The sequence below is a fragment of the Aphis gossypii genome, chromosome X, assembly GCF_020184175.1.
Source record: "Aphis gossypii isolate Hap1 chromosome X, ASM2018417v2, whole genome shotgun sequence".
Taxonomy (NCBI): Eukaryota; Metazoa; Arthropoda; class Insecta; order Hemiptera; family Aphididae; genus Aphis; species Aphis gossypii.
This window is the reverse complement of record NC_065533.1, coordinates 23,797,050-23,941,228: the sequence shown is the minus strand read 5'-3', so window position 1 is coordinate 23,941,228 and position 144,179 is coordinate 23,797,050. Positions and strand designations below refer to the sequence as shown.

The window sequence follows — 144,179 nt, the reverse complement described above, 5'->3', positions numbered from 1 at the left end:
CAGTAACGTACCTACTGTATAATTTTCAGACTAGAGGCAAACCATAATTTCGCCGTCCATGCACGCACAGATTGAAAATTAAAATATTTGAAAAAAAAACAACGAGAGAACACAGATAATTGTGTTGCATTTAAGTCTATCAATAGGTCAATTTATTCTGTTATCGAATCTAACAACAGTAACAACACATGAATGAAACGGCTGAACGCAAATCACGTCTTATACTAAAAAAAATTATTATTGTTTCAAAATTGATTACTATTAAACTCGAATAATTTTTTTTTGTAGTTCCGATATCGAAAAAATAAAAACGACATTTCACAGTTAAAGTTCTCGTTTATACGTAGTGAAAATTTCGTTTTTTAGCCGTGACTGTAGCCTTCTCGGTTTTTTGTTCTTTCCCGTGCATAACAACAATAATTTTGCTATGTTTTACATTTGTAAGACTGAGACAACACGTACGGGTGTCCTCTTAAAGACAGAGAAAACACGATACACGCCGGTGGACAATATTATAAGCGCCGACTACGGGCGCGTTGTTTCGTGTGTTCACCACCGGGATCGCCAGTCGTGCACAATAATATTCCGGTAAACAGCGCACGTAGTGTTTCGGTAGAACACGGTTCACAGTAAATAAACGGACACGTATATCGTTTCGTTGCATTAGTACGTGAGTTATCTCCCCAGAGCGCTAGTTGTCCGCCTTCGCGGCGCGGCTACGGCTCGCGTAAGGGCCGCGCTCACACTGCATATGTGGCGCCGGACGGCGGTAAACAAAACCGTTACCACGGCAGCCGCTGTAGTATGACGTTCGGACCTCGAACGACCGTGTAATGGAAATTCCAGAGTTACGCCGTTCGCGCAATATTATATTGTCGTCGTTTCCGACGAAATACGCACCGCTTCGGAACTATTGTATTAATTAAAATACAATTTCACAGCGGCGGCGGAGTGTAACGTCGAACGGTGTAGCGGATCGGCTAAAGAGAGAAACAAGACTGTTCGAATACCGAACGAGTGAACGCTGATCGACTCGAAAATTAGTCGGAACGATGAATTGTATTCTTTCACGAGAGCAATACGACGGGAAAACACTCGTGAAGTGAACGAGATCCGTAACACGTTTTTTATTCGGTGTTATCGTTTCGGTCACGATGTAAATAAAACAACCGTGCAGTCATTTACTGCCTCTGATTACGATATTTTGAGACTTTTTTGACGGCGTTTAATGCAAACTCTAACCGCCTGGAACGCCGGAGGTCTGTCTTGTATTTACCGGTATTCGACCAAATACTATAACGTAACAGACGGTATTTTACGTCGCGATGGACGTGCATTTTAAACGCAATATTGATAATAATATGGTGTCATCCGAGTGTTTATTTAATTACCGATTGATGTCAGTCGGTAACAACCACGATTATAGTATCGTTCTTTATAATCGTGGTAACAACCGACGATTATTGTGCAGTAGGTTTATCATCAAAACGTTGTGTACTGCAAAAGACACGTATTGTATGCACGAACGCACGCACAATGCGTATCGGTGACCTACACAGATTGAAGCCTCGATCGTCAAGCAGTATTAATCGTCGTAATAAGATTTAATATAATAATATCGTTCCGCTGCTCGCCGTAATAATATCACTGTGCGTTTCGGCTTTAGACCACCCGCCGAGCTAGTGTCGGTCGGTGCCGGTGCGCGGCGTCCGAACGCGGCGATTGTCGTACGAGCCGCCGACAGATTTCGACCGCGCGTACGCCGTCGCCGCGTTCGTCTGGCGGCCGGTAGATGTCGTTTGCGGGCGCGGTCGCTTATCGACGCCGTTTCGACGCGGTCGCCGGGCGTTTCGGGCGAGTCGAATTCGCCGGGTAACGCCGTCGGCCGTCGCGACAAAGCCTAAAGTTCGCACGGGACGCGGTCCGGACTGGCTAGGGCCCGACCGACCGGCGTCCGTACCCGGGACACGGGTGTCGGGCGAACGCCGACGCTCTGCACGGCTTCGCGACTCGGCCGAGTGCATATAAGGAAACGAACGCCCGGCAAACGACAACTCCGGTTCCCTTTCAGATCGAAAAAATCTTTCGCCTTTTACTAAAGATTTCCGTGGAGGGGAGCACTCAAAGGAGTCTAGAAATGTAATTTTTTAAATTGCCTGACCTTCGGGTCGGGCTTCTAATGCAATGATCAAAACATAATATTACTCTTTCTCTACGTTCGTAATGTGTTGCGTTCACCGCAGCGTCCGTTGTCCACTGTCGGTGAACGGCGGACAGCGGATCGCGCGCAATTACGGGTAACGCTATCGTTACCGTACGGACTGGTACGGTGTGTGTGCCCGTAGACGCGTACGTATTCGTCGTTACGTGTGTAATGCACTCGGCAAATGAGTGTGGACGTGCGGGACGGGGGCGGCGGCGACGAGTCCGCGCGCGTACGATGTATATGTATAATGATAGTACGCTCGCGGTAGGACTCTATTGCGCCTGCGCGTCGCGTATTATTATACGTAAACAGAACGAAACAATACATTGTACGTTTTTTATATTTTAGTTGTTCAGATTCTGCCCATTCGTCATATTGACGTTGCGTGTCAGTATTTTTTTTATTTTTTTTTTGATAAATGGTACACATAAGACGTAATATACGTACTTACTTAGAAATAATTAAAAACCGCTAGGTACTTTTTACTCGATTCGCCATGATATATAAAACGTTAAACACGAGAACGGTGGTCAACCCACACTACCGATTTATAATAAATTACATATAAAATAAAAAATAAAACCAATCAAGTGATTATTTGTGTTCTCATATTTTTTTTTTATAACTGCTTTTACATTGATAATATGTGTAATTGTATCGTTGTATTGTAATAATATTGTGTTAAATCGACAAGTCGAATATATAAGATTAAAAACTGACGAATTTATGACTATTTTATTAAGTGGTTTGATACATTACTTTTGAACGTTTAAGTATATTATATTCTGCTATTACATATTATATTTTGTTAATAGGTACATTAGATGACGATTTCCCTATAGTTGGCATTTTCGTTTTGTTTGTAATATTTTTTTAAATCTTTATTTTTTGTTCAATATAAATTACACATGTCACAATTTTTTCATTTTATTATTCGTTTTTGCAAGAATGATAAAATAAATATTAACAAAAATAATAAAATTCGATACTAAAATTAAGTGGCAAGTTAAAACCGTTTAAAGAAATGTAACCGACGCTAAGGCAAATGTAAATGTCGGTTAATGATCCGGCTGTAGAAGCCATTATTATTATTAAAAAATAACAATAAAAAGTATGTATAGTGATTAGTTTTAATTTCAAACCAAAACATAACGTTTATCATTGTTATCACAGCTGTTCATAAAGCAACTGCCAACAAAATTTAAATTGTGCTCATGCGCAACTGTATCAAGTCCACTTAGTTATGTTGGCTTCAAACTTTTTATATAGTATCTAGCTAAATAGCTGTATCCATTGTATATGATCTAAGACTTGTACCTACAATCAAATTTGTTCACTCGATCGGTGGGTACCAAATTAATTAAGTGTAATATTGTAATAACAACCTTGAAAGATGGAGTTAAGAATATTGTTGAATAATAATAATAATGAAATAAGTTATATAAATTAATATGTGTAAATATAAATATACGTAAACGATGAATAACGATAAATATTTATTACTTTGTTATACTTTAAAAGAAAATATTTTATTTTACTTGTGCAATGCCATTTTCAAGATTTGCACATTTTCAGATCTATAATTGGTGCTTAAATTAAAATAAACTAATAGCTTATAAGAATTTAATCGTTTTTATATTTCTCTAAAAAATCTACTTAAAGGCTAAAGCTAATTGTATCTATAATAAAATAATTTCAACTATAGGTAGGTACTAGGTATATAATTATATCTATTTATAAATTACATATTTTTATACATTACAATGTGATTTTTCAACTCATATTTTCCATAATAAAATACTCAACTAAGTTCGTGTGTTACCTATGTAAATTTGAGTTTGAACACTGATTAAGGTATATTAAGAAAATCACATTTTAATACAGGTTAACAAACGGATGGTTTTATCAGTCTTTATTATTTTTTTGTTTTTTTTTTTTTTTTTTTTTTGATAAAACTGCTCAACATTTGGTTTACTTACAACGGTTGGTTTATGATTTGAAATATATAATTTTTTCATTATAATTTTTAATGGAAAGTTGTAAAGGCTTACCAAAGAATGACACAATTTATTGCAAACTGCGGCAATTTTCATAAATTAATAATTAAATATGCGATTATACTCAAAGTATTATATGATATACAATAGTTACAAAATAGGTACATATTAATATTATTATATTATTATCTTCTGCTTAAACAAATAATTATTCAACTATTACACCATAAACGTTACCCGTATAAAAAGCTTGATTACGGTATAGTTTTTTGAACGTGTAAAATAAAGTGTACATAAATAGATTACGTGATATGTTTTAGTGGTTACATCCATTCATGCATTAATGTATTAGCATTAAATTGTATGTGTATTAGTAGGCACATATTATAAGGCAATCGGTATAAATATAATAAGGAAGAATAACGTATTTCCTGTAAAACTGAGAAGTGCTTCAACGCTGTATCGATTGAAGTTTTTTTTTTTTTTTAGAACAGACACACTTTTGTCGACATACCCGACAGGCAGCGCTAATACATAAATGTGAAGTACCAAAAAGTTTACAGATTGTTACACACAATCCCTTTTTACATCATTTTTTATTATGATCTCTTTTCTGGCAGCGGTACAGCATCCAGCATTCCATTTTGTGGCAGTTTATTTTGACCCACTGTAATACGTTTATGTGTGTCGTCACTGTAATTTTTTTTTATACAATTAATTAAATTTTATACGAGATCTTACGAAATTCTTTTGTTACAAATATGTAGTACAATACTATACAAGAATTACGTGTACTACACTACGAATTTCATTTGAATTTATAAAGGTAAATTGTTTTTTTTATAAGTATTATAATTTATGATTATTTTAGTAAGAAAATGAGAACAAAATTTGCTACATTTAAATTTAATGATGGAAAAGTAATTGTTTATTTCGGCAAGAAATATTAATTACAGAGTAAAATCAATTTAAATGTTAACTATTTATTTTTTTCAATATTTTATAGTTTTTTTTTAATGTTTTTATGATTCTTTTAGCCTTGAGGTATTATTCGTTTAAAAAACACTAAACGAATAATGAATATGAAATAAGTCATGCTTTTGTTGATATTAAAAAATTGTTTTAAAAGTTTTTGTAAAAGTGCCATTAATAATAGGTATAATCAAAATACACATAAAAAACGAATATTTAAAAAAACTATTAACGAGTGTTTCATAAATGGTAATACAATTATAAATTATACATATATTTTTAAATATTATTCGTGTTGTTTTAAATTATTTTTCATATTTTTTAAAGTTAATAATAATAATAAATACATTATCTAAATAATTTATTATTATACTTGTACTTTTAAGTTAAATAATACAATATTTAATTAATAAGTGTTTAGAAGTATTTTATTTAATTCATTACAATTAAGTCAACAATAATTTATAATATTGATTTGATAAAAATATGAGCTTGTAAACAAGTACGTACATTTATTAATTTAATTAACTACTATAAAATAAGTAAAAGTTTTTAACTCCCAAATAAGTTTAAAATAATATTGAAAATATTTAAATGTCATCCACGTGAAAGACTATTTTGTTTATTATTTTTGGTGATCCCTAATAATCACCCTAGACTTGATGGATTGTGACCATCAGATTGGAAACCACTAGTCTACACTAATGTTTTTATAAATTATTATATTCTTTACTTAAATTTAAAATATATATTTTTTAACTTTTTCTTATGTTCTATAACTCAATGGACCTATAAAAATATAATATTAAATAAATGTATAAGCAATAATTAATAACTAAAGTACTATTAGGTTTAGAACAACTCTCACAAGCTACAGGTTTAATAACTAACAAATTATTTAATGATTATTACAATGAGTTTTAACAAGTAGTAGTGGTACATGCCAAAATGGCTTTTGTATTTATAGTAACAATATTATTCACAAAACACATATATCTTATACTATGCATATTGCATATTGCATACACCTATATAATGTACCTATGGAAAGTACAATAAATCATAAAAACCAAATATTTTAATTTTTATGAGTTATACAATTATGTTATAAAACTAATATTGATTAAATAAAAACAAAATACCTCTATTAGTTTTTAGTTGGTCATTGATTTAATATATTATATCATTTAGCTGTATTTAAATAAAGTAATTCTAAATTAAATATAATAAAAGTTAAAATTAGTACTTATTTGATTGTATTTTTTAACATACTTAGTATGAAAAATGTTGAAAATACAGTTTCAAGATTAAAATTATACATGATCGTTAAGCTAAAAGTATTTGCAATTTTTCTTATTAAATTATTGTTTTTATAATTTATTTTCAATATTAATGTAAATTTTCTATTTATCTATTACACAGGAACTATGATTATCAGAAGTATATTTTTTGTGGCGTTTGTATTATATTTGTCTATATCTTCAGCAATTAAAGTATGCGATCGAAAACCAACCTCATTAACAACGCCAAAAAGTACAAATCCACATACCTTTAGAGTTTTATTCAAAGGAAATGTAGAATTTTATACACCAGGAACGACATACACAGGTAACCAAAATCATGATTGTTATAAATAAGTAACTATTATTTATTAAAAAGAGAATGACAAGGTAAATATTATTGATTTATATTTTTTATAAATCAAAAAAATATATTTAAAAAAATATTTACCAAATCATTCTTTTTTTTACGAGATTCACATTCATCAATTAAAATGTATAATAACTTAATATTAGTTTATTTATACAAATTTAACAACATTTTTTTTAATCGTATATTATTTTAGATTTTTAACGAAGTGATGAAAGTATTGATTTTACAATGATGTGTTTTTTTTTTGGGGGGGGGGGGGGTGGTTTTCGATGGAAAAGTGAATATCCTTGGTGCACTATAGAGGTCAAAAGTAAACATTTTCCAACAGTTTTCTCAAAAAATCGACTTTTTTATACTTGAAATTTTCACCAAATGTTTTTATTAGTGTTATCTATATACAGTTAAATTTTCAAAATATTTTGACTATTTTGAGTTATTTATAGACAATTGAATTTTTCGATTTTTCTAAGTATTTTTTTAAGTGTTGAAAAAAAAATTTGGATGCCCAAAAAAACTTGAAAATTTAATACAAGATTCCTTATGGGCTGGTCTTATTGTAGTTAAAAAAAAAAATCAATAGGCGTTAGTTACAATTTTTTTTTATAAACGTTTATATAGTTCAAATTTTTACGAAATATGACAAAATCACGAAAATTTACAAGTAATTTTGTAGTTGAAAATCAACATTTTATTTTACATACAATTTTTTGTGTTTGTATCTAAGGTTGAAAAATTCAACACTAAGTTTTTCCTACATTTTTCTTCAAATAGCTATAGAGAAAACTCGAAACATCTTAATAGAAAAAATTTTAAGTGCGTTTGAATTTTTATGAAATCGCTTAACAATAACGATTTATCTTCAAACGAATTTAAATATTTGTTAAAATTCAAAAAGTATAGGTCGTAGATACTTGAGAATTTCACCAGTTATTTAGATTAAAATTTTCTTTACATGAGTTAATTTTCAACATATTTCGCTTATTTTAATGCTATTTATAGGCATTTGAAATATTCGTTTATGTTTATTTTTTTTTTTATAAATATCGATAAAACTTTTTTGAGCGAGCCAAAATACATGCAAATTTAATACAAAGTTCCTCATAAGTTAGTCTTAGTTAGTCTTCTAGTGATTCAAAAATTAGAAGAATAGATAGGCACAATTTTATTTTTTATGAGAATTTGAAGTTTGAATATTGACAAAAATTCGTCAAAATCATGAATATTTGCAAATTATTTTGTAGGTATAATTCATAAAAATCTTTGTGTAAATAGCTAAAAGTTGAAAATTTAATATTTACATGATTTTCGATGAAATTGGCTTACAATAATTACAAAAGAACTTAAGTTTTGGTGTATTCAGGCCATTAAAACATAAACCACCTTTATCAGTTATCACCAACCATTGGAAATTATATCCTTAGCTGACAAATCATCTCCGTTTGGAATTGTTTTTCGTATACCTACAAGAATACCTTTCATTGTGGATTCAAATTTAACACAACCATTATAGTGACCTACTATACAGCAGAGCGTTACTCACTTGACCACTCTATTTAATATTTATTTTATATTTATAATACTTTTCTATTTGTAAAAATATATTAATAATTGTTTAATTGCTATTTTTCATGTACCTTTTGGTTTTGATATTAATTGTTTGTGTTCTTTTATTATTTTTTATTTCTGTGCTTATGTACATGTCTTATAACAGAAAAAATACTTCGGTTTTAAACCTCTGAGCTGGTATCTAGTAGGAAATGGAATGTAGTTGGCACTTTTTGGATGTCAAAACCAGTTTTTTGACAAAATCAATTATTATTTTAATTTTAGGTATCGTAAAGACTTATTAATTATTATTTAAGATCGAATATTTATATATTAGTATTTACTAGATATGCTAAAATTTAAAAAAATATTTCACTTCTATTGTTATATTTTTAAATATTTAAATGTTTTCAAATTTAGTAACATTTTTAATAACATTTTTGTTTTTGGTGTAAAATATTTAATATTATAGTTTCATTAGGTTTTTTTGTGAATATTTATTTCTATAATAATAGGTTATAATAAAATAAAATATGTTTTTATAAGCATACAATGAAAGTATAATTTGTAGGAAATTATTATAAATTAATAAAATGTAGGTAATAAAATAAAATAAATATTAGTAGTAACTAGTATAGGTATAACATAAATAACAATAAAAAACATACAAAAATAACGATAGTTATACATATATAAATAGTATATACTAGTTGCTCTTGCTCAGTGCCTTATCGTTAATTTTATGTTGATTTTAAACGTAAATAGCATGTCTCAGTAACTATGAAATTAGAAGAGATGTTTGTCATCTTATTTTTTTTTTTTAATAATTGGCATGTTATATAGTTTATTTTAACATACTAATAAAATATATTAAAGATAATGAAGTTAATAATTGAAAAAGTAATGGAAATTGCATGTTTTATAATAAAATATAACGTTCAACAAGAAAAATGCAAATATATATAAAAAAAAATTACAAAAATGAATAAAATGCACCAAAAATACTAAAAATGACTGTAAAGCATAAAATCCTCTAAAAACGCAAAAAATGCAAAATAAAAATTGTACCATTAAAATCTATGAAGTAGATATAGTCCATGAATAAAATTCCTATATAGACGAACCTTGAATGTGAGCATTAGAAAAAAAGATTTTATTTCGTTTTTTTAATTTTGTTATAAATTGAACTTTGAATATCGGCCGTTTTAGTCTTCCACCCCTGAACAGCTACACAACTATCTTTATTTTTTTTAAACTATTATTTATTACAAATTTAAAAAATCTTGTTATTTTCCAATACAATATGTTTACTAATTGTTTTTGAACAAATAATATTTTGTGAGCATTTTTATTGAGAAGACCTATTTTTTTTTATTAGCCCCATATCTGTATATCATATACTCAGGTATATAACTATATCAAATTAATTTTCTATTGAAATTTGTTTTAGTCATTATTATTATTATTTTGTTCTTGTTTTAATCATCAAATATGTAAAATATTAATTTCGTTGGTTCTAGTTTTACTGCAAGGTGTTAAGACGGTTCCAACTGTAACTCCAAGTTTTACTAGTTTTATATTAATGGTTGAATCTGAAGAGAGCCAGAATTATGACGACGAAAGCAATGACTTTGTAACTGGAAAATTTCAACTGACTGGTGATGTAAGAACAAAAATTAGCGAAGTCTGCCCAAATACAGTTACTCAGACATCTTTAATTCCAAAATCAGAAATACAAGTATTTTGGACAGCTCCGTCGTCTGGTAGTGGATGTGTTATATTTAGGTAAGTTTAAGATTGTTTATTTTTGAAATAATTACTGTAGGTATATTTCTATAGGTAAAATTTGATATTTTAAACATTGATATTTATTCGTATTTGTTATAATTACCTAATACATTTTTGGATTAATCAGAGCTACCGTTGTCGAATATCGTGATATTTGGTACATGGATGATGATCAATTAAACAAAAGAATTTGTGAGGAAAGTAATGAAAGTAATGATGATAATGCTAATGTAGTATATGAGTGTTGCGCGTGTCACGAAGCTAAGTTCGAGGTTTGTATTATGAAATTATTTAAAATTAAATTCATAGTAACCAGGTAAAAATAAATGGAGTAAGCACTTTGCTTGGTTATTTTACAAGTTTATAATTTTATTAAGTACGACATGTTATAGTTAACTTTTGAAGGATTATGGTCAAGACATACTCACCCTAAAGATTACCCGGATGACAATTGGCAGACTCGATTTAGTGATGTTATTGGCGCTTCACATACAATTGATTATCGGTATATTGATGATAAATAATTTAATATTTATACATATTACATATAATTAAATAAATATAAAACATACATATGAATAACAAGTATTTAATATTTTTTAAGATTTTGGGAACAAGATCAAGTAGCTTCCGATGGAATGAACAATATAGCACTAAGTGGAACTACTTCAACTTTGGAATCCGAACTTAAATCTAAAGTGATAAAAAATAATGTTATAAAATTAACTGGATATGATTTATTTATATTTTGTTTTAGAGTGATAAAATTCGTACGATAATTAAAGCCAGAGGCATTAGCTATCCAAATGTGACTGGAAAGACATTTGCAGTATTTCGAGTGGATAAAGATCATCATTTAATTTCAGTTGTATCATTCATGTGTAAGAAATTAAATCATTTGTAGAAACATTTTAAACTGCTTTTGGTATCATTTTAAAATAAGTTTTATTTAAAATTAGATCCATCACCAGATTGGTTTGTTGGAATTTCGGGGTTGGAATTGTGTCTGCCAAATTGTAATTGGATTACGAACAAGACTATCAACTTGTACCCATGGGACGCTGGAATTGATAGTGGAGTCACATACAATGTATATTATTTTAATAATTTTAATAATATTATATACCAATATACTATTTATTATAATAAATATTACAAAATAATACAATATAAAATTGACGATTTTGATATTCACAAAGAGGAAATTAAATGTTTTATGTAATATACTAATTGATAGTTCACAATATATTATATATATGAGTATAATATTTAAAAAAATGTAGTAGTTTCAATATACCTCCTTACTAGAAATTCCGGCTGAATTAAAGGAAAAAACTCATGTAGGTCGTGGGTGGTAGAAACTACGAGAACAATTGAGTTCAATCATAATTATTTTTAGTTATTTAAAGGAGCCCATTAATCATTATAAAGTTTCACTATTGCAATTCATGGACTTTTAATTCGGCTTTGCTGCTAAAATATTTTTGTTGGTAAAATAAAGAAAATTTACAACTTAATTTTACATTTTAACAATTAACACTATTATTAAATTAATATTATAAATAAAAACAATTTATAACACTCGAATAAAAAATGTACTGAATAGGTATAAATAGAAAATGGAAATTAATTAAATGCCAAAAAAATGCATTAAATTAACATTTTTAACATAACAATATAACCATGAGGAAATTACCGAAATGTTTTTATACTTAAACTCGATTATCTAATTGATAATTATACTATAAAGTATAAATATTTTACAATTATAATATTTATAGATATCTATACATTTTTATATTTCATGTTGATTATTTTATTAAATTAATTAAGAATACATGGTTTAAAGCTGCGGTCATTATTGAAATAATATATAAATTTTAAGAAATAATAATTATTGTTGTTGTTTAATAATTATTATGAATTTAAAAATATTTGGAAAATATGCTTAATGTAATTTTAGTCATCTGATATGCCTCAAGTACCAATAATGAATATAGAAAGACTTTGGCCATTGAATACCAATGATGTACGTTCTCCATTTTATGATCAATCGGGTGCACAGATGAAACCTATTGCAAAACTTCATCTTATGAGACAACGTCTTTATGAAAAAAGTTGTTCAGAAGAAGAGACTAAAACCGAATCATCAGGTTTGTTGTTTAGATTTTCATTTTATTTTACATTTGAATTAACACTCTAACTTATATGTTTTATACACTATATAAGTTTGTGATGCTGGTCCATGGTCAAATTGGGATGAGTGTTCAGTAACTTGTGGAAAAGGCTATAGTAATAGATATAGACAGTATAAGAATCCAGAAGACGCACACAAACCTCACTGTAGTAAACGGTCAATGATACAACGGAAAGGATGTTATGTACTTCCTTCGTGCCCGTAAGTTCTTTTGAAAAAATTGCTGTACTGTGGATAATAAAAAACATAAATAACAAGTTAGGTTGACTATAAAAATTCTTAAAAATAAAAAAGGAAATATCATAATATGCTGACAACATGACAATATAAGTTTTGTTAAAAAGTCAGGTAAATTATCTTGGACCTACATTATTATTGTTATTAGAGATAAAAAAATTATTCTTTAATTTTATAAATGTCAAAAAAAGCTTTTATAAAATAGAATTTTATAACAAAGCCTAACATTTACTAGTGACTTATATGTCAAGACCGACTTTCTTTTAAATTTTACTTTTGCATAAGTATATATAGATAATAGATATATATTTATGTTTAAAAAAAATCAAGATTATATAAATTCTCAATAAATAAATTAGTACACTCTCAATGTGTTAAAAATTTATATTATTTTTTCTTACAGTATCTATATTTGTATTAGTACGAATGTAATTCGTGTTTCTCATTTTATTCATTGCAAGCATTTTAATTCATAAATAAATTAATTGATATATTAATATATTTAAAAAAATAATAGTTAAAATTTTTTTATAAATTACTAATTGATACCTATTTGAAAATCTATTGCTGTAGGTATCTTTTGTAGAATTGAGAATTTTAGATGTTTTTAGAAGTTAACATTAATAAATAATAAATATACAATACAATTTATTTTTAGGATTGAGATTGAGGAGATTGATACAATTGATCCAAAATGTGATGTGACTGCTTTTGGTCAGTGGTCCGACTGCTCTGCAGAGTGTGGAACAGGTGTAATGGCGAGATTTCGTACAATTTTAAATGAAGAAGTGACACCAAAATACTGTTTAGGTCGAATGTTTTTACAACAAACTGTACCATGCGAATCAAAACCTTGCCAAGACGAACGTGATAACGTGGTTAGAATACAATGATCAATATTATATTAACATATTATTTATGAATACCTAATTAATGTGTGAAATTTTTATGAAATCTTAGGACTTAAATGCACTATGTAGTAATTGTTCGCTAACTAAATGGTCATTGTGGTCGCCTTGCAACATGAAATGTGGAATAGGGCAGAGGGAAAGGCATAGGATGAATTTTGACAGAACTGGAATGGCAGAAAATTGTGACCCTCGTTGTTATACACAGTCAATAAATTGTACAGATAATCCACCATGTGAAAACAATATGCGAATGGGTAAGATGTGTTGATTTTAATAATTTGTTACAAATTCACACATTTTTATAATATTAAAAGCAAAAATGTTTAATTTAATTTTACACGCTGCATATTAGAGGATATTTCGTTATTTGGAAACAGTTTTATGTTAAAAAAATATAATGTAACAGTACAACGTTCTTTTATTTATAATATTAATCAAAAAACTAGGTTATGCAATACATCCTTCGTCAATCGTATGTTTAATTGTACAAATTTAAAATGTTTTTTGTTGTTGATGTTGTATACCAAGTGTTTTATTTTATTTAGAATCAACCACCTCACCAAGTTCTGAAAATACACCAGTGACATCTGTTACTATAAACCCTGACGACGTAAGTAAAAACAGAATATATGATATGTTATTATTGGTGAACTGTAAATACATTTTACAAATTTAATATTGAGTATTAATCAGCAAAATTCATATTATGTTTTAAAAATGAATACAATTTCCCGGATTGACTCTGCTAAAAGTTCTAGGATTAATTTGTTTGATCGGTATATAAAAGTAAATATTTAAATAACTATAATCATTTAATTAAATTGTGTCACAATAACTGTAATGCGCTCATTAAAAATAAACTAAATAATATATTTACTCAAATTTTGGTTCAATATTAATTTGTTAATTTACTATTTTTAACTGACTTTAGTAGGTATACAATTTGATAGGACAACCTTAAAACAGATTACAATAATACAACAATTACTCTATTTAATTTGTAGATCATTAAAGTGTTTTATTTTACCACTTAGATTTCAGACGATTCAACAGAAAAATGTGTTTTGTCAAATTGGAGTAAATTTTCAAGTTGTAATGCTATTTGTGGCCCTGGTTTCAAAGAGCGTACACGAATCATTCTGGTTAGTAATTTTATTACTTTATAAGAAATTAACCCTTATGTAGACCTAACTTATTAAGACTATAACATATTTAATCTGAGTTTGATTTTTTTATTTTAAATGTACTTTTAGCATACAAAAATAAAATTATATTTGTACTTATGAGCATGAACGTAGTAGTAAGTGTAAAAAAAAACAAATTGTAATAAGTGTAATATGAACAAATGCAATATGTGTATATTTTGTTAATGGAATGTGCAACATTGATAATATCTGAAATAATAATAATATTTGAGGGGGCTAGCCAAATATTTGGGGAGCTAAGACCCCCCCAAGCCCCTACCTAACTGCGCTTATGTATGTAATTAATAATTAATTAATAAAAATATCTTATATTCTAGTCTCCAACGGATCCACTGGAACAAAAGAAATGTAGGAAAAAACTAGTTGATCGTCGAAATTGCAGAGGAAGACAATGTAGCAGTAAGTTCGAAATACAATAAAATATCTTATTCAATATAATAATAAAAATAAAATAATAATATAATTTTATAATAGTAAACATTTAAATTACTGCAGAGTGCAGAATTAACTATATTACAATATTACAATGACATATTATTATTGTCAGATACTTATATGAAAAATGAATAGTTTTAAACGTGTTGATACAGTCCATGGCATTCATGCAGAATGTTGATTCTGTAATAACCAAATTATAACACAAATTACAATTAGATACCTAAAATACCCTTAGGCTAAAAAATGAAAAAAAATTTCATAGTAATTACATTTATTACATAGTTAAAAAAAATCAAAGAAAAACCTAATCAAATATTAACTGATATTTTGACGTTACCTACTATTTATTATAATATATATATTATATATTTTAAAATTAATCTGTGATGTTAATTATTTGTTTTTATGATACACAGCATAACCCATTATATTGGTTAAATACGTAAGCATGTATAAATATTTAAAAATAGTGTACAATTCCACAGTAAAGTTGTATTGTAGACAGTTATAGTTAAAACAACAACTTACTATTAATTGTTGTAACAAGTAATATTAATATTTATAATAATCTATAATTAAAAACAAGTATAAATATATATAGTCGTGAGTAGGAATTGCTTAGAACTCTAAATGAATATCAATAGTACATTTTGTAGTGCTTTTATTATTAATCATTATTATTATAAATATAAATTAATATGAAAATATGATAAAGTATGATACTTACTATCATAATTCATAACAGATTTATTGTGAAAATAATTATTGTGATATGATAAATGACCTAAACAATTATTGTTTGATAATAAATTATTTATTTAAAGTTTTTATAAAGAAGAAATCTTTTGAGTATAGGTAGCATTTAAAAAAAAAAAATTAAAACCAAAAATGTTTTATTAAACAAGTATTATTTTAATATCTAAATAAGTTGTGTATTAAAAAAAATATATAGGTATGATGAAATAATTATGCTGATTTGAAGCAATTTTGAACGAAAACGTTCGTAATCAATATTTCTAAAGATCTTTTATTACCTATGTATTTATATTACTCTAAATAATTTTACTGTTCTTTTAGTTTAGTATAATATACGGAAAACAAATCATTATCATACATTTATATTATAATATCATACAGCAATTTTACTATCATAATATTACTAAATAGCTGTCAATACCGACGTATATTCGAAGAATAGTGTGAATATGGTACCTACTTACTTACATTTAAATAAATTTAATTTTTTTGGAAATTTTATTTTGTATAACACATAGTAAATAATAAATAATAATGTATATAGTAACGAAAAGTTTCAAGATTTACCAATAATAATTTTTGAACCTAACTAAAATTATCATTTTTTATTTAAATATTTATTTTTTTTAACTTGAAGTGTCTATAAAATAGCTATGATTTATATAAATAAGATTTTTAGGTTTTTAATTTTTATAAAAACAATTTATTAAAAACCTTATGCTTAAATGTCAAGCTTTTTAACTCGAAAAAAAAAGTTGAACATTTAAAATATTTATAAATAGTTAAAAAGAATTATAATATATTGAAAGTTCAAAAATGTTAGTATAAAATATCTGGTGAAAAATACAAATTTTAAATTATTCATTGATGAATTAAAAAAATAAAACCATAATCGATTTTTTTTAATTTTTGACCATCCAAAGTAGATAGGTACCAACAAGATATCATTTCCCATTAAAAACCACTTTCAAAGTTGAAGAATGTTTAACTGATACAAATGGCTGTTCGTTGTTGGACAAGGCAAATTACACATAGATACACACATCGTAAAATCAATACATTCATCTCTTTGCATTGAATTTAAAAATTTTACTAATTTTTATAATTGTATTCTATTAATCACCTTTAGAAATAAAAGAAGAATAAAACAATCTCAATAAAAAAAGAGTCATAAGCTTTTCCGTTATTCACGTCTATTGGTATAAAACTTGAATAATTATTTTTTGTATAAATAATAATTGTGATTGGAGTTGTGCACATTTTTTAACAAATATTGTAAACTATGATAGAAAATATTATTTTACATTTGATAAAAATGATTTTTATAGGATGTAATTATTCGCCATGGTCTGAGTGGTCATTATGTTCAGCACTATGTGGTATGAATGCTGTACAACAACGTACAAGAGTTCCAGAAAATGTTGCATGGACTTGGTGTAAAGATAGATTAGAACAGCGCATTTGTTCAGCTTTAGCGTGTAAAACCGATTAGAAGTCGGAAATTATATTTAGAAATGTTTAATTTACAAATTTAGTATTACAAATATAAACTAAATGATACTATTAATGAGTTTTTAAGAGAATAATATGCTCTTCTTGAAATAATAGTATACTATACTATGTAGTGGTTTCAGGACATCAGTACTAATATCACTCAAAACAATTATTACAGAATTCAAAAAGAATTCCGTACAATAATATTACTCGTTTATACTTTTATTAAGTTATACAATTTACAATTTTTTTTAATATTCTACTATGATATGACAAGACCGATTTTTTTTATTAAATCTAATTATATATATAACTGTATCATTGTTTCTACTATTAATATAGCCAATATAGGATGTTATTATAGTTAAATATTTATTTTAGGAATAGATGGGTTTTTAATAAATAATATAGTATTATTCAAAATTAATTTCTTACGTTGTTTTTTCTATAGATTATAATTAATAAGTTTCGTTTTGAACAGGTAGAAAAAAATCATACTCCATCTAAAAATACGTACCCTCATTATAATTATTTTTAATAAACAGTATATTTTAAATATAGTAAGAAAATCAGTTTTTTTAAAGTACGTTCACATACATTAGATTGTTCAGATTAAATAGCAGTTAAAAAAAAATGTATAATTTTGTATTTTATTGCATTGTTTATATATATATATATATATATATACTATACATAAATAATAGTGCGTTCATTACTATATAATCACAGAATCTAAAAAATACTATTAAAGCCATATTTACATATTATTAGGTCTAGTTGATGCTCCCATAAGTTTTTGTGTTTGTTGGGACCTAGTGGACTTAAGTTCAATTATTTTGAATCACTGATGCATTTTGGTGGATCACGAAAATTAATTTTTTTTTTATACTTAAGGTTGGTTTTGTCTTATTATTAACTATTAGTCTAACCTAATTATTAGCTAAATAAAATTGGATAAATAAAAAAAAATGGTAGTTATATCCTAGGTAACAGTAAGTACATAGCTACGTTTTGTTTCCTACCATAAACAGCCTTACCACCCAATCATTCGTGTGAATAGTATTATAATTTATTGAAGTATTTCTGTTTTACTCAACATTAAAACTGTGCAATGTGTATTAATTATGTTTAATTTATAAGAACATTAAGATATTAATTAAAAAATGTCTAATGTAGAAAGTGTTAACTTGATATCAGATTCAAAAAACATAATATCATCTAATGAAATTATTAACGATAGTGTACATACAATTGAAATTATAAGTAATCATATTAGATCAAAAGCATTAACTGAGTCAACTCAATTTAAATCATTGTTTACGTGTGGTGGTCAAAGACTGAATAAACTTCGATATGATATTGACATTAATTATGCAATTGGACTATTAAAAAGAGAAGATGGAAGTGTTAATGTGTAAGTATTTAAGATGTACTTACATAAAACTCAGATATTAATGTTTACTAGGTAATATATACATTATATACTAAACTTATAAATTGTATAGGTACCTACTTAATTTTTACCAATGTTTCACATAAAAAATGGTTAGTAAACTGTATCAATGGATTTAACTATTACATTGACTTTACTTAATTATTATAGCAAAAAAAGTAGGTTAAAGATTTAAAAATATTTATGATTTGAAATATTATTATGTGCATTCTTATATTTGTCACAATCGTTGGTTTGGCATTACTTACTGCAGATAAATGTGTTAAATATATGTTACATTTTAAATAAATATAGGTCAGGTAATTTTTAATTCATTTTATTTAAGTTAACTATATTTTTCAATTAATTTAATAAAGATTAGAATATACCTATCAATTAAATTAACAGATAGGTACCATTATCATCACTTAATTCCAAGAGATAAGTTAAGTTAATTTAAAAATTAAAATTTTATTAAGTATTAAAATAAGTATTATAAACACTTGAATATTAATTTAATATACCTTATGAACATGGATACATGTGGAATTGTATTTGCATTTCAAAACCTGTGGCATTCAGAACTCTATTCTTATTTCAAACTTAGAAGTTAATACTTGAATAATTTAAATTTAAATATAATGTATATAATTAATAGTGTATAATGTTTAATATTATATTATACATTTTTAAATTATAAAATAAACAACTCACAAATTAATAAATGTATAAAAAGTGAGCTAGTAGGAAATGGACAAGTAAATTTTAATTTAACAATAAATCATTGCATAAAAAATGATTTTGATTGGAAAAAATTTATCAACCTACCTATATTATTATGTATATTTATCATAATATTTAAGTAATTTATTTTACTACTGGCAATACGGTATAAAGCATAAACTATATTACTATACATTTTTTAACATGTCATTATTGTGTACAGTATAATAGTAAAATAAAATAATATAGTACAAATACCAAGTCCTCACAAATATTTTTGAATTACAACAAAATTAATACAGTCATTATTCTTTGTTTAAACATTCAATCTTGTCAAAATATGAACTTTAAATGTTGATAAAAAATGTGGTTCCGTATTTTTGAGTTTCAGTAAAAGTTATTAATGGAGAACTTTGTACTTAATTTTCAAACTTAGATATGAACATTTTATACTATAAAATAATTTGAAAATTTTGGCTAATTTGATACATTTTTTTAAAATTTGAATTTATTAATTATAAACATTTTTGAAAATTATAAGTATTTTTAATATTTTTATTGTGATGAAAAAATTAATTTAAACTAGTAAACAGAATAAACAAGCTCCAAGATTAATAATTTATTAATAACAAAAATATGCCCAAACATTCTTAACCTGTCTATAATTAAAAAATGCTATAATTAATAGAATTGTGCAGTATAAAACTGTTAACTTATGTTGATATGTTACATTGTCACCAACTTATGTATTCAATCATTTTTAATCATTGTTATTTACTTAGTTTCCCCTACCTTTGTTCAATTTATCCACTTTATTTAATTTTAACAATTGTTAGTAGGTATTATTGATTCTAATAATATTTTATTCTAAAGCATTTGCTAATTAGATTGTTGACGGTTCCACAATTTAATATTTAGGTATAGTCATTTACAAGACATTTTAAATAAGATATTATCAGAAAGGCCTGCAAATCCACTAGAAAACTTTGAAAAATATAGTATGTTGTTGAAGCGTACATATATTCATAATGAAACTAATTTTGAACGCGTTTTTGTGGATAACATAAACCGAAATTATTGCTTTAAAAGTTTACAAATGTACAAGGTAAATTTAAGTTTTAAAAATTTAACTAAGGTATTAAACTAAGAATTTCATTACCATAGGTATTATTTATTGAAATTTAATAATAAAATATTTTTGAATGGTAAAATGTATGGTCCTATTACCATGATGTTCTCTGAATAATGTTAAATGGTTTTTTTTTTAAAATAAAAATAACGCGTATTCAATTTTCGTGTATACATAATATAATATAAAAAGGATGGGCAAGTGGGTACCATAAAATTCTAAAAATAAGAATACGGGAAAACTATACCAGAAAACATATGGGTTGCCTATTTAAAACATTTTACGGCATTAATTCTAGTATTAAACTAAGCACTAATTTATAATTCAAATATGTAAATATGTAAGTTAAAAAAAATTGTGAATCTATCGATTTTGAGGTTGATAAAACGTATTATTACAACCAAATAATATTATAACATTTCTATCCTTAATATACGCATTAAAGGATTTCTTATAAAGGCAACCTTTACAGTTTTAGTGAAAGTATGTTGTCAACATTGACTGCCGTGTATTGATATCTATAAGTATTTTATATAATACTCTACTCTAAAGTAGGTATCGATTGGGTTACTGCAGTCTGCAATGGATGTATTAAATTTGAATTCAACTTTCAAGAATATATTGTAGTATTCAAAAAACGATTCTATAAGGAAACTGTTAGCTAAGAGTATAAAATAGTTTATTAAAGTTTAAAATATATGTTAAAACAAATTGTACCTGAATATTTTTGTACAGCTATAAAGTTAAAAAATTTTAATTCAGCAAAAAAATATAAATATAAATATTTTCTACAAATTTAAAGTAACTAAGGTTGAATGACTTTATAATATTAAAAAGTAACAAAATTGATTTTTTCAAATACTTGTCATTTTTTAATGTTTTGCTTGTTTTCCCGGTTATTTTGAAAATACTAAAAATTTTTAATTTTTATATCTCAAAAGTATAAATAAGATCCAATTTTCCATCAGAAATTACCTTCTAAGTTTAAGATATCAAAACATTTTTTAAGCTACTGATCATATATGTACACATTAAAAAAACCTTTATAAAATATATTCACTTATATTTATAGTAGAATTAGTATTGATATTTGAGGGATATATTTGTAAACGATGTAAGAATATTTAATTATTTGTATTTTGTGAACTTAAGTGTGGTTAATGTTGTGTTAAGTATAAATAAATATGTATATTATAAATATAATCTATATCATAGTTGCGCTTGGGAACAATGTACATCATAGGTAAATTATCAATTTGTACTATTCAGGGCACAGTTATGAAATTCGTGTTTTTAGTGTGCTTCAACAAAACAATTTGAGCGACAAAAACAATTTAATAAAAACAAAAGAAATATTATAAATTCAGAAATTGACCAACGAGAAGAGAAGAAAACTACGAATAATATTAATGCTATTGCGAAAGTCCAAAATCTATGTGAAGTAAACTATATGTTTAATAAAGCTGGTTTTGGACTTCCAATGGATGAAGCTTCGTTGATATATCTTACCATGAATGAAATGGCTCAGTTAAATAAATTTGAAAGCATAAGGTATGGTTATACAATTATTACTAAACTAAAATTATTTAAACAACAACTATACATAAATTATTTTTAGATTTTGGGGAAAAATATTTGGGATAAAAAAAATATATTATGTAATTGAATGCAAATGGTCAAATGAAGAACTAGAGCGTAAATTATTGGTAAAAATCTAATATATTTCTTTGATATACATTATAATTTTGCAATTTATTCTTAATGGGGATTTAGACTGTAAACAGTATAAGCCATAACTCAAAATTATCAAAACAAATAGTTAATGATATCGCTGATAATAATTTATCTCAACAAGAAATAAAATCAATAGATATAGAAAATGCCCAAGAAATAGGAAATGAATATGAATCTAACCTATCATACTTGGATGGGGAAATGACTGAAAATTCAATCAATCAATTCGATTCATGGATTTCTTTAAATGACAGTGACAGTTGCAAAACAATTCCGAAATCTTCGTCAGAAATTGTGTTAGAATCAGAAATGATCGGAGTCGGCACAAACAAAAATGTAAATTTATTCTAGACAATATTTAATAAACAATATTTATTTTTTAAATGTAAAATGTATAGGTATATTTTGTAACAAATAAATTAAATACCAGATGGATTGAACTAGAATCGATTAAACCACATCATATAGTTGAAGCGAGAAAAATAAAACGATATTTCACAGGAAAATTAAAAAATCCAGTCAGCATACTGATACATCTATACAGCTATATAAATTTAATTGTTATTAATTAAATGTGTTTTATTCTTTACTATATCTAGATAAAAAGTTTTCCGAAGTTCAATGGTTCAGAAAATGAATATCTTAGAGCTCAAATTGCACGAATATCATCGAGTACTCAAATATCTCCACGCGGGTATTATATTATAGATAAAAAAGAAAAATCATGGAATGAAGTTTCTGACAAAAAATCTTCTGCTTCATTACATTCTAGCACAAAAAGTAGGATTAAAATTTATTAAACATATATTATAAGTATGAATACACAACAGTTTAGATTTTTATTTGTTGTCTTATTTAGTTTTAAAGAGGTAATAGAATCGTTTAGGTACCTAAATTGTTTTTAAATTAATCTATTTTTTAAAATAGTTTTACAAATAACTTAAAAATAATTATACTAAATGATTAAATATAAATTATAATATAATTTTATCGACAATTAGAAAAGAGTATAGGTGAAACTGGCAAAAATACTGGTACACTGCTATTTATTAATAATTCTACTTGATATATTTTATTTCGTCATATTATATTCTGTTATTCATATAAAAATATATAACTTATTTTTATTAGATAATACATACCAAAAGTAAAGCACGGCAGATTATAGTATAATTATATTATTCTAAGGTCTAAAGTTAATTGTAATTCTTATAGTTTATAAAATAGAAAATCTGTCTATAAATATGTTTAAAAAAATTATAGTTTATTATCCACTAATTGTTTTGAATTTATAATATTACATATTTTGTTTTTATATACTTGCTAATAAATAACAATGATAGGAATTTATTTAAACTGACACATTAAAACATTCTCAATAAAATATCTGTAAACCAAAATATTCGCAAAAAACATTTCTTGATGAATATTTTTAATTAATGTAAAATAATAATTTTATTTTTATCATTATAGTCATGAAATATTTTTGCTGATATATTTCGACATACAGCTGTTTATTGAATATTATAGGTATATACAGGCAGTTCTAGGACATTTGATGCTCAGAGCTAATAACAATTTAGCACCCTTACATAGTATTAGTGTGCAAGTTGTCAATACTTAAGAGTGCCCTTATTAAGGGCCAACAGCGTCCGGGGCAAGGATACACACGTGCCCCTCCCCTTAGATCCGGCACTGTATATAGGCAGTTAAATAAAAGGATACAAAAGTAGAACAAAACAATTCAAAATTTTAAAATCAAGATAATATATTTAAAAAAACAATATGAATTTATTTTTTAAATTTGAATAGAATTATTTTTGAATAACAATATGATTTTTTACTTATCTATTTACAAATATAAAATACTTATTATGTACATTTTTGTAAATATGAATTCTGTTTATATGTTTAGTTTCAGAAAATGATGACCTTATTCTCAACGAAAATTTCAAACCCATTTCTAATAATAATTTAATTAATTCAAGTTATTGGGTGCATAAGAATCCTCAAATAGACATGAATGGAGTAACCAATAAATTAGGGTTTTCTAAATTGTCTGATACAAAAAAAAACGAAGACAATTTTGAAGAACTTGAAGAAGAGGAAAAATTTAGTTATAGTGAAAATATAATAAATTCTAAGGATGATTTATTTGGAAACTTAGGAAATGATATCTCTGTTGACAATACACCTGCGTGGAAAGGTGTTCTATGCTCTCCTTTGGATTCTCGCTACTCTCATACAGTAATGAAATCGCATGTATGGCCTGGAGCTTTTGCGGTTGCCTATAATCTGTATGTATCATTTAAAACCTATTCAAAAATTATTTACAAATAAGTAGAACCTTTGAAAATAACCAATATTCTTGAAATAATTATGTCTTATGTCATTATTTTTTTAAGAATTTAATTAATTAATATACCAGCTAAAACTATATAATTATAATGAAATATTCATTAATTTTATAATATTATTATGGCATTTATTGTAAAAAATAAATAACTAACAAAATAATACTTTATAATTACTAAAAAGAGAGTAAATAAGTTGAATAGTTTAAAAGTTTGAGTGAGATTTTATGATGATTGATGGTGAGTATATTTTGTTTATAATTTGTATATATTATATAGTTGGTTATAAATTATAATGATTATTTTGGTAGTAAAAAAGGTTAAACGTTTTATTCAGTAATTAAATAGTAGTTTCAAAATATTCTCTATCGTAATATGACATTTAAGATCAACTTAATCTTTTCTATTTATTCGATTATTTTAAATGTACCTATGTTAATTTATTAGCAATAAGTAAATTTAAAACATTTTTGTATGAGTATGAGTATCTGTAGATACTGAAATATCAACGATAATCGTGATGATGATTTAGTATTTTAGTATATGCCTATTTAATAATATGTCGGAATAAATAAAATACTGCTTTTGCTATAAATTTTAAGAAATAATATTTGGTAAATTGGTAATACCTAAATGTTAAAATATTATTTTAAAGTTTGTTTGAATGTCAGAGACTATTATAATTTATAATTATTTTGTTTTATTTTTAAGCTATTCTTTGAATAATTTTTATTAATAAATGTAGAGAATAATAATCGTAACTATTATTAATAAAATATTTGATAAGAGAAAATTCTAATAATATTTATAAAACTGTTAACAGCCAAACTGACTATATGTATATTGGATGGGGTCAAAAGCAGGATTCTAATACGCTTTATTCAACTTTTATTGAAGAAACTAAATTGGAAAATGTAACTATAGATAATACCTCTACAGTGGAGTGTCAAGAATTTACTACAACTCAGAAGATAGAAAATGAAAAACACGGTTTACGTAAAAATAAAAACAAAAACATTTTTCCACTACAATATAATCGTAAAGCATACAAGGGAGGTGAAAAAGTTATTACATATTATACTTATGAGTAATAATAAGCAGAATGTTCAATCATAAATTGTTAGTAAAGAATATCATACAAATATAACGGCAAGTGAATTATGATTTTTATTTTTGTTAGAATTGGATAGTGGATACAATAGCTATATGGTCAAGTATAGATAATTTTTACCAATTAGATTATAGGTTAGGCAACAATCATGATAGATATTCGCCCACCACTCATCACCGCTTGCTTTGTCTTCATCACCCGGAACCTAATCCACTGTCAACAAATTATATATTATACGTCTATAATATGTCTTTTAGTAGAAATAAATAAATGTAATTACCAATAAAACTACACAATTTATTTATGTTTATTACGAGGCGGTGATGCACTCAATAAGTGCACGCCGTTTCAACCATAACTGTGAACTGCATTTTTAATTATAAAAATATACACTGTATTTATCTATAGAGGTTACTGCTAAGATAGATAAAATTTTAGCTTAGTGTAATATTACTAATATAATATCTGAATAAGATACAAATGCCAGATTCAAAACAATAATAAAAGTATATAATATATAAAAAACAGAAGTGTTAGGAATAATTTAAATACACCTAATCCAAAAGTTGTATAAATTATAACCATAACATATTATTTATTAACAATTAACAGTTAACATCTTTTGAATAAATTATACGTACTATAATGTGCAGAAATAATTAAATTTATTAAATTATTTTAGTCTATAGAAATATGTGTTTGTATACCAATACCAGTGGCATAATTGGGTAAAAAACTATGGAAGCAAAATAATTAATTCATCAAAATTGATAGTTACAATTACTTATTATTATTAATTGTTTGATTTTATACAAGTCTTAAAGCTCATTTTATGGCTTGAAAACAAATTGTATAGGTACTAATATCGTTAAATAACATTATAAATAGCCAAGTAGGTACATAATATAATATATAATATAATATAATATAAGAGTTTTAAAAAAAAGATGCTGTAACCCTAATTCATGAAATATTGTTATTGGGTTATTTTTACAATCCAAATTTATTGAATAACGTTGAACATAAACGGAAATATATTATACAATAAGAAAAACGTAAAATAAATGTAGATACTTATTTATATTATATATTATATTATGTATACAATAATTTGAGGGAAAAAATATTTTATCTTATAAATATATATTAAATTTATTGTATTTTTTTCTTAATTTTAAAACATTTAAAGGTTTCTATATTGTTCAAATAACTAGAAAACAGAATGATATCTTTGTCCCTAAAATTTCAAAGAGGGTAGGTAAGGAGTAGGTAGGGAGGTAAGTATTCCTACTACAATTATATCACTTGACATAGGTACTTATTATTCATTGGTTATTATACATGTAGGATGGTATTATAGGTATATGCTATTTGTGTGAAATACGGAATGGATAACAATCCAACAGCAATAAAAAGAGACTTTGGTAAAAAAATTATTATTTATTAATTAACAATCCTTTTAATTTAAATTTTAAGATAACTGTAGAAACGTTGATAAATTAGTAAACGTTTACAATTATTATAAATTATAACACATTAACATTAATTAAATTAAGCTTTTGTCGTGTACAGCCGAAGGCCCCTTTTCTTCGTACATTTCTTTGCTGATCCACATTTGCTGATAGCTGGGTATTGAAGCTAATACGGCGCCGCCAAGCCATGTAGAATATTTACGTTCGGGGTCCGCTTTAATTTGAATTTTGGTATTGGGCGCGACTAACTCAGTTATCATTTTCTCCAAACGAATGGGCAGAAATGAAAACAATGTATTACCACCAGCCAATATGATATTGTTGTACATATTTTTTTGTTCTTTATTATCGCAAGCACTGCATGCTTTGTATATCAAGTTGTGGATACCTCCTAGTTTTGATTCGATGTTGAACAAAAGAGGATCAAACAATATTTCAGGGGATTGAAAGCTAAAATAGTTGATACTTGCATAAATAAACTGATAATTTAATAAATGAAAAAAAAAAAATAATAATAATAATAATGTTAATAATGACCAGGTAAGTCATAAATGTATAGATACATAAATAATTAAATATACCTATAACACATTGTGTAAGTCTCATAATAATCGTATTATCAGTAATCGAACTGTTAATATGTATTATAAATACATATATATATACGAGTATAATATCGTTATTTTTTAGACTTTTTCTCAAGACATTATTACGGATATTTTAATCCTTAAATGTCTGTTATGATTAAAATAAAATACTAACGCTTCACTTTCTACATTGATCTCCGTTCCGTCTGGCAGAGTATATTGTTTTTCCTTTTCTTTAGTATACATATCTTTTTCAAATTTAAAATTCAAAGCAAAATAACATAATTTTTCTTTAATATCGTTTAAAGTTTCGAAATCTTTTGTAGAGTTAAAGCTGTATCCACGTTCATTTAATAATTGCATCAAATATTGTGTTACATGCCAACCACCAACTGACATTGTTTGCACAGCATGATGCAATGGATATCCTTCGAAAATAGGCATAACTTGTGTGTAGTCGTACCCAGAATCTACCATCAAACCAGTAGTTCTGCCACTACTGTATAATGCAAGTACTGACTTAGGTATTACTGCTGTCTTTGGTACGTTGAATAATTCGAACATAGTCTAATTTATGTAAACAAGTTAGTAAAATATCTTATATTTTTTCAAGTATATCGAAATATTATTTTTCTTTGATGAGAAATAGTTTTATAATATTTTGATACTCAAAAGAAAAAACCCAAAAACAATAGATTTTTAAAAATATAATATTATTTACAACGGATAAAACATGAAAATGTATATCTCAAATAATAATCAATATTAACACATTTTTTTTTAAACGAATCAACATTTGACTGAGACAAATGATAATATAGCTAATAATATCTCTCGCATTCTTTAGATATAATTATAAAATATTTACCTATATTTATAGGTAGGTATTTAAAAAATCATTAACCTCAAATATTTTTTCACGCGATAACTTTGAATTCATATCCACTTCTGTATGTAAAATGTTATAATTTTCTGGTGGGACCATTAAGTTTTCGTAAAACATGTGGTACCAAATTTGTTCCATTGCATCCCAGTCGGAAATTATACTTTTTCGTATTGGACAAATTGTATCCAACATGTCCTTATTTTTTATGGCAGACTCACCGGGAAATACAATATTTTCTCCATGTTCTGGGACAGAAACTATCTGAAAAATCAATAATTTGATGTTAAACTTGTTGGTTGAATATGATTAAAAAAATTAAAGTGTAGAATGGTGTACCTAAAGTATATTCATTTTTGTTTTAAAATTAAACATTTATGATATATTTTTTACTGATAATTATTATTTTATTTGAAGTATAAAATAAAAAGTGCATTAATATTTCCCGATCAAGGCAAACATAATAATTTAAAAGTCCATGCAATATTGTATGATATATTGACATCGAGGGCAAAGTATGCTATAAGTCCAGTCTGACCCAGAATTCTTTGGGAAATGTGAATTGAATCAAATTATTATTAAAAAAAAGAACTATCTGTGTTAAATATGTAATACAAGTTAATACGTTATTGAAATATAATTTAAACTACAAACGTAATTATCTTACAATAATTATGAATTTATCAACATAAATTTTAGGACTATAAAATCATATTAAACTACTCGTACTAATCACTAAACCAATATTCCAAAATATCCTTGGAGTCCCACAAATTTGTAAAAAGACCAAACTCTCAAATTCATTATACAGAAAAATATGTAAACATTATATAGGTTTCTATAAATATATAACATATATATAATTACAAAACACATTGCATACCTACTTTTTTATCTTTAGGTATTCCAACGATAGTTGGAATTATTGATCGTGGAAAATTTTCATTGGAAAAACCAGCTTTCAGTGAATAAGAACCATTATCGCATACTATTGCTATTTGACTATGTTGAAAATCATCTACAATTTATATTTAAAAATAATTCTCAACATGCACAAACGTCATAACATTAATTAATAATATTTATACATAACAGTCATCTAAAAATACGAAAGTTCGTAAGTCGCGAATTAAATTTAATCGAAACATTAGTATAATATAAATAATGATAACTTGGTACCTAGTACAGTATACTAGTATACTACCTGTATGGCTGTATATTTTAACGGTTTTTATTTATGATGATTTTTCAATACATATTTGAGACTAAAAAAATTAAAAACTTGTGGACAGTGGACATAGTAATACTTTAAATATTTAAGTTGTTGTTGTTTTTTTTTATTTATCTTAGTTTTTTTAATGTAAAAAGTACTTAAGAAAAGTTTGTTTTTATATTCTTTGTGAAAAAAATGTTTAAACCACTTACTTTGAGGACATTTTATAACATTTGACATGATTTTTAAAGTATTTTTTATACTCCTACAAATGACAATAAACAATATTCAACAAAACAATAATTATTGAAAATTACAAAAATCAATATTAGAATATTAAATAATTAAATATAAAATAATATCATATGGTTCTAAATGTATGAGTCAACAAATAATTTCAAAGAACTTAAATTTTTAAGGTTAGTACAAAAAAATTTCTTTAATTTTTTATAAAAAAAAATAATACCTATAGATTATACAATATCATATTTTTTAAACAATTAAACATTTTACGATCTTGATGATAATAAAAGATATCAATAAGACAATAAATTAAAAATTATTATTATTATATATTACATATAATACTAAATATTTATTTATTATTAAATATTTTATAATAATTATTATATTATAAAATGTATTTAATTTTAAGTATCTACTGTATCATTTAGACTTTAATTCGTTATGACTTTCCCAAATAATAAATTATAAGTGAATAAAAGGATGTCGGCGCACTATTTGTTTTCTCTCTCTGGCCCACGCGCAACATTGACAAAACGCATTTACGCAGAATCATTTCTTCTATGCTTTTAAGTAATCTTAGAGTAAAATCACCCATTACAAAAAAAGACAGATAATAATATTTTTGAGGGAATAACTTATCGATTTTATATTTTATTGTTATTTGACTTTCAAAATAAACAGAATAATGTTGTCAATTTAAATGATGTTTAAATTGTTTCGAGACCAAATTTTGACAAATCGACGTGTCATTCCTTCAAAAATATTATTCTCTATCTTTTTTGTAATGGGTGTTTTTACTCTAAAATTATTTAAAATCATAGAAAAAATGATTTTGCGTAAACGCGTTTTGTCTGTGTTGCGCGTGGGCCAGAGAGAGAAAACAAATAGTGCGCTGACATCCTCTTATTCACTTATAATTTATTATTTGGGAAAGTCATAACGAAGTCCAAGTAAATATTTGTATAGGTACAAATAATGTTTCGTGATGGATTCGTCGGGGGTTCAACCCCCCACCGAAATTTTGAAATGAACTTTATACTATAATATAATATACCTAATAAAATTAGAACACAATTTTTTTAGCTTAACCCCCCCCCCCCCCCCCCGAAATTTATTTCCAGTTACGGCCTTGGGAATATAATATAACTTGGTACTGGTAGGTAATTATGTATTTCTGATTACCTAGTATATCTATGTTATACATGTCGATGTCTTGTTAAAAGAGGGCCCAAAAATATTGTAGCCTGTAGGAACCTCCCGACATTCGGCTTTGCACACACCTATGATCTAGATACAATTTTTTACCAAAATCCATTTTAAAATTTAATATCAAAACAATTTATTTCATAAAAAGTGTCTTCTATATAGATGGCACACACACACTACACACACATAAATACGTGTCAGTTATACAATACACATCATTTTAAAATCAATAAATTACTTCATTAATAATAAAGATTGGTTGTCAATGTAAATATTTTATAAACCTATTTTATAATACCTATATGTGAAAATTACCTAAATCATCACTTTTTCTTCGAAGCCCGGATAGCTCAGTCGGTAGAGCATTAGGCTTTTAACCTAAGGGTCCAGGGTTCGAGCCCCTGTCCGGGCGAATGACTTTTTTGCTACTTTTTTAATCATTTTTTATGGACATTATTTTTATCGATACGATCTAAATTCAATTATTTTATTTTCATATTATAATTGTTATATTATGATGTTACCTATTTAATTATTATGTTAATAAATTACAAAATGTGATATTGATGATCTGCATAAATGTTTATTTATAATCCTATGTATTATATTATTCAATATTTTTTCTCATAGTTACGAATGTTATGATTATTATTAATTAAATAATTTTTCATTTATTTTGTTGCTTTTATTATATCAATAAAAATAATTGAAAACACAGTACAGTGTACTGATTTTGAATGGTTATAATAATTATTATAGCTGTATACCTATTGATTTTACAATGATGTGTTTTTATATTTTTTTTTCTGCCGGTCATTAGATTTTGGACAAACTAATGACTAGAATTTTTTTTCAGTATACTCATAAAATCAGAATTCCTCTTTATGATACCGTAAAAGCTTGATTACTAGTTAAAGTTAGATTTTACTAATTTATACTAGAATTTACTGTTTGTACTTAGTTATATATCCTAGAACAGTGCCACAGTGCAGGTTTTCAACCTGTGCTTGACGGCTCTCTGCAGGGACTTTATTGTAATATAAGTAATATAGTTTTTGTCATATTTTTTTGAGCCCGCTAAGTCCGCTCACAAATACATGTTGTAGGTACACACGTGTGTGTGACAATAGCCGTGAATTAGGTCTATTTATGTGTTTAAGCATAGAGGAAGACTGAATACCGAAAAGGAAATGAGAATCGCACTTTTAAAATTTTAGCCATGATTTGATATTTTTATGCAACAAAAACAAGCACAGCCATCCCATTAATTATTACAATTATTATTATTGTATTAATTTTTTAATTGTAAAAAAAGAAATTAAAAAAAAAATGTTTCCTATTATTAATAATTATATGTTTATCATTAAATAAATTTAAATTAAAATGAATAATGATTAAATAATGTTAATTTGTTTATTTTAAAATATGTTCATATAGAAGCATTGAAAGCCATTTATTATTTTATTTCAAAATCAAAAGGAGCCATGGACCCAAAAAAGTCGACAACCGCACTGTCCTATTAGGACATATACAATTTAAGTAAGTAAAACTGTAAAAGATTTAATTTTTGTAAATAAAATTTATGTATTATATATATTATATTATAAAAATAAATTACTGTTACTTATTTACATTTTTGTAAAAAAAAAAATTATTATTTATTTGCACATGATGATATACTATAAAAATTAAATGAAAATTTTAATGTAAAAAAACGTATATTTCATTTTTTATAAAATCGTTATTTGTAAAAAGATATTATTTATTTGTACCTACTATTATGGCACCTACTGTTAACTGTTACATAATATATTTGATTGAGGCCACTCGTATTTTTTAGTTTTACATTATGTCTTGCAATCATATTTCAAAAATCCTTGCGTGCATGATAGTAAATGTTGAACAATAGCATGATGTATATGCTTGTTGTATTTGGAACACAAGTAATTGAAATACATTTTTTATCACACAACGTAAATTGATTTCTACTCTCTAGTGAATAATTGAGTCTAAGTCCTACCTTTAGATTCTTATCAATAAAATTCTTTGTCAATAACTACGCAACTAATATTACCAGTAGCGTGGCGAAGAGTAACTTCAGAGGCAATTGCCTCTGAGATTTTTTAAGTTTTGGAGGGTTGAGTAAAAAAACCCTACTGTAAAGGGGTAGGTGGGTCCTCGGGCTATATGTTACTTGCCTCTGGAGTATTTTCACTTCGCCACGCCACTGCTCCGGTGCATTACACCGCCGTCGTGTGTTGTTGTCGTCCGTACAGGTGTGTTTTAGATTCTGAACGAAGTGATGAATGTATTGATTTTACAATGGTGTGTGTTTTTTTTTTTTTTTTTGTTTTTGTGTCTGTGTACAGCATAACTAGTCGAAATAATGCTCCAATTTCAAACAATGGGGGTGGTTTCCGATGTAAAAGTGAATATCCTTGGTGCATTATAGAGGTAAAAACTTAACATTTTTCAACACTTTTCAAAAAAATCGAGAAAAACAAAAAAAAAATGACGGAAAAACGGCAATTTTTACGCAAAACCAGTTTTCGACCAAATCGATTTTTTTTTATGGTTGTAATTCAAAAACTAATCACTGAAAATACTTGAAATTTTCACCAAATGTTAATGTCAGTGGTATCCGTATATAGTTAAATTTTCAAAAAATTTTGACTTTTTTTGAGTTATTTATAGACCACTGAAATTTTCGATTTTTTTGAGAAATTTTTTTTAAAGTGTCGATAAAAAATTTTTGGATGACCAAAAAGTTTTGAAAATTTAATACAAGGTTCCTTATGAGTTGTTTTTAATGTAGCTAAAAAAAATTAAAAATCGTTAGTCACAATTTTTTTTTATAAGCGTTTTTAGTTCAAATTTTTACGAAATCTGTCGAAAACGCGAAAATTTGCAAGTAATTTTGAAGTTGAAAAATCATAAAATTTTTTTCTTTTATAACTAAGTTTTGAAAATTTGGTACAAGGCTCTCCATACATTTTTCTTCAAATATCTGTAAAAAAAACTCTACCGGATTCAGACAAAAAATTTTATGAGTGTTTGAAATTTAAATTTTTACAAAAACCGCGTTAAATAACAGTTTAGCCTCAAACGATTTTTGATATTTGTTATTATTCAAAAAGTATAAGTCGTAGATACTTGAAAATTTTACCAGTTATTAAGATTCGCGTTTTCTTTACGTGATTTAAATTTCAAAATATTTTGACTTTTTTTGAGCTATTTATAGACAACTGAAATTTTCAATTTTTCTGAAAAAATATTTTTTAAGTGTCGATAAAATTTTTTTGGCCCTATCAAAATACTTGAAAATTTAATACAAAGTTCCTCATATGTTATTCTTATAGTGATTAAAAAATTATAAGAATACATAGGCACAATTTTTTTTTATTAGCATTTGAAGTTCAAATTTTGACGAAAATTCGTCAAAATTATGAATATTTGCGAAATATTTGAAGTTGAAAAATCATAAAATTTTTTGTGTTTATAACTAAGGATTAAAAATACAACACTAAGTTTTCCATAAGTTTACCTTCAAGTATCTATAGAGAAGCTTGAAAACCTTGATAACTCGAATTTGTTTTCGTCCCTATGGAATTCGTATGAACTCAATGCGATATTTGTAACTCGAAAAATACATGTCAAATTAATTTTTGCCTCCCTTGAAATTCGAGTTATCGAGACTCCACTGTATATTGTTTTCTAATACTTAGTGTACTTGAAATTAAATTTTTTTCAAGTTGCAACTATGGTTTTCTATTAATAAATGGTGTTTTTTGAGTTTATTATTTAATTATGTCATGGTTTTTTAAAAACTAGGTATTAATTATTATTTTACATACATTCAGGGCCGGCGGCATATCATTGCTAGCGATGGCATTCGGCAATCCCTGTCCCTATGACCCATATGCGTAACTTGGGGGGGGGGGGTGAAAAGAGTCCAAGTTAATGACATAACATGACATGTATTGTATAATCGATTAAATTGTTTTAATTATATTTATATGTATATTATGTTCCATGTATACAGTAAAAAATATTTTATTTGAAATACTAACCAGTTTAAACCAGTACCGTATTGAATTTTTTCTAGCATTGAATTTATTCACGACTTTAATGTTATGGCATCATTTTCACCCTGCATTTGTTGGTATTTTTATAAAAACCTTAAAGTACACCATACACAGATAGCTATGAGCTATCCATAGAAAGAACTTATCTAGTTATCTGAAATTAAGTTCATAGAAGTAAAACGGAACTGAAGAATGCGCACATGGACCACACAAGCTTGTAAGCTTGTATAGAAATAATTCAGAGTAATATTCAGACATTAAACGATTAGTCGAAGCATTAACTAAAAAAATCAAAAAATTAATGATTTCATACTACTTCTGTAACTAAATGGTCGATCAGATTTCAGCAAAATATATGATATGTATATGAAATACGTAAAATGAAAAATAAAACAGATCGTGTGTAGCCCGGCGCATAGTAGGTAGTTGCCTCCCAAAATATACGAATTGCCTCCCGTTCTTATCGTAAATAAAAAGGTTAATTTAAAACGATTTATTATCAGCAAACACAAAAAAGTTCTATATGGTGCATAGTTATTACTTAAAACTACAACATCATTCAAGTATAAAATTGATATGCATCTTTATATGATAAAATAGATTTTGTCATGCATCTTTAGACGCTGTGCGATAAGAGAGCAGAGAGTACACGCAATAGTCTTCTTAATCATTTTGACGTTTTCAAAAACAAGTATATTATAATATTTTTAATAATTGTGTGATAAAAATGACCTCCTAGAAATACGAAATAGATGGGTAATGTAATAATATCAAATACTTAATTGATGGGTTTATTTCTTATTTCTTAAGAAAAAAATTGTTATTAATTGGATTTGAATCTGCTTGTTTTTCATAGGGTAGATACCTAATAATTTTATTTTAACTTTTATAGTTATAAGTACCTAATTTTTGTCACATGCCATTTAGTGAGATTGTGTATAGTAGTTAAAAAATTATACCTATATGTATGTTTTTTTATAATTTATTAACAGAAATCAAGAATAAAAAAAAATGTACACAGAAATAAGAAATTTAATGCTAATTTCAATTACAATACTATTATTAATTACAATAATAATATATATGGATTTTGAAGATCGTAAACATCAACGGATTCCGGTAAGTCACAACTGAAAATGTATTTCGTACGTCTGTAAGACAAACTTCCAAGCCCGTAGCAGTTGCACATACATTTAAGGATGTTTTAATTATTGTCGTATATGTACTTTTCAATCCATATACATCTACCTTTGAAATTTCTTATTTTTGTGTACATTTTTTTTTTATTCTTGATTTCGATATCTTCTTCAATCTATAACATAAGAATAGTTATAAATTTTTATTGTTTTCACTCGAAAACTTCTATAAAACTTACTGTAATGTAACAAGATTTGTTTATGTCCATTTTTATTTTAACGACTAGGTAGCTAAATAATTGAATTCACTTATATAATAATAATGCAGGTTGCCATGTTCCTAATATTTGTTATTAGCCAGTTAAATAAGGTTGTTTGAGCAATAATATTATTAACATATTTACTTAATGAGTGTATATTATTTTATATTTTTTGCTAAGTAGTTTCAATCAAAATTTTCAAAGGGCTTATAAGGTAAGGGTAATGAATAGGACTTGATAAATAACGTTATTATTTGAACATATATAATATATATATATATACATATATATTTTATTTACAATTTAAAGCTTTAAACAAATTTTTATCTTCATGTTAATAGAAGTTAATAGAAATCGTAGCCTGCTAGGAATGATGAGGACGACATAGGTCTCTGTGGTGATGTTATGTTAGAACGCCCTGGTTCTCCAATCTGTCACGTTAGCCGATGCACTTGTGTATTCAAATAAGCGGTGGGATTATTTATGTAATAAATGCTCCTTCACCCACCCACGCTATCCATTCGAATGTATAAAATTTTTAGAAATTTACCCATTAATTAACTATGTGATATAATATAAGTTTATAAAAAAATATACGGAACGCACGCACACACACACAATTTATACTCCGGTGCAGTAGCGTGGCGAAGAGTAACTTCAGAGGCAATTGCCTCTGAGATTTTTTAAGTTTTGGAGGGTTGAGTAAAAAAACCCTACTGTAAAGGGGTAGGTGGGTCCTCGGGCTATATGTTACTTGCCTCTGGAGTATTTTCACTTCGCCACGCCACTGAATATTACTAAGTCTTAATTACGAGTATTAAGTATACTAAATATACTTAAATATACTATGTATAACAGTTATCAGTTTTTACTAACCCAATTTGTACATCCTAGGTCCTAGTATTTATATAACGTGTTTAGTAAAAGCCCGAATAAAATTATGATTTAATCATAGATAATATACGTATTATCTATGGATTTAATATTAAAATCTAGCTTATCAGATAGTTATATATATTTCTATTTTATGTCTATGGTTATCACTTTATCAAACTTTTACGATACTATGTTCATACGAAGTTAATAAAATAATACTTCCAAAATGTTAGTACTATTATAAAAATTTGTAGAGAACAATATTTTGGAGGGAACCTGTTTTGGGTTTTATAAATACACAGCCCGTAGTTAAAGGAACAAAAACATTATATTTAGCATTCTTAAAATAACTATAACTTTTTTAATACGTAATATTAAAAAAAAAATACAAACCAGGTTCCCTTCTAAATATTATTCTCTACAAATTTCATGAGTATTTTTACTCTAAAATCATTTTTCGATGCCGTTTTTTTTTATATTCCGTGGACATTGTTTTACGGCTGAAAATGACCAGTGTAACGTCCTCTTAATAATAAAACATATTATTTATAAACATACAAATTATATAAAATTTAATATTGTTAAAAAGAAAATAATAAATTTTGTTCTGTAGCTCTATGGTAAGTTATCAAACATCTAAAATTTAAGGTTTTAAAAATTTAATTTATTAAATATTTATAAGAGTATGCTTTAAGTTTCGTGAATTCGTTTTGTTTATTATTTAATTAAATTTCTAAAAATTCTTCATAAAGTATGCCAGGATTTAACCCCCCTACAACTAGTTTAATCTTTAACGCAATATGTGAATAATGAAAGTGTAAAATGTAAGCAAATGGGAACGAAAATGGGAATATGATTCATACTATAATAAAATATTTAGAAGAAATAATTTTGCGAATGATAAATGCAATAATACGTTTGATATAATATTCTATAGCATATGCACATATTGCACATCTACACTAATATAAATAATAAAGTAAAGCGAACAAAGCGAAACCATAGATTAATGTACATTTCTTCTTAACTGGCTAATTTTATAAATATTTTCATCATATTGTGCAATGTAATTATATCCGGTTAAATATTAAAAATCGAAGAATTTCGGAATGTATACCACATAACAACATTTTTATAATATTTATGGCCTATCCGTATCCCTTAAAATGGATATTATGAGTTCTAGAAGGTCGTATTTATATACGGATTTAAAAATTATAATGCAATCCAGCTATTATTATTTATTGTGTATCTATCATCCAAATTTTCAGCGTCTAGATCTATATTGTCTTGAATTTTATGCCCTAAATTTCTCTACAAATATACAGTATTTTTTTACGAGTGTTGTAAGTTTAAATGTTGAAATAATAAAATATTAACAAGTAAAATATAATTTCTCACCAAATGATTTTTATTTCATTTTAATTAAAAAAATATTAACCATAGAAACGCTAAACATTTTTCTTTCAAATATTCTTAAATTATTATTTTCTATACTAAATTACATTTTCAAAACATTTACACTAATAATTACTATTTATAATTACAGACATTTGTAATTTTTAAATTATTTAAAATCTTTAGTCTCGGTTAAAAGGTATGATAATTTAATACAAGATTTCGCATTAGTTGTTCTTTGAGCAATTTAAAGGTTAAAATACTAATAAGTAATGGCAATGTTTAATGATTAAGTAAAGTTTGATTCTAAGTGTACCGATGAATATATTTATTGTGTGCGTGTATTTTATTTGAACCGGTCATTAGGTACTTTTTTTTTTAAGTGGATTCGATTAATTTTAAGCTATTATAAACCTATATTAATACTTATTGGAAAATTGGAACTTGTATTTGTATTTTAGTATCTACTTAAGTACCTAAAAAAAGGTACTTAAATACCTATTTATACTATGAGTATATTCACATTATTTTACGGTACGGCAGCAGCTTGAGATATATTGGAGTGTAAACTCGTACTCATAAAACTATAACAGTCATAACAATATTTATAAAGAAATGTGTGTATGTGAAAAAAATATTCATTTTATAAGTAACGGTGATATTAATATGGCTATACATAACGGTATAGACCGTTGTGTAATCGAATAATAAGATATTATAATATCTTATTTTAACGAATAATATAATTGTTACTCAAGACCGATGTGGTAATGTGGATAATACTATTTACATCCTACAATCGGAGAGATTACCTATATGGCTATATGGGCATGGCCGACTTTTCCAAAACCATATCATTAAGGTATAAATATACAATATAGTACTGAATAATATGTGTAAATAGAAGACAATAATAATTATGTACTTTAATATTTAAAATAGATTTACTGTTGTATGAATTACTCAATTGATGTTTATTAAAATAAATGGATTTTCGTTGCATTTTTGAAAACCAGAAGTCTATATAAAATCATAGATCCGAAGAAGAGACAGGATTCAAAACAGTTTAAAAAAATATAAAAATTCAAAGTATTTGCGATGTGTTGTAATATCTTAACAATACAATTTTCAAAAAATTTTCAACATATTTATGGGATTTATATTTTTAAGATTCGAGGGTAGCAAGAACATTTTTTTTTTAAATACTTTTTAAAGAATATGACGTACAATCGTCTTTAGTATACAATGAGTAATATAATGAACATCATTGAATTAAAATTTAACACATCTATTTACTGAAATGGAGTCACTGGACTCACCAACGTCTTATGATGTATAACAGAGTGGTATCATGCTGGTACATATACTTTTTATTATTTAAATATATTTACAATTATACTAAATAAATTATAATTTGCACATAGGTTACCTATACAGATTATATACTTAAGTATACCTAATATTAAAGCAAATATTTTTATACAGACAAATACTTATTATTTATTTCTTACAATCACTGAATAATAAGCTAATTATAGGTGAAAACAAAATTCATAACTCAGATCTCAATGTACCAAGGTACCAATTTATAATATGTAGGATATACCTATATGGTTTCTATATGATACGCTAGTGGTTCTTAACCTTTTTAGAACCATGGAAAATTTATAATTTTATAAGTTTTTTGAGGAGCACTAGGTCGTAAAGATGTAAAATAAAACAATACTTAACATTTTTTTTTTTTAATAAAATTACATTTATAATTATACGAGCATTAAGTCAATGTTACAATTGCCAATTATTACATATTATTATAATAAAAATAGGTAAATGATATAAAATAAATATAATTTTTAAAGACACTTTTAGATTATTTAATGTAATATTTGGGCCTGATGACTGTTGCATGTATTTTCAATATTTGGTCTTATATGTGAAAATGCTACTCTCGTTTCTTCTTCTATATTAGTTAGTCGTTCAAACTTCTTGGTCTTATAATATTTGTTAACGTTGAAAATCCATGTTCGCATAAGTATGATGTTGAAAATTGTAATAAAATTGTAATTGCTTTTTCAGAAATATTTTTAAACTCTATTTGAATAAAAATCCAAAATTCTTCAATTGTTATTTCGGAAAATTTAATTTTGAGAGTACGATCTGTTGACAACGTAAATTCCTCCTCTTCTTGTAATGTGAACTCATAAATTAATGTATTGGTCGAAGAAAATTGATTTCGATATCCAGTCATATTTTCCAATATTAAACACGGGAAAATATTTCGTAATTTTTTCTTCTAATAATTCTAAATGTTGTGTTATAATTGGAATAATTTCATTGATATTATTTTGGACCGAGGGAAACATGTCTACCGTATTTTTTTGAACTATAAGCGTTCTCCAAAAGGATATTTTTTTTTGAAATGCAGATAGTTTATGCGTGGATGTTAAAATATTTTCATTTTTACCTTACATACTAGTATTTACAATATTTAAATAATTGAAAATATCGGCTAAATACGCCAATTTAGTACACCAAATATCATTTGTCAGAAAATTATTAAAAGTATCGTTCTTTTCGTTTTGAAAAAACATTAAAAGTTCATCTTTTAGTTCCAAAACTCGATTTAGCACTTAACCTCGCGATAACCATCTTACTTCACTATGTAAAAGTAAACTTTCACGTTGAGCGTCCATAGATGCACACATCTTTTTAAAAAGGCGCGTTTTTAAGGGTCGTGATTTTATATAGTTTACCATATTTACAACTTGGTCTAATATTGATTTTAATATTATGACTTATTGGTAATGTTTTCGAAATAAGTGATTCTCGATGTAAAAAACAGTGTGTCAATATGATATTAGGATTTTTATTCTTCGCAAAAGTGATAAACCCTTTAATAGAAGGAACACCGTCGGTACAGATTCTTATACATTCCAATGTCCCATGTTATAGATTAAATTTATATAAATATGATGAAATAGAGTCAAAAACATTCTGTCCTGTTGTGCGTTCTGTAAGATGTCTGCAGCATAAAAATTGATTTACTATTTTGTTTTCATTAATGAAACGAACAAATCCTATTACGTGAGCTATACCACTGAATTGTTATGGTTGAAAGTAAGTTATAAATTAATAAAAAAATTAATTAACAATTATTTTATTTTTAACACACTCGAAAGACACTTTAGCAACTACAGATTTGCAGAATCCATAAACAAGCATTGAATGAAAATTTGTCAAAAACTGTAAAATTTGTATAAGGTTCATCTATTGTATGGCTTTTATTTATTATGGGTTTATATATTAGATTCTGAGCAATGCGATGAATGTATTGGTTTTACAATGATGTTTTTTTTTTATTTTTTTTTTTTGTGTCTGTCATCACCTTTTAGAATAGTAAAAATGCTTATATATTCTTCAACAGTAGCTTTTCTGATAGGAAAGTAAATCTAGTTGGTATATTGCGGGGTGTAAATCTAAAAAATATATAAATACAGTTATTTTTACTGATATTTTAAATTCAAATATGGACAAAATTACATATTAAAACAGAGAATAATAATTTTAATTATTTTGTTCGAATTTAAAAATATTATTTGTTGGTATATGAAACTTTAAGACTATATTATAGACTGACTGACCGTCTTTTCTCAGATTATACCTGTACATATTTTTACAATGTTTGTTTGTGAAAGCTCTCCTCATTTAATCCATTACCTATTATCGAGTACACTCCTCTCTACCATATATTCCTTTTCCTTACATTTTCCAATCTTTGTTTTCATTTAATAGCAAGTCAAAAGGAAACAAGCTTGGATTTCTGTGGTGTTGGAGTTCTAGGACCAAGCACAGAAATTACTGTTGATGATTTGAATGCAAGTAAATGTAAGTAATCACAATTGTTTATTTATTTGCTAGTTACCATAATTTAAAATAAATAGTTATGAATTTCAATTATCCCTCAAAAAATAATAAAACAACATCATAAATAAATAAATTATACTAAATGAGCTTCTTTCTGCCCTATAATAAATTAAAACTTAAAACTTCTAATAAAATGATTTCTTATTTTAGATGATTCTAATGAAAAAGATTATTTAAAGTTTGTATGGAATAGGTCATCAACTGAATGCCTCATGAGTACCTAAGTCGAATTTGAGAAACATTTTAATAACGGTAGAAAAACAAAAATTCAAATATGGAATGATATTAGTGCTAAACTCAATAAATTTGGATTTTCTGTAACAGGTAACAATAAAATATCTATAATTATCACACTGAAATTTATAATTATTTTCTCATGTAGGTGAAATGTGCCAGTGAAAATGGAGGACACACACCACAACATATAAAAATATAAAAGAAAAAAATTCAAAAACTGGTCGTGGACGGGATCATGGGAATATTTTGATAAGATGGAGTCTATTTTTTCTAAGGATCCTAGCTACACTCCATTAGTCACTATATCCTGTGGCATTAAGTCAGTAGAATGCCACATTGATTCTTCCTTTATATTCAAAAGATACTGGAGCAAGCACAGACTTAATGCCGCCAAGATCACCTGATGAACCATTAACAAAAAAACAAAAAACAAATAAAAAAAAAGTAGTTAGTGATCATCTTGAAAAAATAGCTAATCATATTACTGAATTTAATGAAATATTTAAAAATTTGGTTCAAACTGAATCTGAAAAAAATGATCTGCTTAAACGGTTTTTTAAATTTTTAAATTTATATTAATTAAATTATAAATTGTGCAAACACATCTACAGGTAAATTTAAATTTATACTTTTTTTTTATATTTTATTTATAAGGCACATTAGTCTTTACATTTTTAAAATATGTTAAATTATGATACTATAGCGGGTACAATAAAAACAATCATCAATCTAACAAAATAATAAAAATTTTAATGATTATTACTGATTTGAACTTAAAAATGCAATAATTAAAATATATGACAGTCAACGGATCAATGACAAATGTATTAATTAGATAGGTACTGTAAACATTTATTATAGTTTTATAGAACAGTCCGGTGTTTGGCGGCGCTGCCGCTCTCCGCATGAAAATCGCAGTGGCAGTCATCGCCTCCGACTAGGCTCCTGGTACATGAAATCGGTCGATCGACCCCTAAGAACTAAACAGCAATTGGCGTGATATCACAGTATCAATATTTCAATAACATTATAAAATATATTACAATACTTACTGATGTTGTCGAAGTCGATCAACATTTCTTGGGGTAACCGATGGATTTACGACCAGGAGCCTAGCCGGAACGACGAGCGCCACCGTAATTTTTGGACGGCGAGTGCACCTCCGCCGAACACCGGGCTCTTTGGGCCGCGATGATGACGTATTCGGCCGCATAGGTTCCTAGTAAATTTTGAGTCTCATTTCAGAACGACAACTTACGCGACGACACAACCGCAACAGCAACACCAACAATAACAGTTCGTGGCAACAATAATAGTATTAATTGTTGTTGTACTTATTGTTGTTGTTAATGTTATTGCATTCCGTGTACAATACACGACGACCGTGATTGAAATTTGCACCGCATTCTTGCGGAGTTATAACCTCGCCGTTTTCCAGCCGAGTAAAAGAGAAAAAAAAATAGAAAAAAGGCCGAACGATCACGATTCACGACCGTATCATTAACGTAATAATGGTTGGAGGTTAGCAGGGATCGTGATTCGTGGGCGTTTTTTTTCAAAATTATTGTAGTTCAATATTATATCAAATATATTGTACTTCATTGCGGTATGGAATTATTAGCACCGTATGTAGTCCTGTATGGCTATATCGCACTATGAGGTACAACACACTACTGCGTGGACAACTGCTTTGATTTGCAGTATTATTCGGTTATAACTAGGGCTTGATGCCCTAAAAAATCTCAAAAAATGCCCTAAAAATGCAACAAAAAAAAAAAAATAAATAAATAACTTTAAAATAGGTACCTATAATCAGTATCACCTAAAACGCATTTTATGCATTTTATAAAGCAACGTTTCGAAACACCAGAAAAAAAGATGCCTTTGCATCAAAATTCCATACCTAGTAATAACATAGACATCAAATTTATGTGTTGCATAATCGTATAAAACACAATGTTTTTTGCGATTTATAAATTTTTTATAACATCATGCAATTTATTGTATAGATATACCGCAATGACGTAATGTTAAGTATTTCAATCTAAAATGCTCATGTATATAAAATGTACATTAAAATACATACATCGCTTTTGATATTGATTTGTCGTAAAAAAATAACCCAATGTACGAGTACAGTAAAAAAATTTCACTGCTTACATATTTTTAATATTATAGATCAATTGCAAATGTTAATTGGCACTGATATCAGTTGACTCGTAAATTTGTAAATCAAAATATGATTTGGAAAGTTTATTAAAAACTGTTTTTTCAATATCATCTGACATAATATGTATAATTCTATTTTTTATAGTGTCGTCTGTATGCGGAATTTTCATAATTTCGTTTTTTTCCTCATCTGCAAAAAATTTTTTTAACTATTTCTGAACATGCTGGTAAAATCAAGCTCTCTGCTATGGTGTGTGGTTTTAAATTTTCAACAATTATTTCGGCAACTTTATACCTAAGACGCAATGTGTGTTTTATTTGATATTGTTATTTTTTTTTCAAATTTTTTTTTTTTGAACAATTTGATTTTTTAACAATCTTTCAAAATAATTTTTATCCTTGGACAGGAGATTAGTATGTTTAGATGTAAAATGGCGTTTTAATTTTGCTGGTACCATCGCACTATTACAGAGTTTTTCTCCCTAAACCACACAAAAAGGTAATTGACATTCATTTTCATTAATATAAGTGAACCCGAAATCTAAATATTCATTGCAATACTGTCTATTGATAATTTTTATATTTTTTTCCCTTTTATAATTATTTGTATCATTATTAATATTACTTGTAATTAGGCTGGTTTCATCAGCGCTTGAGTCATATTTTCGTTTTATATAATATTTATCCATCTTGCATTTTTAAATAATTATTTTTATAATAATATTATAGTATTAAAAAATATTATTTTTGCACAAATTAATTAATGTACTTTAAAGATAAAATAAAATAAAATATGTCTATAAAGTTCAACTCTGTATCTGAAAAGAAATCAAATTATTTATAAAGAATCTCGTTTATTGTGGTCAATAAAGTAGGTAAATAAAATTATCACGTGGAAATATTCTATTTTATCAAATATATTGCATCGCATACGAATGGAATCATACTAATTGTGTACCAAGTATCTTCTACATTCTACAATCGATCAAAGTCCTTAATACCTAATCTATCTCTGTTATCGTCGTATAGATGCAATATTATACGAACAAGCGGCGATAAAGATTAAAGCAAATTCATTGGGTTGTAACGAGTACAATTATTAAAAACGATGAAACCGAAATTAAATTATCTCAATAATTTTATAATTTTTTCGCATCTTAATATTTTATTTAAAAAAATAGAAATTAATAAATACATTAAAACCATAATTGTTATTGTAATACAAAATTATAATTTCAAATGGAAGAGGACTGAATTAATAAATAGCACCAACATTATATTTTTGTTGTCTATTATATTTTTAATTTTGTTATGTTGTGGCAGCTGATGGTTTATGGTTTTTTTTTTACTTTTTAGTAGTATGAGATAGATAACTTACTTTTATAAACATTTGAGCAAATATATCAGCGATTATGAATGAAAATAAATCATTATTTACAATTCGCTCTGTAAAAATGAAATGTTTTGTCCATCGATGGTGGCGGTAACGCCAAACGCGACTGCTTGTTTTTATGGTCGAGTCCGCGCTCCAGTATCTCTTATCCATTTCAATGGTAATGCGATATAAAATAGTGAAAACTGATAACTGATAATGATAAAAACGGGTATATTTTATTAAAATTTTAAATAAAAAACCGACACGGCAACACTAAAAACAAATAAAATAAATTATATTCTAAGAGATTTATGAAACAGTACCTGATCGCCTACAATACATTTCAAAACGTTATATCAATGCAATTCACCAATCAAAATTATGAACACCGTATGAGCAACCGTGAATAGTTGTTGTGAAGTACAGCTTAAATAAATAAATGGTAAGAATATTTCAATATATTTTTATTGTTTTGTTAATTTCGATAAATGATATTCTATAGCCGTTGTTGATTATAGCCCAGGCTATAGTACATTGCACTTATGAAATTAACATACGAGGACTCTGATAATATTATACAACAATTAGGGACTAGACTGTTTTTAATTTAACAACACTACTATTAAAGTCCATAATATTTATTTATTATTAATAATAAATTATTTATAATATGATTAGCTATTAAATTAACTGAAAGTACGTAAGTGAACACAAATTAATCATATTTAATTTCAGATAGAAAAGAGGAACAGCTGAATGATTCCGATACAACCGATAACAGCGAAGCAGTAATCGAAGAAAAAAACCGTCGAGCAGCACCTATTAACAAGTACACTCGCCATAAAACAAAGGACCCCATCACAGTTTAAAAAGGAATTGAAGCGATAGACGGAATATTATTTAATTTTTTGATACATAACACATGTTAGATTAGCAAAACAATTTTGTATTAGCAGTCTATACAAAACATGCCCTTTTAGATTTTGGAAAAACTAGTGCATCGCACCAAAACTTTTCTGAACTCTCCGAGTTTAATTTCTATCTTATTATTATTACATTTTTTAGGCCAACAAAATTAAATAACTCCTTGTATTTTATTTATTATAGAATAGCAATACCATGGTATACAAACACAGGAAACCCAATAAATACCAACATCACCTACAGAGAGACTCAAGAACTACAGCAGTAACCATGCATATACTATCAAATGTGAACTAAATTTTTCTCACAAGTTTCAATCTGAAGACATAAGTGAACGTAAAATTAAATGAACAAGAAGGGACTAGACTGATTTTTATAACTTGTTGGGACATGAGGGGACAAAAATTAATCGTATTTCCATTTAGATAGACAAGATAAAATGCTGGATAATTCTAGCAAAACGTCAATAGCAGCAAAGGAGATACAGAGGAAATAACATATCTAGCAGCACCAATCCAAAAGTACACGAGCAATAAAACAAGAAAACCTAGAGTGGAAGCCATGATCAAGACAACCAGCTGAATATTATTTTATTATTTTGATACAAAACCCGTAACATTCGCCATCACCATTTTAAAAATTATTTTATATATAAAATATCCCTGTAAAATTAACGTAAAATCAAAAACCAAATTTCATATAATAATAATTATGTGTGGAAATAAACAACCTCAATTCATCTTCATGATAAAAAAGCAATTAATTTTCTTTAAATTTATAATATGTGTGTAAACATACCTACTTCAATTTAAATTTGCTAATAAAATAAAATGTTTTAAATTCACACTGTTGAAAATATAACCATAAGATTAACTTTAAAATGTTGAGTAACCATAATATAACTTATTGAATATACTGTCAATATGCAATTTCCAAAAAATACAAGAATTTCTTAAATTTTAAACATATGTGTGTAAATATACCTACTTCAATTTAAATTTGCTAATAAAAAAAAGGTTTTCAATCCACACAGATTAAACTATATTCCTTAGATTCAGTTTTAAATGTTGAGTAACCATAGTACAACTTATCGAATATAATGCCTTTGTGCAATTTAAAAAAAAAGCAATTATCTTTTTAATTTTTAATATGTGTGTAAATATACCTACTTCAATTTAAATTTGCTAATAAAAAAAAAAATGTTTTCAATTCACACTGTTGAAACTATAATTGTTAGAATCAGATTTAAAAGTTGAGTAACCATAATATAACTTATTGAATATACTGTCAATGTGCAATTTCAAAAGAATACAAGAATCTCTTAAATTTTAAATATATGTGTAAACATACCTACTTCAATATAAATTTGCTAATTAAAAAAAAATGTTTTCAATTCACACAGTTAAAACTATATTCCTTAGATTCAGTTTTAAATGTTGAGTAACCATAGTACAACTTATCGAATATATTGCCTTTGTGCAATTTAAAAAAAAAAACAATTATCTATTTAATTTTTAATATGTGTGTTAATATACCTACTTCAATTTAAATTTGCTAATAAAAAAAAATGTTTTCAATTCACACAGTTAAAACTATAATCCTTAGTTTCAGTTAAAAATGTTGAGTAACCATAGTACAACTCATAGAATAAACTGGCAATGTGCAATTTAAAAAAAAAAAACAATTATCTTTTAATTTTTAATATGTGTGTAAATATACCTACTTCAATTTAAATTTGCTAATAAAAAAAAATGTTTTCAATTCACACAGTTAAAACTATAATCCTTAGTTTCAGTTATAAATGTTGAGTAACCATAATAAACTTATCGAATATATTGCCTTTGTGCAATTTAAAAAAAAAAACAATTATCTTTTTAATTTTTAATATGTGTGTAAATATACCTACTTCAATTTAAATTTGCTAATAAAAAAAAATGTTTTCAATTCACACAGTTAAAACTATAATCCTTAGTTTCAGTTATAAATGTTGAGTAACCATAATAAACTTATCGAATATATTGCCTTTGTGCAATTTAAAAAAAAAAACAATTATCTTTTTAATTTTTAATATGTGTGTAAATATACCTACTTCAATTTAAATTTGCTAATAAAAAAAAATGTTTTCAATTCACACAGTTAAAACTATAATCCTTAGTTTCAGTTATAAATGTTGAGTAACCATAGTACAACTTATAGAATAAACTGGCAATGTGCAATTTAAAAAAAAAAAACAATTATCTTTTAATTTTTAATATGTGTGTAAATATACCTACTTCAATATAAATTTGCTAATTAAAAAAAAATGTTTTCAATTCACACAGTTAAAACTATATTCCTTAGATTCAGTTTTAAATGTTGAGTAACCATAGTACAACTTATCGAATATATTGCCTTTGTGCAATTTAAAAAAAAAAACAATTATCTATTTAATTTTTAATATGTGTGTTAATATACCTACTTCAATTTAAATTTGCTAATAAAAAAAAATGTTTTCAATTCACACAGTTAAAACTATAATCCTTAGTTTCAGTTAAAAATGTTGAGTAACCATAGTACAACTCATAGAATAAACTGGCAATGTGCAATTTAAAAAAAAAAAAACAATTATCTTTTAATTTTTAATATGTGTGTAAATATACCTACTTCAATTTAAATTTGCTAATAAAAAAAAATGTTTTCAATTCACACAGTTAAAACTATAATCCTTAGTTTCAGTTATAAATGTTGAGTAACCATAATAAACTTATCGAATATATTGCCTTTGTGCAATTTAAAAAAAAAAACAATTATCTTTTTAATTTTTAATATGTGTGTAATATACCTACTTCAATTTAAATTTGCTAATAAAAAAAAATGTTTTCAATTCACACAGTTAAAACTATAATCCTTAGTTTCAGTATAAATGTTGAGTAACCATAATAACTTATCGAATATATTGCCTTTGTGCAATTAAAAAAAAAAACAATTATCTTTTTAATTTTTAATATGTGTGTAAATATACCTACTTCAATTTAAATTTGCTAATAAAAAAAAATGTTTTCATTCACACAGTTAAAACTATAATCCTTAGTTTCAGTTATAAATGTTGAGTAACCATAATAAACTTATAGAATAAACTGGCAATGTGCAATTTAAAAAAAAAAAACAATTATCTTTTTAATTTTTAATATGTGTGTAAATATACCTACTTCAATTTAAATTTGCTAATAAAAAAAAATGTTTTCAACTCACACAGTTAAAACTATAATCCTTAGTTTCAGTTATAAATGTTGAGTAACCATAATAAACTTATAGAATAAACTGGCAATGTGCAATTTAAAAAAAAAAAACAATTATCTTTTTAATTTTTAATATGTGTGTAAATATACCTACTTCAATTTAAATTTGTGAATAAAAAAAAAATGTTTTCAATTCACACTGTTGCAACTATAATTGTTAGAATCAGATTTGAAAGTTGAGTAACCATAATATAACTTATTGAATATACTGGCAATGTGCAATTTAAAAAAAAAAAACAATTATCTTTTAATTTTTAATATGTGTGTAAATATACCTACTTCAATTTAAATTTGCTAATAAAAAAAAATGTTTTCAATTCACACAGTTAAAACTATAATCCTTAGTTTCAGTTATAAATGTTGAGTAACCATAATAAACTTATAGAATAAACTGGCAATGTGCAATTTAAAAAAAAAAACAATTATCTTTTTAATTTTTAATATGTGTGTAAATATACCTACTTCAATTTAAATTTGCTAATAAAAAAAAATGTTTTCTATTCACACAGTTAAAACTATAATCCTTAGTTTCAGTTATAAATGTTGAGTAACCATAATAAACTTATAGAATAAACTGGCAATGTGCAATTTAAAAAAAAAAACAATTATCTTTTAATTTTTAATATGTGTGTAAATATACCTACTTCAATTTAAATTTGCTAATAAAAAAAAATGTTTTCAATTCACACAGTTAAAACTATAATCCTTAGTTTCAGTTATAAATGTTGAGTAACCATAATAAACTTATAGAATAAACTGGCAATGTGCAATTTAAAAAAAAAAAACAATTATCTTTTTAATTTTTAATATGTGTGTAAATATACCTACTTCAATTTAAATTTGCTAATAAAAAAAAATGTTTTCAATTCACACAGTTAAAACTATAATCCTTAGTTTCAGTTATAAATGTTGAGTAACCATAATAAACTTATAGAATAAACTGGCAATGTGCAATTTAAAAAAAAAAACAATTATCTTTTAATTTTTAATATGTGTGTAAATATACCTACTTCAATTTAATTTGCTAATAAAAAAAAATGTTTTCAACTCACACAGTTAAAACTATAATCCTTATTTTCAGTTATAAATGTTGAGTAACCATAATAAACTTATAGAATAAACTGGCAATGTGCAATTTAAAAAAAAAACAATTATCTTTAATTTTTAATATGTGTGTAAATATACCTACTTCAATTTAAATTTGATAATAAAAAAAAATGTTTTTAATTCACACAGTTAAAACTATAATCCTTAGTTCAGTTATAATTTGAGTAACCATATATAAAACTTATCGAATAAATGGCAATGTGCAATTTTTAAAAAAAAAAAACAATTATCTTTTTAATTTTTAATATGTGTGTAAATATACCTACTTCAATTTAAATTTTGAATAAAAAAAAATGTTTTCAATTCACACTGTTGCAACTATAATTGTTAGATCAGATTTGAAAGTTGAGTAACCATAATATAACTTATTGAATATACTGGCAATGCAATTTAAAAAAAAAAAACAATTATCTTTTTAATTTTTAATATGTGTGTAAATATACCTACTCAATTTAAATTTGCTAATAAAAAAAATGTTTTCAATTCAACAGTTAAAACTATAATCCTTAGTTTCAGTTATAAATGTTGAGTAACCATAATAAACTTATAGAATAAACTGGCAATGTGCATTTTAAAAAAAAAAAACAATTATCTTTTTAATTTTAATATGTGTGTAATAATACCTACTTCAATTTAAATTTGCTAATAAAAAAAAATGTATTCTATTCACACTGTTGAAACTATAATTGATAGAATCAGATTTAAAAGTTGAGTAACCATAATATAACTTATTGAATATACTGGCAATGTGCAATTAAAAAAAAAAAAAACAATTATCATTTCAATTTTTAATATGTGTGTAAATATACCTACTTCAATTTAAATTTGCTAATAAAAAAAATGTTTTGAATTCACACAGTTTTAAATATAACCATAAGATTAACTCTAAAATTTTGAGTAACCATAATATAACTTATTGAATATACTGCAATGTGCAATTTCAAAAGAATACAAGAATCTTAAATTTTAAATATATGTGTAAACATACTACTTCAATATAAATTTGCTAATAAAAAAAAATGTTTTCAATTCACACAGTTAAAACTAAAATCCTTAGTTTCAGTTATAAATGTTGAGTAACCATAATAAACTTATAGAATAAACTGGCAATGTGCAATTTAAAAAAAAAAAACAATTATCTTTTTAATTTTTAATATGTGTGTAAATATACCTACTTCAATTTAAATTTGCTAATAAAAAAAAATGTATTCTATTCACACTGTTGAAACTATAATTGTTAGATTTAGATTTAAATGTTGAGTAACCATAATAAACTTATAGAATAAACTGGCAATGTGCAATTTAAAAAAAAAAACAATTATCTTTTTAATTTTTAATATGTGTGTAAATATACCTACTTCAATTTAAATTTGCTAATAAAAAAAAAATGTTTTTAATTCACACAGTTAAAACTATAATCCTTAGTTTCAGTTATAATTGTTGAGTAACCATTATAAAACTAATAGAATAAACTGGCAATGTGCAATTTAAAAAAATAAAAAACAATTATCTTTTTAATTTTTAATATGTGTGTAAATATACCTACTTCAATTTAAATTTGCTAATAAAAAAAAAATGTTTTGAATTCACACAGTTTAAACTATAACCATAAGATTAACTCTAAAATTTTGAGTAACCATATATAACTTATTGAATATACTGTCAATGTGCAATTTCAAAAGAATACAAGAATCTCTTAATTTTTAAATATATGTGTAAACATACCTACTTCAATATAAATTTGCTAATAAAAAAAAATGTTTTCAACTCACACAGTTAAAACTATAATCCTTAGTTTCAGTTATAAATGTTGAGTAACCATAATAAACTTATAGAATAAACTGGCAATGTGCAATTTAAAAAAAAAAACATTATCTTTTTAATTTTTAATATGTGTGTAAATACCTACTTCAATTTAAATTTGATAATAAAAAAAAATGTTTTTAATTCACACAGTTAAAACTATAATCCTTAGTTTCAGTTATAATTGTTGAGTAACCATTATAAAACTAATAGAATAAACTGGCAATGTGCAATTTTAAAAAAAAAAAACAATTATCTTTTTAATTTTTAATATGTGTGTAAATATACCTACTTCAATTTAAATTTGTGAATAAAAAAAAAATGTTTTCAATTCACACTGTTGCAACTATAATTGTTAGAATCAGATTTGAAAGTTGAGTAACCATAATATAACTTATTGAATATACTGGCAATGCAATTTAAAAAAAAAAACAATTATCTTTTTATTTTTAATATGTGTGTAAATATACCTACTTCAATTTAAATTTGCTAATAAAAAAAAATGTTTTCAATTCACACAGTTAAAACTATAATCCTTAGTTTCAGTTATAAATGTTGAGTAACCATAATAAACTTATAGAATAAACTGGCAATGTACAATTTAAAAAAAAAAACAATTATCTTTTAATTTTTAATATGTGTGTAAATATACTACTTCAATTTAAAATTGAATAAAAAAAAAATGTTTTCAATTCACACAGTTAAAACTATAATCCTTAGTTTCAGTTATAAATGTTGAGTAACCATAATAAACTTATAGAATAAACTGGCAATGTGCAATTTAAAAAAAAAAACAATTATCTTTTTATTTTTAATATGTGTGTAAATATACCTACTTCAATTTAAATTGCTAATAAAAAAAAATGTTTTGAATTCACACAGTTTAAACTATAACCATAAGATTAACTCTAAAATTTTGAGTAACCATAATATAACTTATTGAATATACTGTCAATGTGCAATTTCAAAAGAATACAAGAATCTCTTAAATTTTAAATATATGTGTAAACATACCTACTTCAATATAAATTTGCTAATAAAAAAAAATGTTTTCAACTCACACAGTTAAAACTATAATCCTTAGTTTCAGTTATAAATGTTGAGTAACCATAATAAACTTATAGAATAAACTGGCAATGTGCAATTTAAAAAAAAAAACAATTATCTTTTTAATTTTTAATATGTGTGTAAATATACCTACTTCAATTTAAATTTGATAATAAAAAAAATGTTTTTAATTCACACAGTTAAAACTATAATCCTTAGTTTCAGTTATAATTGTTGAGTAACCATTATAAAACTAATAGAATAAACTGGCAATGTGCAATTAAAAAAAAAAAACATTATCTTTTTAATTTTTAATATGTGTGTAAATATACCTACTTCAATTTAAATTGTGAATAAAAAAAAATGTTTTCAATTCACACTGTTGCAACTATAATTGTTAGAATCAGATTTGAAAGTTGAGTAACCATAATATAACTTATTGAATATACTGGCAATGCAATTTAAAAAAAAAAAACAATTATCTTTTAATTTTTAATATGTGTGTAAATATAACCTACTTCAATTTAAATTTGCTAATAAAAAAAAATGTTTTCAATTCACACAGTTAAAACTATAATCCTTAGTTTCAGTTATAAATGTTGAGTAACCATAATAAACTTATAGAATAAACTGGCAATGTACAATTTAAAAAAAAAAAACAATTATCTTTTTATTTTTAATATGTGTGTAAATTACCTACTTCATTTAAATTTGTGAATAAAAAAAAAATGTTTTCAATTCACACAGTTAAAACTATAATCCTTAGTTTCAGTTATAAATGTTGAGTAACCATAATAAACTTATAGAATAAACTGGCAATGTGCAATTTAAAAAAAAAACAATTATCTTTTTAATTTTTAATATGTGTGTAATATACCTACTTCAATTTAAATTTGCTAATAAAAAAAATGTTTTGAATTCACACAGTTTAAACTATAACCATAAGATTAACTCTAAAATTTTGAGTAACCATAATATAACTTATTGAATATACTGTCAATGTGCAATTTCAAAAGAAACAAGAATCTCTTAAATTTTAAATATATGTGTAAACTACCTACTTCAATATAAATTTGCTAATAAAAAAAAATGTTTTCAATTCACACAGTTAAAACTATATTCCTTAGATTCAGTTTTAAATGTTGAGTAACCATAGTACAACTTATAGAATAAACTGGCAATGTGCAATTTAAAAAAAAAAACAATTATCTTTTTAATTTTTAATATGTGTGTAAATATACCTACTTCAATTTAAATTTGCTAATAAAAAAAAATGTTTTTAATTCACACAGTTAAAACTATAATCCTTAGTTTCAGTTATAATTGTTGAGTAACCATTATAAAACTAATAGAATAAACTGCCAATGAGCAATTTAAAAAAAAAAAACAATTGTCTTTTTAATTTTTAATATGTGTGTAAATATACCTACTTCAATTTAAATTGTGAATAAAAAAAAAATGTTTTCAATTCACAGTTTAAACTATAATCCTTAGTTTCAGTTATAATGTTGAGTAACCATAATAAACTTATAGAATAAACTGGCAATGTACAATTTAAAAAAAAAACAATTATCTTTTTAATTTTTAATATGTGTTGTAAATATACCTACTTCAATTTAAATTTGCTAATAAAAAAAAATGTTTTCAATTCACACAGTTAAAACTAAAATCCTTAGTTTCAGTTATATGTTGAGTAACCATAATAAACTTATAGAATAAACTGGCAATGTGCAATTTAAAAAAAAAAAACAATTATCTTTTTAATTTTTAATATGTGTGTAAATATACCTACTTCAATTTAAATTTGCTAATAAAAAAAAATGTTTTGAATTCACACAGTTTAAACTATAACCATAAGATTAACTCTAAAATTTTGAGTAACCATAATATAACTTATTGAATATACTGTCAATGTGCAATTTCAAAAGAATACAAGAATCTCTTAAATTTTAAATATATGTGTAAACATACCTACTTCAATATACATTTGCTAATAAAAAAAAATGTTTTCAACTCACACAGTTAAAACTATAATCCTTAGTTTCAGTTATAAATGTTGAGTAACCATAATCAAACTTATAGAATAAACTGGCAATGTGCAATTTAAAAAAAAAAACAATTATCTTTTTAATTTTTAATATGTGTGTAATTATACCTACTTCAATTTAAATTTGATAATAAAAAAAAATGTTTTTAATTCACACAGTTAAAACTATAATCCTTAGTTTCAGTTATAATTATTGAGTCACCATTATAAAACTAATAGAATAAACTGGCAATGTGCAATTTTAAAAAAAAAAAAACAATTATCTTTTTAATTTTTAATATGTGAGTAAATATACCTACTTCAATTTAAATTTGTGAATAAAAAAAAAATGTTTTCAATTCACACTGTTGCAACTATAATTGTTAGAATCAGATTTGAAAGTTGAGTAACCATAATATAACTTATTGAATATACTGGCAATGCAATTTAAAAAAAAAAACAATTATCTTTTTAATTTTTAATATGTGTGTAAATATACCTACTTCAATTTAAATTTGCTAATAAAAAAAAATGTTTTCAATTCACACAGTTAAAACTATAATCCTTAGTTTCAGTTATAAATGTTGAGTAACCATAATAAACTTATAGAATAAACTGGCAATGTGCAATTTAAAAAAAAAAACAATTATCTTTTTAATTTTTAATATGTGTGTAAATATACCTACTTCAATTTAAATTTGCTAATAAAAAAAAATGTTTTGAATTCACACAGTTTAAACTATAACCATAAGATTAACTCTAAAATTTTGAGTAACCATAATATAACTTATTGAATATACTGTCAATGTGCAATTTCAAAAGAATACAAGAATCTTTTTAATTTTTAATATGTGTGTAAATATACCTACTTCAATTTAAATTTGCTAATAAAAAAAAATGTTTTTAATTCACACAGTTAAAACTATAATCCTTAGTTTCAGTTATAATTGTTGAGTAACCATAATAAACTTATAGAATAAACTGGCAATGTGCAATTTTAAAAAGTCGGCAAGTGGGTACCGCTCTGCTGTACATTAGGGGGTGGGGTAGACCTCGGACTAGGGTAGATTAAATTTGAATGCAATGATAAGTATCATTGTATACGAAAAACGATTCTGAACGGAGATGATTTGTCAGTCTATAATATATTATAATTAAATATTGTCATATATTCTATTTTGAAACAAATATTCCGATTTCATAAAAATTTAAAACTCAAACGCTCAAAACATTTTTCCTATAATGACTCTTAAAATTTTCTCTATAGCTTTTTGAAGCAAAACTTATGGAAAATCTTGTATTAAATTTTCTACTCTTAGCTACCTATACAAACCATTTTATGAATTTTGAACTACAAAATAATTTGCAAATATTCATGATTTTGACGAATTTTCGTCAAAATTTGAACTTCAAATGCTAATAAAAAAAATTGTGCCTATGTATTCTTATAATTTTTTAATCACTATAATAATAACTTATGAGGATTTTTGTATTAAATTTTCAAGTATTTTGATAGGGCCAAAAAGATTTTATCGACACATAAAAAAACAATTTTCAGAAAAATTGAAAATTTCAGTTGTCTATAAGTAGCTCAAAAAAGTCAAAATATTTTGAAAATTAAATCACGTAAAGAAAACGCGAATCTTAATAACTGGTAAAATTTTCAAGTATCTACGACTTATACTTTTTGAATAATAACAAATATTTAAAATCGTTTGAGGATAATCGTTATCGTTACGCTATTTCGTTAAAATTTAAAATTCAAACGCACTTAAAATTTTTCCTATAATGATGCTTCGAGTTTTCTCTATAGATACTTGAAGGTAAACTTATGGAAAACTTAGTGTTGTATTTTTAATCCTTAGTTATAAACACAAAAAATTTTATGATTTTTCAACTTCAAATAATTTGCAAATATTCATAATTTTGACGAATTTTCGTCAAAATTTGAACTTCAAATGCTAATAAAAAAAATTGTGCCTATGTATTCTTATAATTTTTTAATCACTATAAGAATAATATATGAGGAACTTTGTATAAAATTTTCAGTATTTTGATAGGGCCAAAAAATTTTATCGACCCTCAAAAAAAATTTTTCAGAAAAATTGAAAATTTCAGTTGTCTATAAATAGCTCAAAAAAACTCAAAATATTTTGAAAATTAAATCAAGTAAATAAAATGCCAATCTAAATAACTGGTAAAATTTTTCAAGTATCTACGACTTATACTTTTTGAATTATAACAAATATCAAAAATCGTTTGAGGCTAAACCGTTATTTAACGCGGTTTTGTAAAAATTTAAAATTCAAACACTCATAAAAATTTTTTGTCTGAATCCGGTAGAGTTTTTTTACAGATATTTGAAGAAAAATGTATGGAGAACCTTGTACCAAATTTTCAAAACTTAGTTATAAAAGAAAAATTTTATGATTTTTCAACTTCAAAATTACTTGCAAATTTTCGCGTTTTCGACAGATTTCGTAAAAATTTGAACTATAAACTCTTATAAAAAAAAATTGTGACTAACGATTTTTAATTTTTTTAGCTACAATAAAAACAACTCATAAGGAACCTTGTATTAAATTTTCAAAACTTTTTGGTCATCAAAAATTTTTTATCGACACTTTAAAAAAAATTTCTCAAAAAAATCGAAAATTTCAGTGGTCTATAAATAAGTCAAAAAAAGTCAAAATTTTTTGAAAATTTAACTATATACAGATACCACTGACATTATCATTTGGTGAAAATTTCAAGTATTTTCAGTGATTAGTTTTTGAATTACAACCATAAAAAAAAATCGATTTGGTCGAAAACTGGTTTTGCGTAAAAATTGCCGTTTTTCCGTCATTTTTTTTTGTTTTTCTCGATTTTTTTGAAAACTGTTGGAAAATGTTAACTTTTTACCTCTATAATGCACCAAGGATATTCACTTTTACATCGGAAACCACCCCCATTGTTTGAAATTGGAGCATTATTTCGACTAGTTATGCTGTACACAGACACAAAAAAAAAAAAAAACAAAAAAAAAAAAAAAAAACAAAAAAAAACATACATCATTGTAAAATCAATACATTCTTCACTCCGTTCAGAATCTAAAAAAAAAAAACAATTATCTTTTTAATTTTTAATATGTGTGTAAATATACCTACTTCAATTTAAATTTGCTAATAAAAAAAAATGTTTTCAATTCACACAGTTAAAACTATAATCCTTAGTTTCAGTTATAAATGTTGAGTAACCATAATAAACTTATAGAATAAACTGGCAATGTACAATTTAAAAAAAAAACAATTATCTTTTTAATTTTTAATATGTGTGTAAATATACCTACTTCAATTTAAATTTGTGAATAAAAAAAAAATGTTTTCAATTCACACAGTTAAAACTATAATCCTTAGTTTCAGTTATAAATGTTGAGTAACCATAATAAACTTATAGAATAAACTGGCAATGTGCAATTTAAAAAAAAAAACAATTATCTTTTTAATTTTTAATATGTGTGTAAATATACCTACTTCAATTTAAATTTGTGAATAAAAAAAAATGTTTTCAATTCACACAGTTAAAACTATAATCCTTAGTTTCAGTTATAAATGTTGAGTAACCATAATAAACTTATAGAATAAACTGGCAATGTACAATTTAAAAAAAACAATTATCTTTTTAATTTTTAATATGTGTGTAAATATACCTACTTCAATTTAAATTTGCTAATAAAAAAAAATGTTTTCAATTCACACAGTTAAAACTATAATCCTTAGTTTCAGTTATAAATGTTGAGTAACCATAATAAACTTATAGAATAAACTGGCAATGTACAATTTAAAAAAAAAACAATTATCTTTTTAATTTTTAATATGTGTGTAAATATACCTACTTCAATTTAAATTTGCTAATAAAAAAAATGTTTTCAATTCACACAGTTAAAACTATAATCCTTAGTTTCAGTTATAATTGTTGAGTAACCATTATAAAACTAATAGAATAAACTGGCAATGTGCAATTTAAAAAAATAAAAAACAATTATCTTTTTAATTTTTAATATGTGTGTAAATATACCTACTTCAATTTAAATTTGTGAATAAAAAAAAAATGTTTTCAATTCACACAGTTAAAACTATAATCCTTAGTTTCAGTTATAAATGTTGAGTAACCATAATAAACTTATAGAATAAACTGGCAATGTACAATTTAAAAAAAAAACAATTATCTTTTTAATTTTTAATATGTGTGTAAATATACCTACTTCAATTTAAATTTGCTAATAAAAAAAAATGTTTTCAATTCACACAGTTAAAACTATAATCCTTAGTTTCAGTTATAATTGTTGAGTAACCATTATAAAACTAATAGAATAAACTGGCAATGTGCAATTTAAAAAAATAAAAAACAATTATCTTTTTAATTTTTAATATGTGTGTAAATATACCTACTTCAATTTAAATTTGCTAATAAAAAAAAAATGTTTTCAATTCACACAGTTAAAACTATAATCCTTAGTTTCAGTTATAAATGTTGAGTAACCATAATATAACTTATTGAATATACTGTCAATGTGCAATTTCAAAAGAATACAAGAATCTCTTAAATTTTAAATATATGTGTAAACATACCTACTTCAATATAAATTTGCTAATAAAAAAAAATGTTTTCAACTCACACAGTTAAAACTATAATCCTTAGTTTCAGTTATAAATGTTGAGTAACCATAATAAACTTATAGAATAAACTGGCAATGTGCAATTTAAAAAAAAAAACAATTATCTTTTTAATTTTTAATATGTGTGTAAATATACCTACTTCAATTTAAATTTGATAATAAAAAAAAATGTTTTTAATTCACACAGTTATAACTATAATCCTTAGTTTCAGTTATAATTGTTGAGTAACCATTATAAAACTAATAGAATAAACTGGCAATGTGCAATTTTAAAAAAAAAAAAACAATTATCTTTTTAATTTTTAATATGTGTGTAAATATACCTACTTCAATTTAAATTTGTGAATAAAAAAAAAATGTTTTCAATTCACACTGTTGCAACTATAATTGTTAGAATCAGATTTGAAAGTTGAGTAACCATAATATAACTTATTGAATATACTGGCAATGCAATTTAAAAAAAAAAAACAATTATCTTTTTAATTTTTAATATGTGTGTAAATATACCTACTTCAATTTAAATTTGCTAATAAAAAAAAATGTTTTCAATTCACACAGTTAAAACTATAATCCTTAGTTTCAGTTATAAATGTTGAGTAACCATAATAAACTTATAGAATAAACTGGCAATGTACAATTTAAAAAAAAAACAATTATCTTTTTAATTTTTAATATGTGTGTAAATATACCTACTTCAATTTAAATTTGCTAATAAAAAAAAATGTTTTCAATTCACACAGTTAAAACTATAATCCTTAGTTTCAGTTATAAATGTTGAGTAACCATAATAAACTTATAGAATAAACTGGCAATGTACAATTTAAAAAAAAAACAATTATCTTTTTAATTTTTAATATGTGTTTAAATATACCTACTTCACATTCAATTTGCTTATAAAAAAAAATGTTTTCAATTCACACAGTTAAAACTATAATCCTTAGTTTCAGTTATAATTGTTGAGTAACCATTATAAAACTAATAGAATAAACTGGCAAGGTGCAATTTTAAAAAAAAAAAACAATTATCTTTTTAATTTTTAATATGTGTGTAAATGTACCTACTTCAATTTAAATTTGCTAATAAGTCCGGTGTTTGGCGGCGCTGTCGCTCTCTGCATGAAAATCGCAGTGGCAGTCATCGCCTCCGACTAGGCTCCTGGTACATGAAATCGGTCGATCGACCCCTAAGAACTAAACAGCAATTGGCGTGATATCACAGTATCAATATTTCAATAACATTATAAAATATATTACAATACTTACTGATATTGTCGAAGTCGATCAACATTTCTTGGGGTAACCGATGGATTTACGACCAGGAGTCAAGCCGGAACGACGAGCGCCGCAGTAATTTTTGGACGGCGAGTGCACCTCCGCCGAACACCGGGCTCTTTGGGCCTCGATGATGACGTATTCGGCCGCATAGGTTCCTAGTAAATTTTGAGTCTCATTTCAGAGCGACAACTTACGCGACGACACAACCGCAACAGCAACACCAACAATAACAGTTCGTGGCAACAATAATAGTATTAATTGTTGTTGTACTTATTGTTGTTGTTAATGTTATTCCATTCCGTGTACAATACACGACGACCGTGATTGAAATTTGCACCGCATTCTTGCGGAGTTATAACCTCGCCGTTTTCCAGCCGAGTAAAAGAGAAAAAAAAATAGAAAAAAGGCCGAACGATCACGATTCACGACCGTATCATTAACGTAATAATGGTTGGAGGTTAGCAGTGATCGTGATTCGTGGGCGTTTTTTTTTCAAAATTATTGTAGTTCAATATTATATCAAATATATTGTTGCGTGCCAGTATCAGATTTGAATCCAAATGGTTAATTTGAATGAAAGTTAAACTTAATAACGTAATATGTTTTATTGCATACAAACAAAATACATGTAACAAATAAATAAGTGGCTGAGTGACGTGAAAGTGCTCAGTTGTTGATAGCTTTGGTACATCTGCCGTTGCTGGTCTTCGGGCTCCCTTATATATTGTGGTGCGTCTCTTGTTTACGTCGTGTTGTCGCCTTCTGGGTAAAACCAGGTGTCCTTGTTGTTGTTGTTGCAAATTCGGACACGAATTTGAGAATGTGCAATAACATCTCAAGTGCATCATTATTGGTGCGCTTACTATCCCGACATGTGTCATGGTCATAGTAGCATCCGCATTACCCTTGACACGAGGCATGGTCATACTAACTTAGCCTTGTAATCTCGTAGATATCTTATAGATATCTCGTAGCCCATAACAATATTGTACTTCATTGCGGTATGGAATTATTAGCACCGTATGTAGTCCTGTATGGCTATATCGCACTATGAGGTACAACACACTACTGCGTGGACAACTGCTTTGATTTGCAGTATTATTCGGTTATAAATAGGGCTTGATGCCCTAAAAAATCTCAAAAAATGCCCTAAAAATGCAACAAAAAAAAAAAAAATAAATAAATAACTTTAAAATAGGTAGGTACCTATAATCAGTATCACCCAAAATGCATTTTATGCATTTTATAAAGCAACGTTTCGAAACACCAGAAAAAAAGATGCCTTTGCATAAAAATTCCAGACCTAGTAATAACATAGACATCAAATTTATGTATTGCATAAATATACAATATAATAACAATATAATATAATTGCATTTAAAGTCAATTAACAATTGCACATACAAGTACAAGCTGAAAATGCAATAGAAGTATGTCAGAATGGGGAAGAGAGAAAGACAGATTTTATCAATGTCTCTTATTTTAGCAGAGGTCTCATCATAAATTATATTTATATTATGACCAGTATATAACCACAAAATGTTTTCTTATTCATTCTCATATGATTGCCCGCACAAATGGTCTATCCATTCATTCCATTCTTTAATATCTATGGAAAATTCCAACTGTTCACAATTTTAGATTTATATTATATACTCGCGTAAGTGCTTCATTTCGGTAGTCACTGTCACTTTATTATAATTTATTGGATAGGTTGATTGTAGATAACAATTATTTAATTAATAATAATCATAACTAGGTATATAAGAAAAATCTATAGATTAAAAGTAAACATTTATGCAGATCAATATTACATTTTGTAATTTATTAATATAATAACATCAAATAATATGGAAATAAAATCATTGAATTTATATCGTATCGACAAAAATAATATCCATGAAAAATGGTTAAAAAAATCAAAAAACTTTTTCGCCCGGACAGGGACTCGAACCCTGGACCCTTAGGTTAAAAGCCTAATGCTCTACCGACTGAGCTATCCGGGCTATGATACATATCTTGGGATTTAGGTAATCTTCATATAAGTTTTATAAAATAGGTAGATAAGTTTTATTGTAAAATGTATAACTATATCAGCGGAACAAATTTATTTAAATAAATAAAATATTTACATTGATTTTTTTCCATAAAATTTAGCATTTTATTATGAACTTTGGAGCTGTAACAATAATTATTATCATAATAGGTGAAAACCTGGAGAAGAATTTAGAATTTCAAAAGTCACTCTTTCCTTATTCTAACTTTATTCTAAATGATTATTACTGTTAAAATAAATACAATTCAATATTATAAACTAATTTATAAAATAAGATACTATAATTTTTTATTTTTCAAGACTTACTTACCTTAAATCTTTAAACCACACAGGATATCTTTGTGGTATCCTGGTATCCATGGTACCTATTTAACTTTTAACCTTTTCTAATTATTTAATTGCTTGTAGTCGTACCTATATCAGTTGTGGTCCGGTGATGACCTTTTTTACTTTTTCATATTCCGATCTCGACTCATTCAAATTATAGAGAGGAAATACTGTTTTCAGAGGTCCGGCAACATAATATGAGAACCATTTCATCTTCATCTCACTCTTAAGAGGACGTTACACCTATACATATATGTTGTCTCCATCTTACAAATGTAAAACATAGCAAGAACTGTTTTGCATGGGAAAGAACCGAGAATGTTACACTCATAACTAAGAAACGAAATTTTCACCACATTTAATGGAGATCTCTTAAGCTGTGAAATATCGTTTTTATTTTTTCGATATCATTTAAACTAAAAAAGTTATTATTTTTAAAATCGATTGTTTTTAATATTGAATAAATGTTTTGTAGTTTCGATTTCGAAAAAATAAAAACGATATTTAACAGCTAAAATTCTCCTTTATATATAGTGAAAATTTTGTTTCTTAAATCTTAGTTATGACTTAAGTCTTCTCGGTTCTTTTCTGTGCAAAACAGTTTTTGATATGTTTTACATTTGTAAGACAGAGACAACACAATCGGGTGTAGCGTCCTCTTAAGAAGAATAAAAGAAATGTACTCATTTATATGATACACATTATACAGTATTGGTGATATGGAAGAACCTCGAGAAACGCAATAAGAAATTATTTCCTCATTACTCAAGACGTAGTTAATTTTAACCTGTTATTTTCTATTACTTTGGGATTTCTGACTTAAGTACCTGTATGGCTGAAATGTGGCAGTTTTATGGAATGAATCTCTATTATACCTAGTTTATAGTTTTAAATTTTTTAAATAGATATAACTCAAAAGGTAATCACTATAAATACTTGAAATTTTGTGATCTATACAATATAATAAATCAATAAAATTATTATTGTATATTTGCTGACTCTTTGTCCAGATCCCCATATGGGTAATATGTTTTCATTTTTAAAATGATAGTGACATATCTTAGATTTGTCTCTTAATGTAATACCTAAAGCTTCCTACCATTTAACTTTTAAGGAAAAAAGGAAATTTCCTTTGCACCTACCCCGAATATACAGATTATTAAACCTTTATAAAAGCAGGAAGATAAACAACACGACATAATTTTTCTTAAAAAACACAACGCCAATTAAAATGTAAAAATACTTTAAAAACTTGCATAAAATAATTATTTTTAAAACTAAAAATAATAATTACGATTAAAAATTAAAATATAGATTTATATTATCGGTGCCCCCTCTCCCCTCACAATGGTTAAAACTGATTATTTATTTAACCGTGATTGTAAAAATATTGATTTAATATTCAATTAAATTTTTAGTATAAATTAGTGGTAATGATTGTCCTTTTTTATTTGTATTGTTAAATACTTGGCCAGTTTATGAATGAAGCATAAAACATCATTATCGAATGTACTCACTCATGACTTACGTGGGTGATGGGGAGAGAACTCAGAAAAAAGAAAAAGGTTTAGATTTCTTCTCAAAAAAAACATCGAATCATAGAAGTAGTATCTACATTGCGGCCCAAGTATAGTTTATGCCTCATTCAGAAACTGGCCAAGTGTTAAACAATAAAAATAAAAGAGGAGTGTTGCTCTTTATATAGAAGTGCAGTGAGGTTATGAATTAAAAAATAGTAGACTTGGCCACAATGTAGATTTCACCACTTTGATAGGTCAACTTTTTTGGGAGGGAGCAGTTTAGAACTTGGCCTTTTTTCACCGTTTGGTTTTTGTTGTAATTATAGTTAACAGTAAATATAATAATATATACATAGGTAATAGGTATATAATATAAATTATAATTTATAATACTATACCTAATAGTAAATAACAATATAATTGTTGGCGGTCGACGTTGTACAAATAACAATAAATAAAAATATTATAATCAGGAAATCGGCTGGTTTTTAATTTTTTTCTACGCTCTACTGTACAGTAAGTAATAGGTATTAGTTGACCTCGGAGATAGAGTAAGTCACTACAATGGATGCGAGTAACACACTAACACATACGTATTTTCCGTTCAAATACATGTACCGATAGAATATAGCTCTCATTTGAGTTGCAGTAGTCAGTAGTCGTACAAATGTACAATTATCAAATTTTGCCAGTATAAGGATGACAATAATATTCATGTTTTTACGTTAGGTTACTTACTTTTTTACTTAGGTTATTTTGATAGCTATAATACACTCATTTTGAATGCAATGATACTATGATATCGATATTTTATGTATTATAATATATAGGTGCGAAAAACGATTCTGAACGGAGATGATTAAATTTGTCAGCCTAGCGTATATTTTTTTACCGGGTGATGAAAAAGGCGGTATATGTTTTAATGATCCGAATATTCCAAAATTAAATCATATACCTACAGAAAATGTCAATTCAAACAATTGGTGTATATTTCAAGTTTCTATGACTAGTAATTTTTAACTATAATGAACATTTAAAATTATTTGATAGTAAATCGTTATTTTACCCGTGAATTTTTGATTTCGAAAAATTTAAGTTTTGGATACATTTTTTTTAATTGCAGGCCAACGCTCAACTTCTCTTACAACTATTGTGAACCAAACTTATGAAAAATCTTGTATTATATTTTCAACTCTTAGCTACTTATGCAAAATTTTTTATATATTTTAGCTAAAAATTATCGAGGTCAAGTAGGTACCGCTCTGGTGTACATTAGGTGCCGTGTGGTTCACTATTATATATTATAGGAATGTTAAATTTGAATCCAATGATAGGTATCATTGTATACGAAAAATGATTCTGAACGAAGATGATTTTTTAGCCTAAGATATAATTACCAGTAGTTGGTATAAAAGGTGGTTTATGTTTTAATGGCTTGAATACACCAAAATTTAAGTTCTTCTATAATTATTATTAGCCAAACTTATAGAAAATCGTGTATTACATTTTTAACTCTTTTCTACAAACACAATTTTTTTTTATAAATTTTAACTACAAAATAATTTGCAAGTATTCATGTATTCTTATAAGTTATAATTTTTGAATCACTGTAAGACTAACTTATAAAAAGTAATTTTTATTCAGAGGTAAATACAATAATTTATACATAAACAAATAATAAATTTTAATTAGGTAGCTAAAAAACTAGGTTTTAGATTTCAAGAAGGATTCCATACCATGTTATTTATGCAAATGCAATTGCAGTACAGATTTTACTAAATATATGTTAAACCTCTATTAATAAATTTTGTTCAAACTTCTCATCTAACTGTTCGGTAATACTTATTATTTTTGTTTTATATATAGCTCTTTTCACAACACCTTAATTCTAGAATTATGTTATTGTACAAATTATTTGTTGTTTTATTTATTAAAGAATATGTGATTCTTATTAATTATTATTATACATACATGATGATAATGATACACATACAATAACATCATATCATAAAGAATTAGTTTGAATGTATAAATGTATAAATGTAATACCTATATGGCTAAATATAAAAGATTAAAATAAATAAAATATTTTTATATATTTTATTATTTTGTTTACTAATAATAAATTACAAATATTTTAATTATATACTTAAACTGTTATTTATACATTTAAAATTATTATTACTAAAATAGAATAAAGGTACAAAAATCTTCTCAATATTTTATTAGCAATAAATGTAAACTAAAAGATCTATAAATATTTGTAAACCTAAGTGTTCATAAAATGTTTAAAGCCATGGGTACCATGCTGGATCTATTCGGCATAAATTGTCAACTGATGAAGCTGCACTTACGATTGTGCTTACCTTATTATCAGTACCATCAAAATTTGCTAGACTATTTAATTTGTGAATTATAGAATTAACCGCTTTTGTAACCATATTAATGATAATATCACCAGATATTTCGTCTCTAGCTGTTGAAAGTTCATCTTCCAATTTCTAAAAAGAAATATTTAAAAAATATTATTATTTATGTAACAAAATAATAACTATATTACTTTACTTTTTTATATGAGGTAATCATTTCATCTCTGAGTATAGCTCTAAGAATAGCTTGAATGTTGTTGTTAGGTTGGTTAAAACATCTAGCTGTTGCCATAATACTTGCAGTGAGGGGACCATTTTTTCCGATATCAGTCATTAATTCAACAAGATTAGGAGTTAATCTAAAGGGAACAGGTCGATTGGAAACTAGTTCACCTAAAATGTATATTCAATTAATTTTATTCAATTTAAAAACACTAATTATTGACAATAATTACCTTTTTTGTCATCAACGTCAAACTTGAAGTATGAAGCATTAAGTAAACCAGAATCTTGATGTATATACATCATATCAGGATTAAGTCTGGTAAGATGTAATACATACTCAGCCAAACATGATAAAGATAATTGAAGTGTAAGCTAAACAAATAAATTATTATAAAATCGTAAATCAAAAAAGTATAAAAAATTAATATTTGTACCATTTTTCTAAATGTCCAATAATCTGTAGGTGAAGCATATGTTAGAGTTGCCCAACTTTTCAGTACATGGCTTTGGCAATAATTTTTTTGTACTTCTAAAAATATATCCAAAAGCATTTGAATATTTGCTTGAGTTCCTTGATTCTAGACAAAGAAAAGTGAGTTTAAAGTTAATCACCGTCGAGGTTGCCACACCCAAACATACATTTGTTCTTTATCTTATAAACGCATAATACCAAACAAATTTATATTCAATAGTAAATTTGATATGTTAGCATCATATAATAAAAAGAAAATAATTTCCAGTCAATTTAAAAAATAATATATTACTTGAATATTAGCAAGGCATTGGTAATAATGTTCAATGCAATCATCATAAGGCTGAGTTGTACTCATTGATTTAAAAATATCAAGTAATGATAATGATGAAGGATTATCTTCAACAAGTCGTAGTTGTGGAGATACGGCAACAACCCTGGGTACTGTATAATATAAAAATCTGCGAGAAGTTTCCTACAAATAAAAGTTATCATACTATAAGATTTGTATTTGAATTAAATACAATCAAAATTAGTTAGTTAAGTTTACCCACCTTTTGTTTGGTTAAATAATGATTTAACATTCTTAATAGTTGTAGGACTCGTTCTTCACGTCTTGTATCACCTAAACCAGCATCATGCATTACCAAGTAAGAATATAATTTACCATTATGACCACGCATAACTAATCTTCTAGCTGAAGTATTATGCTTTTCAACTATTTGAACGGTTGGCATAAAACGAGCTATTTTCACATAATAATGTGAATGCTAAAAACATATTAATATTATTAATATTTTCTATACATTTAGTGATCATACTTTTTAAAATTGTATTTGAATTTTTATATAATATATGATTTAAAAATAAAACAATTTTGAATTTATAATTGAACAATAATAAGTACATAAATAAATAATATCAATAATAATATGGGCATGAAATAAAGGATATACCAGTCATTAATCAGAACTGGTATTAAGCCATTATTTTGGTTGGTTGTTCTTGGATAATGGATAGAAAGCTATCAAAGAGTTTATAAACAACATTTTATATTTCTAATAAGCACATATAATATAATTAAGCTTTAAATAATAATCATTAAAAGTAGATTCAAATTATTGAGCTATAGTTTTTACTAAAAGCTAATAAAAAAAAAAAAAAAAAAAAATAGAATGATAACTTTGATCTATATTTTTGATTTTTATAAGATAACTAATAAGCTTATGAATAATTGAATAGATTCCACATGTTTTATTTTCAAAACTAGAAAACGCTAATACCAATTTATATAATTTAAGTTTCAAAATTCATACCTTTGGTAGTAAAAATTCCCCGGGAATTTCAATTTCAGCAGTTTGAAGACTGAAATTACTAAGGAATCTACATTTTTCTTCAATTAAAAAGAATCTATAAATAAAATATGATCAATATAATTATATATACATATATTATACAAATAACAATTTTTCAAGTATTACTTTGGTAAAAGTCTAATTTTAGTCTCTAATATTTTTATCCACTTTTTCATTTTTGAAATCATATGATGCAATTTCATAGCTCCACGTAAATTAAAATCAAAATCAATAGAAAACTGTTGTTTCATTTTTTGGAAAACCGGATCTTGTATTGTTGTCTGAGCTCGTTTAGCTAAACTTTCAGACCCTGAACCTGGGAATGACTCTTTAGCTGCACTATTAGCAGCCATATTACTGGCTAATAATTCTGAAAATAAATTATATATAATTTATTAACATATAATTCAAACATAAATTTGTTTTTAAATAAATTTTACCTATTCCAATTCCAAACGTTGATACTAATTTCTTAATAAAATTTAATGTATGAGGTGTAATTTGGGCATCTACAACAGATCCTCGACTGTCAAAAGCAATGTTATAACATTTTGCTAATCCAAGACGAAGTTGTCTCAATACTTCTTCATACCAATTTTCTCTGAACCAAACCATCTAGAATTTATTTATAAAAGAATTATTTTATTTTATTATTGATAGATTTTATTCTTTTTAAATTTGACAAACAATAAAGTTATTCACAGAATTTTATTTATAATTTTTTGGATATTATGAAAATTTCTTTTTCTGATCAATAAAGATTTAATGTTTTAATAATACTTATATTTCAGGAATTTCAAACAGATTTATGACTATAACTTAATACAAAAATATAATGTATCATATGTTCTAGTATATCTTCTAATAATATTTTTTCTTGCATAGATTACAAGTATTTTTTTTTTCAATGAGATAATGTACCTAATAAATAATAATATATTAATTGATTTAATTTATTTTAAATTTAACAACTGAACATTATTTCATGTTATTTATTTAAATACTCTGTCCAGCTAGAACATGCCTATTATGGATTTCTTTAAGTGACAACCTGCCATCAAAACCATTTTCACTATAATAGGATGTTACGTGAAGATGTACAGAAGAATCAATTTTTAATAGGCCGCAATATTATGTTTTCTTACTAAATAGAGAATATGAATATTAATGATAATCCATGCTATACAGAAAGGATCAGTGACAACCTGAAAGGCTCAATTTTGACGTTGCTCCATCAACTTTCCAAAGGGAGTGGTGCCACCCCATGCCATTATCTCCAAAACACATGCTAAGACCCGATATTTTGATGTTTTCAGCCACATTTTATTTACAGAATGACCTTATTATAAGTAAATAATACATATTAAACTAATACAATGTATTGTAGTAAAGGACAGCCCCATGGATATGTAAGGTTTGATATAAGGGGGTGGTGGTGATAAATACTTAAATATGAAATTTTAACATTTAAAATTTAAGCTCAGTCTGCCACTGAAAAGAATTATAGCATTTTTCTGGTTAGTTTTTATTTTTATTTTTTGTATTTTTGAGTATGATGATCATTGAATATTTATACTACTATATAATACTATTGATTGTATATTTACTATTTAGTCAATGGTATAATATCTTGATTCTAACTCCAACACTTAACAGTTTAAACAAAATGTTATAACTTCATAATTAATTAAAAATAATAAATGTAGTGAAATTTCTAACAGACAACTAAATAGTAGCGCAGTGGCGGATTTACGGGGGGGGGGGGTCCGTGGGGTCTGAACCCCCCCAGACACTGATATTTACATATTATATATAATATTATAATGCATAAATAGAGTCTGTCCCCTGTCCTCTAGTATACATACATAAACACAATATAATATAACACAGGACCCCCTCAGAAAATTTTTAAAAATCCGCCACTGTAATCGGGAACAAATTACAGTTTTTCCACAAACTGAACCATTTGAATAATTGATAAAATGTCAATGACTGAGAGTATCTTTCATTTAGAGATTTTACTATATTAATATTTGGAAAACTGTGTTAGGTAAAAGCAAATAATAATAATATCATTATATAGTTATCATATATTATAAAACAGAAACTGGTCAATATGAAAAAATATTATGACAGAAATTTACCTGATCTACTATCCCTTCTAATGTTAGTACAATTGTTGGATGAACTTCTCGTTGCTGATGCATAATTTTAGAAAAACGTACCATTGCTGGTGTGGCACGTAAAGCAGAATCAGTTAATCCTGTGCTCTGAGTATATGTAGACTCTATAAACAATTCAATAATTTTTAAATAAAATAAATTATTATTTAATATTAATTAATACTTTGTGAAGTATGATTGGTTTGCGATTGCTTATAAGTGGCAGCTAATAACTCAGAATTTCTACAACGTTCTCTATATTCAATTTTATGATTAAAGTATAGTGTTCTTGTTGGAAAATACACGGCTTGTGGATATAATCTTCCAACCTAAGTTATGAATAATAATGATAAACAAAAAGTATTTATTTATTTATTTATTTATTTTTATTACTTGTATTAATAAGTTTTGTAATAAAGAACCGCCATCGCTTGCCAATGTAGTTAATAATTGTGGCACCCAAGGCAGCCATAATGCAGGTGGAACTCCATTAAAATGTGTATCAACTGTACTAAGCAATGAATATTCTTTATCATCATAAGTTAAAAGCCACAATACTTTAGCCAAATATTTTCGATATTTAGACTCATTTTGTTGACGACAAGCTTGCAAAAAGCATATTATTGCAGATACACCAGTTTGAATTGTATGATTAGGATAACTTTTAGTAAAGGTTTCTTCCAAGTACTCCCCCCAAAGTGCCCAAGCTTTAACCATAGAATCATGTAACTGCACAGCTGCCGAAAAAGCTTTGTATGCTTCTTCAGAATTCCCTATATTATTTACAAAAAAATTATTATTTAAATTATAATATTATAACATTTAAAATAAAATAATAAAATTACCAATTTGGCCAAGAAGCATTCCTTTAAGTGCATAAAATTCAGCAGTCATTTCACTTTGGAAAAATTTTAAATTTGTTCTCTCAATAGCTTCCAAACACTAAAATGAATAAGAAATAAATATGAAAAGCCAATTAAAGATATACTAAATAATATTACAAATACTTACATCTTGAATTTCATGTTTACTAGATGATTCGGATGCCATTTGCATATAACACTTTACTTGTTGTCTAATTTTATGGAAACAATCAACTACAGGTACATTAGGTATTGTATACAATCGAGATAATGTTTGAAGGCACACTCCAGTTAAATTATGTTTACGGCTAACTTTACCAAAGTGTATTATGGCCTGAAATAAAGAGTATAATTATTTATTCAAACAAATAGAATTACAATGTATATATATATATACTTGAGCAGAAGCGTGAACACCTAATACTGCATTAGTGGATTGATTGGGTTGAGAACAACATTTAATAACAAATTGGTAATGATGTTGTCGCCAAACAAACACATCACTCCAATGACTTAAGTCATCAGCTACAACTGGCAACCGATTCTTCCATGTTTTTATAATTGCTTTCATATTATGCAAAGAATTGTTTGTATCTTTTTCTTGTAATCCCTGGTGTATTTGAGCTGCCTCAGATAATTCAATTATCTAATATAAAAATATTAATAAAATAATTTCACATAATTCCTACATTATTCTTAGTATTACAACTAAATAGATAATTTATGCGAATTTGTGTACCACAGTCCACATTATAAACGCATAACAATTTAATAATAATAAGTCAAAATTTCAGGTCTACAACTAGAGAGAGCAAAAGGAACATTGCATCTTCTGGACCTAATCGTCCCCCACCCAAACAAGTATTAAATGTGTATATGTAGTGATATGTTATAGTAAAGTAATTACTAAGTAAACATTTTATTGTTTGATAATTTCATCGGTTAGTATAGAAACACTGTTTAGAGTAAACAGTTATTTTTAGCGGTATTGAAGAATATTAAAGACTCGTAAAATTATAATTCTTTCTTAACGTTTAAAGTTCAAATATTGCCTAAATTGAATACAGTTTTAATTTTTATTATGTAGAGAATGTAGTATAGGTTATTATTAAAATATTGTGTTAAGTATAATATATACCGTGATTTATTTCTTAATTTATAATTATACAAAATACAGCAATTGTTAAAATTAAGTTACAAATGTACTAACTTATATTAATGTCTAAATATTTTTGAAAATTTTATTGGGTGAAGTCACAAAGAAAATTATAATAATTTAAGTAGGTAATAATGAAATGTTTCAAAATTAATACAATTGAGTCTTGATAACTCGAATTTCAAGGGAGGTAAAAATAAATTCGACTTAAGTATTTTTCGAGCTACAAATATATTGCATCGAGTGTATAAGAATTCCCTAGCAAAAAAAAATTGAGTTATTTGAGAAAACATTTATGCAATGGAAGATTTTTTTTCAATATTTTTACTTCTTATCACTTTTCAGGTTAGTTTTATATTTAAGTATTAAATTAAATATAAATCATTAATTATGTATATAATTGGTTATTATAAGCTTTAAGAATAAACTATTTATTTTACAACTTAACAAGATAAGAAACTACTAATGTTAACAACAATAGTAATTAATTATATACTCTGAAAATAGGTTAGGTACCTTACCATGTCCAGTCTAAATAAATCAAGGTTTTGAATTTATGTTCATTGTTCATAAATGATTACACAAGAATATTTTGTAATAATAGTTTAGTATGAAATAAATACTATTTATTGATGATTTATATTAATTAAATGATCAAATTTAAACAGTTTATTTTTATATAATAAACAAATTATCATTGTACTTAACAGTTTTTTCATAAATATTTTATAAATTGAATTATATGACCCCATTAAAGAAAATCTGAACAATAATATCACAAGTAAAATAAATCAGAGGTAGCAATATTACCCTAACCTATAACTTATTATTATTATTATTTTAATAAAATCTACATAATTAGATTTAATTAGGTTTAATTATGACCTATAGGTACTATACATTTTAATAATTTTAAAAGGTATTAAGAAGAAACACATTCCAGTAGAGGTACTCCTAATAAAATTTAATCATAAAATTAAAATATATTATGTTTAATATATTCTTATTAAGAGGATGTTATAACCGCATGTGTTGTATCCGTCTTACTTACATACAACTTAGCAAATTATCTTTCAGTGAAATCAATTTTATGCTGTTAGCTTTAATAATAGATATTAATTTATCTATTATTAAACTTAAAGATAAGGCATCTAAAGCTTTTATTGATATTTTAATTTTTATGTGAGTTATAGTTATGTAAAATATTTAAACTTTGAAATGCTTGTAACTCACTTCAAAATTAAAATATCAATAAATTCCTATGAGATAGCATAGATAATATTCTTACCTTTAAGTTTGATAATAGGTAAATTTACTCTATTATTAAAACGAACGGTATAAAATTTATGCTGAACGTAAATTTTCTTTGTTGTATATGTTGTATGTATGTAAGACAAAAACAACACATACGAGTGTGACGTCCTCTTAAAATTAGTATTGTTTTAAATATTAGAATACCTAATCGTTTTTTCAAACTTAATACCAACATAATTTTTGAACCAGTTTTTTTTTTGGGGGGGGGGGGGGGTGTTTCTAGTATTTCCATTTAATAATAATAATAATAAATGCAGAGGATATTATTATTTGTAAATACAACGCTTCAAAAAATTATATATAAACTCAATGTTATTACTTATTACTATATATTTAACTATGTTCGGCAGAACACATCATATTAAATTTGAAACACAATAAGAAAGCATCCTCATTTAAATAATCAGTTACTTAATTGAAGCAAAACACCAATAATTATCTACTAACATGCTGCATGTATCATTGATAATATCGAACTATAACTAACATGTATTTGTTTTATTCTATATTTACCTGTTGGGAAGCTTGAAGATAATGCAAATGAATATGTGACACAATATGTGGTAATCGTCTCCATTCTCTAATTACATGTATGCTAGCCATTTCTACATTTCGAGCAACATATGGTAAATTTGGTTCATCTGGATGACAAATTGCCAAAAACCCTTTGTATAAATACATCTAATAAACAAAAGTATTGTTTAATATTTTAAAAAAATAGAAGTTTAAATTAAATGAATAAAAAATTACAATACCTTCCACAAAAATTCTTTAGGGCATGTATTATCAACATAACTCAATGCCTCACTCATTACACGCCAATCAGGTATACGCCATGCACTGTCTAATATTAAAAATGAATTGAAATGACCTTCAAGTTTTGAAAATTCAAGTAAACTGTCCCATTGATTCAGCTCTTTTGAACATCTTTAACATACAATATTGTATTATATAAGCAAATATTATTCGAAATTAATTATTTACCTAATCCATTGTGATTCCCATAACTGTGATTCATTTAAAACCATGTCTGATGCAGGAAAACTGGAAAATTCACTTTGAAATTTTTTTATTACAGACTCGTACATAGATAAAGCTTGTTCAAACAACCCTTGTTGTTCTAATGCAAGAGCAACTTTGGTCTCTCGATATTGAGCGTGTTTTTGCCACAAACCAGCCCACATGTCTTCTTCTTTAAGCTGTTTATACATTTCTGCTAATGTATCAGTAACATCCTGTAAATTTATATTTTTGATCAAGATGCTGTTATTAAAAAATGATCTATATAAACATACTGTTTGTGGAGATATTTCTGGTTCAAATTCATAACAATCTTGTTTTGTTAATTCAAAGTTATTATCTATCATCATTTTTTCTAAAGACAAAGTTACCCGGTGCCATAAATTATGAGATTTACCAATATATAACATGACACTTGGTTTAAAATGTATTTTTGGTTGACATTGGAATAATGCTTCAAAGAATGTGGAATTAACACTTGGATGAACATCTCTTTGAACGACATGAATACCACTTACAATAAATTGATTAATTTCAGGTAATAATATCTAAAATAATAAATTAAAAAAAAAACAATTTTACTTAATTATTTATTATGTATGTATACATGTTAACATGTAGATTCAATCAATAGTATTATTAAAATAATTTTGAATATTTACCGTTTTTTGTGTGGAATTTAATGACTCCCAAATAGCAGGAAATAATACAAGCCAAATTTTTTCTGCTAAGCTTGAATCCATATGACACAGTTGAGCTATGGCTGAACAGATATCTCCAAGTTTCATTGATTTTAGATTATCCATAAATTTTATGTGTCTGCTAATCAATGGTTCTAACTTTCCACCTTCAACAACTTCAATGTTATCAGTCACCATTTGATCAGTGTCCATTGCGTACTCTGATTTGACTCCAATATCTTCATTAGTATTAAGAATTTCTTCAATGAACGACGTATCACAGTTATTGACTAATTCTCTAATTGTTGGTAATTTTGATGAAGTTGATGAATTAGAATCTTTTAATGTCACAGGCAAATCTATAATAAATATGAAAATAATATTTATTTTAATAGACACTTGGAAAAATATAAAAACCTTATAAATAATTATGATAGAATAGATTATATAATATAATGATGTTTTTGTTTTAGATTCTGAGCGGAGCGATAAATGTATTGATTTTACAATGTTGTGTGTTTTTTTTTTGTGTCTGTGTATACGAGAATGTGTCGAAATAATGCATCGATTTTCAACTTCAGTAGCTTTTCCGGTTTGAAAGTGAATCTAGTTGGTGCATTGGAAGGTGATTCTTTGAAATTCCTAATAGTTTTCAAAAGCACCAGAAAAATCAAAAAAAAATTAAGGAAAAACGGTAATTTTTATGCAAAACCAGTTTTCGACCAAATCGATTTTTTTATATGGTTGTAATTCAAAAACTAATCACTGTAAATACTTGAAATTTTTACCAAATGTTTATGTTAGTGTTATCTATATACAGTTAAATTTTCAAAAATTGTTGACTTTTTTTGAGTTATTTATAGACCACTGAAATTTATTTTTATGAAAAAAATTTTTAAGTGTCAATACAAAAATTTTGGATGACCAATTTGGTCAAACAATTTTGAAAATTTAATACAAGGTTCCTTATGAGTTGTTCATATTGTAGCCAAAAAAAAAAATTAAAAATCGTTAGTCACAATTTTTTTATTAGCGTTTATAGTTCAAATTTTTATGATATTTTTGGAAAACGCGAAAATTTGCAAGTAATTTTGAAGTTGAAAAATCATAAAACACTAAGTAAACTTTAAGAAGCTATAAAGAAAAATCAAAACGTCATCATAAGAAAAATTTTAAGAGCGTTTGAATTTTAAGTTTTTACGAAATAGCGTAACGATAACGATTTATCCTCAAACAATTTTAAATATTTGTTATTATTCAAAAAGTATAAGTCGTAGATACTTGAAAATTTTACCAGTTATTTAGATTGGCATTTTCTTTACATGATTTAATTTTCAAAATATTTAGACTTTTTTTGGGCTATTTATAGACAACTGAAATTTTCAATTTTTCTGAAGTGCCGATAAAATTTTTTTGGCCCAATCAAAATACTTGAAAATTAATACAAAGTTTCTTATAAGTTATTCTTATAGTGATTAAAAAATTATAAGAATACATAGGCACAATTTTTTTTATTAGCATTTGAAGTTCAAATATTGACAAAGATTCGTCAAAACCATGAATACTTGCAAATTATATTGTAGGTATAATTCATAAAAAATTTTGTACAAGTAGCTAAGAGTTGAAAATTCAATACGTCATTTTCCATAAGTTTAACTTATAATAATTATAAAAGAACTTAAATTCTGGTGTATTCAGGCCATTAAACATAAACCACCTTTTTCACCAACCATTCGAAATGATGTCCTAGGCTGACAAATCATCTTCGTTCAGAATCGTTTTTCGTTTCAATGATACCTATCATTGGATTCAAATTTAACATTCCTATAATATATAATAATGATCCATACAGCACCTAATGTACAGCACAGCGGTACCCACTTACCCGCCTTTTTTAAAATTTATATAAATGTTATAAACCTTTAAATCAATCTAAATTTAAAATTTAAAATTTTTTACCTGGATCGACTGTAGCTAATAATAATTCAATACATTGTTTTATCCAGTAATGAGTCATCATTGGTTCCCAGTTTTGCGAACTCACTATATATAACAAACGCTCTGGTAATCTAATATTAATATGTTGATTGAATAAAGTGAAAAATTTTTCACGAACAGCCGGCTGTGAACATCGTAAACCACTTAAAAAAGCTGCTTCCAATTTATGTCCAAGTTCTGAATTACGTAACTCTTCATCCCTGAAAAATATTTTGATCAAAATTATTATGAATAATAGTAATAACAATGATATTTTGGTATTAATTATAACAATTAATTTACAATAAATTAAACCTTGGACATAAAAATAGTTAACTAGAAAAAATTACTTGTAAATGTGAATAATAATGTATAAATATTGAGTATTCAAGTCAGGAAACTTTTTTTCGATATGTTGCATGATTTTTACCAACAGTATAGATTTTTCATGCAAATTGGGTCCTTCATTCGGATGATTATGCATCCATTCTTCTAACATCTAAAATATAGAATATAATAACTAAAGTTTATAATTATTTTTTATTCAAGTATTAAACTTTTTTTTTTGATAAAGATTGGTTTAATTGTAATAAGTAAAAATGTCCAACACAAATATAATTATGAACTAAATTATTTGTTTTTATAGTATTAACTAAATATTTTACTATACAATTAAAACCTATTCACAGGTTAGGTTTTTATAATTATTATATATTATACAAATACTATGTATTTAGAATGTAAACACAGGACCTTTTATTTTTATCCATGCTAAGTTGATTTATATCCAAATAAATCAATAAGTAATGATTGCCACCCACTATAATAATATATAGTAAATACTAAATAGTAATACTAACAGTAAAACCCAATATAAAAACATTCATAAATTACTTAATAACTATTCAAATCCACTCATAATAATAATAATAATAGTAATAATCTTAGAGAATAAAGATCCAGAAAACCCAAATTGAAGTCTTAAAAAATAGTGGTGAACTCTTTTATAATAGCTTTAATTTAATTTAAACAAAACAATAAAATATTAATAGCTACACATAAAAGCGCCCAGAAGCTATATTTTTTTTTTACCCTAATAATATTAAAAATTACACTTATTACAAAAACAGTATTGTGATCCCCTAAAACACTTATACATTCAAAGATTGTAACCCGTTTCTGATACCCTTACAGTAACTACATCACTAAATAGTTGGTAGGTATCCCACCATTAGATAGATTTTCTTCAAAGTAAATTTCTTATTATACCTTTTTATACAGATAGTAATTTTTCTAATTAAACAAAAAAATTATAAAACATACTTTTAAAATTGTTTTCATTATTCTTGAATCATTTGTTTTTTCAATTAATCCAACGAGGACAGTTCCAATAAATGTTTTTCGAGTTTCAATATGCATATTTGTAACTCTGTTTTTCATCAAATCTAAACTTTGAATAACCAGCTCACTTATTCCCATTGAAGATTCTGTATTTGTATTTTGAGGCTGTTCACGGCATACTTTTTGCAGAACATGTACAAATCGAGAGGACAAGTTATCGATAAAAGCTGCATTGTTAGCACTGGCAGCTTTTAACATTATGACACATGTCAAAAATCGATTATAATTTTGTGATATGTTTTTTTCAAAATTGTTTAAACTTTCGTCAATTAACTAAAATTTAAAGATAATAGACAATATTTATAATATTAAGCATAATGCAATATATACAATAACTTACCACATTTATTAAAATGTAAAGTTCTTCAAGTTCATTAAGATATGGTTTTATCATAGGGAAAATATAAATTAAACGTGTAAGAAATGCATGAGCCATTCGTCCAATCTAAAATAATATATTACATCCAAAATAAAAATTTAATAATAAATATATTTAAATTGCAATTGCAATTACCTTAATATTGGTAGTAGTGATGCAATCATATAACGATTTTTGAAGAGGTTTAATTGTGTTTAAAAGTTGTTCTTTAGGTAAGATAGTTAAAAAAAATGTTAAAAGATCAAATGCTGATGCAATATTTGCAACAACAATCGCAGTAGCAGCATTATTAGTAGCTGGTTCTAAACTTGATACAGTACAAAACACATTTTCCATCCATGCTAATTTTAACATATCAATACATCTGGACATTATACCTTCTGATTTCAAAGCAGTCCTTAATAATACAATACATCGTTTAGATAGTAACTCTGCCATACTTCCAGAAACACCATCATTTACCTAATAACATAATATTTTACACAAATGAATAAATAATTAGCATGTATTAATAAATTGAAAAAATTGAAAAACAAACCTGACAAGCAAGTTTTGCCAAATAGTTTAAAACAACTACTAAGTCATTCTTGCTAATAGATACATCTTTGTCATAATCATCTAATTGTAATGAAACTGGAGATTTAAGTTTCATTTTTATTACATTTTCTTCCATAGAATTCTAAAATAAAAAATAAGATATTTGCATAAATACAAAAAATATAAAGTTATGCTATGTCAAATAACATTTATATTAATCAAAAATGTAATTATTTTATTTTTAGAGAGTTCATGATAAGAAATTGGAAAACATTTAAATAAATAATAAGACAGACATGTATTATATAGTAAAACTTTTTTAATAGAAATAAAAAGTAAAATATTAAAGAAGTGTAGTAAAAATATTGAGTACACAATTGAGGTTTAGCCAAAAATAGAAATAATAGCTATCTGATATTAGCAAAAACAGATTTGCCTTGAAATATTAAATAGCAAATAGTTAACAAGTAAAGTGAAATAGCAAAGATTTTAATTATTACTAATGACAATTTGATACATTTACCTCGGCTGTATTATTTTCATTTCTAATTCGTTGCAATTCCCATTTTATAATAACTTCAGCTATTTCCACAGCTAATTTTTTCTGTTCAAAAGTGGCAGATGATATAAAAGCCAATTTATACATTGTATTTAACATATGTTGAATAAGTCTATGTCTGATTGGATAATATACCTAAAACATAATAACTTAAGGTGTATTATAAAACGTTAATAATTAAATTAAAATACATTTTAAGAATGTATTTACATAACGTTTTTAATATTTAATTTCAATTATTAAGTTAAAATAAAATAAATATTATTTTAAAGGAAGATCCTTCACAACATATTGCAAATGGGTTAGAAGGAAAATTAGTCATTTGCAAGTTGCAATATCATATTATACTGTTAGATGCAAGATAATGTCTGTTTACTGATATTCAAACTTGTCATCACTAGGATTCCTCCTAAGCTTGAATATATGTAGTTACAAGTATTGTAATTCTTAACATGCATGGAATATTTACTTTATATGATTTTTCATTAATTTATTATTCATACATATACATTTTTAAGACTAAGAAATTAATTAAAAATTACATTATAATGTCTGACAACCAAATGCAACACATGGAATAGCTGTTGCATTAAATGTGCTTCTTCAACAATAATTTTCTTTGTGCACTGACATAATAATTTATTTCCATTGTTCATACGAATAGATAATGCAGGTGTTATTAAATCCAATGCCTGCCGAACAACAATTTTCACTTCGACATGATGTGCTTTAAGGAGTTCATGAAATACTATAAAATTCAAAATATAAAATACCTGTATAATATAATATATCTGTTGTCAAAATAATTTTCTATTTAATACCTTGAATAATTATTTGGCTATCAACATGATATGAAGCAATTATATATGACAGTAACAAATGGCCACTGTATTGAGCAGTTGGATCAACACAATTTTTTTCTAATGAACATGGCCGCCAAGCATAACTCATTACTCGTTTTAAATTTTCGCAGAGTTCATCAGGACTATATGCACTTTCTTTATTAACAGGAAAATCATCAACTAACATACATCCAAGTTGTAACAAATGAATACGAATGCTGTCATCACCAATTCCTGGTGGTACTTCATGATTAATTAACTAAAAAAAAAATGCAATTAATTAATATTCACACACATTTTAAGCTGAATTTATTTCAATAATAATAGTATATTACCTGGTATATATAAGATTTAACAATGTTTCCTGTTGAATCTGAATGATCAGATGTGCCATAAATTAAAGCTTGTTGTTCATTATTTTCATAACTAGCCGAAACAGAAGGTAATATAATGTATTGAAGGATTTTAGATTTGAAAAGATTACTCATATTATTATTCTGAAATATTTCGACAAAACGAAAAAATGCTTTACGTTTCCATTGAGGAGAAAAAGTTTTTGCAACCGTTTCTTCTAAATACGTTCTTAAAAACTAAAAAAATAAAATAAAATAGATTGATATAAAATAAAAACTGAATAATAAAATAGTTTTTAGTTTAAACTTGCCTGAAAATCAGATATAAAGCTATAACAAAATGCTCTGATCAAATGGAAGAGTAAATCTATTTCATTCGGGTTATGAATAAAATACTGAAGTAACACCTTTGCTAACATTTTTGGCTCATTCCAGTGAGAGAATTCAAGATATCCAGGGTTCAAAAAATGTTCCTTAAGTAATTATGTAATTAATTATCTAATTTATATTTAAATTAATTTTATTATTATTATTTTACTTGGTAGTGTTCAGATGCCCATAGTTCTGATAATGATATAATTAAATCTGTTTGGTTATAAATCCATTTTCTATCTAGTCGTACAATAGAATTAATAATTCTAATAGTTTCATATTGAATAACTTTAGTAGGATCTAAATAAATGTAACAAACAACATTTCCTCAATGAATAATATTTGCAAATGAATATTACTTCAACATAAATTAATAATATTGGTTACCTGAATGAGAAGTTGTAATTAACTCATTAAGCCTATGACTACTACTTTGAAGAGCTTCTCGTATTGTTTGGCATTTTTCATTAGCGATCATCATGTGTAAGTATTTTACCCAATTAGGCTCCTATATCATAAAATTGTCAAAGCATTATTCAATATGAGTGCTTATTAATCATTAAAACCTGATATATTTTGTTTTAAATATTTAACTAATTATTTTCTTACCTTTATATGATTATCTTGTAAAAATAGTTGCACAATTTGAGTGGGATATTTAAGCAAACATCCTAAAAGTGGTGTATGAAATGGAGATAATATGTTCACCTGAAGGCTTTTTTCACTATCCAAAACTAATCTACAGAGTGATTCAATATGCCAATAATTGGCTAAAGATAAATGTTTATACATTTCAATAATAATCACCATTATTGATTCATAGTTTCCGCTCTTAGAAATTCCTAATTTAAAAGATAAAAGTATTTAAGTTTTCAACATTAAAATTTTGATTAGATTATATAGTTCTAAAATAAATAAATAGTATGAAAATTGGTCATACGTTTATTTGATTGTTGGTTATTAATAAGGCTAGAATTTATGTGATTGGTATGTGTTTTCTTTTTTTGCAATGTTCATTATAAATTTAATTAATAAAGTCCACAAATTACCTCATATTAATACTACAAAAGTTTTATTTTTTATTTTGCATATTTTTTCATGTATTAATAATGAACACAAAGAACTAATATAATGTTATATGGTATAGGCATATTTAAACAAAAGTAATAAAATGGACAAATTACCATACCGCATATATACTCCTAATTTCAATTTAATAAAAACAGAAATTTTGTCTTTGAAAAGTAGAATATACTAAAAATAATAAAACTTATTTAGCTTACATAAAATATAATTTAATTTAATTTATTTTAAAATTAGTATATGATACAATGATAGTTTGGAAATATTTTGAAAAATTCAATCTTTATTTTAGTATATTTTGTAAATCTTATCATATTTTAATAAAATTAAATGTATATTTTACAATTCTATATTATATAAAAAATTCTAGCTCTAGTAATATTATACCAAAATTAGTAACCATAAATTTAAATAATGTCACTTTATATGGTTTATTGCAGCATTTAAAAATAATGTATTACTAGTTCTATTTCATTGCTATTAGCCTCCAGTATATAATATCCTAATTTATTGAATTATATATACTAACACCACTAAATACTAAACACTCTTGGTTTTTGATCCGCTATTTAGAGATATCTGTTAAAAGAGATTTCATTGTATTCACATATACATTACAATAAAATAAAATCAGTTTTTATATTATGAAAACTTAGATTTTATACTCAAAATTTATATCAAGATCTTATTTAAAAAATAAATATTACACGTAAAAAACATTTGTTACCTATTTCATTTTATCCATGCATAAATTACAGGAAAAACAACCATTAATGATTATTTTAATATAGTATATTTTAAGAAAATATATTAATTTATTTATTAGGGGTAGTCAAGAAGCTGCATCAGTTGTAGACAAAATGAGGAAAAATATATTAACAAGATATGTTATAAGGAAAGGGTGCCTTGGAAGCAGTGAGAATAAAATATATGGAAATGAATGTAGAAGAAAATAAAAAAGAAAATTGAAGAAGAGATAGATAAACAAAATAGAGAATCACACAATTAGTATAAGTAAAGAAGAGATGGATGATAAAATTCTGTGAAACTTTAGGACAATAAAGTTGGAAGTGGAGGGCAAAAGAAAAGAAAATCTTAACTTTTACTTTTTATAATATAAAGTAAATCTTTATTTAAGATTTGAGGCAATGGAATTTTTGACCAATAAATAACAATTATTTATCAAATTTTAACAGTACTACAGATAAAATAAGGTTAAAAACTATGTTATCTAATATTCAGTATTTTTAAGTCTATAATAAATTAAACAAAATAAAAATGTAAATTATCAAATATTTTCTTTAATTATTTAAAATTACCTTTTTTCATTTGGATTAGAACTTCAAACATATTTTTCATTATTTCCATTAAATGTGTACAAAACATATCACTAAAACTGGCAGGAAACAACTGAACTAAATACCATAAATGCCTTGTTCCATTTAAAGTTAAACTTCTGTAATCGCCTAAATCTCCTAAATGTTTTTTCATCAATTCGTGGACCTAAAATAAAAATATAAAACTTATTTATCAACTAACTTTTATAGTTAAGGTTATTTGTTTACCATTGGCATATCAATTTGTGAAGTAGAAACAAATTTTCTCAAACACTGAAATACTGTTTCTTGTAAATCTGGATTATTTTTATCTAAAGCACCATATAAAGCATTAAAAATTCTACTTTTAACTTCAGGTTGAGGAATATAATAACAAGCAGCGAGAGCTCTTATTCCAGCTTGACGCAATAATAACATTTGTTCTGGATTCATTGTTTTATATCCTGGTAACTTGGACATAACCGAATCACTAGCTTCACAAAGATTTGATACTTCATGATAAAATAAATTGTGTTCTTTTATATTCAAATCTATTATTAAAAATAAACATCTAAATTACAAAAATATATTTAAATTTAGAGAAATAATCATTTATAAGGAAATTTGATTTACATGTTTTGCTTTAATAAAGTGGGTTACCTAAAGAACTTTTTTAGGTCAATTAAATGAACCATTCAGGGCCGCCCGCAGAAATGTAACTCAGGGGGGGGGGCAAAAAAATTGCAAGTACCTAAATAGGTACTTGTGGGAAGATTTACTGCTTCATCTTTCATCTACTAATACTTTGTTATAGTATCAATATTACAGCATCATTAATAATTGTTTAAAAAGCTTAACTAATTTCAGTTTATATAAAATTACACTATTAGTTCTTATATTCATTAGAAAATATAAAATAAAGTTTAAACTAAAAACAAATTTTTGTGAATGAATTTACATATTACATCATATTTTATTATTTTATTCAAAAAGTAATGACAATCTCCTTTTGTTTGAAGCAAATAAATTAAATGAATCATCAATTTGTTGATTAAAAAATTGTATTTTGAACCAATTTTTTAATTGATTTAAAAATTAACGATAAATGTACCTATAAAAATAATAATGTAATAATATCTGTCAAAAAGTTTCAATTTCCGTCGATGATCGTAATGTTTTTTTTTTACAATTGAATACCTCCTTTATGACTTGTTAGATACAAAGATTGTCCAATAGTCGCTAAATACCTAAGACCAGCTTTAAGTAAAAAATTTCCATTTTTGTAACTAACACGAAAAATCTCAGGGGGGGCAATTGTCCCTACTGGCCCCCCCTTCCGGGCGTCCCTGGAACCATTAATCATAATATATGGACCAAATAACAATTAACCAACATCATATGATAAAATCTACAATCCACTTTCTTCATATAATTACCTATTGTAAATAGCCGAGGCAATAAAGAGGTACAGAATGTGTTTCCTTCCATCATTCCAATTTGTGCTTTAAATCCTTGATGACGTAATAGATGTTTTCTTAAAGGAATAATTTCTGATAATCTTTCTTTATGAGGTTCCATAACTTGAGTTACAGTGATTCCTTGAGCAGATGCTATCACACTCAATAAATGTGTGGACTATAAAAAAATAATTTAACAAAAAATTGAAATGGATACATAGAATACATGATAAAATACATACATGATTTCGAAGTAAATCATTAGGACTCGTTACTTGGCGAATAAGTTCATAAGTAACTTCATGTATAGCCTTTTTCTGTAAAGCTTGTAGTTGAGAACCTGAATTCTGATCTAAAGGTGATGCTGCTTTCCGTAACATATTTTCTAAATTTTTTTTAGTTTCATCTAAAACTCCATTAGAAACCTATTTGGAATTAACACAAAATTATTTACAAAAAAAAAAAAAAGTTCTACCATAAATTTTTATAATCTTCTCATGTGACATACATCACCAGATAAATCCATGATAACAAAGAGTTGTGCCTTAACAAATAAATATAAATGTTCAAACACCCATTGAGAAGACATGCTGCTATAAAAAAATTGTATTGCATAACATCCTCCAAATTTAGTATACCAAGCACGGTCATAACATAAAGCACATAACTTATCAACCATGTATTCCATGTAAGGTAATTGACATGCCTAAAAAATATAGTAATTTAATGTAACTTTAAACACTATATTTAAATAAAAACATTTTAATTACTCTTTCTTTGGATCCCATAATAATTGTAGCCGTATTTAAAATAATTGTAAGTGCTAGCCGTGTTGGTTTTAAGAGTTCTTTTTCTTGATAACTCATAACTGTTGCCATTGAGTCAATTAATACAAGTGGGTCCATACCAAATGAAAGCTTTTCATTTTTTTCACTGTTTACTAATGGTCCAGCTTGTTGAGAAATTGCCACCATAGTATAGCGCATTACAACATCTAGCAGTGTTCCAAGAGCTGTGTCTCTAAGTTCTTTAACTGCAGCACTGACAAAAATACCTTTCAAAAATAAATAAGTTAATTATAATGAATTGTTAGATGCTAATTAATATATAAAGCATAATATAACAAATAATTTACAATATTGATAATAAAAATGTTTACCATTCAATGCCATTACATAAGTATTTCTTACAACCGGATCTGGATACTTGTACACTGTTGAATGGAAGTTTGATATTTTTCCTTCTTTGAAACTTAAATGATAATTTAAACATAGAAAGTGATTTTTTTAAAACTAATTTTTATAACTATTGTACTCACCTTGGATGAGAAAAAAATTTCATCAAAACTGATTTATCATCATTTGATAATACAGATGCTGCCAAAAATGATTTTATTACTTCCCAACATTTTTTACGATAATATGGATCAGTTGATGTTTTAAGTGATTCTGCAGCAGTTTCAATAGCCTAAAAATAAAAAAAATAAAATATATTTGAAAAACTTAATTTAATTATGCACAAATTAATATTTACAAACCATGTCAACATTAAATGTTACTGATTCAGTATGTTCATTAAATTTAATGATGATAGCGGGTTTTGTTGATTGTCTATGCATTGAATAATCTAGACGTTGAGGTTCAGTCATCATTTTTCGATTACCACCACCAAACTTCCCTAAAACTCTAGAAAAATATAAAAATTAAATTACTATATGCTTAAAAAATATTTTAAAAATATGCACATTAATTCAAATACCACAGTACATAAGACAGGATTTTAATACATATTAATAGGTATTAAACAATATCCAAAGATGATTGATTTATATCATGTTCTGATTAAAGATTACAAATTTAAAAATGATAAATTGTAGAAACTTTGAAACATTCTGACATTGTGCTAATTATTGATTTCTATATAAATTAAAATTTTCAAAATAATAGATGGGTAAAGATCCACTAGGGGAGCCTTATCTAGTGCGACGGGTTTGCAAAACCGGGGCCCCGAGCTCTGGACTGTACTGACTTTAATTTGTTGGTGCAGTTCTACCTACTCTGACCTTAATTGGTTGGAAAAGTTTGGTCTTCCAGTTTAGGGTTTAATCATAGGCACGAATTACTCAAAAATATTAAGAGGGCTTAAATACCAACATTTTTAAGGAAACAAACCCAGCCCGTGAGGGGCCCCTCGCACACCTTAATAGTACCATATTATATATATAATATATATTAATAAAATATAAATCTCACAAATATAATTAAACATTTTATGTAAAACAATTAATATAATTTATTACAAATTTAATGACAATTAAAGTTTATTTTCAGCATACTTATTTAACTTATTTAACTTCATACGTCATTATCTCTTTCATTGTGAATAACTAATAAGTACGATAGTCTTTAAATTTTTAATAAATGTAATTATTATGGAAATATTATGGTAGTAACACTATGTAATTACGGGATTTGGGGTGCTAGCATTAAAATTCAGGGTGCCTATGGGTTTAGCGCAGGGCTAACAATCTTGCCTTAGAAAACAATATTGTTCAGAACAACATACTTGTCTCGGAATCGTGGAGCTTTGGAAAAAAGACTGGAAAATGGAAAAATGGATTATCTTTTAAAAGCTGGAGCAGTTCAGTGCTTATTTGAGGGGACACGGAAAGATATGGACTAGGAATGGTGGCCCTATAAGAGATGAGATGAAATCATGAAGGAACGCTAGATATTCAAGACACAATGATATTCTACTGTGAATGTAATAAACATCATCAATTTGGAACGGGCTTTGCATTACATAAAAACTTAATGTCTTCAGTAAGAGAATTCAAAAGCATTAAACCAAGGATATCAGTGTTAACATAATCTAGCCCACGGAAGAAAAAACACAAGAGGAGGACAAATTCTATGATAACTCGGAACACACGCTAAATGAAATCCCACAAAGTAGAATTAGGATAGTCCTAGGAGACTTAAATGCCAAGTTAGGGAAGGAGAACATACTTTGGTCAACGATTGGTAACCATAGCCTTCACAATGTAACTAGCGAAAATGGACTCAGACTTATAGATTTTTCAAGTGGTGGAGGACTTGTTGTGAAGAGTTCAATTTTTCTACATAAAAATATCTATAAGGGTACACGGAAACCACCGAATGATAGATATCTCAGTCAGATAGACCATGTCCTGATTAATACTAGGTTCAAAAATTGTGTGCATAATATCATAACAGTCAGATAAGCTGACTGTGATTCAGACCACTACCTAGTTAAAGGAAAGTTGAAGGTTAAATTCAAGAAACTGATATCTATAAAAGGAACATTTGTGAACAGATATCTATAACATGAATAAGTTAAAGAATATAAATACACGTGGAATTTTCAAGCAACAACTAAGCAATGAACACTTTAAACATAAATTAATAGGAGACAATTGATACTAAATGGAATGCGGTTAAGGGTGCTCTAAAAACGGTCACAAGTAATAGACAAAAAAAAGAGAACAAGGAAACCGTGGTTCAACTACGCTTGCATGGAAGCATATAATAGAAGAAAGAGGCTAGGACTCAATTGCTTAACAACCCTACTAATAGAGAGAAAGTTATGGTACACAGAGAATACCAAAAAGTAGTAAATAGTATATTTAAATATAAAAAACAGTAATATACAAAATATGTATATAAGGGGAAGCCGAAATTGATCATAAAGTAAATAAAACTCAACAACTATACCAGAAGATAAAGTCAATTAGAAGGAGGGAACAAAAAATATAATAAATTCCTTAAAAATGACGATGGTTTCCTAGTAACAGAACAAGACAAAGTAATGGAAAAATGGAGACAGTATTTTGGATTATTACTTAATAGTGAAAATCCAGTCGAGGCATTTGCGTAGATGCCAAAGAAACCTAATAAAAAATAGTTCAAACTTCTATATTTAAATAAAAATAGAAATAAATTTAGACTAACAAATCTTCACTTAAAATCTTTTTTTGTATACAAAGATTTATAATTTAAATTTGACTGAAAAATCCAGTTCAGTAACCTTTAATGAGCTACACTTCAAACCTATATTATATAACAGAATTATTTTCCCGGTTATTTTTTTTCATAAATATAGTTGATAGTATTAAATAGGTTAAATTTGATTTATATTTAAATCTTAATAAAATGTTACCTGAATGCTACAGGATAAACATTCTCATTAGTATTGTGCAATGATCGCCATAAAGCTTGCATTAAATCAGCTCTCACGGGTTGAATATGTTCATACAGAAAATCTGTTTGCAGATTATCCACACATAGTTCTAAAGTTCTAAGACCCTAAAAAAATAATCAAAAAATAATATTTCTAAAACTCATTTACAAAGAAATTATATTAACCTGAATAATTAATGATGGAGATCCGTTCAAAGCTGAAACTAATGGATCCATAAGTAGAGGTAAATGAGGTAATAATGAACTTAGACGAACAGGTACAGTAAGACACAATTCTACAAATAAATCTTTCATATCTTGTTTATGTAGACCAGATTGTAAACTATTTAAACTTTTTAATAAGTTTGGTAAAAGAGGTAAAAATTCTTGATATAAAACTCCATGTGCACCGCCTCCAATGCAACGAAATAAAGGACGTAATAGTAAAAAATAGTAATATGGATCTTTAGCAGTTAAAGCTAGTTTCATTGAGCTGTAGTGATAAATTGAATAAAATATAAGTAACAACAAAATTAAACTCATTTTTGAAAACTTACCTGTTAACAATTTGATTCAAGTAAGGTTGAAGTGTTTGTTCACTTTCAATTGAATACTGATTAACAGAGTCGAAAACTTGCTTAAAAAGTTTTAAATATAAATTACTTTGCTCAGAATTTCCATTACCCATATCTTCTAATTTGCTAAGTAAATGTTCTAACAACAATGTTGTAAATATGGAAGATGTGTCAGATGTATTGAGGCTATTATTTAAAAGCGATTCACTTATGTACATTAAAGCATGATTTTTTTCCACGCGCTCAATAAAATAAGGTATTGTAGTAGAAAATATTTCTTTAAATATGCTCGGAGGCAATAAGACAAACTAAACAAATAAAAATTATGAGGTTAGTTTTTTTAATGTTTACATTCAAAGAATACTTACAACACTGCGTAAATGGTCCATTGCTTCTTTTTCTTCTTTTGACCGTGGTCTTAGAACATTAGCATAGATATTTTGATTATTTAATGGATTTATCATATACACATCCATAGCTTGTAAAGACCATTTAACAAGACCTAAATAAATTTTTACAAGTTGAGGTTTTACTGGTAATTTTAATGTACTTCCCGAATCATCTTTATTAGTCTAAAATCGAAGATAAAAATAATATGATATAATAAAAATTATAGATAGGAATTAATAACAGAATTAAATAAATTGAATATTGACCAACAATAATATAAGATATGTATGTTTATCGTTAATCTTAATTGTTTACTAATAATACAATACTTAACAGTAATATACCTTATCTTTAGCAATACCCCAAGCTGCTGTTTTTATACAACAAATTAGAACTTTGACCAATGTCCTACACTCTGATAATGAGAATAAAGCTGTTGGTGATGAAGAAAACACATATTTAGTTTTTTCTTTAAGTTTTTTTCCACAAGGACTATTAGTTAACTCTTTTTGTTCTCTTTTTATTATGTCGTCAATAATTACATCCTCATTAATATCAAGAATTTGAGATGATCCAGTTGACAATGTATTAGTGGTACTATAGCAGTAATTTATATTTAAATATTTTAAATCTTTAAAAGTAAATAAATTTTATTTGATAAAACATACTTTTTAGAAATAATAGCTGGTATGTATAACTTAGAAACCATTTTGAGTTTTAGCACATTAACTTGAATTATACGTATTAAAAGATCAAAACTAACAGTTTCTCCTTGAGTGCATTTTAAATCGGGGACATCTTCACCATTTTTTTTTCTAATACAATCTACTAAATTCATTAACACTTTACAGCTTACTAACTGCATACTGAAATATTATTTTGTTTATAAATTACATTTAGTTTTTATTAATTACATTGTTATATTTTCTCTTACCTAGGAGTTAAACTATGATCATGGACATTGATTGCAAAAAGATTAATGACTTTAACAATTGTTGGTAATGACAAATGAACTTGAACGTGCTGAATAAGATCAGCAATAGTACTGTATACCAATGGTTTTAAATTTTCAGTATTAGTCCATCCTCGACCAAGTAGTGTATTTTCATCAAGTAGTTTATCCATATATGGAATAAATTCTAAAATTAAAAATTAAATTAAAAATTTTAAATTTAAATAACAACAATTTTTTTTTACTTATTCGTAAGTCTGTATTCAGAATATGTCTTGATGCAATCAAAAATTCTTTTCTAAGATGTGTAACTTCCATAGGAGATGATTCTAACATTCCAATCATTCCTTCAACTAACTGTGTAGAATGAACAGTAACAATCTCTGTAAACAACTTAATAATATATGCTAAACAAGATAAAATTTTTATTTGGGTTTCTATCAATTCAACCAAAATTTCCTCGTTGTAATTTGAATGTGATCTATAAATATTTTATACAATTATTAAACTAGGAATAAAGTTAATTAAAAATCCTATATATTCTATTTTTATACTTGTAAAGCATTGATGGTTGTAGTGCAATAATTCGTATCATGGTTGGAATATTTTCACTAAGGTATTTTGTAACATTATCTTTATAAAGTTGATAAATAAGTACAATTGATATTGGCAATTCTTGCAATATTTTTAACGATGAAATGCTTCGAGGAATAACATTATACTAAATAAAATATAAATGTATTACATAATGAATAAAATAAAATAGTTTTAAAATCTTAAGTTACTTATTTAATATAATTTAATATTAAACTTACTGTCTCAATATTATTTTCTGAAGTTTCACAATTAATAACAATTGCATAATATGTGTTATCCAAAATTTCACTTATATCAACTGTAGATAAATCATTAATACGCAGTCTTTGTTGGGTTCTCATACTAAATATTTTTTCCATGTTGTCAGGTATATCCCAATAAATTTTTTTAGTATATTGAAGAAATTTACGAATCTATTATACAAACAATGCACATTTTAACCATTATATAATTTGGATTGATTAATTAAAAATTATTTTTAAATTACTTCAGCCTTATATGGTGGTCTAAAATTTTTTTGTAACTCAACAAAGATACGAATACATAAAATTCCATTTTGTTCATTATCAGTTTCCATGAGCTTCATACACAATGTTACAAGCAGATCAACATGAGGTTTTAGAAATTCATTACATGGTAGTTTATATATTATTTCTAGCACCAGTTTTCTTACTTGCTATAGACACAGTTTCCATTTAAAATATAAATATTATTGTATAATTGTTTAATCATGTGTACTTCAAAACTTACAAATATATGATATTCTGCTATAAAATATGGTTCTCCGTCTACTAAAATTCGAATAAAATGTTTGATCATATGTTTTAAAAATGTTGGATATTGATGAGACTTCTCAATTATCTGAAAAATTTTGATTAATAGAAATCAATTGGTTAGCGTTTTTAGTTATCTTATGAACTGATTTTTTACAGTACACACCAAATTTACACTAATTAGTTTTTAGTTGCAATTTGGTAAAAACAAGTGTGAGTCTCCTAAAAACCTAATTTTATAAACCTTTTAAACATTTACTTTTAACAACTTTATGTATATTGTACAATTTAAATTGTACCTACCTAAGTTAATATTATTTGAACAATTGAGTTCAAAAATATAGTTTTGATAAGATTGGAAAAAAATAATAAGTTTAACTTAAAAAATATATTAAAACAAAAAACATTTTAAAAAAAAAATCTATCAAAATAGATTTCACTAAACTAGTTAAGAATAAATCATGACATAAATTGAACTATAAGAATACGTAGTAAATCATATTAATAATTCCATAAATGAAGAGTAGGTATATAATCAAGTAGTAAATATTAATTTTTATTTTATTGTATATTTACAAAGGTAGGCAAGTTAATGAAAATATTTAACTCAAGTTAAGTTAAGTTAAGAGGATACAAGATCAGTAAGTTAAAAGTTAACAGTTAACAAATTATAAATTTAACTTGATAAATTAAAAGTTAATATAAAAAAAAATATTAACTTAACTCAATTTAAAAAAAGTTAATCTATTTTTTTTTAGTTACTATGTAAATCACATAAAGGGTGAATGTGTCGTTCTAGTTTCTAATTTATCAATTATAAAAAACAGTTCTATTAAACTTTTATAGTTTTATCATAATGTACACTATATATATTTTTACTTTTACTTTACTATTATTTATTAATTTAAACTATACTCATCTCAAATTAATAATTTAACAAATATATATTTTTATATCGTATAGCATTTACATTTTATAATATGTGAACATGAGTACATAACCTTAAGTTATATAACATTAAAACATAACAATTGTCAATTTGTAATTTATAATTATAAATTTTATTAAAAACATTTCTAACTGTAACTCACATAATATATAATTTATAATTAATTAAAACCTTTATAATTAAATATATAAAACAAAAACTTTAGGTAAAATCTTTAATTATACATTTTATTTGCATGTTTTATTACATAATATTGAAATATTTATTATATTTTATACTAATATAGTAATATTTATATATAAACGAAAAATTTCAAAATGTTTTTAACTTGATAGATTTATTTTAAATCAACTGAGAAAAGCTAAGTTATTTTGTTATTTTAACTGTAAATTAAATTAGAAAAGTTCATGAGTTGATTAGAAAATAAACTAATAGTTAATGCTCACCTTATTTGAAACCTTATTTATGTATATTTGAAAATAATAATCTTTATACATCCACAATAAAATATATAGTCAGTCAATGGTAACAACATTTACTAATATGATAAAGAAATTATTATTTCTTTCCTATAATAAAAGATAAATGTTTACCTCAAAGTTTTCATTCAAAGTTTGAACAATTTCTAATTTTTGTTCATCTTCAACATTTGGATCCGTTAACAATGTAATATCGGAACGATATTTATCCATTATCGATTCATGATCCAAAATCATTTCTGTCTGAACTGCTGCCATTATAAATGTTTATTTAATAATCATCCACTTCTGGATAATTTAGTTCACTATAATAATTAACAATAAGAAACATACTATAATAAATAGTAATAATTCTAACTTTTACTTAGAACATCATTATCATAGTAATGGTATTGCTTATAAGTATCAATAATTATTACAAATATTTAGATCACTTTTCACTATAATTTTTATAATAAATATTACTAATTTTAATTTATAAAAAATAAAGAAACTAAGAACATATAATATTTGAATAATTCACATTTTGACGAACCTTTTACAAAAATTTAAACATTAACCTCAATCTGAGAGAATTATCTGAAGGAAAATATAAACGGTTTTGTGGCCAGTAGTAAAGTTGTATACAACAGTTTATGGCATTTTTTTATTTACACAATCAAAAAGGTGGAACTATTATCACAAAACCAAGGTGCATATATAGAGGTGTAAACACCTTCAGAGATTATAAACTGATTGAAAAATGTACACCTCTTGTGATTTCCACCGGGAGCGCTGCTTACCCGATGAAGGATTAAGATGTTCATATTTCTATACAAAAATACGATGCACGATGCTTGCATGACAAAATATATTATAAACAAACAGTTTAAAACAAGAGAAAAAAAACAAGAAAAATTTTGCAACATAATTATAATAATTTGTATTAATTATAAATTAAAATTACCAACCTTTTGAATTTTCACTGGAGTGTTTCGATTCATGCACACACAGCGCACACTTGCACGTAGCTAATGTACTCTTAAGTGTACTCTTATGTACACTCTAAGTGTACTGTTCTTAATCATTCTATACTTAAGCTCTTAAGTAGAATTTTGCAAACTATTGACGTCTAAGTAGACTTTTTTGTCAATTGTCACGCAAGAGCAAATACGAACCGGAAAAAAACGATTAGCTCATGAGGGCATAACATGTAAGCCGTAAGGTAGTAAATGGAAACTCTCCTTATGTTCCGAAACTCGGCAGATTGATAATCCGCTGGAATAAATTGTTCCTAAATACAGCAGTTAATCAATTCGCTGTAGGGGAGGTAATCAATCGTATTGCTTTATCAGGAATTGTGAAATTTCTGGGAGAAACAAACCCGATTGATTTGATAAGAATTTATGCGCCAAATTTGAATTACTGATAACTTTATGATTTCAATTTAATTTTCTGTTGTTTATTATTTAATTTTTACCATAGACTATACTGTAACTATAAAAGTATTTCACCGTTACTCATTATTCCTGGTTTGGGACTTGTATCTTGTATTCCTTTGGATAACATGCACTTGTGTTGCCTAGGTATTGCAACGTGCTCCGATGCTTCATATACTAAATATAATACATATAGGTAGCGAAACGTAGATCATAATAACCAAATAAGTTAAAAACCAAAAGTGTGAATAATCAAATCACGCACGAATTTGTTAAATGTGAGAAATCGTGTACCTATAGCAAATAATTATGCAAAGACACGTGGGTAAATCGTCATCTGTGACCCAATTAATCACAGCATCATCGCACGCACGCTTATAATTTTTCAGGAAGTCATAGATATATGATTGACGCACATCGTTATACGATTGACGCAGAGCGTGGGAAGGAGAAGGCCACAAGTGCCACTGACCAGCAGGGACCAGTCGGTATCGCGGGGATCTCTGGACAGTATATAAGGGGGTCCTGAATAGGCACATTTCAAACGTGATTTACCAGAGTTAGAGCGAGCACCTTCACGTCACCCAGTGCAATAATTGTGTCTTTTGGACTTAAAATATTTTTCATAGTTTAATTTATTTAATTATTTAGACATAGACTATTTTCTTAATAATAAAACACTTTAGAAATATTTCATCGAACTTTATTTTTTCAACTAATCAACCTCAACCACTACATCTAGCAATTACTATTGCTCAAACGTGGCACGCTACAGAATAATGAAACAAATATTAAGTTTTTTATCAGGAGTACTCGTGGTAGTTCTTGTGGTTCAACTCATTTATCTAATGATCAAATTATAGCTGTGTAAAAAATAGTAGAAGGAATACAACAATTAATACATCAATATCACGAATTAGTATACTTATATTAATTATATTAATCCGTGGTCAATATCTACCTGTTATAATTTAGATGTTATTAGAATCTATACTCTATCTTCCTCATGAATAGTGAATACATCCATCATCCATGATTTGTAATCTTTATTTAAAAATAATTTTATTTAGTTCCCTTCTCAAAATAAATTACTAGGTACCCTGTCATAGTAATATACGAATAATATTCGTATCCTATACTAGTTACACGAAATATATTCTTATTTTATACTAATTATACACGAATAATATTCGGTTATTCTACCGTGTTTACATCGGAATTAAACGAAATATCGTTGAATATTCAGAATATTTATATTAAATTATCTATAGGTACGTATTTTATAAGCCGAATAAATTAAGTTTGTTACGTATAGAACACGAAGAACGTTAAATAGCTTTTGACCCAAAATTATAGGTACTTAAAATAGACTAATAATCAACAAAATATTCACGTGTATTATACGTAATTTTGGTATTTGTATACCATATAGGGACGTATATAATACGTTTAATACTCATATATTTGTTTACTGAGTAGTAGGTAATTCCATTACAATTCACTCGCGTTTTGTATGCAGCGTTTGAGGCGTGCGCAAATTAAAAATATTATATTTTAGTAATGGTTTTTTTTTCTTAAAATGGATGAAAATATACAAAATACGTATTAAATACGATGATTGTATTATTGTAAAAAAAAAAAAAGCAGAATCTATTATATCAAGTAAGTATCCATTCAATTTATTTTATATAATAGAATAAATGTATAATACATTCATACTATAAATTCTATATTTTGTTTACCAAACGCTAATCATTGTATCTTGTATAACTGTAGGTACCTATATACAATACACTATACACAAATAATATACTTTATAATTCTTGTTGTTATTAGTTAATATATAATTTGTTCTATTAATTTGTTTTTAAACAACTTCATCTTTGTAGAAATTAAAAACACTACCAAACATTAAAGTATAACATTTTTCTCTTAATAAAATTTAAGAAATTTTAAATTGAAAGTTAAATTACGCATTTTCATGATATATTCAATTTTAGTTAATTATTTGGAAATTTTTATAATTGACATTTCTGGGGGCAAATTATACATAGTTTATACTTTATAATAGTTAAATTATTTATAATAGCTGAACAATCAAATTATGATAAAATATCACAAGATTCGATTCAGACTTTCTGTCTTCTAAAGATATAGTTACAAGGAACTAAAGTTTAGAGTGTTTACACATATAATATCTAAAACATTAGATATTATATTTTTTAAATTTCATATCGAAATTTTATTTAATAATTAATATTATTTATAGAAAGTATTTAACCATGAATCTAGTAATTATTTTTTCAAAGATTTAAGATGTAAAATTAGTTTTTAATTAGCAATATGAAATTGAAAATTGTATATTTTCATTAAAATTAACAGTTAAAATACGATTATAATTTTTTTAAATTTAAAATGAACATTTTATTTAATAATTAATATTATTTATAGAAAGCATTTAACCTTCAATCCTGTGATTATAGTTTCAAAGATTTAAGATGTAAAATTAGTTTTTAATTAGCAATATAAAATTGAAAATTGCATATTTACATGAAAATTAACAGTTAAAATACGATTATAATTTTTTTAAATTTAAAATAATTAGTTTAATTAATAAATAATATCATTTATACTCTAAATTTAACCATGATTCTTAAAGTTCTAATTTCAATTGTTTGAATTGGAAAATTTAATTTTAATTAACAATATAAAAATGGAAAGTGTATGTTTACATAATATATATAAACTAAAAAATAGGATATATTTTTTTTTTTAATTTCATATCAAAATTTTATTTAATAATTAATATTGTTTATAGAAAGCATTTAACTATGAATCTAGTGATTAATGTTTCAAAGATTTAAGGTGTAAAATTAGTTTTTAATTATCAATATGAAATTGAAAATTGTATATTTACATGAAATTAATAGTTAAAATACGATTATAATTTTTTTAAATTTAAAATGAACATTTTATTTAATAATTAATATTATTTATAGAAAGCATTTAACCATGAATAATGTGATTATAGTTTCAAAGATTTAAGATGTAAAATTAGTTTTTAATTAGCAATATGAAATTGAAAATTGTATATTTTCATTAAAATTAACAGTTAAAATACGATTATAATTTTTTTAAATTTAAAATGAACATTTTATTTAATAATTAATATTATTTATAGAAAGCATTTAACCTTCAATCCTGTGATTATAGTTTCAAAGATTTAAGATGTAAAATTAGTTTTTAATTAGCAATATGAAATTGAAAATTGTATATTTTATGAAAATTAACAGTTAAAATACGATTATAATTTTTTTAAATTTAAAATGAACATTTTATTTAATAATTAATATTATTTATAGAAAGCATTTAACCTTCAATTATGTGATTATAGTTTCAAAGATTTAAGATGTAAAATTAGTTTTTAATTAGCAATATGAAATTGAAAATTGTATATTTTCATTAAAATTAACAGTTAAAATACGATTATAATTTTTTTAAATTTAAAATGAACATTTTATTTAATAATTAATATTATTTATAGAAAGCATTTAACCTTCAATCCTGTGATTGTAGTTTCAAAGATTTAAGATGTAAAATTAGTTTTTAATTAGCAATATGAAATTGAAAATTGTATATTTTCATTAAAATTAACAGTTAAAATACGATTATAATTTTTTTAAATTTAAAATGAACATTTTATTTAATAATTAATATTATTTATAGAAAGCATTTAACCTTCAATCCTGTGATTATAGTTTCAAAGATTTAAGATGTAAAATTAGTTTTTAATTAGCAATATAAAATTGAAAATTGCATATTTACATGAAAATTAATAGTTAAAATACCATTATAATTTTTTTAAATTTAAAATAAACATTTAAATTAATAAATAATATTATTTATAGAAAGCATTTAACCTTCAATCTTGTGATTATAGTTTCAAAGATTTAAGATGTAAAATTAGTTTTTAATTAGCAATATGAAATTGAAAATTGTATATTTTCATTAAAATTAACAGTTTAAATACGATTATAATTTTTTTAAATTTAAAATGAACATTTTATTTAATAATTAATATTATTTATAGAAAGCATTTAACCTTCAATCTAGTGATTATTGTTTCAAAGATTTAAGATGTAAAATTAGTTTTTAATTAGCAATATGAAATTGAAAATTGTATATTTACATGAAAATTAATAGTTAAAATACCATTATAATTTTTTTAAATTTAAAATGAACATTTAAATTAATAAATAATATTATTTATAGAAAGCATTTAAGCATGAATAATGTGATTGTAGTTTCAAAGATTTAAGATGTAAAATTAGTTTTTAATTAGCAATATGAAATTGAAAATTGTATATTTTCATTAAAATTAACAGTTAAAATACGATTTTAATTTTTTTAAATTTTAAATAAACATTTTATTTAATTTATAATATCATTTGTACTCTAAATTTAACCATGATTCTTAAAGTTCTAATTTCAATTGTTTGAATTGGAAAATTTAATTTTAATTAACAATATAAAAATGGAAAGTGTATGTTTACATAATATATATAAACTAAAAAATAGGATATTTTTTTTTTTTTAATTTCATATCAAAATTTTATTTAATAATTAATATTGTTTATAGAAAGCATTTAACCATGAATCTAGTGATTAATGTTTCAAAGATTTAAGGTGTAAAATTAGTTTTTAATTATCAATATGAAATTGAAAATTGTATTGTTACATGAAAATTAATAGTTAAAATACCATTATAATTTTTTTAAATTTAAAATGAACATTTTATTTAATAATTAATATTATTTATAGAAAGCATTTAACCTTCAATCTTGTGATTATAGTTTCAAAGATTTAAGATGTAAAATTAGTTTTTAATTAGCAATATGAAATTGAAAATTGTATATTTTCATGAAAATTAACAGTTAAAATACGATTTAAATTTCTTTAAATTTTAAATAAACATTTTATTTAATAATTAATATTATTTATAGAAAGCATTTAACCTTCAATCTAGTGATTATTGTTTCAAAGATTTAAGATGTAAAATTAGTTTTTAACTAGCAATATGAAATTGATAATTGTATATTTACATGAAAATTAATAGTAAAAAAAAAAAGATTATACACTTTTTAAATTTAAAATAAACATATTAATTAATAAATAATTTTATTTATACTCTAAATTTAAACATGATTCTTGTGGTTTTAGTTTCAGATGTTTAAAATGAAAACTGAGTTATTTATTAGCTATATAAAAATTCAATTTGTTGGATTCTACACCTTATTATACTAGGAAATATCATTTTGATTTTTTTTAAATCTTACTGGTACATTTTATGTATTAATTATATTATTAGTTTGTTAGAGCTTGGTAATTTTATGATTTATGTAGCTTTAAAACAAAATATTATTTTGCTTATCGCCTCAATCTCTTTTCCATTCTGTCTATATTTGGTTTCCTTGTTTTATGGCTTGTTGTTTTGTTGATTGTCACACATTGTTCTACTTCTTCAATTTCTGTTTTGCTGAATTTTGTTGTTGTCCTTGATTTTCTTGGCTGTTATTCCTCTCTATTTAAAACAAAATATGATTAATATTTATTCACTTAATTTCTTACAATTAATTTAATAGCTGATTATTTATATTCTTTGGTAGTGTTAGGAAATCAAAACAGTTTAGTTCCTTATTATTATTCATTTTTGTCATCCCTTTATTTTTTCAAATCAAAACCTGCGTGAAAAAATTACATTTGACAGTATATACTCCTTTAAAGCTGTAAGTAGTTGTGACTGCAGTAGTGGCTGGGTCTCTTTGTATGTGTTTCTGGTATTTATCAGGATGCGCCAAGTATAATGTGCTACCTATTATCAACAAGGATAATTGAATAATAACATTTTTCAGATCTAACAAAACAATAAAAGTACATCAAATAATAAGTATTGGAATATATAGGTTATCATTAAAAAATCAAAAGTTAAATTAGTTTACTAAATAAATATAAGAGTGAAAATATGGAGCAGTTCTACAGTTTTAGTATAGTATGGATCTTAAATTTAAAAAAAAAAAATTTGAAAAAAGTCAATTCTTTTTGAAATAGGTAATCATGTTGTTTGATAAAAGAATTACCCAGTATATTATATTATTACCTATATTTTTTCTATTTTCTTATTTTTAGTTACAGTTTAAAATTAAAATACATTAATTAAAATTTAAAAAAATATAAATTATATTTTATTATACATAAATATACTAAATTATATATTTATAAACAAAAATTTAATAGAATATTTTGTATTTTTGGACTTTTTGCTCGACAATAAAAACTAAAATTGGATTTTTTGTCTAACTTTTTTTTAACACAGACTAACCGATTAACTTTAGTAATTATTCCTATACTTAAATATCAAATTGTAAATTATATACCTATTAGATCTAAATTGAATATGGAAATTAATTTAAGTTTTTGTGTTTTTTCTTAAAGTTGAAAAATTTAATACAAAGTTTTGCATTAGTTTTCCTTCAAAATAGCTATAGAAAAAACTCGAGTCAGTATAGGAAAAATGTTATGAGGGTTTGAATTTTAAATTTTTACGAAATTGTGTAACGATAATGATTTTAAATTTTTGTTATTTTTCAAAAAGTATTAGTCACAGATACTTGAAAATTTCACTAGTTATTTAGATTAGTATTTTTCTTACATGATTTAATTTTCAAAATATTTTGCATATTTTTATGGCTATTTATAGGCATTTGAAATATTATTTATTTTTTTTTTTTATCGACGCTGATAGGTAATTTATTTTTTGGTTATGTTTATATGTCAAAATACTAGGACAGTTAGACATTTAAGACAAAGTTCCTTAAGAGTTATTACTTATTCTTATCGTAGGTTAAAAATTATAGGAATACATAGGCACATTTTATTTTATCAGCATTCGAAGTTCAAATATTAACAAAATCATGAATACAGAGTGTTACACTGTTATTAATAACAATTAAAATGTTAAAATATAAAATGGATATAGGTAGCTATTGAAAAGTTACTTATTCATTATAACTGATAGGTCGGTCGATGAAACTGCTCCAAATAGCAGTATTATATAACTTAAATCTAAGCAACAAGTAATAAAGCAAGACTTGGTTACACAAAAAAAAATTGTTTTAATGATTTAACTCCTTGAAAATCATTTTTATTCATTATATTGTCTTGTCGATCCAAGATAAACAGATAAAGAAATTCAGTTCTTTGTTCTTTGCTTAACATTTTTAACTTCAAAATATCATATTTTAAATGCTGATAGATTATTGCAAACAAATACAAAATCAATGAGTAAATTTAATATATTCACGCAACATAGTATTGAATTCCAAATCTTTAAAGTTTAATTTCAATTTTTTGCCACCTAATTATTTAACATGTCCAGAATATGCAGATGTACCTATTAAATATGTTTTGAATGACTATTGACTATAACTTATCTTTTTATTTATTCTTTTGAAATTTCACATTTCTACCCAAAACAGTAGATAAAATAATGAATTATCTGTATATTTGATTAATAAAATAAAATTCTATAATTTACCATGACAATTAGTATACAAAAATAATTATTTATATAAAATGTTGAGTAGGTATTATAAAGATTAATAAACAAATAAGTCATAATTTATGTAGGTATTGAAATGCATATAATAATATACAGACGACTCTCGTTAACTCAAACCTTTATAACTCGAAATTCTCGATATTTTGAATAAATAAAATTCCCCTTCAAATAACAATAATAATGTTAAAATAATCTTGTTAACTCGAAAATTAATTAAATAAGATTTTGATATCTCGAATTTTCTTATTCAAATTTAGAACTAAATACATGTAGAGTACCTACTATACATATAAGAGTATAAGACTATATCGTCTCTGATATATTGGACAATAATAAAGAAGTCGAAGACCCGTAAATAGAACCTTGTAGTATCATCACAAGTAAAAAAGCGACACTTGCTTAAGAAAAATTACGTAACATAATCAATGGAGATTGAAGCCTGAAGGTATGGAAGATTTATTTAAACCCTCGATTATTTAAAAAATTATAGAGAAAACAATATTATTTTAAATAAAAAAATAAACAATAACCTTTGGACCAATTCTTTAAAAATAATATGTAGGTACTGGTATGTATATTTTATTATTTTTTGATAACTCGAAATTTTTAATAAGTCGAAGTTTTTTTTCCCCGCGAACTTCGAGTTGCCGATAGTACACTGTATTAAAAAAACATGTCCTACTTTGATATTTATTATTATTTTATTTTATTATTTTTATAGAGAACAAACAATACTTATGTATTGTTGTGTTTACAACCATTACTAATTCTAACAAAATTTGTCAACTTTACAACAGCTCACGCACTTACACAATACACGGTTTGTAATCTACTAATCATGATATGATCATAAATAAGAGCAAACTGATAAGTGATAAGTGATAATACTATTTACTTGAAGGCTAACATAAAAATGATAACAGTATTGATGTTGTTGAGTTGACGTGCACTTCGTCCATAGGCTGTAAAATAGTGACAACAGAACAGTTTGGTAGTTTTAATCGTTACATTTTAATGCTAAAGCTAAAACATATTACCTATAAAGTGTAATTTAAATAAAATATTATTTACTAAACATAGTGCGTAAAATCGACCGAGAGCTATTCCGTTTGTTTTTAATTAAAAGGTTGAATTATCGGGTAAATAACTAATAATTGACGGTATTACATCTTATATGTACGCGTACACGTAAACGTCATTATTTTAATTAATTTTCCTTCTTGACCGATAGAAAGCCGTTACAATATGAGTACAACCACGGCTGCGGCCGCTGCAAAAATGACTAGCACCACGGCTGTAGCCGTAAGTCTAGTGTTGTCCAGTTGCGTAATAGCAAATGCTTTTCGTCAAAAGAAACAATTTTACCCATCTGTTGTGTACATATGTAAATCTAATCCAAGTATGGCAGTAAGTATAAATACACAAAACATTTAGATTATTTTAAGATTTAACGTTTATTTAGATGTTGGTTTATACCAAAAATCAATAATAATTACCTACTTACATTGTATTCATTTTTTTAAAATAATTAAGTTTTATAATAAGTATCAACAGTTATACATTATTATTGATTTTTGTTTTTTTATTTTATTTTAGATAATGTATATGCAGGCTTTAGTAGCTGTCTATTTAATTGGGAAATTAACCGGTAAATTATTTTTTGGTTCATTACGCCCTGCAGAATCAGAGGTATTTATTTTGTATATTTTACATTTTTATAATAAACTTCAAAGATTTATAAGATTAAATTGTTTTGTTGATGTATTTATATTTTTAGCGTTTAATTGAAAAGGCCTGGTATGCTGTGACAGAAACATGTTTAGCATTTACAATTTTTAAAGATGACCTGAGTCCCAAATTTGTAGCTCTATTTACTTTATTATTATTCCTAAAATGTTTTCATTGGTTGGCAGAAGATCGAGTAGATTATGTATGTTAATATGTTTTTATGTTATAATTATTTTGTTATTTTGTCTTTATTTATACTATTTTTATATTTTTAGATGGAACGTACTCCTATTATATCATATATATTTCATTTGCGCATATGGTGTAAGTAATATATTTATTTGTTTATATATTTACTTTTAATAATTGAAATTGTTTTTAAATAGTGCTATTATTCATCTTAACATTGGGTGACTTATATTTCATTCATGATGCATACACTACTACAATGGCCAAAGGCCCATCAGTGCAATTAGTATTTGGATTTGAATATGCATTACTCATTACATTAGCAGCTAATGCAGGGTTCAAGTATATATTGCATGCAGTAGATGTACATAGTGACACTTTTTGGGAAAGTAAAGCTGTCCTCCTGCTATACCTTGAATTTTTTATTGGTAAGATTATTTAAAATATATTTTCTGATCCATTTCCGAATAAAAATTAAGTTTAAGGGGATAACAGTCATACAAAAATGTTATAGTAAGAATTAATCACCTGAAAAAACAATAAGATTTTGGTTTGATAAATTTTAATTTTGAAATTCTATTTTGATATATTATCAGTTTAATTATTTTTTAGCTGAAGCAATTTTTAATAGATTTTTGTTTTTCTACCAAATTATCAATAAATATAAAACCTGTGTTTTATTTTTTATTATAAATTTATATATTATTATTTAAATATTTGATATTAAAAATTTGCTTCGGTTATTACATAATGAACAATGTTAATTGTTAATATGTCAAAATCAAAATCTGTTCAATCAATTTTAATTCCTATAGATTTGTCAATTAATATCATTTTTATATTGTTATGAGTGGTTTGAAAATAGTATTAATAATCATTATTGTGTTTTTGTGTTCAGAAGTCCACCGATTATATATGAACCATTAAATATAAATAATACTAATTATATGTATGATAATCTGATAACATTTCCAAATTATTATCACTGACTTGTAAATTTACTTACTATAAACTGACTATACCCAATTCAAAATAAGACCCTGATCCAGCAGCCAAGTTGTGCATGGGCGTGGCCTCGTTCAGCAGCGCTAATATACTTGATCTGAATTGTTTGACTAGGTGGAGACTAAGCGTCTGACTGTTACGGACGGAGATTTGTTTCCGCTGCGTCATTGTCTTATTTTGAATTGGGTATAGACATTAGACATTAAAATATTTTCATATCAATTGTCTTTAAAAACTGACTGTAGTCTCCTTAATAAGTATTATTTCATTTTAAAGTACCTTAGTTTTAAGTATTGATTATTTTAACCATTTTTACTCATTTATGTATAATATGATTAATTAGGGTTGTGTAAAGCTGTGATGTATGTGGTTTTCCTTATAATCATGATACGAACATACACAATACCACTATTTGCTTTTCGACCAATGTATCATACACTAAGGTAAAAAAAATAAAATAATTTAAACAATACATTTTATAAATATGCTCTACTATTTCAGTATAACTAATAACATTAAGTATAAATTCTTAAGAAAAACTTCACAATAAAATTTATGCTTATTTTAGAAACAAAATAAAATTACCTACATTATTAACTTAAACTTTATCATAGTACATATGTCATTTATTCTTTTAAGAAAACATATATGAATGTTGCTCAAAAAACGAATTGTAGAGCTTGTTTTTCTAAATTGTATTAACAAAATTAAAACATGAACATAATTATTTTATAGAAATTTCAAAAAAGTATTCCAAGACCTTGTTCTCTCTCGTAGAGCAATACATAATATGAATACTTTATACCCAGATGCCACATCACAAGATTTACAAGCCATTGAAAATGTGTGTATTATATGTCGTGAAGATATGACAGCTGCAGGTAATTTTCAACTTTATATGTACCTTATAATAGTTATAAACATACAATATAACAATAGTTTTTTCTATTTTATTAAAATAAAATAAATTTTAATATTATAATATTTTATTAAAATGTTCTCATGGTTTCAATATAATTATTTTTAGCTGCAAAAAAATTACCATGCAATCATATATTTCATACTTCATGTCTACGTAGCTGGTTCCAACGCCATCAAACATGTCCTACTTGTAGATTAGATATTTTGCGCCCAACACCTCCAACAACTCAGAATTCTAACATTCCTGCACCACCAACATCAAATCTTGGCAGGACAGTTCAGGAAACACCATTAACTAATGCAGCTCCATCATCTTCTGCTACTGATAACAGTCGTGGATCGAATACTAGTAATCATTTACATGTATCACCTGGTCAAGCAGGAAGTAGCGGAAATACCTATTATAATCAAACACCACTACAGTATCAATTTAGACCATACGCATTTCAACAACGACCAATATCTATTGATGAAGTTAATGGCAACAACAATGATAATTCAAATAATGGTATACCTGAACCAAATAATATGAATGAATCATGGGATGCATTTATGAATGCAGCAGGACTAGGTGGTGGAATTAGGCTGCCATCATTATTCAGTAATTAAAATTCCAAATTTTAGTGATAACAACATTTAATACTCTTTAATACTTATTTATTTTTTTTAATTAGATGATATGCCAGGTTCTTCGAATTCTTCAAATTTACCATTTACAAATATACCTCAGATTCCACTTAATTTACCATTTGTCGGTGGTAAGTTAATTTTGAATTACTTTTATTTGCTAAAAAGATAAATGTAATTCTACTTAAATTATTATTCTACAAAAAAAAAAAAAATGGGATGTATTTATTCTGTTCTTCTGTTCAATTAAGTTGATCTATCTTTGCATATGCATATTAAGCTATCTAAACGGTAAGACTCTTGTGACTACTCTAATTGGTTGCTGATGTATGTCAATCATTGTTAATCTTAGATTAGACAAGCAGAACACAAAACAAAATAATTTTTGTTTTAAAATTGTCAAAAAGGTATATACTACCTTTCACCCACGTCCCATACAAATACACAATATTATGATAAATAGCTAACTCAATAAGGTTTGGGAAACTAAACCTAGTATTCTTTTTATAAAATTAACATGAAAAAAATTATTATTATTACTCATCTATAAATTTTATTAATAAAAAATCTGTTAAAAAATTTACAAACAATATTTTTCATTAATTGCTTAATATTTAAATTAATTAAATATTTTCTTAATAAAAGGGATTGCAATCCAGCCACCAAATATACCTCCCAATTTGGACACACTAACTGATGAAGAATTACGTCTAATGGAACAAAATACAAGACAAGGATGTTTAGCACGCATTAAATACATTACTGATATAAAATGTATGTTGGATGCTGCTGTTGTGATGATGAATCATTATTCTTCAGCATGTCTTGTAGCTGGGTAAATAATTTTAAATTCTTTATATTTCTTAATTATATGTATATATTTTGGATTTTACAAAATTCAATCAAAGATATTAGTAATATTAAATTAAAAAAACATTTAGACTACTATATAGTAATATAAAAATATAAGTAGTTATAATTACAACAAATTAAATTGTGTTCAGTTATGTGCATAAAAAGTTGGAAGCTTACACATCTTCTGATAGGCTTATTTTTACATGTATAATATTACAAACTAATAAAATGTTGCAGAAGATTCACATCCTGTTCCTCAATATTATATTTTATCTTGTTGTAATTTTATCTTATTATTTTGTATTGTATAGTAGATGTCAAAAAAACTACTCTGAATGGAAATAGTCTGTTAGCCTTCTTTACCAAATTTGTTATATTATATTATACTTCCATTACTATTATAATGTGATAGAATGAATCCATTTTTACCAAAAATATTGCATTTATTATAATAATTGTATATTATATATTATTGTTAACTTTTTAGTTTGTACCAACTTACAGTTACAGAAAATTGGTATGAATTTATTCTTGTTAAATACAGTCAATACCTTAAAATTAATTAAATATTTTTTGAAGTACCATTGTTTGTAATAAAATATAATGATATTTATAAAAGTTTCCATAAATAATATTTTTGAATTATAATAAAGTTACTAAAATATGTACAAAAATTTGTAAAAAAAAAACCATAGTTTTTGTCCAATTGTCCATATATTTTTTAAATTTTTAATTTGCTTAACTTAATTATGTTGTATTACATTTCCAAACTTTTTGACCTAACATACATATTATTTGTATCAACATTAAAAATATTAAACTAAAAAATTCAAAATTGTATTATGTATATAAGTAGGTATTGTTTTAATAGTAGTATTGACAGTATTGTTTTAGTTGAATTTATTTTTTATAATTAATATTTTTATAAGAATCACATACTAACAAAAAATCAATAAACAGTTAGTATACATTTGAATATCCAATGTCATCAAATTTTTTTTGTTTTTTGCTAAATTTATAGTCATGATTTCATGAGATATTTTATTAATAAAAATCACAAAAGATTGCCACATTTTATTTTAATGATTTTCTTAGAATTTTTAAACTTTAAATGCTTATTAAAAAGAATTATACTCCAATTTTTGTGATAATTGTGGTATGATCAACTCATATAAAATCGAGTTTTAAATTTCCAAGTGTCAAAAATCTCTGTATCTATGAATAACACATTAAGAACTGAAATCTATTAGTAAATGTTCCAGTAAATGTTGTATAACTATTTGGTAAACATTTCAAGTCTACATTAATAATTCATTTTTAAAATTGATATTGATTTCATAAACTTGATTTGTGTAATAATTCCAGTTTTTCATATTTATCCTTATGTTTTTCGGGTATTTTTAAAAGTGATTATTTTTTTACTTACAATCTTTTCAAAGCATCAGGTATGTTATAAACCATCTTAAAAGTTTAAAATCAAATTATTTTTACTATTTAAAAAGGTGATGCCTCCATAGTAAAACCAATACAATCATTCTTCCATTCATAATCTAAAATTATTTAGTATTATAATTTAGTTATTTTTTAGTTTCTTTTTTACAATTTGGTACCATAATATTTTTAAATGTTTTAATAATAACAATCATGTTATATTAATTATTTTATTTTCCAGTCTTGATAGTACTGATTCAAATTTGAACAGTGAAACTAAAACTTCAGATTCTACAGAAAATGATGAACAATTGGAAACTAGACCACCAAGTAATGTTTCTTCTGAAACTGATTCTAATGCCGGTAGTGGAGGAGGAGTTACTAGGTATTTATGATAATTCAAAATTTATAATTTTCAGTTATGATCAATGATCACTGAAAACTTGGTGTATTTTTTTTATTAAACTTCAAAAATTAATTAACTGTTATTTATATAATAATATTTGATTATTAATGCGTAGAGCATTATTCTGATTTAACTGTTTCTTCTTTAGAACAACTATAAAAAAACTAAAATTTAAAAAAAAAGTTGAGATTTGATCCTGGTTGTTTTTTTTCAAAAATAGACCTATCTTATGTCAATAGTACAAACTAGGTTGGTAACTGGATACTACTTCCAAAAACATATATTTTGAATTAGACAACAACTTTTACAATTTTTTGCAATTAAATTAAATTTAAATTTTGAATATTATTGATATATATGTAAAAAAATTATTTAAAATTAAAGAAAGTTGATTTTTGTTAATTTTATAATTAGTTTTTTATACCCCTTGACCTCTCACCACTGCCCTGTGTACTCTAAAGGTTAAGCGATATTTTAATACCACCATTGCTTTTAATGTTATATTATTACTTATTAGTATTATATACTATATACTTATTATTTTTACATTATAAAAAAAAAATGATTATTGTATCAATCATTATTAATTATTAAATATTTTTACAAACTGTTTCAAAATTATAAATATTACATAGTGTTTTCTAGTTTCGACTCACTCCTTTTTTTTTACGTACTCTGTACACCTAGAAACTTTTTATCATAATCATGCATATTATACATGTATAGTTTTTTATTTTTTTACTGTATTATCAGTTGTTAATCTTTTGCATATCTTTAATTTTGTTAACAAATTTATATTTTAAACCCGTTTATTTATGCATTTTTACAGTTTTTTTATCTTATATAACACCTAAATTAAATTAAAGAATACAAATTTAATAAATATTGCCAAAGACTGAGCTTTAATATCATATCGGTGTTAGGTCTATACTATGCACTGGATGAAAATTAAATATTAATTATTTTTATTTAGTTTTATTTTAAATTGCCAAATTTAAAATTAGGTATTAAAAATTATTATTAAAATAATTAACATATGTTGTATATTAATATTAGTTATTTTTAATACTCATTTATTAACATTTATTTAAATTTTAATGGATTACAAAACATATGAGTAAATAATTTATTTATATTAACAATATTTGAAATATTTAGCAGCAGCAGTGGCAGTGAAGATCAATTGCTTCCAGAAGAAACTGAACAGCAGAGAGTCATTAGGTTAAAAAGGTTGGAGAAATTTGGAAGTAATTCCATGTAATTTCTGTTAGCAAATAACCAAGTATCCTATAATGTGATTAAAATGATTTTTTAAGTATTATTATTAATTCATATTATAGTTAACTGATAGAAATAGTCTATATTTGGTTTACTTCTTCAACTATTCTATCGTTTTGTAACATTTGTGGTCAAGTTATTATTTTTTTAAGTTGTGTAATTGAATTCAAGTTATGTAATTTTGTTTTATTGTCTTTTTTTGCTTTGTTTATTCCACCATATATTTAGATTATTTACAAATATCTAGTGAAAAGTATTTTTATAATGGTAACTAAACAGTAAACTATGATTCCTGACAAAAAAAAATAATATCTAAAAAAAATCACAAGGTTATAATAATTAGTAATGTAATTTATAATGTAATTTTGCAATGATAATTTATGTTATTTGATAATTTAAAAATTGTATTCTACATTTATATATATATAAATTATTTTGTAAGTTAATGTTTTATGGTCTAATAAAGTATAAATTGCTGATGTATAATATACTAAGACTGTCTATGTTACACTTAAAAGTTATCACAAAATCAAGTTCAACCCTAGATATATAACAGGGGTCTCTTAATTCTTTTATTCGAGGGCCACAAAAATTATCATCATCCCTAGGTGGGTCAAAAGTTTATACATATATTATAACACATACAATTTTTAATTTTTAAATGTTAGATATCTCCTCATATATTTACTATCCTAGTATCATACTAATTTTTGCCGCAGTTGTAAACTATTGTTAAATAGTATTTACTATTTTCTTATTTTCATCATTGTGTTTTTGTTTGTTCCTTATTTATAATATGGAGCTCTCTATCCATCAAAACCATGATGTTATATCATAAATAAATATGTAAATATAATAATAATAATACATCAGAATATTAAATGAACTATAACTTGGCTATTGAATAATTGTTGACTGCGTGATCATATTGATTAAATAATGGTGTTTATATTACAAACTGGTATTTTAGACTTAAACCTTTAAGTTAATAATAATTATTAAATTATTAATTGAAAATATATAATTTATAAAATTAAAAAAATATGTAATTTATTTTACAAGATTTATTTCCGTATGAAAAATCAATGAATACATTTTGAACTCAGTATTTATCATCACTTCTTTTTAAATTTATATTATAGCAATATCACTTGACTTTTCTTGGTTCATAGAAGACCTCAAAAAATTTCTAATTATTTTTAATTTGTAAAAGCTCCGTTCACCTAATAAGACTGATGTAAGCACTGTTAAAATAATATGAAGTGCTGTAAATATAGCTGTAGAGCTATATTTCACTATTTGGTACAAAATTGGCATTATTATTTTTAGATTGTAAGAACGGGCCTAAGTCTATTTCACTTCCATTAGGGTTTTAATTTTATATTTGTTGAATTTTAAATGTTTTAATAATTTGGAGATATTTTTTTACTCTCTATAATTTAAAGTTTTTTTATCTTCCAAAGTTGTGTTTATTTCATTATTGAAAATTTCAATGCTATCATAATTTTTTCTAAATCACCAAATTCTTCTATAATATTTAAATATTAGTTACTTCTATGGTTTTTGATTCTTCTAAAATAATGTTAGTGTGCGTTTTTGAGTTATTTGAAACTTCAGTAATTTTTTTTTTCAAAGGAACCAAATTTTTTTTATTTCTCTTCACGTTTTATTATTTGTTTTTTATAATATGTAATATATAGCTCCTGATAATCCTATACATTTTCACTCTAACATATTTGATAAATAATTATGTGATACTTCAACAAAACTAACACCAATAACTAATAAGTATTGCAGGTATACATTTATTTTGATTTTTGTGAAAAAAAATATAAGTTGTAGGTACCTACCACGATTTAAGATAGTATCTAAAAAAAAAGCTCCCTGTGATGGTCACTTTTATCTAGCCCTAGGCACGCCCGGTCGTCGGTTCCAAACTGCAAAAAAAAAAAAAATTAACACTAAGGTATGGGTATGGTTTAATTTTATAGTAATATAAAAAATGATTTCAAATAATTAGATTTAAGATCTTTCTCGCAGTATTTCAATTATATAATTCTTTATGTTCAATGACCATACGTATAGCCATATAGATACTTGTAAATTGTAATATTATTTTAATTTTTTTCTATAATTTCTGTCTGACAATTTCAATATAATTTTTAGATATAATTGTGGATTCTAAGGAGTGTGTGTTTTTTCTGTAAATGTCCATCGCAGCTTTTGGAGCAGAAAAAATGACATGCGTTGTTGCCAGTCGTGCCTGTCAAATTAAATCATTGAATTTCTCGTTTTTCGGTAAACCGTACAAATACATGCAAATTGTATGCTAAATGTTCAAAAGTTGACGTAAATAAATATTAAATTTTTGTAATGGGTGTAATTGGTGCAAAAAACGTGAAAAAATGTTTCAATCTTCAATTGTCATAGTGGTTTCTTACAGAAAATTTGATCCTTCAAAATAAAGTCAAAAATAAAAAATTCCACGTGTTTTTTAAATAATTGGAAAAAAAATTAACTACAAAAATATCCAAAACATTAAGCGGTTCTTGATCTAAGCTATTCTTATAGTAATTTTGTAGGTACAACAAAAATACATTTTTCGCAAATAGGTACGTATTTCAATTTCAAATTTTGATAAAATTAAATAAGTACCACGTTTACTTGGGCTCTGCAAGCTCGTTTTTGTAACAAAAATAAAAATAAAACAAAATTAAATATTTGAACGGAATGTATAATGGTTTTTCTTTGCGAGGATATTATTTAATTACCTAAATAATTTGTTGGAATTTAAAAAATAATACGTAGATACCTACCACCTACTTGAAACAAATGAAACGTTTAGCTTTTTCGTTTATTATTTTTTATTTCTGTGTCCAAAGAATTTTAAAATTATTTAACACGTTATGTGCTGAAATGACTGAACTTTTTTTATATGAGCTTATAGTCAACGTTTTATTGTTTTGTTTTGTTTTATTCATTAATTATTATATTATTATTTATTTTATACATTTTTCTTACAAGACGCGATAATACGGAGCTCGCACAGTCGCACGAAAAAAATCATTTGTTATCGCCGACGCTCCGACCGCATGTAAACGTCGACATGATTTTTTCAAACCGTAGCTCGTATGAGTAGTACGACATTATCATACACCTATAATATGAGTGACAATACTGCGTCAACGTAATCGTCACAATGATGTGTAGGCTGAGCTTATAATGTAACTCTATTGTACTGTATATGACGACCGGGTCGGGGGCTGTTGGGGCATTATAGTCGAAGCACTAATTGTTCACCACAAGTCCACAATACCAACGCCCGCACTCAAGACACGACAAAATATAATAGTATAACAGCTTATACTAAGTTTAAACTAGTCATACTGCGTCTACGAGATACGAACTTAATATTATTTATGACCTGCAGTTACCACCGTTTTATGATAGGTACGTCGCGGTATTGACATAATATTATTATAAGTATTAATACACCACCGTACGAATAAATAAATATAAATAAACATAGGTAGATAATATGTTTTGAGTCACCACTTGAGAACTATATAGCAAACATTATAAATTGACGTATACCTAATATTTATCTACCTGTACATAGTTAAATACGCACTGTTCGTAAATCGAATTCCGTGAACGTTTAAATACGTTGGTTTACTGTATTTTTGTTATTTTACATTTTCTTTATTATTATTATTATATATATATGTTGCCCATTAATTTATTATAGATCGCGTGACAATTTTACAATGGTAGTATCTATACGTACGGCATGTACAATGTGCATACCATACAGTAGCACTGTAGCAGTAAACATTTGTATGGTGCCTGTAGGTACTATTCTGTTTGTTCCTATGCGTATGGTGTATACGTTACCGGTATAACGGTGGAAAATGCTGACTTTAAAGTATAAAGATATATGTTAATTTATCATAATGTAATAAACCGTATTATACATTTATCCCAAGATTAAAATATATTTAAAAAAAAAAAAGGGTTTTACTTTCAATTTATTGATGAATTATATTTTTTATGTACAATTAATAATAGGTACACAAACTAGTTTTTATTTGTTACAATACTTACTTTCACAATTTTAATCGAGTTAGTTTAAATAAGTTACTTACTCACACCTTTTTTTTTTTTAAATTTAAGTAGTGAAACAAACGAAAAAAAATTATCATACATAAACTTAAAACGCAAACAATACAAAATATATTGAAATATCTAATTGACGAATCGCAACTGAATCAGCATACAGCATATTAGGTATAATAAATTTATACTTTATAGTACCGCGGCGGCTAATGGAGTGAGTTTTCGGAATATTCGGTATTCCACGGCGATAACAAGCATTGTATTGTGTAGCTTACGTCGCACGCAGTTATCGCATGGCATATGTTCTGTCAGTGAAAGTTACGATAAAATTATTATAAACAGTAAGCACAAATATTATTTAAGTATAACAGAAATAAATGTCATTTTTGTGTCGAACATTATGACTTTTTTTTTTATACCTACGTTAACTATTATTGATAATAAAATAATATTTGTATTTTTACAACTTTTATTTTCTTTGTATGCTCGGAGAATTCACCACTGTTGTATAAGTTAATAGATGCTTACGTAATGCTTGTACCTAATATTACAATAATATATTTTATCTAAATTGTCCATGCCTACCTGTATCTGCAATTGGTACAGGCACAATTGTATTACCAGTGAGATTTTAATCTAAAATTTAATATTAATTATTTCAGTCTGATTGCCTGATCATTATTATTTATCGTTAATGTTTAATTCTTTATATTTATTACAGCTTTATTTTTAACAGGAAATGGTGACCTAATATTATAATATTTTAGAATTATAAATTCTTTATCTACTATAGGTAGGTACATGAAAATCAGTTTTTATTTCATTCTTTTAGATTTTGGATAGTGTCGATAGGTAGTGGAACAATGAATCAATACATTCAAATAAATGGATTTTACTGAGCGTGCTTATTTAATATTAATTTTTATTTTATACATGTCTATTTTTTTGACGGCACTTAAGTACTGTTAATATCAATTGGAGAAGTAAAAATCGAATCCAAACTTAATCATGAAGGGAAAGGCCAAAAATAAAAAAAAATTCTACTAGTATGTACTAAGTACTTTTCTTGTAGAGAAAAATGAAAAAAATAGTTTACGTAAAAATTTGTCAAAATCAAATAGGTATAGTCATATAATGTTCGTAACAATATTATTATTCATACCCAAAACTTGAAAATTAAACTAAATGTTTATTTACTGCAAGAATTTAAAAATAAAAGTTAAGTATTGAGCCAGTCAGGCCAGATATCTACATTATTTACGAGTGACTGAATTTTCAAATTTTGACATTATCTGATATTTATACGTAAAATAATGTTTTCTTCTAGAAGAAATTGTTGATATTTTTTTGTTGAAATTCGAAGAATATTAACCATTGAAATTAAAAAGTGTACGCTATTATACTAATTATAATTTTATACTTACAATTATTAAACTTATAAATCTTTAAACTAGTTATTGTAAGCTATTTACCCGTCTTCTTAAAATTAAAACATTTGGCTAAAAACCTTATAAAATTATTATAAGTAGTTAAATAACAAATAAATAGTTCTTAATTTTTATTGTGATTAAAAAAAAACTGGAAAATATACCTAAGCTAAAAAATTTTTTCCTATAAGTAGGTAGGTCGTAGGTATTTGGAAATCAAATGTATCGAAGTTCGTCTAAACTAAGAAAATGTACTAATTATTTTTCTTTTATTCATTAAGAAGATCTTTGCACCAGTTTTTTTTTTTAAAATGACACACACGTATATATAGAAAATAGATACAGTATACGGATAGACACTATTTGATTCTTATGGAATACAAAATGTAGAAACGTAGAGGTAGAGTAGGTTCCTATGTTAAAGCTAAATTAACGTCTAAATTCTAATTTCAAATGTATAAAAAAAAAAGAAAATTATGCCCATATATTTTTAATATTTTTGTATAAGTGTAAGAATAACTTTAGTGGAATCTAGTAAAAAATTTTCAAGAATTTTTACCCGATGAATAATTTTTTATCGACATTTAAAGAAAAAAATTGAAAGTTTGTTATGCATATAAATAGTTTTGAAAATAGTTTAAATTCTAAATATTTAGAAATTTTAATCGTAAATAAAAACCGATAATATATAATCATTTGATGAAAACTTTATGTACCTACGGTTTTCGAGCTACATAAAAAAATCATAATCGATATTGTCAAAAATTGGATTGGAGTAAAAATATCAGTTTTTTGTTTGTTTTTCCTGATTACAAAAATTTTAAATAAGTATCTAATATCTATTGTAAATTTTTAAGTTGGATCTCTCCAAAGTACAACTAAATCCAATTTGATATCCAAAACCAAACTAAATTTTTGAAAATCGAAGCATTTTATCGACATCTTATCGTGTTTTCGTCCACGAAAAAAATGTGATCGCTTCGCTCAGCTTCTAAAATAATGACGGCGACGACGATGATAATAAATTTAATAATAATATAATAATTCATGCGGGTTTCGGCCGGTTGATAAGGGAAACCCACAATGTTGTTGGCAATGGCCTGCCGCCTGCGAGTCAAAACTATGACTATTATAATTTATATAATATGCAGGCAGTCAGAGGTTGACGGATAAGGAAGAGTAAAATAAATAAAAAAAAAAAATCAATAATAATAATCTCAATCGAATTATTATTAATTATTAAAATAATCTTCGCGCTTAGCTGCTGCAGAAACGAATGTACCCCGTTCCCCTCTCCCCGACATCCGGCGATAATAGTATTAATATAATCGTGTATTTGACATATTATTTTGTGTCGTTGTGCCGTCGTCACCATCTTGCGGTCACCAATAATAGGCGCCAATCACGGAATTTATTATCGCCCTGGTCGTCGTCACTCGTTATTGCATTATTAACAATTATTATTTCATTCCGTTCGTCGAATTTATTATTCTATTTATAATGTAAAAATCATAATTCTCAAAAGTTCAAAGTACGTCGACGATATTTCCCGTTTTCTCACTGGCGATTTCTTTGGTCTCTATCAATAATTTCGTGACAATTTTATCACAGACCGTATACCTTATTAGTTGTTACCCACTACCTTTCGAATTTCGATTATCGCGTCATTCGTAGGTGGGATGTTATTATACTAATCTGTAGATGGGATCCTCTGACCCGATCGCCGACGTTCGCTAAGTCGTAATTAAATAACACCCAATTCTTCGATTGTCGATAGAAATTAATAGTTTTCTAATAACTGTACTATTATTTACTGTTTATTATAATATATTATTCTCATTACACATCGTATTGTGTGCTGTGCTCGCGAGTGACGCACGACGGCGACGATCATACGCCATATTGATCGCGTAACTCGTTATCAATATTTTATTATTATTGTGTTCGGTGTTTGTTTTGGGTCTCGCGCCGATCAGCCACACGCCGACACCGCACGACGGACAAGTGTGAACTGTGATAAAAAAAAAATAAAAAAAAAATAATAATAATTGGCTGTAACACGACAACGGAGCTCGAAACGCAGCCGCCGCCGCCCGCCGTATACGGTAGACGGAAGTCCTTTTCACGACTTTGTTTCAATTCTACTTTAGTATTCCGTAGGCCGTTCTCGTTTGCGGCGGTGTTTCCCCCGTCTGCCGCGTCCGTCACCCTCGTCGACGCAGTTAGATAGTAGTAACAATCGCGTTAATAACAATAGCTGTTGTATTCTCGTTATTGTCGATTGCCGATCGTGAAAAAAAATGACGGACACGAAACCATTGCTGGACAACGGCGATTTGACCGCCCAAAAAGCGTCGGAAGCAGGTAAACGAATCTGATGTTAAACAATTATCTTTAAGATACTCCGTTTTTTTTTTCTTCACCCGTTCAAGATTCGATTAAGACAATCGCGCCGAAAACCACAAAGGTTATAATTGTTGCACATTAACGTATCATGTGTACCTATGTAATGTACCTGAACGATCTGTCGATCAATAGTCGTAGTGTGTCTGTTCGACCGAGTTTCGAAAAGTTTTTTTTGCAAGTTACTTTTGTCTATTCATTCTACAGATTTCATTATCGTCGTTGACAAAACTATCCGGTCTTTTTCGATACCACACCGTTAGTTGTATTCAACATTGTGTTTCTGAACATTTTTTGTTCATAGTTATTTTTCATTGTATATTCAATTCTACGTATGATTATATTATAAATTTCTTTCAATTCTGAATTTATATAACAAAGGCACACATTTAGTGACTGCAAAGCTGTCTTGAAGGTATTCTTTTCTTCAAAACAAATATTATGCATACCATTTTTAATTTTGTTTAGCTGCATTACTTTAGGCACTACTTAAAAACCATATTTTTAGATAATAGGTATTTACTTAGATTTTTATATGATTTAAATAGTGTTCCATTGTAATATATACTTTCTTTTTGAACTTTTATAAATGAGAATTTACATTAAATCTTATGTTACTGTAAATTGTTGAACAAAAAAATTTGTGATTTTAATCTTACTTTAGGTTTTTTGTATAATATGTATCTTTTTCTTTTTTTAAATTGATATAACATCAGAGAAATATACAATAGAATGTCATTAAAGTCTGTGATTATTTGTGATATTACATTGTTTAAAAATGTATAAAGTGAATAATTAACCTTATTGTTTTATCTTGAACCAATCAGTAGTGTAATATGAGTTTCGAGAAAATGTAATTAGAAAAATTAGTATTTTGCAAATTTATTTCTATGTTTTCTACATTTAGTTAATAAAAATAAAAAAGTACAACTCTTTAACTCAATAACACTTAAACTAGAAAAAATCTGTCTGGTGTATGCAAAATTATAAGTGATAACAATAATTGTATAAATACGAAGACATTAAACGTTTATCGTATCTATGAGCTCACATAATCATTTTCAAGACAGTTACACTACTTGACACACAAATACCTAGTATTAATAGAATGAAAATAGATTTTCCACCATCAGATGTACGACTGACTAACACGACAGTCATATTTTTCATTCATCAAGATTGTTATCTTATCTTCCTGTATATACCTATTTATTATTATTAAAAATTAAAAAATAAAATATTAAATGATTTAATTTGAATTATTATCATAATAACATGATTAACTTTTTATTTTTAAGTGTAAGCAGTGTTTACAGTGCTTACATGCATGCTTTGCCCTGGTAACCCAGGTTGGTATGAAAAGAAAGTGAATATAAATATGGTTGGTAAAGTATTGGTTTATAACTATAAGATGGTTAACTTAATATACAAGTACACTTATTTTTTATTCTTTTAAATAAAATTTTCTATATTTGAGAAACTTTATTTTAAACATTTTGTTGAATTTTAAATTATATTTTTACTTAGGTTTGTTCAGTAACAAATATTTTATCAGTAAATTTATTTAAAAAAAATAGGTATTAAAAGTAGATTAAATATTAAAAACATGTTATTATTATTTAGATATTAATTATTGTATATGTTTATGATACTATTAAATTCATGTATTCATTAATATTTTGACTCAAATTTGGATAAATTTCTTTCAACTTTTCTATGTGATTAAGAGCTTTCATTTTGCCTATTTATTTAAACAAATATCTGGCCCACTTTAGAACTAGAGTTTTTATAGTTTGTTTACTTAAATTCTCTAATACAATGAAGTACATGTGTAAGATATATCATCAATGGGTAAAATACACAAAATGCACTTGTGGAATTAACCATATTATAGTAATAAAGATTTCAGATTATAAAACATACCTATAAAAATGTAGTAATTTAATTTGAAATAATTGTAGAGAATAATTAATTTTAAATTTGATTTGTATAGTTGAAGAATTATGTAAAATGATAACCAGCTAATTTTGTTATGAATCTTCTGAGTTAGTTTTATATTTGTCCAAGTAGGTTAGTTGTCTTTTATAAAAAACATATTTATTTATAAAATCCAAGTCCTAGATGCGTTTGGATAGTAGCGTATCAAATTATTTCTGTTTGTTATTGATTATGTGAATAAACTTTGTGGAATATTTTTAAAATAAAATAGTTAAGATTAGTAAATTAAATATTTTTAAAGTGAATAAGTTTCTATGAAAAAGTCAATATTAAATTATAATACTCATACTATACAATTAAATTCCACTTCCTAATACCTATTGATTTTAAATTATTAATTTATTTTTGTAGCTAAATAAATTTATCTAGCTTTACAAATATAGGTATTAAAATATTTTAATAGTTAGTATTTTATTTAATAATCCCTAGTCAAATAATTATATTTTATTTTATTTTGATAAGTTGAAATTGTAAAAAAATTCAATACATTTCAATACATTGTCAGTACATAATAAAATATTAACTGATGTAAATTTATTATGTTTTTAATATTCTTTATTTTATAGAAGTCTCAAATTTCTAATTTAACATGATTCCACTCAGTAGCAACTAGTTAACATCTGATATTAAACTAACAACATCAGTCCATTTTCTTCATTTAGACATTATTATACATTTACCATTTCATAAAAACATACTTCTGCACACAATTCGACTATCAAGGTTCCTTCTTAACATAAATAGAGTGTAGTTTTAAATGTCTTAAAATTATGTTGTTCTTTTTTTGTGGATAGGATTTAGAGTACTTACTAAAATATTAGGTTTTTTTTTAATTTACATATATATATATAATATATATTTAGTTATTAAAATGTATTCATAACTTTTTTTGTATAATGTACTATCGATAAATTATACTATTTTTTAGATTCTCCTTCATCATCCATTATTATTGATTCCAATACATTATCTACTAATGTACCAAATGAAAATTCAGATTTTACAGTCCCCGAGATGGGGCCTGAAAATGCGGCTTCTAAAGTGACATGTAGAGTTTGTCAAGAAATGATTGATGTTATTGGTAAAAGAGAACAACATGTTGTGAAATGTAATCGTTGCAATGAAGCTACTGTGAGTAAAATTAAAATTATTTTGTTAACTAAGAATTAAAATTAGAATTTGCAATATGTATCATACATTATTTAAATGTTTAATGTTATAAAGTACATTTTAACCAATATTTCATAGTTACAAAAAATTAAATTACAAATTTTAGCCAATAAGAAGTGCTCCAGCAGGCAAGAAATATGTACGCTGTTTGTGTCATTGTCTTTTGATTTGTAAAAGTACATCACAACGTATTGCTTGTCCTCGTATAAATTGTAAAAGAGTTATAAACTTGGCGCCAAGTCCTGTAACACCGCCGATTCCTCAAGTTCCGGGCATGTGTCGTGTTACTTGTGTGCACTGTCAGGATACATTCCTTGTAAGTGTTAAAATTATTTAAATTATTTCATGACTATACTATCAATATTCTGAACTATAGATTATTTTAAGTAAATTATTAATTATTGGGTGATAAGTATAAGAATCAACAATAAAAACTTTATTATTAATTTATTATAAAAATTGTTTGAATTATAGTACCTATTAACATTTTAGTAGGTAGTTGTTGTGTAGTACATTGTTCTTGTATAATAATGCAACTTTTTTTTTATTTTAAATTTTTTTAGTTAATTATTATTATTATTTACTTGTTTAAACTTTTTATTTGTTTACTAACATAAACTCTAATAAGTTAACTCAACAATTAAAATTTATAAATTAAATATTAAAAAGTAGTATAGGTTCATATTATATAATATAAAATAAAGATTAATTAATTAATTAAATTTAAGATATTATATTAATTATTGAGACTTGAGAGTATTATATTTAAATTATTTTTGAGCTTATTTAACCTGGGAGAAGTGCCATGTCAAAAACTCTATGAAAGATTTTGGTATTTTTAACCCATTTATAAGTTATTTTTATATTGCTCCTAAGTTTGTTTACTCAATTATTTGGAAACATTTAATATATATTATATTATATTATATTAAAATCTCAAAATTAAATAAACTCTCACTAGCTAACAAATAATACATAAATTTTATTTACAAAAATAAACAAATATTAACTACAAAAGAATAAATGATTTTATTATCAGGATCAATTTTATGGAATAACACTTAATTTTATTAATAAAATAAATAAAATAGTTTTTATGTTTTGTTTGTATTAAATAATTAAAAAATATTATTTAAGCCTGATTAATAAATATTTAAATTATATTTCAGTTTAACATGTTACAAAACGCATTGGCTAGATGCCCACATTGCCGTAAAGTGTGAGTATCCTCTTTTTTTTCTCAAAATATAACTAATATTACCTACATTCTTAATAATATTTGTTACTATTTTTTACAGGTCTTCTGTTGGCCCTGAATTTGCCAAAGCAAAAGCCATATTTTTCCTCATTTTATCTGTAATACTGTTTATTATTGGTGGGGGTGTTGTATTCTTTACATACTCAAATGCAAAGGCCCATAGCGGTTATTTTATTATTCATATTGGTTAGTGTTGAAATTAAATAAATCAAAATATAATTTTGTTGTTATAATATATGTATGTTATACTTTTCCACAGGAATCCTCATATTAACACTTTTAGCACTTTGGAAATGTGTATATTATTGCCGAATTAAAGTCAGCTCTATTGATGGACCAGTTTAAAGTATAAGTTGTATCATTAGAATATTGGTCTTTTTAAATGTTAAAAAAAATTATTTTATATTATGGTAAATAATTATTGTAGTTTTATACCAATTGTTTTATTATTATTATTATTTTTTTTTTAATATTAAATGTATTTGTTGAATCTTATTATATGAAGAAAATGATTCTATTTACAAGTGTACACTTGTGAAGTGATGTTGAATAATAATAATAATTCCATATTATTACTGTTTTTGATGACCATAATCTTCTATTTTAAGTAAAACAAAACAAAACAAAAAGAATTCAGATATTCTTCAATCTAACATTTATGAAATTATGTCTGTTCCAATCTCCAGATAACTTTAAGTTCAATAATTATGTTATATAATATTATCTATTAAAAAAAAAAAAATTTATATATATTATGATTTCTTAAACTTAATTATTGCTGACAAAAGATATCAATAGACATTATATTTATTATATACTATTTTCTACGCATCTTTTGTTCATACTTATTATTTGGATTATGTTATTTTATGCTGAATAATTTATATATCATTATTTTAATATAATTGTAATTATTATTAACATTGTACTTGTACCGTATTCTATTTATATTTATAAAAAAAATTTAGTTGAAAAATATCATTAAATAACAACATATATATTTTGACGACAAATGTTATTTATGATTGATTATGATTTGTTAAAATATTAGCTATGCTAATATAATTCACAAATCTTCAATAATGTATGTATTTTCTACACAACGTTTTACCTTTAAGTGTTAGCACTTACCAGCTGAATTAGAATACACCTTATTACTGTTTTTTGATTTTTATTAATTATTTTATGATGTTTTAATGACAAAAATTTTGCAAATACAATTGAAATTGTATATTTATAATTCTATAGTTAGAATTTAATCATATTATACGTATTAATATTTTACATAATATGTAAAAAAAAATCACTAATATTAATGAAAGTCTGATCCAGTTAAGATGACTTATGGACAGTTGCATTACTTATCGTATTTAGGTACTTATGTACGGCTGCAAAAACTTTGGACTATTGAAAGGATATAGTACCTCTATCTCCTGCATAATATTCTGTTTTGGGACATTATAAGCTGACTGCAGTGATAGTTTTTATTGTCAAGGAAAACAATCGTACTCACCAATTTTTTTGTGGTCCAGCAATTAAAAATATGTTTTGTGCAACAATCTAAACAATCAGAAAAAACTCACTATATTTGTTAAGATATTATGGATGATGACTATGATCAGAAAGTGTTTGTTCTTAATTATTATGGATAGGGAAAAAAAATTAGGAAATTACATACCAGATGCCAGATAGTAATATAGCACACTTCAAAATAAATATACTTAGCCATGTTTTATGAGAGTGAGCGACATGATAACAGATTTGATAATTAAGAATTAAACTCTTAACATAGTACAGTAGTACAGATATTCCTTTTTATTCGTGTAATTTAAAATTAAACTATAGTAGGTTAACAATTTCTCTAGTAATTAAGAACGTATTACATATTCGTAAATTGTCTCCATTTTACAGGCATACATCATAGACAATTTGTATTCAGTATAACCAATGTCCTATGGTTAGCTTTAGTATGAGAGTGAATTTATCTATTATTTAATAGCAATTATGTTTGACAACTCCAGTCTCATTACAACACAATTCATTTTCTCCACTATCTACCACATACATTAGGACATATCATTTATATTCATCAAATGTAAAGAGTTATAAAACTATACATTATATTACTTTTTAAATCAAAAGTGATCTCTTTTAGTTCCACAGTAATGTTATAATTAGGGCTAGGATTTATATGCAATAAAAAATTGTAAAATATGCATTTTATTTACCAAAATATGCAAAAATATGCAAAAACAAATTTTTATTATTTCTAGAGTATTATTATTTATCATAATTCAAAATTGTATTATTATTACATTAAAATATTAAATATTAGTTTATATTATATCATTATTACATGCTACTATAATGTGTTGTTTCAATAATTTTCAAATACAAACATCCAGCGATTTGAAAGTAAAATAGATTTATACTGACTAAAACTCCTTTCCACATCACACGAGGTTATTTGTGCATATTTTAAATAATGCGATTTATCCTGGAGTTAATCAATATCGATTTCTTAGACAGATAATAGTTATACTTTATATTTACAATAATTCGACGGATAAACCAAAAATTATCGATTTTATGAAAAAAACACCATTTAAAATTAACAATAAATTATAAAAATTTGAAAATTTAAGTTAAAAAAAGTCAAAATTCCAAAAGTCTATAAATATGCAATTATATGCATTGTGTTCAAAATATGCAAAAATATGCAAAAATAAATTGGTTCTATTTAAACGAGAATAAGCCAAATCGTGGACAAATCTGACAACCATTAAATTTGGACTTAAGGAAAAAAAGATGCAAATGCATATAAATCCTAGCCCTAGTTATAATATTATATAGAGTTAAAATAAAAATTGCAATATACAATAATATTATAATGTTAAAATAAAAATTGTAAAGTTACTTAACTACCTACAAATTTATTTTCATCTAAAAATGTAGAAAATGCTACTAATTGTTTGTATTTAAAAAGAAAAAGGGTTAAGCTTTATATTTACGGTCGGTACGTAAGTGCGTGTTGTGTGAATAAACTTGTAAAGAACATATTTATAACAATTAGTTTTAAGAAATAAATACAAAACACAATTTTTTTAAAAAATTTTTTCTACTACTAGGTATTTCTTGCGGAACAACCGTGATAGCATTGATAACAGTTTGTTTTGAACCACGGCTTAAGATATATTATCTATAGCCGTGTTTCGAACCGTCAGTATTATCAACAGATAATATGACGTCATATTATTTGTGCATGAAAAACACGGTTCTGTACTTTGATAACGCGTAACGGTTATTATTTCTTTCGCATAATTACCATATAATAATTACTAATTATTGGTGACTGTTTTTAGTGATATGGTTTTGATCGGTGTCCAGTGATCACTGATCGTCGTTTCGTTCTATTCGATTGTATACTAAACGTGCGAGAAGTGTGGACGAAATACAGTCTTGTCAATTAATTCCTGTTTGTTATTGTCGTCAACATCATCATAGTTATTATTTTTGTTATTTATTTAAGTCGCAAGCGTAAGCATCAGTTCGCCTGTGCATAATCAAGTAAGTCTACTCTATCGTTTACACTAACCTTTCCATTTTTGTTATAGCTACTTTTGTTTGTCGTTTGGTGTCTTATTATTGTGACATTATACGAGTAGACAAATTAGTAGGTAAACAAACCATTTTTACTCTATAATTTTCAATAATAGTAATATTATGCTGTTGTAATGAAATTAACCATTTTGACTGTTTTCTTTACAATTGACTAATCGCGAAATTGCGTGTCAAAATTGTTTGAAATAGCAAATTTAATGTTATGTTTCAAATTTTACATAAAACTAAATGTTTATTACATGTATCTATGTATCACTCAGAGCATTGTTTACATCAGGTAAATAGTGCATTGTGATGATAATCCAATATTTTAGTTAGTAGAATGTGCCAACGCGGTACATAATATTTGTGCTAAGATGCACAAACCATAAACTTAGAATAATTATTCATTTTATATTACTTATTTCAGTGCTCAACTAGGAAACATTAAAGTAGAGGGACTCTATTTATATAAAAATAAAGAGCGTCCCCATTCCTTTCTAAACATTATTGAGCCATAACAATAATAGTAGGAGTACATTAACATTTCTGAAAAATTATTTTGGGTAGGTACTCCGTTCCCCTATGTCACCCACCAAGACGAGCATTGACTTATTTACCAATATTTTGAGTAGGTATTACCTAATTATAAAATAATATTAATACAATATAGGCGTACCTATAATATACAATATGTGTGGTTTACCAATGTTTTGTGTACCGTTTTAATTACCATTATGGTTATTATATTATTCATTATTTTAAACCACTATGTATCTTATCTTTATATCTCTTAGTGTTAATTTTATGAAATCAATACTATTATAGTATTATATATAACAATAATTTAAGTGGTTTAGTATTGTTAATGGTATAATTTAGAGACTTATTTTAGCTAGTAAAGTAGATTGTAATCTACTTTTTAAAATGTTTGTAAAAAAAGAATATACCTACTTACTTAATAATTATTTATTTTATGTAAAATAATAAATTGAATTTAACATTACTATACTTAAATTATTATTATGATAGACCACAGTTCATCTATAGACTGTATATTTTTAGGTAGGTAACCGTTTAGGTACAAATCACAAATTTCGTTGTAAGATTTCTCCTTTAAAAATACAGTAAAGCCTTGATTGATTGAGAACGCAGTAAACTAAACAGCACATAATAATTCATAATAAGTAATATTTCTGGGATTTTAAAATCTATTTTGTTATTTTATTAGTACCTAATAATAAATTACTTGTCAGTTAGTTCTTGTACTTCTTTCTTGACTAGTATATTATTACAAAAAAATTACCGATTATATTTCTAATATATATAACATTTGCATGTACTATGTAGTTATAAATATTTAAATCCTGTACTTATGTATTTTTATTGTAATTTGTTAAATTTAATAAAACAATGTGGCATAACAACATTTTTTAGCTACTTGAGTAAGTACTTTAAAAAATACATTCAGCAATCTGAATGAATAGCTTATCCGGACATAACTCTGTTTTAATTTGTCTATCATATCGAGGTTCAACTATATGTATTGTAGCATATTTATAACTGTAAATTAACAATAACCAAATCAATTATAAAATAGGATATAATTTCATATTTATGAACAAATATAATATTTCTAATAACTCCACATTTAAGATTCTGTTGAAAAATCTAAAATCAAGATTGTATTTCAGTGAGTTATAAATTAGTGTTCCAAAATTTATTCTAAAAATTTTAGTATGTCATTGATATCTATTTAAGATTATTAAAATGAAATAGTTTAAACTTAAAACCTTTTTTATCATATTAAATTTGGACAAAACTAATAATTATTTAAATCTTTCTTATTTGGCTATTAATGCATTTTTAAAGTTTAGAAACATATCTAGAAACCAACTAATATGCCTGGGCTTTATAAAATAATAGATATTTTGATACCATATTTAAATTAATATCAGATAGAGGGAATTTAATTAATTTATTGATGATGATTTTAATTTAACATTTTAAAAAATAACACATTTTATTGGTAGGTGGAAAAAATGACCACAGAGAAAAACTTGCATGTGAGTACTGTATAATTGTTTGCCCACCTCTTTAAATATCTCCAAGTTATTTTGGATTTATAATATGCCATTATCACCAATGTAACATAATTTTTCACAGCATTAATTTGATTTAATAATAATCATTGTTAATATATATATATATATATAAAAAAAAATTAACTTAAGATTTACTGTTATGTAGAATATGTAAGTTTTACTTTAACAACCAAGTGTAGTATGTACACTAATGGAGTGCTGTATATTTTTAAGAATTGAAATACCCATTTGAATAGATCAAGTACTAGATAAGATGGTTTGTTTAATATTATTAAAATAAATCAAAATGTATTTAATGTTTTTAAAATTTTGTTCCAGAATGCCACCCATCACTCGACATCAGTTAAAAAAAACTGGTTTGAAAACCGAACCATATTCCAAAGAAAACCGTCCATTAGATAAACGAGGTGCTTTGTTAGATCTTGTTGCAAATAATGTGAGTAGTTTTTTTATTTTTTCTTGTATCTTATTATTTATATATTTCAAAATCATAATTATATACAGGATAATCTTTTATCAAACAACACTCATTATTTCAAAAAGTATAGATTTTTTTTCATTCTTATATTTAATAGTAAAAAAACTATGAACTTTTGGTTTTTAAGTGACAACTTATATTAATAATTGCATAAATTAATAAAGCCAAACAACTACTAGGTGGGGGACCTTGACCGCCACTGGAAGAAAACTGGTCGCTGCGCAAGGCTGATTATTTGGAATAGAGCAGTGGTTTTTAAACTTTTATTATACACGGCACACCGTAAACTTAAAAAAATGTTCACAGAACACTGACTTTTTTTAGATGAACAAAATTGTTTTGAATTAATTATTAATTTATTTTCTTATATCACAATTCAATGCAATCGGTAATTTATGGGAAAACTGCGGCACACTATGTGGATACTCGCGGCACCCAGTTTGAAAACCATTGAAATAGAGTATATGTAGAACAGAAACAAAATATCAGTGGTGGTTTTAAAGATCAAAACCGCCTCTGCAAAATGTACTAGTTATATTTTTTTATAGTATAATTATAAATTATAACTTGTCTATTTTAATCTATTTTTATACTTGTTATTATAAGATGAAATTCATATTTTTTCAGGGTGTTAAAACAACTAACAAATCAGAAATTGTCAAAGATGATAATTCTACAAAGACTGAAAAAACATGTAAGGTCACTCAACAAAAAAAAGAAATTTCTCAACCTATTGTTATTAAAAAACCAGAGACACGATCAAGTACTAAAGAGTTAGTATTATTTTATTAATACATTTTCATTAAAATAAATAATATATTAACAATAAAAATGTGTCTGTTATTTTAATTTCAGAGCTGCACGTTTGTCTTTAAATAGTTCAGAAGATAGTAGTCTATTTAAATCTACTCTTGAAGAAACAGTAGCTTCAAGGCATTCTGCAAAGTCTGATGAGTTGTATACAACTGCTGTTGATAATACTCACAGTTCCTCTGTTGAAATCAACCATTCAGATTTGTATCACTCTGCTGCACAAGAGTTGTATGTTAATAATTACTTTCCATTTTTTAATTTCTAATAACAATGTATTGGTATTGTTTTTATTATAGGAGTGTTAATAGTAATGCAGAAGAAATATTTGAAATAGATCAAGCTAGTTGGAATAATTTCATTTATGTGGGTTGTTATGCAAGAGATATCATAAAATATCTTAGAAAAAGAGAAGTTAGTTAAATTTAAAATATTTTATCCAATAATAATCCTCCAACGTATTAATTCATTCTTTTATAGGACCACTTTATTATTACTGATTATATTAATAAACAATCTGAATTAACTGCAAAACATCGAGCAATTGTTGTTAACTGGTTAGTAAGCCTACAAGAAATGTATGGTTTAAATCATGAAGTATTGTATATGGCTGTCAAACTAATTGATCTATATTTAATGGAAAATGAAACGTTACAAAATAAATTTCAACTTTTGGCCTCTGGAGCATTATTGTTAGCTACTAAAATTGATGTAAGTAAAAAGCGCTTTCTAACACTCATTATTTCGTTATAATTAATTAATTTTTAATTTTTTTTGTGTAGGAAAGGGGGGAGCCTGGTTTCCCATACGATCTAGTCAAGCATAGCAAGTATATTTATACAGAAGAAGAATTATTTCTTACCGAAAGGGAATTATTTAGAGCTTTAAACTATGAAATTAATGTTCCTTTGTCCTATGTATTTTTGAGGCGATATGCTCGTGTAAGTAAATTGTTTATCATTGATTGATATTAGTGTTTTAATTTTTACATAATTTTTAGTGCATGAAATGTCAAATGATTTTATTAACATTAGCAAGATATATATTGGAATGCAGTTTGTTAGAATACAAATTTGTGACTTTAAAAGATTCATTGAAAGCTGCAGCATCCTTATATTTGGCATTTAAAATGTGTAATAAAGTAATTGAAACAAAAGAATTCCTTAAATATACAGGTAATATTTATGTTTTATTGAAAAAGCATTGTTAAACAAATATTGATCTAGTAATATTTTAAAACAATATTATATATTAAGTAACTTTATGAGATATTATTATTATTTTTACAATTAAACTTAAACAATAGGTATTTATTTAAATTTGAGAGTGATTTGATCTTATCACTTTAAATCAATTTTTACTAGATTAATTTTAATAATACATGTCCAATAGGCATTTGCCTTTTAATACAATTTAATATATACTATGAAAATTACATCTGGAAAAATATATATGAATAGTAATGAACATTACAACAATATTTTAACAGTATAAAAATATAAAATTAGTAACAGTTAAAATAATTAAAAATTCTTACATGTAGAGTATTAAAAAATCAAGTGAAGAGATTATTTTGTTGGTTAAACTAAGAGAGTTCTAGGATATAATGAATATGCTCCACCAACTGTTTTATAATACGAGTATAGGATAATTTATAAAAAGGGCTAGGATTTATATACAATAAAAAATTGTAAAATATGCATTTGGCTTACTACAAATATGTAATTAATATATTATATATTATATGTCAACAAATATGAAATATACAATAAAAAAAAAAAAAAAACAATTAACACATTTTAAAATTTATAAAATATTATTATTAACTATTAATGCTATTTACATATACAGTAAGTTCCCGTTACAACAAAATTTCTGTTGTAACAAAAAAAAAATTCAGTGCTTTGAAGTTCGTTGTAATGGGAACTTACTGTATTACAAGAAACAATTACATGGTGTTTTAAATTTTCAAAACTGAATGATCTTCTGTTAGACCCTGATATATTTTTTATATTTACTAAAATTGTGTATTAACCTGTTGAATAAGGACTATAATGTCGATAGATAAAATAAATTAAGACATTTAGTTACAGTTATAATAAGTAGTTCATTGTGACTAATATATATTTAAACATTAAAGGTTAATTATTTTCAAACAATTTTAGTGTTATGCTTATATTTATGATGTATGATTTATTCATATTTTAGGAATTATCACTGGATGGTATTACAAAAAAAAAAAAAAAATTATGTTTAACATCATAGACAAAATAACACGAATATATGAGCCCAAACAAAAGAACATATCAGCATTAAATAAACTAAACTAACCTATGTATAACAAAACTGTCAAAACTCAGAACACCTACCTAAATAAGAACAAATAATTTATGAATAAATTTAACCTTTTTAATTAAACTAATAACATAAATTTTTAATGATATTTATTATACAATATACATATTAAATATTACGTAAGTATGTAAAATAAAAGTATAAATAAAATTATATTATTTGTCTAACTTCTTTATAATTTGAAACTTCAAAGTAAAAAAAAATATTTAGTTAATAGCTATAGCTAGTCACTAGGGTTAATACTATAAATTATTTTCTTGCGTTGTATTATTTTATAGAAACCTACGATAAACGGTCACATAAATTTTCCATCATAAAAAACCTCAATAATTATTTTTACTTCCAAAGTTCAAATTATCAAACAAATAAATAACAAATTTAAACACAAGAAATTACTATTTACTATTAAATAAAATTATATAAAAATTTCAAGCATTGTCATATTTACAAAACGTTATTTGTCAGCTGTCATCCAGTATAAAAATATATCATCTATTAGGCAACAATTTTTAAAAAAAAAAAAAAAAAAATTTACATAAGAGTCAGTCTAAAGTTGCAAAGAAAAAAGCTAACTTAACTAATTCCTAAGTATACTCATCTAATTAATCGTTTAATTGTATCAAAATGATATTTCATTGATTGTATTAATTAATTATTTATTTTTAGATTATGAAGTAAAAGCAATAAAAGAAACGGTAATTGAATTAAACAACATGTTGCATACTCAAAGTTCAAATCTGTCTGCTGTTAAACAAAAATATTCGCATGAGTAAATATTATTTATAAATCTATTCAAGAAAATTGAATAAAATATTATATATTAAATATATATTGTATATTTTATGTTTTATTTCAGAACTTTTTTCAAAGTTGCTAATAAGTCATTATTAAGCAATTCCAAACTTACTTTTGACTAAACCAGGAATATTCAGCATATTTGGAAATAAAATGCATTTTTGTTTAGTTATCTGTAGATAAAATAATCATTGTTTTTTTTTTTACTTTATTTTTTAATAAGGTTTTTTTAGACGGGTATACTTATTCAACAAATTACACATATTATATAAAACGTACAATGTAAATTATCCATTAAAAATTGTTTTGTAGTTAATCACTTTAGAAGTAACTTGAACAATAAAACTATCGTTAATTTCTATTTATAACTTACCGTCTTTAAATGTTAGAATATACTCGATATGTACTTCTATATAATACGTATTACAATATTTTTTCGTATCAGACTGTTTAACTGATTACACAATAAATGTTATATTTTTATCACATTGATAATGTTATATCCTGATGTAAACAAAATTACCTATTATTTGTATTATTGTTGCCTTCCATCCCAATTCAAACTCTTTTAAAGTGATTAAAAATTGCATGTAATGGTAGGTATTATATGTATTTTTTTTTTTTATCAATATATTGTAAGTAACTATATTATATAAAACTATGGTTGTATTGAACTCCTTTTTTCAATGTTATATTTTTGGGTATTGTCAAACTATTTTGTATTGTTAAACTTAATTTTAATAAAAAAAAAAAAATTAAGTCAATTTAATTGTTAATCAATGATTAGTTTCATTTTATTTTAGTTATATATAATTAGCACTTAAACTGCCATAATATGGCTGTCGGTGTTCATCTGTAATGTTTGTGACCGCTGGCGTCTATAATTAATAATTACTACTACACCACATGATCTAACCGTAAATAACTTCAGTTTTATACTAATATTTTTCCATGACATTTCAATTATGCACTAAAAAAAGTGCTGCAGGGTAGCTAGAATCATTACAATTTCTTTTTATGTGGTAATTGTATGAAATAATATTTTTTTTTAATATTTTTAAATATTTTTTTTTCGAATACATATAGTGTATACAAATTTAAAATGACACTGAAAAATATGCATGGTAAAACTTATTGTATGTCTGTCGATGGTCATATGGCAGTTAAGGCATTAAGGAATCAATATGTATATAAATAAATAAATATTTAGTAGGATAAGCTATTTTAAATCTGATAGCATAAGTGGCATGCACAATTTAAGTTTGTTTCACATATCTAGCACATTTCTTAATTTTGTATTATTATTTTTTTTTCGTATTTGTAATTTATTAATGGGTATTTAGTGTGTAAAATAGATTATTTACAATTACATTTAATATCGATAAAATTAGTTGTTATTACTCATTATTGGTCAGATATAAAAATGTGTCAGTGTTTCATATGTAGATTGAAATTGTGATCGGTAAAGACTGAAATTATTTTTGCTTATTGGTGATTTTTAATTTTACAATTATTTTTTTCATTATTATAAAATAAAATATTTTAAGTGATATTTAATTTGAAATGCATATTTTAAAAATTATATGATGATGTGGTTTTAATTTACCATAAGCCACAGTTACAACTATTATAACCAAGAATAAAGTAGAAACAATAATATATTACTCCTATTCTATTGTACTTAATTCAAAACTGCCTTCCTTTATTCTAAATTATACATGGGTAATGCCATATTGGAGTAGTAAATCTGACTGGATCCAAGGAATACACATCAGTATAATATATATATATATATGATATTATGATTGTGAATTATATTTAATAGATTTATATTTTGAATTAATTAAATTATGAACAAATGCCATATTCAACACTAGGTACTAATAATTTGACTAGTAGTACTCTTAAATAATATTGATATGTAAATTAACATGAAATTTATTATATGATTTTTGAACGACTATAAAACAAATTGTGCATACTATGCGACGAGCCTGGAAGACAACTTTAGAGACATATCTTGTAATTTTTCAAGATTATTTTTAAATTACAAAAAGAAAAACAGAAATTTGATTTCGTTAGGAAAACGTGTACAACTTTTTTTAGTTTTAAAAATTATTATTTGATCCGACTTAAAAGTTATAGTTTGTATAGTTTTACATTATATAATAGTGAAGAGTAATATATTAATATTATATTTATACTTATAAATAAAATGATATGATTAAAAAAAAACATAATATCATAGATAAGAATACTCACGAAAAGCATAGATAAACATACTTATCGACTTATCATACAATTACTCTGGTGTTCTATGCTGCAAGCACGGTTATGTATGCTATAGTATACTACTATGTCTACTATAGTATTGATAGTATCTATAGCCGTGGCTGCAAGTAAACGGTACCTAACAAATCAAACGCTGGAAAGGGAAAAATACTACGAGTGAAATATTGTTATTGTTATAGTTGTTATACCATATAATACCTAAACAAAATAAGCTAAGCGATTAGCGAGGTATACACTATTAGAAACAACAATACTGAAACTTAAACCAAATACCAGGACCTAAAATACATCTGATTTCAGAGGATGCACTTATTGTTATTAATTTAACTGTTACTTTTGGGCGTTGACAGATTTCTATAACAAAAAAAATAACCCGTGGAGGTTTTAACTCTCAAAATCTCCCCTCTTTTAGGTACTACTTGCCATAAGCGGATATCCTTTGAAAATGTTGGGGGGGGGGGGCTACAATTATTTACATAATTTATAAAATTATTCAATGCGCACAAGTCCATTAACATATCAATTATTAGATAATAACAGTAATGAATATTTTATTTTAAAACCAGTATTCTGGAGGAATCATATCACCAATGACCAGTGCGAATTGCTATATTGTATGTGTTCTGTATTATTTATATATTATGGAGTGATTTAACGGGTATCTTACATTAATTAGGGCTCAAAAATAAACTAATTAACTATTCCCACTATCACAATTGCCGAAAATGGTAAACACTAAATACCTAGAATAGAATATAGCAATTCGCATTATCCGATAACTACTATGCGATCGACCGATAATGGTTAAATTAATTTTTATTCGCAATCGATTTATTTCCTAGAAAAATCGGCCACTGTTGTATAGATATATAATAATATAAGTAAAATATTCTCAACATAAAATGTACGATATATTATATTTGAAAAAAAAATGTTTTTTAAAATTTTTTCACTGAACTGTACAGTATTTTTATAATTTTACAAACATTTTTGAGGGGGCTTAGTGGCTGTATGGGGGGGGCTAGCCCCCCCAAGCCCCCCGATTATCCGCCAATGCTACTTACCTTACAAAATAATATTATTTTATATGATACTGGTACTAAAAATACATAAAATAAATACAAGCATAAGTTCAAAATATTTAAAATTATGTTGAAATTCTCAAATATTTTTTATTACTGTTATATTTTGGGCAATCAAAACTAAAAACACGGTATAAAACTTGAATACACGTTTGTTATTCAGGGCACACGGAGTGTGTCAGTGACATAGTATTTTTAGACTTAAATCTATTATTGAATGTCATCGAACACCGCAGTGTTATAAGACATACCAATCCACATCTTAAGCCTAGCTTAGGCTGGTGTCACACTTGTTGACTTGCGGAATAATCGCGACGTGAAGCGATTTTATTTTTTCCGTGCGCCCTAAGAAAATGTTAGGACTGCTCAAGTACGTACCTGAACTTAGCTTGTATACACATTTTGGCATGAGTGATGAGAGAACACTATTCCCTATTCCTCCTCCCCCCCAACTAACCATAGCTAATATATCGTTCTCAAATTTTACAACACGAGTATCTATAGTTAAATTAAATATAATTTGCACTACATAATCTAGCTCTAAAACAAAATATTCACCTATAAGTATTTTTATATTTCAAACAAAACCCAAAAATACCTAACTTGGAAAATCGAGTACAAATAATATTAAAATAGCCGGAATTTCAAACGACAAATTTAACAATGTAAAAGGTCTACCCTGAGCAGAAGCGCAATAACATAAATAACTTGTAGGCTGGTATCAATCCACATCATAACATTTAATATAGGTAATATTACAATTTACAATCCACATTGGTTCATAGTTGTATTTAAATATTATGACAATATAATTTGATTATTAAGAATTATAACTTTAATACAAATTGTTTCGGTGTAATATTATCAGTGTATTAGTTATTTTTCTACAGTGCTAAAATAGGTAGCAGTAAGTACTGCACAATTTGTGTTGTAATATAATATCTAGCGTAGTGTTTATATTATTCAAATATACAGATTACAGGCACATTTCTATAAGTACTAAAGTACCTATATGTCCTGTACAGTATATTTATGTGTGAAATGTATGTACAGTTTTTGAGAGATGATCCAATTGGATTTTAATCATTCATTTGACTGTTATATTTTTCATATTAATTCATAGTAAGCTGCTGCAAGAATAATACATTTCTTGGTCGAAATATATTGATTTCTACAACGTTTATTAGTTACATTGTTATATAATTATATTTTTATTATTATATATTTTATTAGAGTTAAGATTAGAGTTATAAATATGACCTATGGGCTATGATAGAGGGGCAGAGGAAATTTAATGCGTTGTTGACAAAAATCCTTAGAATAGACCCTGCCCGTGACGGCTACCATCGTCTGTCGTAGAATCCATGATAAAATTTTTATCATGGTAGAATCGAATGCGGTCCATTCGTCATAACGACAACGGCCCCCATCGGAGTACGATAAAAGACCGATGACGTATATTATAGTAACGTCTAGCCGCACGTGAAATCGGTACGAAACGTGACGTTTGCATAATAATAATATATAGCTTATAAAGTTAATTAATCATTGATTAAAATTTATAATAATAATGAATGGTGTAATATTATAATATTAATAATTATAATCAATGGTTTTAAACGATAATAATATCAATAATATTATTAAAATCGCGCGAACGCGTCCGCGCCCCCCGTGTTGTAGTAAACATTATTTTTAGCTCGCAAAGTCGCGATATCGTTTCCCCGAGCAGTATTGCGGTAAACAAGACAGGGAACAAGTTACAAGACCGTCACCGCCGCCGTAGCCAATACGATATTACAATAATAACTATTATTATTTATTTCTATTCTGTCCGGTATGGTTATTAATAAATTTAATTTCGTTTTTATTATGTTATCAAAATATTAATTCACCGGTCGTACAAGATGTTATTGCATATTACCAAAGTGACTATACATGTATATAACGTAAATATACAACTTAGCCATAATAGTATCGGTATTTTATTTATAATTATATAAATAAACCGACATAACCTTCTCATTCATAACACCGTCATGGTGTAGTACGCTTGCGGCGAACGCCTGCGGATTCAGTTATCGACGTTCGAACTTTATTTTCAAACGATTTAGATGTTTTAAATTATTGACGAGCCACCAATTATTTTTGTTACCGTTCTGTTGTTATTCACCGAAAGAGTGTGAGCTTGTGTAGTTTTCGTTTTAAAAAACGTTGAATATTTGACGTATTTGCTCGGTTCAACATGTCAGAGCTGAAGACCAACGACGATGTCAAGTTTTTCGTTTTAGTATCTGACGAAAACCCAGAACAAAAATTTGTTCTCTTGGACAACGAACCTTTAATACTGGGGAAAAAACAACATATTGGAGTGGCCAATCGCAAGATGTCGAAAAAACAAAGTAAGTAAAATATAATACCTATCATTAATACATTGTCCATATTATGAATTACGTTTATTTGCGATAATTTTTTACCGTCTGTATTAAAGTATAGCTTAATTTGTTTTTTTTATCTGATGATCATGTAGTGACATAATTAAATGATGATGTACATAAGGGTCGCTTCGATGTTGCCAACTGATGTGTATGTTGTTCGGTTATTTAGAATGGTTTCAATACCAATCATAATATATATTATATAATGTGTATATTTTATTCAATGGAATTGGTACTATATAATTTTATTCACATGAATATTGTTTGAAGTTTTATTTATAGTACTTACACCTATATTATATTAATACAAATGCTTTTTAATTATGAAAAATTAGTTAACACGTTAACCGCCATATGACTGCTGATGGTCATCTTTAATTTTCAAATTTAAACCTATACATTTGTGATCGCTGACGCCCATAGTTGATAATTACTCATTCCACATGACCGCTGCACTTAATCATAAATTAATTTAGTTTTATACAATTATATTTTTCATGATGCTTCAATAATACACTAAATTAAAGACCATAGCCAGGGTCGGACTGGCCCAGACCGCAGGTCCGCGATCGCGGATTGGGCCTTTGGCTAGTTCGGAT

General features: G+C 25.5%; 8 protein-coding genes, 1 long non-coding RNA gene, 3 other non-coding genes and 1 pseudogene across 24 annotated transcripts in view; 9 read left to right on the top strand and 4 right to left on the bottom strand.

The window, feature by feature from the left end:
* The first annotated feature begins 2,051 nt into the window (after positions 1-2,051).
* On the top strand, positions 2,052-2,175 carry LOC114120995 (U5 spliceosomal RNA). Its single transcript, XR_003592164.1, has one exon. It is a non-coding gene; the product is annotated as a U5 spliceosomal RNA (small nuclear RNA).
* A 2,584-nt stretch (positions 2,176-4,759) lies between these two features.
* On the top strand, positions 4,760-17,472 carry LOC114120984 (spondin-1). 3 transcript variants are annotated; one of them, XM_027983114.2, is made up of 18 exons: positions 4,760-5,029; positions 6,598-6,783; positions 9,894-10,158; positions 10,289-10,433; positions 10,554-10,666; positions 10,766-10,859; positions 10,919-11,042; positions 11,121-11,251; positions 12,125-12,314; positions 12,391-12,559; positions 13,254-13,473; positions 13,556-13,760; positions 13,859-13,978; positions 14,052-14,116; positions 14,541-14,648; positions 15,029-15,110; positions 15,566-15,591; positions 17,234-17,472. In XM_027983114.2, exons 2-17 carry the CDS (start codon positions 6,603-6,605, stop codon positions 15,568-15,570), a joined length of 2,217 nt encoding a protein of 738 aa, XP_027838915.1. In that variant the 5' UTR covers positions 4,760-5,029; positions 6,598-6,602; the 3' UTR covers positions 15,571-15,591; positions 17,234-17,472. The 3 variants fall into 3 exon arrangements, with proteins under 3 accessions (XP_027838915.1, XP_027838913.1, XP_027838914.1); XM_027983112.2 differs by lacking the exon at positions 15,566-15,591; XM_027983113.2 differs by lacking the exons at positions 13,859-13,978; positions 15,566-15,591 and having other exon boundaries at positions 4,762-5,029.
* Positions 17,473-18,385: 913 nt separating this feature from the next.
* On the top strand, positions 18,386-25,918 carry LOC114120989 (radial spoke head protein 4 homolog A-like). Its single transcript, XM_050206517.1, has 9 exons — positions 18,386-18,813; positions 20,473-20,659; positions 21,981-22,234; positions 22,302-22,389; positions 22,457-22,753; positions 22,816-22,935; positions 23,017-23,197; positions 24,333-24,714; positions 25,595-25,918. The coding sequence occupies exons 1-9, from the start codon at positions 18,563-18,565 to the stop codon at positions 25,860-25,862; spliced, it is 2,028 nt and encodes a 675-aa protein (XP_050062474.1). The 5' UTR covers positions 18,386-18,562; the 3' UTR covers positions 25,863-25,918.
* Positions 25,919-27,319: 1,401 nt separating this feature from the next.
* LOC114120988 (actin-1-like) lies at positions 27,320-30,371 on the bottom strand. Of its 4 annotated transcripts, none has more exons than XM_050206192.1 (5): positions 30,029-30,135; positions 29,708-29,842; positions 28,846-29,088; positions 28,117-28,508; positions 27,320-27,804 (listed from the first exon to the last, which is right to left on the bottom strand). In XM_050206192.1, the coding sequence occupies exons 3-5, from the start codon at positions 29,017-29,019 to the stop codon at positions 27,429-27,431; spliced, it is 942 nt and encodes a 313-aa protein (XP_050062149.1). In that variant the 5' UTR covers positions 29,020-29,088; positions 29,708-29,842; positions 30,029-30,135; the 3' UTR covers positions 27,320-27,428. The 4 variants fall into 4 exon arrangements, with proteins under 4 accessions (XP_050062149.1, XP_050062150.1, XP_027838919.1 ...); XM_027983118.2 differs by lacking the exon at positions 30,029-30,135 and adding an exon at positions 30,250-30,371 and having other exon boundaries at positions 27,321-27,804; positions 29,712-29,842; XM_050206191.1 differs by having other exon boundaries at positions 27,321-27,804; positions 29,712-29,842; positions 30,029-30,134.
* A 1,457-nt stretch (positions 30,372-31,828) lies between these two features.
* Trnak-uuu (transfer RNA lysine (anticodon UUU)) lies at positions 31,829-31,901 on the top strand. Its single transcript has one exon. It is a non-coding gene; the product is annotated as a tRNA-Lys (tRNA).
* An 11,479-nt stretch (positions 31,902-43,380) lies between these two features.
* LOC126552859 (uncharacterized) lies at positions 43,381-44,088 on the top strand (annotated as a pseudogene).
* A 20,913-nt stretch (positions 44,089-65,001) lies between these two features.
* On the bottom strand, positions 65,002-65,074 carry Trnak-uuu (transfer RNA lysine (anticodon UUU)). Its single transcript has one exon. It is a non-coding gene; the product is annotated as a tRNA-Lys (tRNA).
* Positions 65,075-69,180: 4,106 nt separating this feature from the next.
* LOC114121267 (transformation/transcription domain-associated protein-like) lies at positions 69,181-100,232 on the bottom strand. The gene is made up of 57 exons (XM_050206587.1): positions 98,728-100,232; positions 97,892-98,082; positions 96,327-96,437; positions 96,064-96,252; positions 95,795-95,989; positions 95,534-95,700; positions 95,225-95,460; positions 94,962-95,166; positions 94,696-94,893; positions 94,372-94,624; positions 94,006-94,209; positions 93,620-93,945; positions 93,249-93,555; positions 93,043-93,188; positions 90,401-90,548; positions 90,182-90,330; positions 90,023-90,114; positions 89,634-89,917; positions 89,372-89,569; positions 89,106-89,288; positions 88,843-89,041; positions 87,656-87,957; positions 87,410-87,593; positions 85,617-85,849; positions 85,395-85,515; positions 85,174-85,307; positions 84,947-85,108; positions 84,618-84,872; positions 84,262-84,541; positions 83,983-84,188; positions 83,405-83,575; positions 82,883-83,023; positions 82,480-82,806; positions 82,306-82,410; positions 81,888-82,238; positions 80,915-81,063; positions 80,547-80,785; positions 78,570-78,946; positions 78,183-78,455; positions 77,872-78,122; positions 77,643-77,814; positions 77,401-77,568; positions 74,815-75,063; positions 74,566-74,751; positions 74,400-74,496; positions 73,948-74,327; positions 73,739-73,883; positions 73,537-73,679; positions 71,833-72,007; positions 71,519-71,762; positions 71,354-71,447; positions 70,592-70,807; positions 70,330-70,512; positions 70,000-70,143; positions 69,796-69,937; positions 69,537-69,733; positions 69,181-69,472 (listed from the first exon to the last, which is right to left on the bottom strand). Exons 2-57 carry the CDS (start codon positions 98,033-98,035, stop codon positions 69,260-69,262), a joined length of 11,343 nt encoding a protein of 3,780 aa, XP_050062544.1. The 5' UTR covers positions 98,036-98,082; positions 98,728-100,232; the 3' UTR covers positions 69,181-69,259.
* Positions 100,233-104,409: 4,177 nt separating this feature from the next.
* LOC126551998 (uncharacterized) lies at positions 104,410-107,668 on the bottom strand. Its single transcript, XR_007605854.1, has 3 exons — positions 107,344-107,668; positions 104,954-105,067; positions 104,410-104,776 (listed from the first exon to the last, which is right to left on the bottom strand). It is a non-coding gene; the product is annotated as an uncharacterized LOC126551998 (long non-coding RNA).
* Positions 107,173-115,741, top strand: LOC114121260 (E3 ubiquitin-protein ligase synoviolin B-like). Of its 2 annotated transcripts, none has more exons than XM_050206439.1 (13): positions 107,173-107,258; positions 108,045-108,220; positions 108,410-108,502; positions 108,591-108,743; positions 108,817-108,865; positions 108,928-109,158; positions 110,079-110,178; positions 110,471-110,616; positions 110,763-111,257; positions 111,331-111,414; positions 111,929-112,118; positions 113,811-113,954; positions 115,134-115,741. In XM_050206439.1, exons 2-13 carry the CDS (start codon positions 108,059-108,061, stop codon positions 115,234-115,236), a joined length of 1,950 nt encoding a protein of 649 aa, XP_050062396.1. In that variant the 5' UTR covers positions 107,173-107,258; positions 108,045-108,058; the 3' UTR covers positions 115,237-115,741. The 2 variants fall into 2 exon arrangements, with proteins under 2 accessions (XP_050062396.1, XP_027839315.1); XM_027983514.2 differs by lacking the exon at positions 107,173-107,258 and adding an exon at positions 107,802-107,952.
* A 6,435-nt stretch (positions 115,742-122,176) lies between these two features.
* On the top strand, positions 122,177-128,197 carry LOC114121256 (type 1 phosphatidylinositol 4,5-bisphosphate 4-phosphatase). Its single transcript, XM_050206297.1, has 6 exons — positions 122,177-123,160; positions 126,126-126,328; positions 126,474-126,683; positions 127,537-127,586; positions 127,666-127,811; positions 127,885-128,197. The coding sequence occupies exons 1-6, from the start codon at positions 123,097-123,099 to the stop codon at positions 127,968-127,970; spliced, it is 759 nt and encodes a 252-aa protein (XP_050062254.1). The 5' UTR covers positions 122,177-123,096; the 3' UTR covers positions 127,971-128,197.
* Positions 128,198-130,907: 2,710 nt separating this feature from the next.
* On the top strand, positions 130,908-138,537 carry LOC114121266 (G2/mitotic-specific cyclin-B3). 2 transcript variants are annotated; one of them, XM_050206295.1, is made up of 11 exons: positions 130,908-130,925; positions 130,988-131,192; positions 133,649-133,766; positions 134,436-134,581; positions 134,664-134,849; positions 134,918-135,032; positions 135,099-135,329; positions 135,401-135,559; positions 135,619-135,793; positions 137,640-137,742; positions 137,830-138,537. In XM_050206295.1, the coding sequence occupies exons 3-11, from the start codon at positions 133,650-133,652 to the stop codon at positions 137,888-137,890; spliced, it is 1,293 nt and encodes a 430-aa protein (XP_050062252.1). In that variant the 5' UTR covers positions 130,908-130,925; positions 130,988-131,192; position 133,649; the 3' UTR covers positions 137,891-138,537. The 2 variants fall into 2 exon arrangements, with proteins under 2 accessions (XP_050062252.1, XP_050062253.1); XM_050206296.1 differs by lacking the exons at positions 130,908-130,925; positions 130,988-131,192 and adding an exon at positions 131,216-131,302.
* Positions 138,538-142,796: 4,259 nt separating this feature from the next.
* Positions 142,797-144,179, top strand: part of LOC114121259 (uncharacterized protein F21D5.5-like) — an 8,563-nt gene continuing 7,180 nt past the window's right edge. For 2 of the 6 annotated variants that reach the window (XM_050207563.1, XM_050207562.1), the window contains exon 1: positions 142,797-143,544. In XM_050207563.1, coding sequence (XP_050063520.1) covers positions 143,388-143,544 — 157 coding nt within the window. In that variant the 5' untranslated portion in view covers positions 142,797-143,387. Of the gene's footprint in view, positions 143,545-143,672; positions 143,813-144,179 lie in introns of all 6 variants that reach the window. The other 4 variants (XM_050207565.1, XM_050207564.1, XM_027983512.2 and 1 more) reach the window with 4 other exon arrangements.

Excerpts from the sequence above, each read along its gene's own strand:
- LOC114120984 (XM_027983112.2), top strand. The coding sequence starts at position 6,603 with ATGATTATCAGAAGTATATTTTTTGTGGCGTTTGTATTATATTTGTCT. Across the intron at positions 10,159-10,288 it reads AGTGGATGTGTTATATTTAG|AGCTACCGTTGTCGAATATC; the intron begins GTAAGTTTAAGA and ends TGGATTAATCAG. Across the intron at positions 11,252-12,124 it reads ATAGTGGAGTCACATACAAT|TCATCTGATATGCCTCAAGT; the intron begins GTATATTATTTT and ends ATGTAATTTTAG.
- LOC114120989 (XM_050206517.1), top strand. The coding sequence starts at position 18,563 with ATGTCTAATGTAGAAAGTGTTAACTTGATATCAGATTCAAAAAACATA. Across the intron at positions 22,235-22,301 it reads AATAAATTTGAAAGCATAAG|ATTTTGGGGAAAAATATTTG; the intron begins GTATGGTTATAC and ends AATTATTTTTAG. Across the intron at positions 24,715-25,594 it reads TTTGCGGTTGCCTATAATCT|CCAAACTGACTATATGTATA; the intron begins GTATGTATCATT and ends AACTGTTAACAG.
- LOC114120988 (XM_027983118.2), bottom strand. The coding sequence starts at position 30,277 with ATGTCAAATGTTATAAAATGTCCTCAAA. Across the intron at positions 29,089-29,711 it reads GAATACCTAAAGATAAAAAA|ATAGTTTCTGTCCCAGAACA; the intron begins GTAGGTATGCAA and ends TTGATTTTTCAG. Across the intron at positions 27,805-28,116 it reads ATCAATGTAGAAAGTGAAGC|CTTTCAATCCCCTGAAATAT; the intron begins GTTAGTATTTTA and ends CAACTATTTTAG.
- LOC114121267 (XM_050206587.1), bottom strand. The coding sequence starts at position 98,035 with ATGGCAGCAGTTCAGACAGAAATGATTTTGGATCATGAATCGATAATG. Across the intron at positions 82,807-82,882 it reads TGGCAAAACTTGCTTGTCAG|GTAAATGATGGTGTTTCTGG; the intron begins GTTTGTTTTTCA and ends TTATGTTATTAG. Across the intron at positions 73,680-73,738 it reads AACCAATCATACTTCACAAA|AGTCTACATATACTCAGAGC; the intron begins GTATTAATTAAT and ends AATTGTTTATAG.
- LOC114121260 (XM_050206439.1), top strand. The coding sequence starts at position 108,059 with ATGAGTACAACCACGGCTGCGGCCGCTGCAAAAATGACTAGCACCACG. Across the intron at positions 108,744-108,816 it reads CAGAAGATCGAGTAGATTAT|ATGGAACGTACTCCTATTAT; the intron begins GTATGTTAATAT and ends TTATATTTTTAG. Across the intron at positions 111,415-111,928 it reads TAATTTACCATTTGTCGGTG|GGATTGCAATCCAGCCACCA; the intron begins GTAAGTTAATTT and ends TCTTAATAAAAG.
- LOC114121256 (XM_050206297.1), top strand. The coding sequence starts at position 123,097 with ATGACGGACACGAAACCATTGCTGGACAACGGCGATTTGACCGCCCAA. Across the intron at positions 123,161-126,125 it reads CCAAAAAGCGTCGGAAGCAG|ATTCTCCTTCATCATCCATT; the intron begins GTAAACGAATCT and ends ACTATTTTTTAG. Across the intron at positions 127,587-127,665 it reads TGCCCACATTGCCGTAAAGT|GTCTTCTGTTGGCCCTGAAT; the intron begins GTGAGTATCCTC and ends TATTTTTTACAG.
- LOC114121266 (XM_050206295.1), top strand. The coding sequence starts at position 133,650 with ATGCCACCCATCACTCGACATCAGTTAAAAAAAACTGGTTTGAAAACC. Across the intron at positions 135,033-135,098 it reads AATATCTTAGAAAAAGAGAA|GACCACTTTATTATTACTGA; the intron begins GTTAGTTAAATT and ends ATTCTTTTATAG. Across the intron at positions 135,794-137,639 it reads AGAATTCCTTAAATATACAG|ATTATGAAGTAAAAGCAATA; the intron begins GTAATATTTATG and ends ATTTATTTTTAG.